The sequence below is a fragment of the Melanostigma gelatinosum genome, assembly GCF_949748355.1.
Source record: "Melanostigma gelatinosum genome assembly, chromosome: 15".
In the NCBI taxonomy this organism is placed as follows: Eukaryota; Metazoa; Chordata; class Actinopteri; order Perciformes; family Zoarcidae; genus Melanostigma; species Melanostigma gelatinosum.
Window position 1 is genome coordinate 22865831 of NC_136648.1, and position 144179 is coordinate 23010009.

The window sequence follows — 144179 nt, forward strand, 5'->3', positions numbered from 1 at the left end:
TGTCAAAACATTTTTTTAATCTTTGTTTTTTTTACCTAATGTCATACCAAGGACGTGACCCCTTTAGCTCCACACCTTACGGAGTAGTATCCTGTATATTATCACCCGTAGGACCAGTCTCATGCTTGGTATACTTTATAATATTTAGGATTTTCCAGTGCAGATTTAGGATGAGTGTGCTGTCCCCCACATGTTTGACTGGTTCATTGTTGGATGACTATTGGTGATGTTCAAAAACACAATTTCTCACTTCTTTGACTCTGCCGTTTACTTCAGCAAAAACATAATCTCCTTGAGATTACTCAAACTAAAATGCCCCCCCCCCCCCCCCCGCAGGTGAAGAAGGTGCGCCATGAAAATGCCCTGCAGGAGAAGTCAAAGGGCAAGACGCAGGAGGGAGACACTGAGCTTCTGACCATGGGAGACCTGCAGTCTCATAGGAAGATGTTTAACCTCATAAGCAACACCTTCCCTGATGTCACGGTGAGAGCAAATCGCTGTAGCTGTCATCTATCTACCGTGGTAAAGAATACCTGTACTTGTTTGGCAGATCTGAAAACATAACCAGTTCCACTTGTCTAGCCGGTTAACATCACAAACTGGAGACTATTATGAACCAGCAACCAGGCTGTAATCACAGAACCGAGGCTTTGATGACCTTTAGGGAAACTTCATTTAAACATAAGCCAAAGGCACATGACTCATACTTGTGCCTGCATGTGTTCAGGTGAACAGCGAGGAGCATGACAACATGGTGGACAAGGCTGCATCCTGGAACCGGGGCATTCCTGCCGACATACTAGACAAGATAGAGGGGGGCAAGGACGTCCCCGCTGAGAGCGTCACAGTGTGGATCGACCCTCTGGATGCTACTCAGGAATACACAGGTGGGCAGTGTTTGTCTTTGCAGAACAAGCTCATGGGATTCACAGTGAAGGGTAACATTGCAGAATGTTGAGTTTCAAAAACATCATAAATGATTATATAAGGTTTGGTGGGCACACTTGTTTGTCTTGGGTATGTGTTTTTTTGGGAAGTTGACCTAACATTCATGGCCCTTTTGTAGCAGAGTCCTCTTAAGGGACAATTCACCCCAACATATAAAAGAACACATTTCTCCTCTTCCCTATAGTTCTATTCATCAATCTAGATAGATTCGGTGTGAGTTGTTGAGTGTTGGAGATATCGGCGGTAGAAATGTCTTTCTTCTCTCGGCTTGTGGTGCTCAAAATGCCATAAAAATACATTTGAAAATCTCCACGGCAACGTTTCTGCCTACAAATCACGACCCCGGTCACTCAGGATACATCCGCAGACCTCGTTGTGAGCAGTTTCATGTCGGAACTATTTTCTTTGTGCCGAGGTACACCCGCTTACCGTATCACAGCGCAGAAAGAAGCGGGCATCTGCTCATGGACGAGCAGCTCAGGCTTTTGACAGTGAAATCATTAATGGCGTCTCTCCTCGGGCTGAGCTGTAATGTTAGCTAGCTCGGTGGGCTAGCGGTATCGAGTATCATATACATCGAGTACATTGACACAGTTGGTGGGTGTAGTTCGGTAGAAAGAAAACGGTTCAGTGCCTGTGTGACCCACTAGGGCTGGGCGGTATGACCAAAAATGCACATCACGGTATTTTGTAAGACTCTGGCGGTTTCACGGTATAACACGTTATTTTTTTTTCCGAGTTAAAGCATTAATTAATTGATGCCGAAAAGAACCGGCCGGTCAACCGGCCACCAAGCGGTGAACAGCTGTTTGTGTGGCGTGTCTTCCGTTCCGTCACTTCCTGTTTCCTTCACCTACATTCCCCTGGGTCCTAAGCCCCTCCATGTACAGCTTCTTATCACCCTCTATGTACCAACATACATTTATAACAAATACCACACACATTACACGGTAGTCAGCGTTGCATATGTGTCTGACCAAAATACCTTTTGTTGTTCAGTCTTTGTTCATCCTGCATCGCTCTGTTCTGTTCTTTAATGTACCGTTACTGGGGCGACCGAGCCTGTCCCAGCTGTTAGCAGACTGTTGTTAGCGAGCAGTACCCAGGATGCAGTTTGGCGGTGAAATTTTATAAATGTACAATTAGTGTTACAAATAGTTTGTGTCACAAACTGTTGCGTCGTGGTGTTTTGCCCTGTTAAAGAGCGTTAGTTGCGGGTTGTTAATTGTTATGAAGTTATAACCATGACTAGGGTTCCCTCTCAATACACTTAAGACAACTAGCTCTGACCGGAGCGCTCTCAGCGGCGAACAATATATTTTGCTGCCTGTTGAAGAGCGACAGAAGTTGTTTAGCCTGTATGACGGTATATGAAAAATTCATATCATACGGGAAATTAAAACCGGTATACCGCCCAGCCCTATGACCCAGTAGAAAATGTTCAGCGGCCTTTGGTGCTCGGAGTTAGAACCACTATCTTAGGGTCCTTTCACACGTGTGAAACCAAACAGCCGAACCTTGGTCGGATGAAAAGAGGCGGTCTCGGTCACTTTGTTTCTAGTGTGTCTAGTGCTGACAGGTCAGCGTTATGTTATAAGAGTAGCATAGCTCCTTTGTGAGGAGTGCACTGAGAGAACGTGTTTCTGTTATCACACGCGAGGCTTCCCTAGCATCAGGTCCAGCTGGACATCCTGGATCTACATCATGTTAACGGCATGTCCATAATTACAATGAAGAGGGGCAGTGTGCACTGTAGGCCTCGTTAACGTGTACCTGAAACATGAATTAAATGTGTTCTTTCAAACACCACTGCAGTCTTCTTTTTGTTATTAATAAGAACAAAAAGGTTTACAAGACGCACATCTGCACAAATATGGATTTTCCGGCATGTGAGAGACATGCTGACACTTACCTCTGTATCTGGTCTTCTCTATTCATCCGTCTTTGTCCTGGTTCACTCCATGATCCTGTTACCTCTTTTGACCTCTCTTCTCTCCTGTGTCCTCCGGCTGTCTGTATCTATCTCTCCATCTTTCCTCTCAACTCCCACTCTCTTTATCTGCTCATCTCTCTCCTCGTAGAGAATCTGGTGAAGTATGTGACCACAATGGTGTGCGTGGCTGTAGATGGTAAACCAGTCATCGGGGTCATACACCAGCCGTTCACTGATTTCACTGGTAAGTGTGTGTGTGTGTGTGTGCGCCTCCACAACTTTACTCGTGTATGTATTACGCATGCTGCCTCCATGCCATTTAGGGGAAGAACCTGTCAAATTCGCTTTCTAGAGCTGTAATAGTTACGATGGTCGACAAAATTACATGTATTGAACTTCTTCTTCCCCCTCTCTAACCCCCCCCCCCCCCCCCCACCCTGCAGCCTGGGGGTTTGTAGGTCAGGGGTCAAATATGAGACCCCGTCCGTCCTACAGTGTCAGCCCTCCAAAGGCAATCGTATCACGTTCCCACTCTGGAAAAGTAAAAAGCTTTGTTCAGGATGCTTTTGGAAACAGCACAACGATCATAGGAGCAGGTGGAGCAGGTGAGAACATAATTATTATTATTTTTTAAAGTACTGCATGTGCAGACGAAGCTCAAAGGAGATATCTATGATAACCATCATGTGTGCAGATGATCTGGTGATCTTTAGTCCGTCTAGCGCTGGTCTTCAGCAGCTCCTCACTATATGTACGGTGTGGAACATGACATCAGATACAACGCCAGTAAGCGTGCTGTCCTGATCTGTCCAACTAAAGAGGACAAATGTCTAAACTTCCCTGACTTCAAATTGTCTGACAATAATCTTGGTGTCTGTAGTGAAGTCAAATATCTTGGTCATTTTTTAACAGAACACATGTCTGATGATAACGACATTTCCAGGCAATGTCGTATGATGTATGCACAAGCAAACAGTCTCTCACGCAAGTCTGGTCTGTGTACAGATGGAGTGAAGATGTCTCTGTTCAGAGCATATTGTACTCCACTCTACACTGCACACTTGTGGTCAAACTACAGAAAAAAGAGTCTACAGAGACTTCAAGTAGCGTACAATGACGCCATGAGAATACTTTTAAAGAGGCCGAGATGGAGTAGTGCCAGTGAAATGTTTGTGGCTGCACGAGTCAACACTTTCCAAACTGTTTTAAGAAATCTCATGTACAAATTCATCTGCAGACTGAATGACTCTGTAAATGGGATCAGACTTGTTTTAACCAACATAAGGTTTAGCACCACACGCTACCAGTCCCAGCTGTGGGGACATTGGTACAGCTGTCTCTTTGTAAGGCATTGCTAGGCCTATGTACTTTTATTGTTTGTGTCTGTCTTTTTATGTATCTGTCTGTATGGACCCCGAGTCTGAAATAAAGTCTATCTATCTATCTATCTATGATTTCAAGTAGGAACGACCCACAGGGAGATGTGCAAATTAACGCTTAGATTGCTTATTTTTCTTAACTGTTAAAAACGATACTGTCAATTTGATTATTTTTATTTGTTGCAACTCACATGTAGCTATGGGTTATACAGGCTATGTATAAGAGCAATTTGGCTGGTCCACAGAATCGCAGTGCTTTTCTTACAGTGGATATTTTTTTCTACAATACATTTTTGTCAAACACTGGTTTTATTAATAACAACTGTAGGAAAGTCTGCAATCCACTCAGATGCACTAGTAGTATGCCTTATGGCACACTGGGACTCCTAGATAGAACACGTGTCTCTGTCTGTCTCACTCACTCTGTCTCGCTCTCTCTGTCTCTCTCTCTTTGTCTCTCTATCTCAGGATATAAGGTCCTGTCACTTCTGGCGATGCCTTCCAGTGAAGCAGGTTCTATGGACCAGGCAGACGTTTACATCCACGTCACCTTTATTAAGAAATGGGACATCTGCGCTGGTGCAGCACTACTCAATGCACTGGGTAATTCATTTTTTAAATACATTTTATACAAATATTACGAGAGCCCTTTTTGGTTTGCACCTTTTGTTTAGTAGACTACGTTTCAGTACATTCTGATCCGAATGTTGGTAAATCCAGATTGGTGCATGAACGTACGTGACGATTTTCCATCTGAGCCTCACCGACTTCACTCTGCTAAATGCTTGTGCAGCATTTATGTTACCTATGAAAATAAGATACCTTGCACCAGACATAAAGAGCAGGATATCACTTCAACTGCAAAGGAGATCACATACTAAAAGGCCTGTCTTGCGCTAGGGACTTATTGTACCATATTTGGACATGACCTCGATAATTTTTATGTTATCGTTATTATATCAGTGGCATAAAAATGGTCTTACAAATGAGAACTAGAAAATGCATTTCCTGCTGAAAATGCGTTGGAATGCTGAAAGCTGAAATGAATCTCAAAAACATTGCTGAAAATAGATATCCAATTTAAAAGAAAATTGCAAAAAGCTGAATAATTCAAAAAGTTGAAAGATTACAAATATGAAGTTATATCACCCCTCTCCTGAAAGAGCTGAACATTTTGATATTTGAACAGTTTCTGTGGCTTAAAAAAATTCATCAGTGCTGATATTTGTAGTAGTATAAGTTTTAGTATAAGTATTATTCGTAGAAGTATTAGTAGCATTTGAATAAGTACTAGTAGTAGTGATATTTGTAGTTGTAGTAGAAGTATTATTAGAAGTAGAAGTATTAGTAATTAGAAGAAGTAGTAGAATACGTAGTATCAGTAGTCATAGTAACAGCTGTAGTATTGGTCGTAGTATTTAATATCACAGTAGTAGTAGTAGTAATAGTAATGGCAGTAGAAGATGTAGCAGCAGTAGTAGTAGTACTAGTAGCAGTCGTACTAATAGCTGTAGTAGTATTACTACTTTTAGTAGCATGAATAGCATTAGTAGTAGTAGCAGTTGTCGTATAAGTAATAGTAGTGGTAGTAATAGCAGTAGTGGTAGTAATAATATTGATGGTAGCAGCAGTAGCAGTAGTAGTAGCAGCAGTAGCAGTAGTAGTAGCAACAGCAAAAGTTATAGTAGAAGTAGCAGTAGTAGTAATACTATATTAGCAGCAGCAGTTGTAGTTGTCGCAGTATTAGTAAGAGCATTCATTTTTTTTAACAAAAAAGCCTAATTTTGAGCTTGTTTAAATAGTTAATCCATGGGGCTTTTATTTTGAAAGGGTAGTGCTGGGTGGGGGAGTGGCGACATAATCATCATGTTTGACACACAAACAGGTTATTAAATGCCTGTCTTCATCACAAGCATTTCAATTAGAATTCACTCTTTGGGGCTTTTATTTTGAAATGGGGTGTGTGTGTGTGTGTGGGGGGTCCTCTAAAAGTCTCTAAGACCTGAATGACTGTCTGAGAGAGAGACATAGACGGGGAGAGAGAGAAAGAAAGAATTTGTGAGAGAGAGAAGAAAGAATTTGTGAGAGAGGAGAGAGAGAAGAAAGAATTTGTGAGAGAGAGAAAAGAATTTGTGAGAGAGAAAAGAATTTGTGTGAGAGAGAGAGAGAGAGAGAGAGAGAGAGAGAGAAAATAATTTGTGTGAGAGAGAGAGAGAAGAAAGAATTTGTGTGAGAGAGAGAGAGAGAAGAAAGAATTTATGAGAGAGAGAGAAGAAAGAATTTGTGAGAGAGAGAGCGAGAGAGAAGAAAGAATTTGTGAGAGAGAGAAGAAAGAATTTATGAGAGAGAGAGAGAGAGAGAGAAGAAAGAATTTGTGAGAGAGAGAGAAGAAAGAATTTGTGAGAGAGAGAGAGAAGAAAGAATTTGTGAGAGAGAGAGAAGAAAGAATTTGTGTGAGAGAGAGAAGAAAGAATTTGTGTGAGAGAGAGAAGAAAGAATTTGTGAGAGAGAGAAGAAAGAATTTGTGAGAGAGAGAGAAGAAAGAATTTGTGAAAGAGAGAGAGAGAAGAAAGAATTTGTGAGAGAGAGAGAAGAAAGAATTTGTGAGAGAGAGAGAGAGAAGAAAATTTGTGAGAGAGAGAGAAGAAAGAATTTGTGAAAGAGAGAGAGAGAAGAAAGAATTTGTGAAAGAGAGAGAGAGAAGAAAGAATTTGTGAGAGAGAGAGAAGAAAGAATTTGTGAGAGAGAGAGAAGAAAGAATTTGTGAGAGAGAGAGAAGAAAGAATTTGTGAGAGAGAGAGAGAGAAGAAAGAATTTGTGAGAGAGAGAGAGAAGAAAGAATTTGTGTGAGAGAGAGAGAAGAAAGAATTTGTGTGAGAGAGAGAGAAGAAAGAATTTGTGTGAGAGAGAGAGAAGAAAGAATTTGTGAGAGAGAGAGAGAAGAAAGAATTTGTGAGAGAGAGAGAGAGAAGAAAGAATTTGTGAGAGAGAGAGAGAGAAGAAAGAATTTGTGTGAGAGAGAGAGAAGAAAGAATTTGTGTGAGAGAGAAGAAAGAATTTGTGAGAGAGAGAGAGAGAAGAAAGAATTTGTGAGAGAAGAAAGAATTTGTGAGAGAAGAAAGAATTTGTGAGAGAAGAAAGAATTTGTGAGAGAGAGAGAAGAAAGAATTTGTGAGAGAGAGAGAGAGAGAATAAAGAATTTGTGAGAGAGAGAGAAGAAAGAATTTGTGAGAGAGAGAAGAAAGAATTTGTGAGAGAGAGAAGAAAGAATTTGTGAGAGAGAAGAAAGAATTTGTGAGAGAGAGAAGAAAGAATTTGTGAGAGAGAGGAAAGAATTTGTGAGAGAGAGAGAGAGAAGAAAGAATTTGTGAGAGAGAGAGAGAAGAAAGAATTTGTGAGAGAGAAGAAAGAATTTGTGAGAGAGAGAAGAAAGAATTTGTGAGAGAGAGAAGAAAGAATTTGTGTGAGAGAGAGAAGAAAGAATTTGTGTGAGAGAGAGAAGAAAGAATTTGTGAGAGAGAGAAGAAAGAATTTGTGAGAGAGAGAGATGAAAGAATTTGTGAGAGAGAAGAAAGAATTTGTGAGAGAGAAGAAATAATTTGTGAGAGAGAGAAGAAAGAATTTGTGAGAGAGAGATGAAAGAATTTGTGAGAGAGAAGAAAGAATTTGTGAGAGAGAGAGGAAAGAATTTGTGAGAGAGAGAGGAAAGAATTTGTGAGAGAGAGAGAGAGAGAAGAAAGAATTTGTGAGAGAGAAGAAAGAATTTGTGAGAGAGAAGAAAGAATTTGTGAGAGAGAAGAAAGAATTTGTGAGAGAGAGAAGAAAGAATTTGTGTGAGAGAGAAGAAAGAATTTGTGAGAGAGAGAAGAAAGAATTTGTGAGAGAGAGAGAAGAAAGAATTTGTGAGAGAGAGAGAGATGAAAGAATTTGTGAGAGAGAGAGAGAGAAGAAATAATTTGTGAGAGAGAGAAGAAAGAATTTGTGAGAGAGAGAGAAGAAAGAATTTGTGAGAGAGAGAGAGATGAAAGAATTTGTGAGAGAGAAGAAAGAATTTGTGAGAGGGAAGAAAGAATTTGTGAGAGAGAAGAAAGAATTTGTGAGAGAGAAGAAAGAATTTGTGAGAGAGAGAGAGAGAGGCAGAGAGAGCGAGCGAGAGGCTCTCATATTTCTGGCAAACTTTCTCATTTGGAGATTGTCCGATTTTTTATCTTTTACAGCTTACATGACTGTTGTCCTGCTCTGCCATGTCTTTCCTCACCTCTCCCTCTTGTGTCGCGGTGTGTGTAAATGTCACTCGAATCAGGAAACTTATCAGAATACTCATGTCTGATTGGCCGAGATGCAACACGTAACAGCTGCAACAAATCAAGTGTGTGCGGCTTTTATTTTAAAATGGGGTGTGTGTGGGTGGGGGTGGAGGGGGGGGGGGGGGGGAAAGACCTCTGAAGATCCCTAAGACCTGAATGACTGTATGAGAGACACAGAGAGAGAGAGAGAGGGAGAGGAGTGTATGTGCGCGTGTGTCTGTGAGTATGCGATTGAGCCAATTAGTGATGTTGATAAACACACAAACACCTGTGTGCCTGAAGCCATTTGAAAATATTCTTCATAGAGATCCCATTGAAAATAAAAAGCTTAATAATTCAAAAAGTTTAAAAGTTAGAAATATAAAAAGTCATAGCACCCCTCTGGTGAAAGAGCTGAACATTTTAATAGTTGAACGGTTTCTGTAGCTTAAAAAATGAAGGAGGAGAAGAGGGGCACGGAAGAAATAGAAGAAGTTGAATAAAGAAACAGGATAACAATAGTTGGAATGCTTAACAGCATTCCAACAATAATGTATTTTATTTCTGGGAGTGTGTATATATCGTCCAACAAAAGTAATTATGGTTACAGGCCTACAAACAGCCCGATTGTATTTTCATGTTTTTAACGAATGTGTCGTTTCCATCTCTTTTTGGATGTTTAATGGGGGAAGTGCACTGAACCAATGACATGTAAACTCCATGATTGTAGGTGGCCACATGACGACGCTAAAGGGAGAGGACATTGACTACAGTGGAACGCCGCTCAACAAAAGAGGACTGGTGGCCAGTGTTGGTGTGGACCACAAGGCCTTACTGGAGAGACTACCAAACTGGGAACCTGAAAAGCACTGAGACGCGCACAAAGACAGAGCCATTGGTAGTTCGGTCATGTTGTGGAGAGGGCAACATGTGACAGCGATTTTCTATAAGAGCGGCCTGTAACCAGGCCCGCGCCATTTCATCGCCGTGTGACCCCAAACATCCAGTGATCGGATGGCTGGGAGTCACCATCGCGGGCCACCGAGCAGGACTGTGCAGGAACCAACATGGCTGCCGCTGGATACTGCAATGGCTGACACAATGGCTCTGAACTCTCACTCCTGGACATGCACACATACTTGCAGCTCGGAGAAACGGTACACACAAACACATGCTCACAGCGAGCACCGGAGTCCCTTCACCTTCAGATATATATTCAAATGTCACTATTTTTGACCAAAGACTTATATTGGAAAAATAATCTTTAGTAACTACCAAAAGTTGGGATGTTAGTAAGTTGACATACGAGCCTGGGAGTGTTTACAAAAAGGTCAACTCAAAACAACAGCAAATGAATTGGATGTATTAATTTACTGTTGAAATGACTAAATGGAAAAGGGGGGACATTTAAAGGAAATTATGTCTATTATCTTATCTTGTGATCACAAGCCATTCAGAGCAGACTGGGCTTCTTCAGCAGGGGGTGTTAAAGAGACAGGCGCTAAAACTGTTTCAGACAGAGAGTGAATACATGTATATTAAGAGTGGCGGCATGAGAAAAATGTGTTTTTTTGGGCATTAATGCATGTACACATGTTCTAGTAGAAACCCGAAATAAAAGTATGAACCTGAAAATGAGCATGATATGTCCCCTTTAATGAACCGTAACCCTGAGTGAGAATAACGTGGACCTTTTATTTATTCAACACCCTGTAAATACATGTAATGAGTTGGACTGAATTGAAACCATAAAGCACCGTTACTCTCCGATTCTCCACGCATTATCACCTCTCCGGTACCAACTGTGTTGGTTGTTTCTTTTCAATTTAAAGACAGGATGGCAGCGTTGACTGTTGAGGACAAAATCAAGTCCCGTCCAATATGCACAGTCTCATTCAGGACTGGCAGTCTGCCACATGGGCGCTACTGAAGAAAAACAGTTGAGTGGTGTTCTTTCACCCAGAACTCCTTCCTCCAAACCATTTCTGCTACTGAACGATCAGCTGTGCACTCTCCAAACCTGAAAAGTGACACCTCTGTACTACTCTTGACGGAGGACTGTACACTGTGTAAGACCTGTGTACTTGCATGGTTTTGTATTTTGAGTAACTCTTTCAAACCTTACTGAAAATGTCTTTCTGTACCGTCTGCCAACATCTGCATTGTGTCAACAAACACTGACACGAAGTTGGACTTGAATTTTTGCAGTAAAACGTGAGCTCGTATGTATCTTGAGAAAGAAACACTCGTGACCTCACTGACCTGTCTAATGACCTGTTTGTGTAATTGATAACCTTGTACAGACCCAACATGTGTATGGAGGTTACGAGTTAGACGTTCATTCAACTTGTTTGGCTGCAGACTGAAGATAATAGATGATTAGGATACGCTGTCAGCAGGGTAAAGGCTTCATCCTGATGGTGTGATGCTGACAATAAAAAGGGACAAAGACAACGGCCTTCAATGTGGAACCAGAGCTGTGACACCTACAGGAGGTCGGAGTCTTGGTGTGCTAAAATATCAGTTTTATGATCTGAGTGCCTTTGATCCGCACAAGACAACGGTGTCCTACAAGCCACCCACTCAATATGATGTCTGTGGAATGTTTCTATGGTAACGGTTAATATGCAAGGGTGATGCAGCAATAGCGATTTCGATTGAAATGGCATTACAGTAACATGGGAATCACACGAGGAACTGTTATTTAGTTTGGGTGCTCATAGGAGAAAGAAGTAGATAAGCGGGTGTGAGTTAGACGTATTAATTAAAGGAGAAGGGTCTATCTGCACTTTACTACACGACATCCCCCCCGAGATCACTTACGGGGTGAACTCTTTTCAACCCAAACCATGTTTTCCTAAACCTGACCTAACTGCCACCGTTTTGAGGGGCGTGTCCTGTGGTACAGTGCACCCACAGGTCGGCCTACTTGGATTAAAGGGGGATTCCACAGGTTTCACATATGGAGTCGTAGTGCGTTGAAAGGTGTTGTGGAGCACTACTGTATACGTGGGGAAAAGTTAAAGCCTTTTGTGAGCTCCAGAGGGAGCTGTGTGGGATCTGATGAATGGCCTCAATTGATGTCACTTAAGTCGGTCTCAGTTGGGTCTGAAGACTACCAGTTTGAAAATGAGTACTCATCTTCTCTGCTGGAGGCTACATTAGCCGCTACTAGCATAAAACAACGGTTTTGTCCAGTTGAAATGTGGGCAGAAGAAGAGGATTGCGTGGAATAAAAAAAGATCTGGTTCTGATCCGTCTTAATTGTAAAAGGGGCACCATGTGTTTAACACTACACACCTGAAAGCTATGGTTCAAAAAGTTCAATAATTACCAGTTTATTAAGCATTTATGAACACAGTGGAGCCAACAAAGGAGCTGGAGAGACTCTTGTGTTGACTTTAGATCCAATCAACAGTAACCACTGACAACAACACTAGAGAGTGAGGATTGTTAGGTGACCTGACAGAGTGTAGCAGCTGCTTTAGGTGCTGGAAATCATGTTGATTCCTCAAGTTCAGATTTGGAAAAACATGTTAATGTCCACAACAATGGCGTGCTGTTGGAATTTGAAATACCCAAAGGAGATATCGTCCTTTTTCCACACAAGTTTTTATTGTTTTTTTTCTGCATGGATTACTTGGGACTAAAGAAATGTCTCTTTAGAGACCTCATCACATCCCTGTCCTGAAGAGCAGGCTTAATGTATTTCAGCCTGTGGATTTCATTTTTATTCAGATATTTCGAAACATTTGGTTTATATAAATAAGAATCAACAAAAGAAAATGAATTGAAGTGTTGCGATTTCAACTGAAGTAGATGTTTAGGGTGGGTAATGTTCCCTTCAAGTTTGAAATAGAAGTTGCAGTAAAACCCTAAAACCCTAACTGCTCGTGTTCTTACAGTCCTTCTGGATGCTAGTCCCGCCCTGTAACATGCTGTCCTATGTTTTGTGTGGATTGAGGGTGTGGACTGTCCGTCATCTGGGTGTTGATCTCTGTGAGTCTCCCTCCTCCTGTTTCTGCTGTGTATTTCCAATAAAGCCTCAGTGTGCATGATTGCGACGTGCCGCGTCTCCTCTGGTCTCATTGCAGCAGACGGATGAAGTGACTTCACAAGGACCTGTGGAGCAGGACATTAAAGTAGTGAGTAACCGTTCATGAAGGCAGCAAAGATAAGGTCTGAAAAACAGCGTATACATGGTTCACAGCGGTTCCATGGTGTAATGGTTAGCACTCTGGACTCTGAATCCAGCGATCCGAGTTCAAATCTCGGTGGAACCTAATGTTATTATAACGATACAGTATTTTCGAACGTAGTATAATGTACATTGTACAAGGTACATTAACGTATCTCTGCTCTACGTCACGATGGTGGAGAAACATTTTGAGTGAAGCAGCCTTTTGTTGACAGTTCAATTAAACTTCATCAATAAGAAAACACAAATAATTGCTGTCCCTACATTCACATGGGGGTAATTGGTATGCGTTTTGTGTTCAGCCAGTTTCTGAACTTTGTTGTCCTAACTGAAGCAGCTGCATTCAGACACCTTTTCTAGTCGCCTACTTTCTGTACAACCTCAGATTCTTGTTCCTACTACCTTCTCCTCTACTGTACAACTGTAAGCTGCTTTGAAGGAAATTATGTAACATGATCCACGGCATAATGCAAATACTTTAAACAGGTCAACGCATCATCTATGGCACTTTTCACTGCAGTTGTCGGCGATAATCGGCAATACACAATGCTCTGCCCGCGATCCCGCCGGAAGTGTGACAGCTTCGCTTGAAACGGAAGCGGAACCGCGTTTCGGTTTGTTTAGCGTGAACGTGTGGAGAACTTTTAACGTTGTAAAATTCCGCTTTGTTTTGCTACCCAGCATACACCAACGAACAGCTCTACCATTTCATCTCCGGTCCAATTCACGATGTTTAACCGACAGACGAGCCTGTGGATGGGTGATGTATGTTTGAAGTCTCTGTTTCTCTCAGTGTGGGAACGCTAACGTTAGCTTAGCCTAGCTACACGCGCTGGCTGCTAGCTCGGTTGTGTTAAGTTATCCCGGATATGTGACCCCTGTCGTGAAAGGTTAGACTGAACTTCGCTCTATGCTACTTCGCTGGTGAAACTTGTCACGAAACACTGCATTACCATTTATCGTAGCAAACAATGGTGGTCAGATGATTCACCAAACACCGCTCATTTTCTCTCAACCCTAGTGTTGGCATATTCCAGCTAAGTTAACCTCAAAGTTCACATGAAACCAAAACGCGAAGAAGCAGAATTTGCATTAAGTAACGCCAGACGAAATGAGAGCGTGCTCTAGAGAAGTCTCTCAACTCGAAAGGCTTATGTTTGAGTTTGTTTATTTCATTAATAATGGCGCCATTCCATTTATGTTTTGGTGTGTAGAGGCCCTTGTGTTTTGTATTCCTACTCTCGTGTAGGACTGTTTTGGGACACCAGAGCCACCATTAACGTTGTTAGCTACACCCATATAACAATTTATTACTTATTACATTCTAAAATGAATGATCCGTCATATTTCCCAAGTAGTTTTACTGAATCACTTATTAACTGATTGTGTAGCACCATCTAACTAGGGCGGTCTGTTAACAATGCTGTTTTTGTAATAACAATAGCGTTACACCATTTTGACATTATATAAACAAAGGTGTATGCATACTTCTGCACTATTATTTGTTGTATAAAGGTGTATATGGTGATTGATGCATGTACAATTTATTTCCATGTCTGTTTAGTTGGACCCATACATGGATGAGAACTTCATCAAGCAGGCATTTAGTGCTATGGGAGAGTCGCCGTTTGGAGTCAAGATCATCACTCACAGGATAACAGGGTAGGATATACAGATTTATGCACACACACCAGCCCCTGTGTTCAAGTGTTGAAGACGACTGTAACGGTATTAGTTGTGCTGGGAGGTTTTCCCATAAATGGGAAGCCCTGCGAGTGGTTACACAACATGCTGTGAGCCTATCGCTCAACCTCAAACCAAATGTGACAGCAGGGTTAATCTGCTGCTATCTGTTGTCTACAAACATAAACAACATTGTGTTGTTTGTTTGTAATTCTCCCCCTGTTAAGCACTTTGTGACTTATGTCTGTAAAAAGCACTTTATAAATAAATCTTACTTACTTACTGTTGCATTGCTTGTGTAAATGGTTTCTCTCTCTGTTCCCGTGCGCAGTGGTTCAGCAGGGTACTGCTTTGTGGAGCTGGCAGATGAAGCTAGCGTTGACCGCTGTGTCCAAAGGCTGAACGGGAAACTGGTTCCTGGATCAAACCCGGTCAGTTCTATGCTGTAATTTCAAAATACTTCCTCATATATCTTTTTTTAATGCAATCCTTACTGCAATATATACAATTATTGTTTCTTCGCAAATATACATATACTATTGATTGACAATATAATACTGCCTTCCTTTTTTTCCCAGTATTGGACTTATGTTATCGAGCAGTATTTAATTGTTGATTTGACTGTGGATAGTGGAGCTCCACTAGTCTTGGTCCTCTTTTTGCTACAACAGTAACTCAATAGTATATAGTATATATATATGTAGTATGAGGTTTGCTCTGTAAACGCACCCGATTCTTGTTAATACAACAGATCTGTTTGATTTGCTGTTTCGCTTCAGCTATTGTGCTCCCCAGTGAATTTAAACAAACAATGCTAAATACCCGTTACAGATATTGTACTATGTGGAACTATATTCCTTATCTGCTGCTGTGACAGCATGTCTTCTTAAGGGTCGACTGATGTAAAACAAAAAAAAGTGACGCCAGCTTGAAATTGTCCCACGTCTCAAGTGGTGTGTCGAGTTGTGAGCTTTAGCCGCTTGCTAATGAATTTGAAGCGCTGCTGGCCCCTGTGAGCCGGCCAAGCTACTGGGCTCCCCTGTCCACCGGCCTGTACCTGCTGCTGAGAGGCTGCTTGTACACAAATGTACTTTGTTTGAAGCTGATGAATAGAGTCTCTGGTAGCAACTAACTGAGGAATGGGCTAAAGGCTGGTCTGGGTGGTGGAGGTATGTAAACCCAAATAACAACAACCATAATAACGCCACTCTCCATTTTCAGCAATATCAGTGCTATACTACACGTCGTTGGTGTTCGAGGTTTGGCTCATGTGTGTGTGTTTTCTCTCTCTCCCCGTGCAGCCCCGGAAGTTTAAGCTAAATTATGCCACCTACGGGAAACGGCCAGAGGCGGGGTAAGATGTGATTCACACAAACTTTCATGTTACTGTTTGATCTAAATACAGAAATATGCTTCATGTAACTGGAGATCGAAATCAGCTGGTTTTCAGTTGATCTGCCATGACCAGAGACCAATCAGTCTCATATTTCACAGCATCACAGGCAGTGACATCACACCCAACACGCGTCTGTGAGTGAAGAAGACATACAACACGCAAATTGTCACAACTCAAAGATAAGCATAAACATTTGCAACAACAAACTTAATCAGCCTCTTATTATATTTCAGTAATCACAGGGAGCGGAGCAGAAAGGTCAGCTTATAATAATGAATGTGTGTCATTGGGATCAAGTAGCAATTCTTCTCAGAATTGAGGAAATGCAGTTCCTTTGATGATATGAAACTGCATGCTGATAGTGTTTGTTATGCTGTTAAAGAAATGAGAAGATTTCAGTCTTCTCACATCAGAAAAGCACTGATTCATTTGTCTGCTTTTAGGTAAACGGGGGAAAATAGCAACAGTTCCCACAAACCCAGCTGCCCCTTTTTAATGCTGGACAATCGGCACATAAAGAGAGGGAATATTTGATCGAAGCTTTTCCTTCTCAGGCCAGAGTTCTCAGTGTTTGTGGGCGACTTGGCCTCCGAGGTGGATGACTTCCAACTGCACCAAGTTTTCAAGAAGTACCTTTCCTGCAAGGGAGCCAAAGTGGTCACGGACCAGTATGGATACTCCAGGTATGTCGGCTGACAGAGGCTGACAGCGACGTGGCTTTGTTTGAATAAGAAATACACAGAAATTGTAAGAAATACACAATAATATATAATGTTTCTGTGGTGTATTGATTATGTTGACCACCAGTACATCTTCATCTATTTTCCAAACAAATGGCTGAAGAAATGTTCACTTTCCGTCTTTTATGCTAAAACTATTGTTTTCCCCATATAGGCTAAGCAAGAGCAACTCACAATTCAAGTGATGCTACCATGTTAAAAGTAAAACAACAAGTTTCAGTTCTACCATAATAATACCCATTATATACTGTTTCTCATTATAAGTAGCTTATTGAATGCCATGTATGGAGTGTGTGTCGGTGCGGAGAGGACGCCTAACTGTGGTTTCACCTGCAGAGGTTACGGCTTCGTCAAGTTCGGGGAGGAGGGCGAGCAGAAGAAGGCCATCGAGGAGTGCCAGGGCACCATGCTGGGGGGCAAGCCGCTCCGACTCAGCATCGCTGTAGCGAAGAGGTAGGACGCCGACACAGACACTCCTTCCAAGATTTAATGCACCACGTCATAACAATATGAAAACAGCTTGTGACATAGATTTCAACAGTAATTGTTGTAGTGCTGAGATTCTCAGTAAGCAGCTTGTTGGCCATCAATTCCAATGTTCACACAATATTCACATTCTAATTCAACATGCGAAACCTGCGCAGCTATTGTTTTATATGGCTGTTGATTGTCTTTAAAGCTGTTATTTCTGCACAGTTGCAGATAAAGATTAGGCAACACTAATATTGCTTGTAGCCTAATATACTAGAGTATTTGTAGAATTACATTCTGTTGGTAAGATTGTTACTAGCTCGTGTGATCAGTAACTCTAGAGCGTTGTAAAGGCTAAACGTCCACATTTATTGAAACAATATAGATGTCATTATTTTTCGAAGTTCACAACAAGTTTTTAATCTAACAAATATTCTGCTTTACTCCATATTTGTTGGTGTTAAGCTTTGCAAAAAACACCTTTTCACTGCGGTTTGCTTTGCTTGCACAAAGGGAAGCGCTGAAGAGTTCTGCTCATTCAAGAAAATGGAAAAAGAACAACGAATTACTTCATTAAAGATTGAGAATTTTGTCCCAAAGCTTCTTGTTTTTTCTAAAATAAATATTTGTAATACTTGACTTTTGAGTGAGAGATGGAACCGCTTCGTGAGCGAGGAGACACCGGATGGTGCAGGCAGTCTTTCCCCGCTTTGTCCAGTCGGGGTCGACTTCACTGAACCCTGATGACCGCTTCACGCGTCGTGCGCTGTCAGCACCGCGTCTCGCCGAGCAGCCCATTCGGCTACTTAATATGAGTTTATTTAAATGGTATATTTCCCAATTAAATTTTGTCTGTTGATCATTTCATCTGCCGGATAACTACACGTGATGCCGGCAGAAACGTAAACTTTGATGCATCGGCCTCGAGGACAGCCGGAATTATTTAAAGATTCAATGCGCTGACCGGGTTTTTGGTGCGTGAGATTCTTTTCACTTTAATGTAGCTGGCTTGATTTGATTAGTCGGGTCAATCAAGTGAGAATGTCGTCAGCTTCATCCTTTTTTGATATTAAGGGTTGGTGTCAAAGTGGATGTGAGTGGATTTTCAGCAGTGGTCGTTACACAACGACCAAGTTACACAAAATGAAAGTAGTCAGTGATAAGTACCTCAAAATTGTGCTTGAGAACAGTCCTCCATCATGTCAGATGTGTACGTGTCCTGTCGAACATGAAACGGAAGCTCAAAAGCCATCCATAAATAATTCTTCAGTTTTGTCCTCTTTTCTATGCTCGTGTTTTCTGGATTTGTATTGATCTCATACCTTGAAATCCATTTGGACACTACGCTTGACACTTGTGGTGAATTTTAACTGGCTAACCGATGATGACTGTTGAAGAGATGAACAACCTGTACTGTCTTTTAAATTCCATCTTGAATCGAAGAACTGAGCTTATTCAAAGTGCCCCTCACTAAGTGTTAATGGAACCCTGTTTTATTTCTTGTTTTGCAGCCAGAAGATGAGCAACTACCACGGTGGCCAGGGCCAGAATTACCATAGCAACTACAACCAATCCCAGCCCGGTTACTATGGTAACCAGGGCAATGGGGGTCAGGGGGGTTACTACTCTCAGTGGGGTGGCTATGACCAGTACAGCGGCTACAACAACGGCGGCTACGGTGGTGCCTATGGCAGTGGCTACAACTACAACTACGGGCCCTATGGGTACCCCCCACCAGGCCACGTGGTGCCACCACCTCCCGCGGGGATGCCACCCACTGACATGTCGGGAGCTGTGGAGGTGAGGGAAATGCTTTGAGGCCCATGCTTAAAGGAGTAGATCGACATGTTTCGTGCGGTCAGTGGAGCGATTGGTCCAGGATGTTTGCGAGGGGAGCCTAAAGAAATGAGTAACAATCTACCTGCCAGGTGGATTATGTCTTTGTCGGGCACAGAGTTCACTCTCATTGAAAACAAAGGCTCCGTCTGATCAGGGCCCATGGTGCTTCATCAGAGTGTGACAGTCCTGGAAAGGAAAGTCCTTGGAAACCACAATTGGCCATATTTCTACACACAAACAGAGCCTGTCTCAGCTGTTAGCAGACTGTTGTTAGCGAGCAGTACCCAGCATGCAGTTCGGCGGGGACATTTTATAAATTAGTGTTACAAATAGTTTGTGTCACAAACTGTTGCGTCGTGGTGTTTTGCCCTGTTAAAGAGCATTAGTTGCGGGTTGTTAATTGTTATAAAGTTATAACCATGACTAGGGTTCCCTCTCAATACACTTAAGACAACTAGCTCTGACCGGAGCGCTCTCAGCGGCGAACAATATATTTTGCTGCCTGTTGAAGAGCGACAGAAGTTGTTTCGGCTGTGCACCGGTATGCCGGTATATGAAAAATTCATATCATACGAGAAATTACAACCGGTATACCGCTCAGCCCTACTTGGATGTATGTGATATATGTACACATTCCATGTTTAGAATGAATTCCCAGTGTTTCATGTCTTCCTCAGCAGAGTAACGAGGAGGGAGGTGACGTAGACGGGGATAATTCAGAAGGTAAGGCCCTTTTTTTTGTCATGAAAAACATCGTTAGTATCACACTGGTTCCCTCAACAAAAAGCCAAGAGGATTCTTCCATTGGCTTTTTGATTATTTCAGAAAATAAGAATAATACATTTTATTTACATAGCACTTTTCATAGTACTCAAAGACACTTTACATTAAAATCATCATATATAAAAGCAATACACTAAAAACATAAAATACACAATACTGGTCACACATTAAAAGCAGTTTTGAACAGGTGGGTTTTGATTTGGGATTTGAATATGGAAAGGTCAGTGCAGTCTCGGATGTTTTTGGGGAGAGAGTTCCAGAGGGAGGGGGCAGATATGGAGAAGGCTCTGTCGCCCCATGTCCGGTGCTTGGTCCAGAGTGGAAGAGACAGGAGGTTGGCATCAGAGGAGCGGAGCCGGCGGGATGCAGTGTGGTGGTGAAGCAGGTCGGTGAGGGAGGAGGGGGCCTGATTGTGGAGGGCTTTGTGAGTGAGGAGAAGGATTTTGTATCTAAATAAGCTCTGTGATCTTTAGTAGTCTCATGTCTCACATGGTAGCAACCTCCTTTTTTAAGACTCATAAAAGCTTCAAAATTCACCAGTGGGTTAATAACAAAAACAAACGTTCAGCTTGGGTTAATCACACACCTTATTCCAGACATCTAACTAAGGCTGAAACAACGAATCGATAAATCGATTCGTTGTGTCGCGCGATTATTACGCAACTCAAGAAATCGCGGAGATGTTTGAGAGAAAAAAAAGAGCGGAGCAGAGCGCGTTGTTGTGAAGTGGAGCTTCTAATGACGACCAACACACGTCTGGTTTTGAACGGAACACTTTACTTCCTGAAAACTGCAGTTTAACAACTGTTACAGTGAACAGACCGCGCTCTTGCACCCGACATATACGTTAGGTTTTCACTTATCGCTATCATTGTTGTCGTATCATAGCACGTAGCATGCATCATGCTACTTCCTGTCTCTTCACAGTAAAATCATTTCCGTTTTCATGCTCTTCACAATAAAAGTAAACATGCGATCAAACAATTTACAACAGAGGAAAGAGCATCGGACCCGTAACGTTGTTCTGAAACATGGCAGAGGAATCAGTACAACCTCAGTCGGCCAAGGTGTGGGAGCATTTCACACTTAATACATTTAAAAAGTGTGTTCATTGTAAGATATGCAAAAGCCACATGATATGGCACGGGAGCACCACGGTGATGATTCAGTTTGTGCGTGTAGTGTAGAGAACAACTTCTGACGTTCAAACAAATCCTGTTTTCTGATTTGTATTTTTCTTTATTTTTTATAAATTATTTATTGTTCTGACAGCTCAGGTCCCTTTAAACTAAAATATACATATTTTTGTTCACATGTGTATGTTTTTTGTGTTAGTCCATTTGTTTTTTTGTTTTTTAATTATTACTTTAACAGCTCAGGGATGTTCAAGAAGCAACCTGTTTGTGCACTTTCTGAAGATCAGTTCTGTTTTTGAATAAAGGGTTGGAAATGAATGCTTTTTTGTTTTTTTTATCCGATTAATCGAAAAAATAATCACCCGATTAATCGATTATTAAAATAATCGTTCGTTGAACCCCTACATCTAACCAAAAACTCTCTGACTTTGAGACAAGGGGACAGGAAGTGCAAAAATGCTGGGTCATTCCCGGCTCTTGTGACGGTCTATTACAGGGGTGGGCAATTCTTTTTTCCATGGGGCCACATGAGAAACAGAAAATATTGTGGAGGGCCAGGCCAAAAGGCTGAACTCAATTCTGCATAATATTAATTATATTTCTTTATAAAAGCAGTATATAGCATTGTTTTGACAAGCTGGTAAGAGTACTGCATGTTATGATTAAGCAATGAAAAAGCGAGGTTGCCTGACAAAAAATGTAATTTATTCAATAAAACACCAAAACAAACCATTTGTGACTCATTATATTAGTGATCATTTTCAGCCACATTCACCCCAAAACACATTTTGAGTTCCATATACTGTTGGAAAGAGGTTCTTAGCTTTCTAAAGACACCACAATATTTTTGTACTCCAAATAGTAAGATACATCATATTATAATGATTGTCACTGAACTGTGATTTTGAGAAAAAGGCCTCCAAAGAAAGTGTCCCAGTTCACTGCTAATTGGTGCTAACCAACATCTTCTGAGCATGTCTCCTGATGTTTGGAAAGTTCTCCTCCTTGAGAGAAGAGTAAGAATCCAGCAGTGATCCTGACTTAAAGTGCTCTGCCAGTACCGCATCAGACTGCAGGTCAATGAGTTCCAGCTGAACATCACTGGGTGCATTACCCACACTGCAGGTAAAGGGAGAGGAAATCATGTGCATTTCATCCTCGATCATTCTGAGATCTTCAAATCGCCTTGAAAACTCACCATGCAGTGCTCCTATTGGATGAGTACCTGCGGAGGTGATCAGCTGATGGTGTGACTTCTTTCAGGGTTTGCATATGAGTGAGATTGTTGCTGTCCAGTTGGCTTGAAAGAAACTGCAACTTTCTCATGAAAGCCTTCACCAGGCTGTGCATTTCATGAACAGAAAGGCCCTTGCCTTGCAGTTTGGTGTTCAGTTCATTCATCAGTGCAGTCACATCAACAGCAAATGCAAAATCGGCCATCCAGTCCTCATCTGAGAGCTCTGGGATGTCCTTGCCTTTCTTCTTGCAGAACTCTCGAATCTCTGCTTTCAGCTCCCATAATCTTTTTAGCATTTTGCCCAGGCTGAGCCATCTGACAGCTGTGTGGTAGCCACTGTCACTATGTTCAGTCTCATGCTCCTCCAAAAGTGAAACAAACTGTGATTCAATGCTCGTGCCCTGATGAAGTTAACTATTTTAGTTACAACATCAATAACATGGTTCATTTTTAGCACTGACTTGCACAACACATGCTGATGTATAATACAATGCAAAAATACCAATTTCTGATCTGGGTCGATTTCAGTCACTTTATCTTGCATACGTTTCAAAAGTCCGACATTTTTCCCGGTCAGACTTGGACAGCCGTCCGTTGTGACACCTACCAGTCTGTCCCATTTCAGACCCAGCGTGTCCATGCATGCAACTACCTCCGTGAAAAGATCGCTCCCTGTCGTTGTCCCTTTCATTGACCGCAGTGCTGCCAGCTCCTCCGTAATCTTGAAGTCCTTTATCCCACGGACGAATACGAGTAACTGGGCTGTGTCACAATCATGCGCACGTATTTGATTTACGTTTTGCATCATTACGTGAATAAAACACTTCAAAATCAAAGCACTGCAGCTTTAGTCCATGCAAGAGGTAAAATTAGAAAATATGTTTATTTTGTAATTTCCAATCAACCTCACACGGGCCAGTCCGAATCAACCAAAGGGCCACACAATGCCCAGGTCTGGTCTATTATCCTACTGGACATTTCCATATTTAACATAACTGGTTATGTCAATTGCATATCTAATGGTAGTTGGTCTTGTCTTTTGGAGTTCTCGTAAGCTACTAAGGCGTCAAGTGTTAGACAGCGTTTGTGTTGTTATTGCTTTTGACTTGTGACACCGTGCATGTGTAAATGTCATTGCTGTGGTATTTTACAGAGCCCATCGCCGACTGTGACGTGGAGCAGTGGAACAAAGATTTCATGCAGCGGAGCGAGGAGCTCTACGACGCCATGATGGGCTGTCGCTGGGAACCGCTGGACTCTGTTAGCTCCCCTATCCCTGCCCTCTCCTGATAAATCATCTTCTGATCCCTCTTTAAAGCTGAAATGTTTCTTTTTTGGGAGCGATTTTGTACTTCCCATGATGTAGTACCACATGGACACCTTTTAAAAGGGCCATCTTCAGTTCACTGTCTCAGTACACACAGATGTTCCTCTTCATATATTCAAAAGTACACAGAACTATTCACTTGATTTTAATCTTTACCATGTTGGTAATATTCAAGAGGTAATCAGTGACGTGTAGTGCACACTGTTTCGTATGAACTCTATAAACCAGAGCTCCAAGTTTTGGGAACGAGGTACTGAAGTAGTCTTCAATATTTCCCCTTTTAAAGATATCTGTGAGGAACATACTTAACCATCATTTCTTTTTTATGTAGATCCATGATGAAATGGTGACACCAGCAGAAGCTGCAATAGTACAAACATTGCCTTGATTATCATTTGCCCTGCGGTTCCTTTTTAATCTGCGATGGTCGTTAAATTGACCGAGTTTATACAGGATGTCTTCTGTTTTTTTTTTATAAATGAAGGAATTTTCTTCGGTTTTTTTATTTTTATGTTAATGAAAGTTGGATGTAAAAGTATGGAAAGATGATGACATTGAGTTGAACCAACAATAATAATCAATCACGAGTGTAATTTATCAACATTTTCCACACAATGAGCTCAGTGTCGTGTTTAATAGATGGATGGTGCAACCTCCCGGTGCTTCTGAGCGCTGTGAAACAGCTCGTTTGCTGGATCAGATGTCCAGGCAGCATATATTCTCTGCTGCTTGATTGCTGATGCTTTGTATATATTTTCTTTGTGGAGATGTTTTATCAATAAAACAAATTTAGGAGGAAAATGGTGTTCTGTCTTGCTGAACAAAACATGTAAATATAAACATGTTTGCCACAGAGCTTATTTTTCATCCAAAATCCAGTGTAATTTGCTTTTTGTCGAGGGGGCCAGTGCGATGCTTCCGAGTTCGCCTACAGAAACGCATCATCCCTGCAGCATTATTGCAGGATTGTAATTCTCACCCTTAAAGTAAGCTACTATTGACACCCTCCCGGCGGACGGCTCAGTTACACGAATCAATCATCCCCCTGTTCTATGATGGTGCGCAGCCATGCTAGCAACTCTGAGGCTGTACTTAAAAACAGCAGTGCTTTGAGCTAAATACTAATGTCAGCATGCTGATAGAATGTTAACCACTCTCACCATCTAGTGTGTCAGCACGCTAATAAGCACTGAACTTAAAGGGACAGTTCACCCCAAATTAAAACAATAGTTGCCTAGTTTTGGAGACATCGGCCGTAGAGATGTCTGCCATCTTTCCAATAGATGCCACTCTGCTGGTGGTGTGAAAAAATTAAAAATACATTCGAAGAACTCAACGACAATGTCTCTTTCTAGAAATCATGACCTGGTTTCTTAAGATGTGAGCAGTTTCATGTAGGAACTATTTCATTTTCTCCTATTTTATTTAATTCCATCAAATTTTATTCTATGTTACAGTAATAATGCATTTCTTTTCCTATGTAAATTACCTTGAATTTCCTCTGTGTCTTGTTTTACATAAAGCTGCCTCTCCTTTCCTTTGTCCTCCCTCAGTCAAAGAGCCGACACAGCAATACCAGATTTCTCTCAATTTGGAACAACATTGAGGATATTGTAAGCAGAAGACTTGTGTGATATCTACAATCAATGTCTGAACTTGTGTCATTTCTTTTTTTATATGCAACAGCTGGGTGAAAAGTGAAGAGACTGTTCATAGAACCAAGATCCAGTGAAAGTGGAGTTTTTAATCACTTCATTTAAAGTCTCAGAACACAAGTGACAGTAATTCATCTGAACAACGGAGAAAAAGTCTAACCAAACATTTCACTTTTCTGTTCAGATGCTTTACACAGTGTATTAAACGTGTACTCGTGCAAAATACGACACCGATAGAGAAACACATGGGTGTTTGACAGCATCCGTCAACCACACTACTAGTTTCAAAAGCTTCACAGAACTAGAGTGGTTCATTACACAAGCTCTCCATTTATTGCATTTTTAATTGTTGAATTGATTTCGTTGTTAATTATCTTGTCAAATATCCATCAAAACTACTCAGGAAGTCATTTGTATTATTGTATTATAAACAAGCTGTGGTTTAGACTGGGTCTCTGAAATATTTCCAGCTTCTATCTTAATGGCAACCGTCTCTTGTCCTGAATTCCTGTCTTGTGGAGAATCATATAGTGGAGAATCATATACTGTCATGGATGGATTACTGAATGCGCCCATTGGGCACAGGCCCTGGTGTTCAGCTACAAAATGTCACTCAAAGAGACTCAAAATTACCACCATGAAACACAAAATAACTACAAAGAGACACAAAAAGACTAGGAACACGCAAAACACAGATACCACAAAGAAACGCAAAATGACTTTAAAAAGGGGCAAAACAACCACAAAGAGACACAATCACCATGTAAAGAGGCAATACAACTTCAAAGAGACACAAAACAACAACAAAAAGAGGCAATACAACTTCAAAGAGACACAAAACAACAACAAAAAGAGGCAATACAACTTCAAAGAGACACAAAACAACAACAAAAAGAGGCAATACAACTTCAAAGAGACACAAAACAACAACAAAAAGAGGCTAGACATCTTTAAAGTCGTTCCAAGTCGTTCCAAGTTTCATCAGGATATCTGGTCTTACTGCTAAAAGCGGACAACAAACACAAATGTCCATCTCAGTCGTCTCCAAACAACCACGCAGACCTCATTTTTTTATACAGCTGTGTCATTGTTAAGTTTCAGTTAATTGCAGTGATCATGGTTCTGTTGTGCCTCCTCCGCTTCAGTGCTGCTAGTCTTGGTGTTGAGCAATCCCAGTCCAGGCCTCCCGGGACAGTACCAGCTGGGCCCCTGGCGATACCAACCCTGGTACAGTCCCCTCCAGCTCAGACATCCCAGAGCGCCCCCTAGTAGCTGAGTGGGGAACTGAGGGAAGTAAGCTAAGAGACAGAGCAGCAGAAAGAGCCAGAGCCAGAGCAGGAGAACACAAAAGAGGAAGAGGATCCTCAGAGGGGCACCTGAGATCCCACCCAGGCTCAGATAAGGGCCAAACACGGCTGTTTCCTCAGCCAGCAGTAGGCAGCAGAGACAGAGGAGGAAGACATCTTCTGAAACTTCATACCCCCTCCACAGCATCCCAGCTTTGAGGCATTCTGACTTACTCTCCCCTTCTCGCAGCACCAACAGAGGCTGCCCGTTGGCGACCTCTGGGCCGGCGAGTAAAGGTTCGTAGCAGCTTCCTGTGGTGTTCTCCAGAAGATCCAGGAGTTTACAGAAACCAAGCCACAACCCACCAGCCACCCCAAGCCTGGAGAGGTGACGGACGGAGAGAGAGAGGGAGCGACGGACGGAGAAGGAGAGGAGGAAGACAAAGGAGCCGACAAAGATGCAGGTCCAGCCCCAACCGGAGCGCAGGAAGATCCTGGAAGAAAGAGAGGAGAGATGTTTTAGACCCGAGGATGCCAGACGTGATGGGATGAATTAGATTTGATTATGACAGTAGTTAAACATCAGGACATAACTGAGAAAGTGGTGTAGTTGTATTGACTCTTGTTCAGCGTGCACCCCCAAAGCTGAAGAAGGAGTCATTCATGAACCCACAGCCCTTGACGCGAGGAGCTAGTTGGTCATGAGCACACACCCACTGAGTCGAAGAACACTGAGACCAGACTGGCAAGAAAGTTTTCTCTCATTCGTATGAGACACAGGTCATACACAGGTTGGCGTTGCGACCAGAGGGCACTGGCAAAAAAATGTGGCGGTGGTGACACAAAAAATATACATTTTTTTATTCCTAATGATAAGAAACACAGAGAGCCGTTGTCTATCACGGAAGTCTCACATGTTTAATAATGTGCAATTCATTTGAACAAATAACATATTGAGGAGTAGAAAATACTCCACATAGCAGCCTGACAATAGAAGGCCAGGATTCCACTTATCAGAAATAATCTATTGTACTTCAGTTATCGGTCTTAATTCAGTTTAAAATCATATTAAAATCAAGAATTTACCAGAGAGAGTTTTCACTTTACCAACTCTCTGTAGAAGTCAGTAAGTAAAAATGTAGCCATTTTAGAAGTTATGCTGTGTACTAATTCATACTACAAACATGTAATCTCAAGTAAATTGAGTATGCAGTGCATTCATACTGTAAAAGTAAACTTAGTCAAAGTAAAAAACGTCAGTGTGCGGAATTAACCTCAATATCGACTGTATTTACTTGTGATAGAAGGTAAGGCACTGCAGTGGGGAAAAAAGTCCAAATAACACATGAAGTGTCTCCAGTTAAAAAACAATAACGAATTCAGTCTTTGCAAACAGAAATTACAGAATACAAGTGGTCAGGAAGTAAAGAGGAAGTCAGCCTCACCTGTAGAGGAAGTGGCTTCTCTTGGCAAAGATGCTGTGCTGGGAGACCCAGAGGCTCAGTGCCGGGCCGATCATCACCACCACTGACAGCAACAGGTGGAAGTGCTTCCGGAAGACGGTGTTACCCAGGAGCAAAGCCGCCAGGTCCGTCAGGACCACCAGCACTGTGTTGAGGAACATCTGGACCCAGAACCAAATCTCAATTTAGCTTAATATTACTGTATGAAAGTGGACTGCCGCTGGCTTTGGATGCAGCAGCGAGTTTGTGTAGATTATCCACCTAAGAGTAAATAGCATGCACTGTTTCATGCGATACATCTGTAATCCTGTATAGAATGCACTTCGTGGATGATGTGGACTACTTCTATTGCGTAACAGAACAATTCTAAGAAGTCCAAAAGTCTGGTTGGAATAAGTCTAAACAAACTATATTATTCAAAGCTTGAGAGTGGATCCATTGGTGCATTGATGGACAACAAACCCAGATCCAAAAATCCCCAAAAAGCTGACTGTGTAGTAAAACAAAGTTGAAGTCCACTGGTATTAACTGCTGGTGTTCGCCATCCGTAGAGTGTGCTGTACAACATGAATGAAACGACAGCTAGCCCCTAGCATTCCACAGACTGCAAATACGTGCACCCTGTGAAACCCCACCATGACACTTTTTAGTCCGGTAGGCACTCCTCCTGACTCGGTACTGCTTGTAGCTCCTAGTAGCTTCAGCGCACAGGAGTTAAGCTGAACAATGCAACCAAACCATCCAACGGTCGCTCTGCTGGTTTTTCTTGCCGCTGCAGAAAGACTAGTTGAGCTTTTCTCTTCTCTGACCTTGTAGAGCGGGTTTCCCCACGTGTCTCCTGCCCTGTTTTTCCTCTTGTCCTGCTGTGATTGTCACTGGCCACCTCTGGATAACTTCTGCAGAAATGTAATACCGCTGCGTTACCCCGAGAGACGTCCAATGGTTGCAGGAGTAATACCTCCACTGATCGAATTATCTCCGCTGTAACTGTGTCTTCTCCGCTCTTCTCTGTCACTCACGCACCACCCTCTCTCCAACACACAGAGCATGTTCTCGCCCTGTCGAATGCCTCCTGGGCCTTGAAGGTGTCACATTGCTCCTACTGAGATGACTGAAGGGTATGGAGAGGTTGAACCAATGACATGGGTTCCTTGGTGTTAATATGGATTTCGCAAGGTTTCTGACTCATTTAGTCTCCATTGTCAGCAGAGTCAGAGGTTGAGAGTAAGTTGAGCAGCGGCAACAGAACCAGTGTTACGGATAAGTCACAAATTATGTGTCAACAATGATTTGAAATTAGATGCAATGAGTCAGATTTAGTGTGTGTGTACGTGTGTTTTCAAGTGTATTATTAGCAATAACCTTTGTACTGTATCTGGGCTGAGACTCAGCTGTTGCAGCAATCTGTCCCTGTCAATCAGTGTATAGTAACACACACACACACACACACACGCACACACAGTCCACATTTACTGTCCTGCTCAGATATCACCACACTGTCTCTCATATCATGGCAAAGACTTCAGTTACAAAGGCTATAAATAACAACGTTCACACAGTGACCAGACAAATAGAAACACTTCTGCTGGGCAATGTAATATAATACACACGATACATATAGTTCTGCAATAGATCCAACTCATGTGCAGATTTTGAGACAATGGGCCCCTGGACACAGACATGCAAAAGCCCCCACCACATCTCCTCATAAGTCACGCAGACTTTATATTTGTTTAACCTCTTGTTGATGTTTTGTGCCTATTTGTAGTTGTTACGCATCTGTCTGTAGCTGTGAGTCTCTTCGTTATTTTTTGCCTCTTTGTGGTAGTTTTGAGTTGTTTTCTAGTTGATTTGTGGTCCTCTTTATGTCACTTTGTTGTTGTTTTGTGCCTCTTGGTTAGTTGTGTTGCCTCTTTTTGTAGCTGTACGTGTCACAGGGTGTGGTGACAGACCCAAACGCAGGCTCAGACCAGTCTATATGAAATATCCACATGGTAAAGCTTATTTTTGTATACTATGTGAATGAAATACTTGACAAATGGAAAATCATAATTTATTAAAAGAACCTAAAGGGAAAAATGAGAAAATATTTTTAAGTGACATTATCGATCTTCCTCTTCTTCATCACAGGGCAGGAGATCTCTGGGATCATTTCGATATCTTGAGAGATTTCTCCATGCGGTCTTTTTAAACTAGTTGTATCTCTAGTAATCTTCCTCTTCTTCCTTTCGGGGGAAGTGCTGTCTGGGCTGCGTTTGCGTCTTCGTGAAACGTCAGCAAAAGCCCTCTTTCTTTTTGCCAGAGCAATTGTAGCAAAAGGATGCTGCAACACTTGGCCGGATGTTATCCTCTGAGCACGACCCAGAACTAAGTAGTCCAAAGACTTGGAGGAGAGCTGGCTTTCTCTGACGACTTGAAAGTTCATGTTAGAAGAGGAATGAAGCTGGACTTCTCGCACATTTAGTAATCAAACTAGTTTTTGAAAAGACAGTTAGAAGTGACAGAAGGTCTTGACTTGTGGACTGATACAATGAAGCTTTAATCTGTGTTCTGGAATGACATCATATTCCACAGAACTCTGGTGAGACAGATTATGCTCTTGTGGTACAGTACTTGTGTTCGGAAGTATTTACCTTCACCTAAACGGTACAAAAAACATTCACGGACACAAACCCTTTCTCTACAGTTAATGAATGTGCTCGCACCAAAGGCCAATACAAGTCCACCCTACAGTGTACTTTAACCCCCCTGTAAAGAGAGCTATTTTTGCCACCTTACATTTATTTAACATATATAATTCCTAAGAGCTTTTGAGATCATTTTACATAAAATAAAAACACTACTTAACTGTATATAAAGTAGTTAAAACTAGCTCCACCTGTAAAATGGTGATCTGATGCATCAGCAATAAAATGTAAATAATGTTAAATATAATGACATTGCATAACTTACTTTTGATGCTAATACAACAAACGGATGTGACTAATGTTCTTTTACTTACGTAGGACTCTGATTTGAGGATTTTTACTTGTAATGGAGTATTTCTACATTGTGGAATTAGTACTTTTACTTCAGCAAAGGATCTGAATACTTGTTTCCACCTCTGCTAAAGAGCAATGGCCTGTTAGCTTAACTTTGGTCCAAACTAAATGATCCAAACTGCAGGTGTGAAAGTGACCTTAAAACTAAAATCTATTGACAATTGTGTCACAGTAAACACATCGACCTCATTGGACCTTTCACATTGACTGAGTACATTCCCTTTATTACCACACAACAAGCTTCCCTGGGTAGCGGTGTGTTTTCCAGCCGGGTGGTTTTATATTCAGACGTTATTTGCAGACAGCTAAGTCAAGTTAAGGGGTGGTGTGGCAGACACAAACGTAGACACAAACAAGATTCAAATAAAGTGAAAAGGTTTATTTTACAGGGCAGGCAGACCGCGGTGTAAGCGTGGCAGGGAATGGATAGCGTTGTCAAGGCAGGCAGGGGAACCAGAGAGGACGATCCACTGTTGTATTCTGGGTAATGGAGCTTAAAGGTTGGAGAAGCTTGTGACTGAGATGTTGCCATCCAGTTTGGTAATCGCATTGAACTGAGCAATAATGTGGAGAAGATACAGCAATCTTTAAATTACATTTGTCTCTTCAGATTCTCTGAGAAATTTGAGTTACTATGTTCTTGTTATCAACATAATTGTGTATCACGATATCTCTCTTGGATTTCATCACAATATGACTCCAATGGAAGACTGTAAAGGATCATATTGAATAGTGAGAGGATGCGGATGCCTGCTAATGCTGTAGATCAAGAACATCCTCCACTGTAAAGACACCAGGAGCTGCTCATTCACCAAGATCATCAGGGCGGCAAGCGTGAAGTATGTTTAGCTCATTTCTATGATGTAGCCTCTGGCACCGGGATACAGATTTTTCAAAGCAAAAATGATGTTTAATGATACATTTGATTCTAATGTCTGAAAGCTGGGGAGCATATTCTGATAATGATGATGATGGCATTAAGCCAGAGGACAGTGTTTCAAACGTTACGTGCAAACAGTCAAGTAACAGCGCATTGCTCATGGAGCAGCTTTAAAGGAAAAGCATGCATTGAAGGAACGAGAGCAGCTGAAGAGGAGAAGAGAACAACTTGAGCCTGAAGCTATGCTGCATCCGCTGCTTACATTGTTTTCCCAAAGTAGCGTCAAATGCAATGAACTCCTGCCTGGACAAGGAAAAGAGAAAGGTAGCAACTTCAAATGGTCTCAGTCCAATGGCAAAATCAGAGCAAAACACAGCAAAGTAAGGACTAGTCAGAGCCAGCCAGTGACCCAGAGCCTGTGCTGCCTCATATGGCTGGTCAACAATGGACATCTGGACCACAGAGCAGTGGACTGATTCAGAAATGCAGAGTCACCATCACAACTTTAGGAACTGTCCCGGTTCAGTGAATGAAAGGCAACTCGGAGACATTTACCCCATAATGGAAAGGTGCAAAATGAAATGACAGCAGCCCTTGTCCAACACATTTATTTCATGTTATTAAAGCTAATCCCTTTTTAGGATCCTCTTCAGTACATTTCCTTCAAAAGAGCATTGAGCAAGGAGTGGAGGAAAAGGTCATCAGAGGTGATTGCTTGTATTACCTGGAAGAGTTCACTAGAGGGCAGCCCGGGGAACTGGTGCGTAGCTGCCAGCTTATGGCTCCTGATTATGGCAATGCTCAAGCAAAACGCCTGCTGCAAGAACACTTTGGCAATGAGTACACATTTGCTACTGGATATATGGACAATGCTTGGGATTGGCCTTCAATAAAACGCAGAGGATGTGAATGCATTACAAAGACTACTCTCTTTTTCTGCGTTCATGTTGTAATGTCATGGAGAAGCTGCAGTACATGAGAGTATTGGATATGCCAAGCAATAGTCATGCAGTCCGGTGTAATTGCCATTGAAGCCGAGAGAACGACGGTGAACCGTTGTACATGATTTACTGGAAACATTCAACACAGAGCTCCTTACAAACATCTGGTAGAGTTTATTGAAAACACGTCAGAATCCTATAGGGCCCTTTATTTGTCGACTTTATCGACGATATACCGTCTGGAACAACTGGTTCACAGGTTGTCAATGGGCTGAGGTCACAGCCATTCATAATAAAAGAAACCGCTTCTCTACAACCATATCACTGATGATAATTATATTTTTTCTACTATTTCCTTCATAAATACCATATTTTACTGTATTAAGGGACAGTATATTATAAAACCAGAAACATATTTTGTGCACACTGTTTCAGTTAGCTTGACATTGTCGAGATGTTCCTTAATTAACAATTTTTGCAATGTCCATTTTTCAAATGAGTCAAAATCATGATGAAAGTCATTAAAGTTAGCATGATCCATTAATTTAAAAATTCTAAATACTTAAATGGTGTACCCCATTTAAAATAATTAAATATCAGTTTATGAATGTTACTAACTGAAGATCCCCCTGCAACTAAAAAGGGTTTGTTCCAAAATCATGTGACCAGCATCACACAAAGTCATTTCTCTGAGGGAGCTTTTTGAATATATTCTCATGACCGGCCTCAATTAAAAAAATATATTATCTGCAATAGTACAATGTCAAGGAGTATATTAATTCACCGTCAACAGTCTTGGGTATATTTAAATGGTTTACTATTCTGTTACGATTCTAATTCAAACATATGTTGGTGTTTAAAGTTAACCTGATAAAGAAAATGACAAGTTGTTAGCCATTCTATAGACCTAGCATTGAAGTTATGGGCAAAAATAGAGAAGCTGTGAACTACCGTATTTTACCTGTCAACAAAGTTAACCAGAACTCCAGGAAGTTCAACTCATAGCAAACGTGACACCACTGGGATCAGGAAAATATCCTTTTCCGTAGAATATCTAAGAAGTGGTTCATGTTTAAGCTTTGCAATAGTGGATCTTTTAACTTAAACCGCTGATTTTATTGATTTATTTATTTTTGTTTTGAGAAAGCACATTACTTTTGCTTTTGTACTTTTGTGATTTCTATAAAATCCACCCCCAATTATAGTATGCCTCAGTTAAGAACTTAAAGTTAAGAACTTAAAGGTGCTGTTACCAGCTCGTGGCTCGAGTGAAGGCAACCTGTGTGGAAGCCAATCCTGGTGAAATACACAACATGTGATGTGGAAACGTTCTCAGGTCACATTCAGTGAAGGAGAAGACATCTTGTGTTCTGCAGTTCAAATTTTGATGGGAACAATATTTTCATCTTCATAGAGTTTTCAATAAAGATGAAAAGATTCCTTAACAGGGAACAAAAACAAGATGTATACTACTAAACGACAACATAACAAAGAACCATGTCATTGATTTGTTCTAACATTACAAGAGAACAGTAATAACCTACAGCACAGCAAGTGTCTTGGGCCTAGCTGTCATTGTACCTCTGCCAAGAATATTTCAATTTCATCTGTTTGATGAAGTTAAAACCAACTCACTGTCGCTCACCTTCCTTGCTTTGTGTGAACAAGTCTTGCAGACCCTTAATTGTGTTGGTGCTGTCGGCTGAATGAAGGAGGATGTAGTGCCCCTACTCAGACCCCTTCCAGTGCGGCCCATTAAAGGGCCTGGGGTCTGTGTGGCGTCCAGGAATCCAGAGGGTCTGTCAGCTGTAGGATCACACCTCTAATCCTCCACTGACTGAAAACACAAGCAGCTGCTGTCTGATCTGCTCCACCCTGTCCTGCTGCTGAACATGTTCCAAAGCGGAGGGCCATAGAGGAAGGACGTTGGTGGACATGCCGGAGGCCTTGTGTTCATTCCCAACAAAAGAGAAAAATAAGTCTGACAGAATTCAGTTTTAATGACAGAATACAATGACTCATTACTTACTGCACTTACAAAATCAGTGCTGAATAGGAGGGATGGGACGATGTAGGATTTTTATCTCGGTTGCGATAAGAAGCCCTCACAATAAGTTGATCGTGGCGAATTTTTCATTATCGGGATAATGATGAATATCGTCACATGAGTGACCTGAAAAAGAAGTCTCGCTCGCTGTCGTGGTAGAGAAGTGAAAAACAGAGCCTGATTTAAAAAATGTAAAAAAAAAGAACAGACTCACACAGTGTTCACATTTTTCAAAGAAAAAAAGGTCGCCCTTTATTTATCCCGGGGGACCTTATGATTCATGATTCTTACATCAGATTGTTTGTTTTTCACTAAAAATGATAAAGATGTGTCCAATCTGTGATGCAATAACAATATTTGTTTCTTATCCATCACAGCTATACCTTTCACAATATAACAGTAATTTACTCTGATATACATTATAAAACCACACTGTGGGATATATAGCAGCCAAATGATGACAGAGAGAATAAACAGGAGTAACACTCGTATCAGTTTAAGTTTTTTGTCTAGCCGTGGTGGTTATTTTCTCCCCATGACTCATTTGATTCTATAAAAGTGAGCCTTATCTTCTCTGCTGCTATCAGGTTCGAAGTGCGTCGGATGCTGTGGTCAGTAAACAGGCTCAGATACTGTTTGTGTGGTCCGCCATGCAGAGTGGGCAGGCAGTCTATCAAACAAAAGGTTTATTTATATCCATCACACCCAGAGTATGAATAAACTGCGCACATACTTACTACCAAAATGATATGAGAACAGTTGGGGGTGCAGCTTTCTTACTCTCTAAGAGAACTTACTCTCTAGGACTTGGACTTTTATTTTATTTTAACTGCAAGTTGGTTTCATGGTTCAATTAGTTATTTCCTGGGAGAAAATGTCCATACCAAGCAGGATCTTTTTCATCCATTTATTGTAAACCATAAGGACATAAACAGGGACTCCATGTCATAAAAAGTCATAGTATAGCATGTCATAAAAAGTCATAGTGTAGTATGTCATAAAAAGTCACAGTATAGCATGTCATAAAAAGTCATAGTATAGTATGTCATAAAAAGTCATAGTATAGTATGTCATAAAAAGTCACAGTATAGCATGTCATAAAAAGTCATAGTGTAGTATGTCATAAAAAGTCACAGTATAGCATGTCATAAAAAGTCATAGTATAGTATGTCATAAAAAGTCATCGTATAGCATGTCATAAAAAGTCATAGTGTAGTATGTCATAAAAAGTCACAGTATAGCATGTCATAAAAAGTCATAGTATAGCATGTCATAAAAAGTCATAGTATAGTATGTCATAAAAAGTCACAGTATAGCATGTCATAAAAAGTCATAGTATAGTATGTCATAAAAAGTCATCGTATAGCATGTCATAAAAAGTCATAGTATAGCATGTCATAAAAAGTCATAGTATAGTATGTCATAAAAAGTCATCGTATAGCATGTCATAAAAAGTCATAGTATAGTATGTCATAAAAAGTCATAGTATAGCATGTCATAAAAAGTCACAGTATAGCATGTCATAAAAAGTCACAGTATAGCATGTCATAAAAAGTCATAGTATAGCATGTCATAAAAAGTCATCGTATAGTATGTCATAAAAAGTCATAGTATAGCATGTCATAAAAAGTCATCGTATAGTATGTCATAAAAAGTCATAGTATAGCATGTCATAAAAAGTCATCGTATAGTATGTCATAAAAAGTCATAGTATAGTATGTCATAAAAAGTCATAGTATAGTATGTCATAAAAAGTCATCGTATAGTATGTCATAAAAAGTCATAGTATAGCATGTCATAAAAAGTCATCGTTTAGTATGTCATAAAAAGTCATCGTATAGTATGTCATAAAAAGTCATAGTATAGCATGTCATAAAAAGTCATAGTATAGTATGTCATAAAAAGTCATAGTATAGCATGTCATAAAAAGTCATCGTATAGTATGTCATAAAAAGTCATCGTATAGCATGTCATAAAAAGTCATAGTATAGTATGTCATAAAAAGTCATCATATAGTATGTCATAAAAAGTCATAGTATAGTATGTCATAAAAAGTCATAGTATAGTATGTCATAAAAAGTCATAGTATAGTATGTCATAAAAAGTCATAGTATAGTATGTCATAAAAAGTCATAGTATAGCATGTCATAAAAAGTCATAGTATAGTATGTCATAAAAAGTCATAGTGTAATATGTCATAAAAGTCATAGTATAGCATGTCATAAAAAGTCATAGTATAGTATGTCATAAAAAGTCATAGTATAGTATGTCATAAAAAGTCATAGTATAGCATGTCATAAAAAGTCATAGTATAGTATGTCATAAAAAGTCATAGTGTAGTATGTCATAAAAAGTCATAGTATAGCATGTCATAAAAAGTCATAGTATAGCATGTCATAAAAAGTCATAGTATAGTATGTCATAAAAAGTCATAGTATAGTATGTCATAAAAAGTCATAGTGTAGTATGTCATAAAAAGTCATAGTATAGCATGTCATAAAAAGTCATAGTATAGCATGTCATAAAAAGTCATCGTATAGTATGTCATAAAAAGTCATCGTATAGTATGTCATAAAAAGTCATAGTATAGCATGTCATAAAAAGTCATAGTATAGTATGTCATAAAAAGTCATAGTATAGTATGTCATAAAAAGTCATCGTATAGTATGTCATAAAAAGTCATCGTATAGTATGTCATAAAAAGTCATAGTATAGTATGTCATAAAAAGTCATAGTATAGCATGTCATAAAAAGTCATAGTATAGCATGTCATAAAAAGTCATCGTATAGTATGTCATAAAAAGTCACAGTATAGCATGTCATAAAAAGTCATAGTATAGCATGTCATAAAAAGTCATAGTATAGCATGTCATAAAAAGTCATAGTATAGTATGTCATAAAAAGTCATAGTATAGTATGTCATAAAAAGTCATCGTATAGTATGTCATAAAAAGTCACAGTATAGCATGTCATAAAAAGTCATAGTATAGTATGTCATAAAAAGTCATAGTATAGTATGTCATAAAAAGTCATCGTATAGTATGTCATAAAAAGTCATCGTATAGTATGTCATAAAAAGTCATAGTATAGTATGTCATAAAAAGTCATAGTATAGCATGTCATAAAAAGTCATAGTATAGCATGTCATAAAAAGTCATCGTATAGTATGTCATAAAAAGTCACAGTATAGCATGTCATAAAAAGTCATAGTATAGTATGTCATAAAAAGTCATAGTATAGCATGTCATAAAAAGTCATCGTATAGTATGTCATAAAAAGTCATAGTATAGTATGTCATAAAAAGTCATCGTATAGTATGTCATAAAAAGTCATAGTATAGTATGTCATAAAAAGTCATAGTATAGCATGTCATAAAAAGTCATAGTATAGCATGTCATAAAAAGTCATCGTATAGTATGTCATAAAAAGTCATCGTGTAGTATGTCATAAAAAGTCATAGTATAGCATGTCATAAAAAGTCATCGTATAGTATGTCATAAAAAGTCATCGTATAGTATGTCATAAAAAGTCATAGTATAGTATGTCATAAAAAGTCATAGTATAGTATGTCATAAAAAGTCATAGTATAGCATGTCATAAAAAGTCATAGTATAGTATGTCATAAAAAGTCATAGTATAGTATGTCATAAAAAGTCATAGTATAGCATGTCATAAAAAGTCATAGTATAGTATGTCATAAAAAGTCATAGTATAGTATGTCATAAAAAGTCATAGTATAGTATGTCATAAAAAGTCATAGTATAGTATGTCATAAAAAGTCATAGTATAGCATGTCATAAAAAGTCATCGTATAGTATGGCATAAAAAGTCATCGTATAGTATGTCATAAAAAGTCATCGTATAGTATGTCATAAAAAGTCATAGTATAGTATGTCATAAAAAGTCATCGTCTAGTATGTCATAAAAAGTCATCGTATAGTATGTCATAAAAAGTCATAGTATAGCATGTCATAAAAAGTCATAGTATAGCATGTCATAAAAAGTCATAGTATAGCATGTCATAAAAAGTCATCGTATAGTATGTCATAAAAAGTCATCGTATAGCATGTCATAAAAAGTCATAGTATAGTATGTCATAAAAAGTCATAGTATAGCATGTCATAAAAAGTCATAGTATAGTATGTCATAAAAAGTCATAGTGTAATATGTCATAAAAAGTCATAGTATAGCATGTCATAAAAAGTCATAGTATAGCATGTCATAAAAAGTCATAGTGTAGTATGTCATAAAAAGTCATAGTATAGTATGTCATAAAAAGTCATAGTATAGCATGTCATAAAAAGTCATAGTATAGCATGTCATAAAAAGTCATAGTGTAGTATGTCATAAAAAGTCATAGTATAGTATGTCATAAAAAGTCATAGTATAGTATGTCATAAAAAGTCATAGTGTAATATGTCATAAAAAGTCATAGTATAGCATGTCATAAAAAGTCATAGTATAGTATGTCATAAAAAGTCATAGTATAGTATGTCATAAAAAGTCATAGTATAGCATGTCATAAAAAGTCATAGTATAGTATGTCATAAAAAGTCATAGTGTAGTATGTCATAAAAAGTCATAGTATAGCATGTCATAAAAAGTCATAGTATAGCATGTCATAAAAAGTCATAGTATAGTATGTCATAAAAAGTCATAGTATAGTATGTCATAAAAAGTCATAGTATAGCATGTCATAAAAAGTCATAGTATAGTATGTCATAAAAAGTCATAGTATAGTATGTCATAAAAAGTCATAGTGTAGTATGTCATAAAAAGTCATAGTATAGCATGTCATAAAAAGTCATAGTATAGCATGTCATAAAAAGTCATAGTATAGTATGTCATAAAAAGTCATCGTATAGTATGTCATAAAAAGTCATCGTATAGTATGTCATAAAAAGTCATAGTATAGCATGTCATAAAAAGTCATAGTATAGTATGTCATAAAAAGTCATAGTATAGCATGTCATAAAAAGTCATCGTATAGTATGTCATAAAAAGTCATCGTATAGTATGTCATAAAAAGTCATAGTATAGTATGTCATAAAAAGTCATAGTATAGTATGTCATAAAAAGTCATAGTATAGCATGTCATAAAAGTCATCGTATAGTATGTCATAAAAAGTCATAGTATAGCATGTCATAAAAAGTCATAGTATAGTATGTCATAAAAAGTCATAGTATAGCATGTCATAAAAAGTCATCGTATAGTATGTCATAAAAAGTCATTGTATAGTATGTCATAAAAAGTCATAGTATAGTATGTCATAAAAAGTCATAGTATAGTATGTCATAAAAAGTCATAGTATAGTATGTCATAAAAAGTCATCGTATAGTATGTCATAAAACGTCATAGTATAGCATGTCATAAAAAGTCATAGTATAGTATGTCATAAAAAGTCATAGTATAGCATGTCATAAAAAGTCATAGTATAGCATGTCATAAAAAGTCATAGTATAGCATGTCATAAAAAGTCATAGTGTAGTATGTCATAAAAAGTCATAGTATAGTATGTCATAAAAAGTCATAGTATAGCATGTCATAAAAAGTCACAGTATAGCATGTCATAAAAAGTCATAGTATAGCATGTCATAAAAAGTCATAGTATAGTATGTCATAAAAAGTCACAGTATAGCATGTCATAAAAAGTCATAGTATAGTATGTCATAAAAAGTCATCGTATAGCATGTCATAAAAAGTCATAGTATAGCATGTCATAAAAAGTCACAGTATAGCATGTCATAAAAAGTCACAGTATAGCATGTCATAAAAAGTCATAGTATAGCATGTCATAAAAAGTCATCGTATAGTATGTCATAAAAAGTCATAGTATAGCATGTCATAAAAAGTCATCGTATAGTATGTCATAAAAAGTCATAGTATAGCATGTCATAAAAAGTCATCGTATAGTATGTCATAAAAAGTCATAGTATAGTATGTCATAAAAAGTCATAGTATAGTATATCATAAAAAGTCATCGTATAGTATGTCATAAAAAGTCATAGTATAGCATGTCATAAAAAGTCATCGTCTAGTATGTCATAAAAAGTCATCGTATAGTATGTCATAAAAAGTCATAGTATAGCATGTCATAAAAAGTCATAGTATAGTATGTCATAAAAAGTCATAGTATAGCATGTCATAAAAAGTCATCGTATAGCATGTCATAAAAAGTCATAGTATAGTATGTCATAAAAAGTCATAGTATAGCATGTCATAAAAAGTCATAGTATAGTATGTCATAAAAAGTCATAGTGTAATATGTCATAAAAGTCATAGTATAGCATGTCATAAAAAGTCATAGTATAGTATGTCATAAAAAGTCATAGTATAGTATGTCATAAAAAGTCATAGTATAGCATGTCATAAAAAGTCATAGTATAGTATGTCATAAAAAGTCATAGTGTAGTATGTCATAAAAAGTCATAGTATAGCATGTCATAAAAAGTCATAGTATAGCATGTCATAAAAAGTCATAGTATAGTATGTCATAAAAAGTCATAGTATAGTATGTCATAAAAAGTCATAGTGTAGTATGTCATAAAAAGTCATAGTATAGCATGTCATAAAAAGTCATGGTATAGCATGTCATAAAAAGTCATCGTATAGTATGTCATAAAAAGTCATCGTATAGTATGTCATAAAAAGTCATAGTATAGCATGTCATAAAAAGTCATAGTATAGTATGTCATAAAAAGTCATAGTATAGTATGTCATAAAAAGTCATCGTATAGTATGTCATAAAAAGTCATCGTATAGTATGTCATAAAAAGTCATAGTATAGTATGTCATAAAAAGTCATAGTATAGCATGTCATAAAAAGTCATAGTATAGCATGTCATAAAAAGTCATCGTATAGTATGTCATAAAAAGTCATCGTATAGTATGTCATAAAAAGTCATAGTATAGTATGTCATAAAAAGTCATCGTATAGTATGTCATAAAAAGTCATAGTATAGTATGTCATAAAAAGTCATAGTATAGCATGTCATAAAAAGTCATAGTATAGCATGTCATAAAAAGTCATCGTATAGTATGTCATAAAAAGTCATCGTGTAGTATGTCATAAAAAGTCATAGTATAGCATGTCATAAAAAGTCATCGTATAGTATGTCATAAAAAGTCATCGTATAGTATGTCATAAAAAGTCATAGTATAGTATGTCATAAAAAGTCATAGTATAGTATGTCATAAAAAGTCATAGTATAGCATGTCATAAAAAGTCATAGTATAGTATGTCATAAAAAGTCATAGTATAGTATGTCATAAAAAGTCATAGTATAGCATGTCATAAAAAGTCATAGTATAGTATGTCATAAAAAGTCATAGTATAGTATGTCATAAAAAGTCATAGTATAGTATGTCATAAAAAGTCATAGTATAGTATGTCATAAAAAGTCATAGTATAGCATGTCATAAAAAGTCATCGTATAGTATGGCATAAAAAGTCATCGTATAGTATGTCATAAAAAGTCATCGTATAGTATGTCATAAAAAGTCATAGTATAGTATGTCATAAAAAGTCATCGTCTAGTATGTCATAAAAAGTCATCGTATAGTATGTCATAAAAAGTCATAGTATAGCATGTCATAAAAAGTCATAGTATAGCATGTCATAAAAAGTCATAGTATAGCATGTCATAAAAAGTCATCGTATAGTATGTCATAAAAAGTCATTGTATAGCATGTCATAAAAAGTCATAGTATAGTATGTCATAAAAAGTCATAGTATAGCATGTCATAAAAAGTCATAGTATAGTATGTCATAAAAAGTCATAGTGTAATATGTCATAAAAAGTCATAGTATAGCATGTCATAAAAAGTCATAGTATAGCATGTCATAAAAAGTCATAGTGTAGTATGTCATAAAAAGTCATAGTATAGTATGTCATAAAAAGTCATAGTATAGCATGTCATAAAAAGTCATAGTATAGCATGTCATAAAAAGTCATAGTGTAGTATGTCATAAAAAGTCATAGTATAGTATGTCATAAAAAGTCATAGTATAGTATGTCATAAAAAGTCATAGTGTAATATGTCATAAAAAGTCATAGTATAGTATGTCATAAAAAGTCATAGTATAGCATGTCATAAAAAGTCATAGTATAGTATGTCATAAAAAGTCATAGTGTAGTATGTCATAAAAAGTCATAGTATAGCATGTCATAAAAAGTCATAGTATAGTATGTCATAAAAAGTCATAGTGTAGTATGTCATAAAAAGTCATAGTATAGTATGTCATAAAAAGTCATAGTGTAGTATGTCATAAAAAGTCATAGTATAGTATGTCATAAAAAGTCATAGTATAGCATGTCATAAAAAGTCATAGTATAGTATGTCATAAAAAGTCATAGTATAGTATGTCATAAAAAGTCATAGTGTAGTATGTCATAAAAAGTCATAGTATAGCATGTCATAAAAAGTCATAGTATAGCATGTCATAAAAAGTCATAGTATAGTATGTCATAAAAAGTCATAGTATAGTATGTCATAAAAAGTCATAGTGTAGTATGTCATAAAAAGTCATAGTATAGCATGTCATAAAAAGTCATAGTATAGCATGTCATAAAAAGTCATAGTATAGTATGTCATAAAAAGTCATAGTATAGTATGTCATAAAAAGTCATAGTATAGCATGTCATAAAAAGTCATCGTATAGTATGTCATAAAAAGTCATCGTATAGTATGTCATAAAAAGTCATAGTATAGTATGTCATAAAAAGTCATAGTATAGTATGTCATAAAAAGTCATAGTATAGCATGTCATAAAAAGTCATCGTATAGTATGTCATAAAAAGTCATAGTATAGCATGTCATAAAAAGTCATAGTATAGTATGTCATAAAAAGTCATAGTATAGCATGTCATAAAAAGTCATCGTATAGTATGTCATAAAAAGTCATCGTATAGTATGTCATAAAAAGTCATAGTATAGTATGTCATAAAAAGTCATCGTCTAGTATGTCATAAAAAGTCATCGTATAGTATGTCATAAAAAGTCATAGTATAGCATGTCATAAAAAGTCATAGTATAGCATGTCATAAAAAGTCATAGTATAGCATGTCATAAAAAGTCATCGTATAGTATGTCATAAAAAGTCATTGTATAGCATGTCATAAAAAGTCATAGTATAGTATGTCATAAAAAGTCATAGTATAGCATGTCATAAAAAGTCATAGTATAGTATGTCATAAAAAGTCATAGTGTAATATGTCATAAAAAGTCATAGTATAGTATGTCATAAAAAGTCATAGTATAGCATGTCATAAAAAGTCATAGTATAGTATGTCATAAAAAGTCATAGTATAGTATGTCATAAAAAGTCATAGTGTAGTATGTCATAAAAAGTCATAGTATAGCATGTCATAAAAAGTCATAGTATAGCATGTCATAAAAAGTCATAGTATAGTATGTCATAAAAAGTCATAGTATAGTATGTCATAAAAAGTCATAGTGTAGTATGTCATAAAAAGTCATAGTATAGCATGTCATAAAAAGTCATAGTATAGCATGTCATAAAAAGTCATAGTATAGTATGTCATAAAAAGTCATAGTATAGTATGTCATAAAAAGTCATAGTATAGCATGTCATAAAAAGTCATCGTATAGTATGTCATAAAAAGTCATCGTATAGTATGTCATAAAAAGTCATAGTATAGTATGTCATAAAAAGTCATAGTATAGTATGTCATAAAAAGTCATAGTATAGCATGTCATAAAAAGTCATCGTATAGTATGTCATAAAAAGTCATAGTATAGCATGTCATAAAAAGTCATAGTATAGTATGTCATAAAAAGTCATAGTATAGCATGTCATAAAAAGTCATCGTATAGTATGTCATAAAAAGTCATCGTATAGTATGTCATAAAAAGTCATAGTATAGTATGTCATAAAAAGTCATCGTCTAGTATGTCATAAAAAGTCATCGTATAGTATGTCATAAAAAGTCATAGTATAGCATGTCATAAAAAGTCATAGTATAGCATGTCATAAAAAGTCATAGTATAGCATGTCATAAAAAGTCATCGTATAGTATGTCATAAAAAGTCATTGTATAGCATGTCATAAAAAGTCATAGTATAGTATGTCATAAAAAGTCATAGTATAGCATGTCATAAAAAGTCATAGTATAGTATGTCATAAAAAGTCATAGTGTAATATGTCATAAAAAGTCATAGTATAGCATGTCATAAAAAGTCATAGTATAGCATGTCATAAAAAGTCATAGTGTAGTATGTCATAAAAAGTCATAGTATAGTATGTCATAAAAAGTCATAGTATAGCATGTCATAAAAAGTCATAGTATAGCATGTCATAAAAAGTCATAGTGTAGTATGTCATAAAAAGTCATAGTATAGTATGTCATAAAAAGTCATAGTATAGTATGTCATAAAAAGTCATAGTGTAATATGTCATAAAAAGTCATAGTATAGTATGTCATAAAAAGTCATAGTATAGCATGTCATAAAAAGTCATAGTATAGTATGTCATAAAAAGTCATAGTGTAGTATGTCATAAAAAGTCATAGTATAGCATGTCATAAAAAGTCATAGTATAGTATGTCATAAAAAGTCATAGTGTAGTATGTCATAAAAAGTCATAGTATAGTATGTCATAAAAAGTCATAGTGTAGTATGTCATAAAAAGTCATAGTATAGTATGTCATAAAAAGTCATAGTATAGCATGTCATAAAAAGTCATAGTATAGTATGTCATAAAAAGTCATAGTATAGTATGTCATAAAAAGTCATAGTGTAGTATGTCATAAAAAGTCATAGTATAGCATGTCATAAAAAGTCATAGTATAGCATGTCATAAAAAGTCATAGTATAGTATGTCATAAAAAGTCATAGTATAGTATGTCATAAAAAGTCATAGTGTAGTATGTCATAAAAAGTCATAGTATAGCATGTCATAAAAAGTCATAGTATAGCATGTCATAAAAAGTCATAGTATAGTATGTCATAAAAAGTCATAGTATAGTATGTCATAAAAAGTCATAGTATAGCATGTCATAAAAAGTCATCGTATAGTATGTCATAAAAAGTCATCGTATAGTATGTCATAAAAAGTCATAGTATAGTATGTCATAAAAAGTCATAGTATAGTATGTCATAAAAAGTCATAGTATAGCATGTCATAAAAAGTCATCGTATAGTATGTCATAAAAAGTCATAGTATAGCATGTCATAAAAAGTCATAGTATAGTATGTCATAAAAAGTCATAGTATAGCATGTCATAAAAAGTCATCGTATAGTATGTCATAAAAAGTCATCGTATAGTATGTCATAAAAAGTCATAGTATAGTATGTCATAAAAAGTCATAGTATAGTATGTCATAAAAAGTCATAGTATAGTATGTCATAAAAAGTCATCGTATAGTATGTCATAAAACGTCATAGTATAGCATGTCATAAAAAGTCATCGTATAGTATGTCATAAAAAGTCATCGTATAGTATGTCATAAAAAGTCATAGTATAGTATGTCATAAAAAGTCATAGTATAGCATGTCATAAAAAGTCATAGTATAGCATGTCATAAAAAGTCATAGTATAGTATGTCATAAAAAGTCATCGTATAGTATGTCATAAAAAGTCATAGTATAGCATGTCATAAAAAGTCATAGTATAGCATGTCATAAAAAGTCATAGTATAGCATGTCATAAAAAGTCATCGTATAGTATGTCATAAAAAGTCATCGTATAGTATGTCATAAAAAGTCATAGTATAGTATGTCATAAAAAGTCATCGTATAGTATGTCATAAAAAGTCATAGTATAGTATGTCATAAAAAGTCATAGTATAGCATGTCATAAAAAGTCATAGTATAGCATGTCATAAAAAGTCATCGTATAGTATGTCATAAAAAGTCATCGTGTAGTATGTCATAAAAAGTCATAGTATAGCATGTCATAAAAAGTCATCGTATAGTATGTCATAAAAAGTCATCGTATAGTATGTCATAAAAAGTCATAGTATAGTATGTCATAAAAAGTCATAGTATAGTATGTCATAAAAAGTCATAGTATAGCATGTCATAAAAAGTCATAGTATAGCATGTCATAAAAAGTCATAGTATAGTATGTCATAAAAAGTCATAGTATAGCATGTCATAAAAAGTCATAGTATAGCATGTCATAAAAAGTCATAGTATAGCATGTCATAAAAAGTCATCGTATAGTATGTCATAAAAAGTCATCATATAGTATGTCATAAAAAGTCATAGTATAGCATGTCATAAAAAGTCATAGTATAGCATGTCATAAAAAGTCATCGTATAGTATGTCATAAAAAGTCATCATATAGTATGTCATAAAAAGTCATAGTATAGCATGTCATAAAAAGTCATAGTATAGTATGTCATAAAAAGTCATAGTATAGCATGTCATAAAAAGTCATAGTATAGTATGTCATAAAAAGTCATAGTATAGCATGTCATAAAAAGTCATAGTATAGCATGTCATAAAAAGTCATAGTATAGCATGTCATAAAAAGTCATCGTATAGTATGTCATAAAAAGTCATCATATAGTATGTCATAAAAAGTCATAGTATAGCATGTCATAAAAAGTCATAGTATAGTATGTCATAAAAAGTCATAGTATAGCATGTCATAAAAAGTCATAGTATAGTATGTCATAAAAAGTCATAGTATAGCATGTCATAAAAAGTCATCGTATAGTATGTCATAAAAAGTCATAGTATAGTATGTCATAAAAAGTCATAGTATAGTATGTCATAAAAAGTCATAGTATAGTATGTCATAAAAAGTCATAGTATAGCATGTCATAAAAAACATTTCAACGGTCTGTGTCTGTTATTGGAGCAGGAGAAACTTTTTTTTGAGATGTTGGTGTAAATGTCTGTTTTCTGTTGAGATTGCTGAAGGAACAAAGGCACTTGAAGGGTCTGGAGGACACCAGAACTGGAGCGCATGGAACAGTTACAGTTACAAAAAGGGAAAAACATTTTAAAAGGTGTGTTTTTGTCCTCCATAACCCTCTTTTTACCCTCCATAATACCGGGCCATTACAGACTATCGCACAGTTTGATTTTAAACACGTACATATCATCTGTCACTGTCAATATAAACTCTACATGCTGTACAATATAACGATATCTTTATATGTCTAAGTCATTGGTGCTCTTTACATTTACCTGTCTTGACTCGTTGTCCCTGCCCCTAGTTATTAATTTCTATTTTTGTGTTAATATATCGAGACAGATGCAATGAAACAGTCAATTTCCTGCAATGTAAACGTCTACTTGATCAAAGTTGATGCTGATTCTGGTGGATTGATTATGACTATTCATGACATAATATACTCTCACTTTTTACATGATTCTTTAGGACATGCTATACTAAGACTTTTTATGACATACCATACTTTAATTCCTATGACTTTTTATTTTATTTTTTTGACCTATGATTTATTTTGAGTTTTTATGATGTAGTAAACAATGTTTTTTTATGATATACTATACCATGACTAAACTATGATTTATTTTATGAGATACTTTACTACGACTTTTTTATGACGAACTATACTATTACTTTTCTATTACTTTTTTACGAAATACTATACTATCGCCTTTTCTGACTTTTCATGATACACTGTACAATGTTCTTTTATGACATGCTATACCGTGACTTTCTATAACCTACTGTGATTTGTCTTATGACATAATATACCATACATTTTTTATTACTTTTTTATGACATACTATATTACAGCCTTTTCTGACATTTTATGATATACTATAAAATGTTCTTTCATGACATATTATGACTTTTGATGACATACTATGCCATACATTTGTTCTGACTTTTTTCTGACTGTATACATACATTGTATGGTATGTTTGGGTGAGTGACAGACAAGTTCTGCAGGAGAAAGTTCCTGGCACTGCTCCCGAAGTCACATTATTTTGACGTGAGCGTGGAGGGCAGCCAGACATCATGAGAGCCTTCGAGAGCCCTGTCATAGGTGATAAGTGATGGCGATTACTACAATGTGTGTGTAAAGAGTTATGTGGAAGTAGTGTACCTGTTCAGATGTATGTGTATGTGTGTGTGTGTTAGTCAGTAGGTCAGGGTGGTACCCTTGGCCTTGTAAGGCAGGGTTGTCTGGGGTTATATATTTGATCCCCGTCTGCCCTGTTACAGTCTCAGCAGCAGCTTCCTCTTCACCTGGCCTCCGTAAGTCTGCACAACTGGCTGTATTTTTCTATTCATGCTGTATTTTGCTGTTGTTTAAACCGAACGTAAATATATACGTGATGGAAGGTACTTTTCTTTTGGAAACACTGATAAAATCAGATACACTTTTAAACCTTTTCACTAACTAGTTTGAACTAATGTTCCAAAATACTAAATCATGATGTTAGTAAGCTACTGGAATTCAGACTTAATTCATGTTGCAATATCTTATTCATAGTTTTCTCTGCCCACTTCAGGTCACTGAGGTATTCTGAAGTCTCACCTGTCATCTGAGCTGAATCCACCGGTAAATTCTCCTCTTACACAGCATTTCATATTGTAGACTTAGACGCTGGTATAATATGACTATGTGCTTCTATCCAAATCCAAAAAATGATTTTCCTTGAAACCAAAGGATGAAAAGTAAAGTCAAAATATATGAGGTTGAAGTATGGGATACGGACAGAGTGAACCTCATCTCTACCTGTGTGTACATCAGTGCAGCCATGGGGGATTCAGTGACGTCTGTGTTTGGGATGGCTGCCTCGTACCTGAGGAAGTCGGATAAGGAGCGCATGGAGGCCTCCACGCGGCCCTTCGACATAAAGAAGGAATGCTTCATCCCCGATTCAGTGGAAGAGTTTGTGAAGGCGACCATCGCTAGCCGAGACGGCGACAATGTCACCGTGGAGACGCAGCACGGGAAGGTCAGAGGTTTCATTTTATCGTTCAGGCACATTTATATTATTAACATCGCATACTTTTTAAAATTTTTTATCATTGCTGCAACAATAGAATTACAACCTGAAGCCTGACCTTAACATGTCCACCTGTATAAAAATAAGTGTTGGCACGTTGCTCAAATACAGTCATTTTAATAATGTGGGGGTAACCAGAAGAAAGGCTGGAGACAGAGTTTGTAAATTGGTGGTGAATATAAAAGTTACGTCTGACCCACAAACATCAGTGTGAAGGCAATTACCTCACATTGAATACATTTCTGTCTCCAGTAAGAATAAATAAGAATAAAGTGTGAGATAAAGCTGTCATCTGGTGTTAACAATGTGCGGCAGGCTTTGTGTTACAAACACAGGGTGGCACATACAGGAAGCAAAATCAGCAAGAGAAACCTTCTGAACGGCTTACTTGCTCATACAAATATGACAATACACACACACACACACACACACACACGCACACACACACACACGCACACACGCACACACGCACTTCAGTTGCTTTTTGTCCAGTTTGTGTTTTTGTTTTGTTTTATTTCTGATTTTACTTCATATATGTTGTTTTGGCTGATGTGTCCCTGTAATTGACTTCACTTGTTCTGTAAACACTTTTTCACTCCAAAAAAAAAATAAGATTTTTATATTAATCGAAGAAGTGCATTAATGTTCCTTAGACTGTGGTGGTCAAAGCATCCGCGGTTCTGCAACAGAATCCTCCAAAGTTTGACAAGATCGAGGACATGGCCATGTTGACCTTCCTCCATGAACCAGCTGTGCTATTTAACCTCAAAGAGCGTTATGCGGCATGGATGATCTATGTGAGTAACCCACAATTCAAGAAACAAGTTTTATGTATGCTGTTACTCATTAAAGGTCGTGGTTAATTTTGCACCTATTTTGCACCTATAATGCAATGGCATTAGTTCTCTCCATAAGTTGTGGACAAAAACAAAATAATGGCAAATGGTTGATGTGGTGTAATTTACGGGATACAGAGCTTTAATATAGCAAAAAAAACTATGTGCTGTGTAAAGATACCGGTACAGTGGAGTAAAGTCTACCTCAGCAGAGTATGAAGTGTGTGTCGTTATCCAAGCTTCTCCTTACTTTGCCTTTTAATGCATGTTCGTTTTCGCCACTAGAGATCTGATGTTTCACTCTTTTTACTGACTCAAGTCTGTAAAAAGTCACTTGAGTCACGTAGCGGAGCAGTGAACAACTTAATCCAACTCTGAGATATAGAAAATAACTCTAATTTAACACTGATTGAAAATCGATCGAGCAGCAGTAAACTATTAAAAAGGGATAAATTAAAATGCATGGACAGTTGAGTGTCGGCTGAGTGTGGCATGGGACTTGTGGGTGAGTGAGTGAGTGATTTGTGCATTGAGTCAGGGCAGAGGCCGGCTCCTGGCTGGGAGAAAGAGTACTGAGTTAAAACCCATTGCCAAAGTTGACGGCATTGTCGAGGAAGAACCCCCCCAGGTAAACACTTGCCATTGTTTGAATTACCTTGTTGTTGAAATGTGCTATACAAATAAACTTGCCTTGCCTTGCCTTGCACCGTTAGCATTGTTAGCTGTTAGCTGTCACTGTCAGCCATGGCCATGTTGAGAGCAGCTGAGAGGCAACAGAAATGCTCAGAATCCTGTATATTGCACCTATAAAAAAGTAATCTTAGTTTTTTTTCTGTGTCTCACAGACCTACTCTGGACTCTTCTGTGTGACTGTCAACCCCTACAAGGGGCTACCAGTCTACAACCAAGAGGTGGTTGTTGCCTATAGAGGAAAGAAGAGGGCTGAAGCTCCTCCTCACATCTTCTCCATCTCTGACAATGCATACCAGTACATGCTGACTGGTAAAAACGAATAACACAAATACTGTTAACTTCTGTTACATGTAATGATGCTGAATCTTTATACTAACAAAGTTGTACTTGTATGCTTGTTTTTGTAGACCGCGAAAACCAGTCAATTTTGATCACGTATGTAATGTCTTATACTTGAAACTCATAAATGACACTATATGTTCGGAAATAAAAAAGATATTCTTCATTACGTCACTGTAGGTTTTTATCATTGACTTTCCAATTTCAGTGGAGAATCTGGTGCAGGAAAGACTGTCAACACAAAGCGAGTCATCCAGTATTTTGCAAGTATTGCAGCTGGAACCGTAAAGAAAGACCCCAATGCCAAGGACAAGGTAAATAATAAGCTCTGTCAAAGGTGTGAGTTGTCAGAGGGGTTCTGGTTAGTCTTAAACTGGCTAAAACTACAGATGATGCTACTACACCTTTTCACTGAAATACAATATATTTGTCTTACTTGCTTAGTTAAATTCCTGGTGTAAAGTAACAAGAGTGCACTGGCGACAAATCAAACTTATGACAAATAACAAATTCACCGGCTTAAACTCTCTTCAGGATTTCCACTTTCAACAGCTTCTGTGTTGCATAAGAGGTTAAGAAGTTCCTCAAAATTTCATGAACTGCCACTAGAGGCTGCTGAAGTCTTCAGTGTGTAGCGTGAAACATTAAAAACAGACTAGTGCGGTGCACGTCTGGAATGGGCTGCTTCAGTCGTTTGTCGAGAACCGGGGTAGCTGCTTGCATCCGCCAAGTGTGAAGTTGATTGGATGAACGGTTCTCTACATATGTGAAGGACAGTCATATATACAGACAGACAGACAGACAGAGATTCCTTCATTTATAGTTAGATGATGCTGGTACAGCACAACCATCTGGTCAAGTTGCACCACATTCGACACTGCACTCTTTTGTATCTTGAGCAATCCAACTGCCTAGTGTTACATCGATTGGATAAATAATTCTATAGATATGGGGAGGACAAAGACACACAGACAGATAGAGATTCCTCTCTTTATAGTTTGATTGAGCATACGCAATGTTCCTTTTTGACAGGGAACCCTGGAGGATCAAATCATTCAGGCCAACCCAGCTCTGGAGGCCTTTGGTAATGCCAAGACCATCAGGAATGACAACTCTTCTAGATTTGTGAGAGTCTAACCTTTATGTGACTAAATTGTGAATATTATATATTCAGTTTCCATAAAAATACAATCAGTGGAAGGAGCAGATATTAAGGTTTTCTTTCCAAAAACTGTATACTTTCAGGGTAAATTCATCCGAATTCATTTTGATGCCAGGGGAAAGGTAGCCTCTGCTGATATTGAAACATGTAAGAACAAACACCCTCATCCTACATTCACTAATCCTGTAAATGTCATTTTATTCATGTTTTATGGCATACAGTAGTAATATAGTTGACATGACAATGACAATGACATGACAATTTTTCTGTCTTGTTTTTGTCACAGACCTTCTGGAGAAGTCCCGTGTGACCTTCCAGCTCAAGGCTGAGAGAGATTACCACATTTTCTACCAGATTCTGTCCAACAAGAAGCCTGAACTCCTGGGTTAGTGGCTCAGCGGTGGTTGGCCACCACTGAAAGAAAAAGTGGAAAACAAATGAAAAACCATAGCTGTCATTTGCTTTTCATTGTTCCACTCTCTCTCTGTCCTCCAGAGATGCTGTTGATCACAAATAATCCCTATGACTACGCCTTCATCTCTCAGGGGGAAACCCAAGTGACCTCCATTGATGATTCAGAGGAACTGATGGCAACAGATGTCAGGCTCTCACTCATTCCCTTTTTTTTACAATCATACATTGAACTCTAATCATAATGACACAATGAGTTACATGGGACTCATATCGAACAACCCTGTGTAAAAAAAAAACGCAGGCGGGCTGTGATGGTTTACTGACCGGCATAACAATGACATACAATCCACAAAGTCCAGGAGGAGTAACAGATTAATGTGTTTAAAGACTTATTGGATACCAAAAGACTGCAAACAGGTTTATACTACTTAGAGAAAGGTTTTTCCATCTCTAGAAAGCTATCACGGTAGCAACTATTTCATCTTTTCTCACAACGATCGCGAGGAATACTGTATGGTCAAAACACGGTATGGTAGAATTACGGTATGGTCAAAATACGGTGCAGTAGAAATACGGTATGGTAAAAAGAAGGCGTTCAGGTTAGAATGTGATCCACCAGGAATGTGCACTTGCATGTATTTTGATTGGACAATCTTGCTGGGGGTTTAACCAGGTTAACATTTTATAGGACGACCGTGTTCTTTTGCAGGACCTTTCTGCGTTCTGGCAATATTAATGAAGGAGGGTGCTGCATGTTTTTAAGTCACAAATTTATAATTTTGGTCAAAATTATATTACCGGCACAAATGTTGAGAAGTTATCATGTGCTCCTCCAAAGGAAGCCTTTGACGTTTTGGGATTTACTCAAGAGGAAAAGAACTCTATATACAAGCTGACTGGTGCCATCATGCATCACGGCAACATGAAATTCAAGACCAAGCAGCGTGAGGAGCAGGCAGAGGCTGATGGCACTGAAGGTGAGACAAGCTCTGTTTGGCAGGTTGGCTCAGAACAAACCAAGCGAGACACTGTTAACAGCCTTCACTTTTCCTTTTCAGATGTTGACAAAGTCGCATATCTGATGAGCCTGAACTCTGCCGACCTCATCAAAGGCCTTTGTCACCCAAGAGTCAAAGTCGGAAATGAGTGGGTCACCAAGGGACAAAGTGTCGCTCAAGTAAGAAGCAAAAAAGCCAACTTAAATCTTTGTTACACACAAGATTCTATATCCAGGAAAACGTTATGCTTTCTATATGACTACTTCTGCAGAGACTGAAAAGTTGCAAGAAAAAAACGTTTTATTAATTTGTATGCTTGGTATTACATATGTTGCCTGTCCCTAAGGTGACCTATGCCGTTGGAGCTCTATCCAAGGCTATTTATGAAAAGATGTTTTTTTGGATGGTTGTAAGAATCAACCAGTCACTGGAGACCAAGCAGCCTCGTCAGTACTTCATTGGTGTACTGGACATTGCTGGATTTGAAATCTTTGATGTAAGTTAACTCATTAGCACACAATAAACCAGCCCACTCGTTCAACAGCTAACACACATTAGCAACATGTTACTTAACATTTTCATGCATGATTTAATTTCTGCTCAATATCGATGTCATTCCAGTTCAACACCTTTGAGCAGATGTGCATCAACTTCACCAATGAAAAGCTGCAACAGTTTTTCAACCACCACATGTTTGTGCTGGAGCAGGAAGAGTACAAGAAAGAGGGCATTGAATGGACTTTCATCGATTTTGGTATGGACTTGCAGGCCTGTATTGACCTGATTGAAAAGGTGAGAGACTGGACGATTACATGTTCAGACATACATGAAGATTGATTGATTTATTTTCTTCAAACTGCTCTTGTTTTTGTCCCTTCAGCCCATGGGTATCATGTCCATCCTTGAAGAGGAGTGCATGTTCCCCAAAGCCTCTGATGCCACCTTTAAAGCAAAGCTCTATGACAACCATCTGGGGAAATCTGCCAACTTCCAGAAGCCCAGAATTGTCAAAGGAAAACCAGAGGCTGATTTTGCCCTGATGCACTACGCTGGAACTGTTGATTATAATATTGTCAACTGGCTGGTGAAGAACAAGGATCCTCTGAACGAGACCGTAGTAGGACTCTACCAGAAGTCTAATCTCAGGGTGTTATCTGTCATCTTTGCAAATTATGCTGGAGCGGAGTCAGGTACCTTGGCATGAATATCTTGTTTAGAAATTGCATGGTTTTCTTGTCTTGCTACACTTACTTACACTTTCAGGTTATCTTTCTGAACAGCTGGGGTTGACAAAAAAGAGAAGAAGAAGAAGGGATCATCGTTTCAAACTGTGTCCGCTCTGCATAGGGTATTGTGATTGACTTTTTAAATTCTTGGATATGGTATTTTGTTTGATGCTAAATACTTTAACAGCCAGTATTTCATAATATATGCTTTATTATATTAATATCATCAGGAGAACCTGAACAAGCTGATGACCAACTTGAGGTCTACTCACCCTCACTTTGTCCGCTGCATCATTCCCAATGAGACCAAGACTCCTGGGGCCATGGAGAATCCTCTGGTGATGCACCAGCTGCGCTGTAACGGAGTGCTGGAAGGCATCAGGATCTGCAGAAAGGGCTTCCCCAACAGGATCCTCTATGGAGATTTCAAACAGAGGTATTATTTAATTTAAGTCAGATACTGTACAATTCCAAACAAATGTTAAATAATATCCTCCAAGATTTTTTTTTTTTCTTTTCCAGATATCGCATCTTGAATCCTGCTGCCATCCCTGACGGCCAGTTCATTGACAGCAGGAAGGGAGCTGAGAAACTTCTTGGGACTCTGGATATTGATCACAATCAGTACAAGTTTGGACATACCAAGGTATCATCTGAAGTTGTTCTGACATTGGGGAAAAGTGAAACATTTTATTTGGAGATGAAGAGGATGGCAAAAAATTAAAACACCTATTGGGGTTGTTAGGTGTTCTTCAAGGCTGGTTTGCTGGGTCTACTTGAGGAGCTAAGAGACGAGCGCCTCTCCAAAATCATCACTGCTATTCAAGCCAGATCCCGTGGTCTGTTGTCTCGTATCGAGTATCAGAAGATGGTGGAACGCAGGTAACTTTTGTGTCCAGCTGATGTCCAACGATCCAAAGATTAATGGTTTGTGATTTGTACAGTTAACTAATTCCATTCTATTGAAAATATGTATTTTAGAGAAGCATTACTAGTGATCCAATGGAATGTCCGTTCATTCATGGGGGTCAAGAATTGGCCCTGGATGAAGCTCTTCTTCAAGATCAAACCTCTGTTGAGATCTGCTGAATCAGAAAAGGAGATGGCCAACATGAAGGAAGAATTCCTGAAGCTGAAAGAGGCTTACGCAAAATCTGAGGCTCGTAGAAAGGAACTCGAGGAGAAAATGGTCTCTCTTCTTCAAGAGAAGAACGACCTGCAGCTCCAAGTCCAAGCGGTGAGAATCCCACTCTACTGCCATTTTCTTTTGAACCTGTCATGAAGGTATGTGCTAATGAGATCAAATGTTTGTCAGGAGCAAGATAATCTTTGTGATGCTGAGGAAAGATGTGAGGGGCTGATCAAAAGCAAGATTCAGCTGGAGGGCAAATCCAAAGAGCTGTCTGAGAGACTGGATGATGAGGAGGAGATGAATGCTGAACTAACTGCTAAGAAGAGAAAGCTGGAGGATGAGTGCTCTGAGCTGAAGAAAGACATTGATGACTTAGAGTTGACTCTGGCTAAAGTGGAGAAAGAGAAGCATGCCACTGAGAACAAGGTATGACATCTAACTTAACCATTTGCTTCATATCAGCAGCTTAATGCGGCATCCAGTAACCCGTCTTTTCTTGGTTCATAGGTGAAGAACCTGGTGGAAGAGATGGCTGCGCAGGATGATATCATTGCCAAGTTGACCAAGGAAAAGAAAGCCTTACAGGAAGCTCATCAGCAAACGCTGGATGATCTGCAGAGTGAAGAAGACAAAGTCAACACTCTGACCAAGGCCAAGGCTAAGCTGGAGCAGCAAGTGGATGATGTAAGAATCCATATCAAAATTGTACTACTTAGATGATATTGTGAGTATTGATAATCAAGCAATTCACAAATGTTGTACTTGCATTTATTTGTTTTAAGCTTGAAGGATCTCTTGAGCAAGAGAAGAAGGTTCGAATGGACCTTGAGAGAGCCAAGAGAAAGCTGGAGGGCGACTTAAAGTTGACCCAGGAGACTGTGATGGATTTAGAAAATGACAAGCAACAACTCGAGGAGCGCCTGAAAAAGTACTAATTCATCATGACATTGTTAACTAACTTTGGTCATCCAGTGTACATGGTTTCAATTAGCTAACACTGGTTTAAAAAATGCTCCAGGAAAGACTTTGAGATCAGCCAGCTGAACAGCAAAATTGAAGATGAACAGGCCCTGATCATTCAACTCCAGAAGAAGCTGAAAGAGCTGCAGGTACAAACGTGCATTCGTGGGTCTTAAGTGAACATTAATGTTTTCCCAAAGTATTGCTCCATTTGACACGTTCTGACACTAGGCACGTGTCGAGGAGCTGGAGGAAGAGCTGGAGGCAGAGCGAGCTGCCCGAGCCAAGGTGGAGAAGCAGAGAGCAGACTTGTCCAGAGAGCTGGAGGAGATCAGTGAGAGGCTGGAGGAGGCCGGTGGAGCAACATCCGTCCAGATTGAGATGAACAAGAAGAGGGAGGCCGAGTTCCAGAAACTCCGCAGAGACCTCGAAGAGGCCACTCTGCAGCATGAATCCACTGCTGCCACACTCAGGAAGAAACAAGCCGACAGTGTGGCCGACCTGGGAGAGCAGATTGACAACCTGCAGAGAGTCAAGCAGAAACTGGAGAAGGAGAAGAGTGAGTTCAGACTGGAGCTGGATGACGTGGTCTCCAGTATGGAACAAATAGTAAAGTCTAAGGTACGTGCTCATGACGATGCTCAAGGTAAATTTCCACACTGGTGGAACTAACTGACAACCGTGTAGTAAACTGAATGATGACTGTTTAATACCTAGAGGTGATGCAACATCAGTAAACTGTGAACAAGAACACTTCCAACTTAAATATGTTGTTCTTATCAGGCTAGGACTGCGGTAGACAAAATGACGAACTAGCAATAAGTGTGCCAGAAATGTTGAAGTGCCCTTTCATCAGCATGGCAAATAACCTCTTTCACAGCCATTGGCCGTTGTGCAGCCTGTAGTTATGGTCGTTCAATTGATCTTTTTCCCGACCCGTATTCAGCAAAGACCCGCCCTACTCTGCCTCTTATTGGCTAGTTGATCTTAGTTCATTTTAATGTTGAAAGGCACACTGATTAACAAGATAATTAAAAAAATGTATTTATTTATTTATTTATATTAAAAAACGTTGCCAAACTCTGGGCGAGTTGGACCAGACGAATCATAAACTCTTCTATCCCTCTAGGCTGGAACTGGGAGTGCAAGGTAGTATATACATACATACTAATGTTGAAAAGTAGTAAACAATGCCTGTGAACTATGGTTCATTTATGTTGTAGACTAACTTGGAGAAGGCCTGCAGAACTTTGGAGGATCAAATGAATGAATACAGGAACAGGTATGATGAAAGTCAGAGATCTCTTAATGACTTCACCACCCAGAAAGCCAAGCTTCAATCTGAGAACGGTCAGTGTTACTCTTTTCACTTGAAATAATAAACTTTTACCGTTTAACGTAGAACAATGTAATTATAAAACCTAAATTTTGCCTTTCTAGATGAGTTTTCAAGGCAGCTGGAGGAGAAAGAATCTCTTGTTTCTCAGCTTACCAGAGGAAAAAATTCCTACAATCAACAACTTGAAGATTTAAAAAGACAACTAGAGGAGGAAATAAAGGTATGAAAATGACAAAAAGATATCAATTATTTTTACGGTTCAAAAATAAGTGAATGTCCGAGAGAAATACCCACATTATCAATATTCATCCAGGCCAAGAATGCTTTAGCCCATGCAGTGCAGTCAGCTCGTCATGACTGTGACCTCCTCAGGGAGCAGTATGAGGAGGAGCAGGAGGCCAAGGCTGAACTGCAGCGCGGCATGTCCAAGGCCAACTCTGAGGTGGCTCAGTGGAGAACTAAGTACGAAACTGATGCCATCCAGAGAACCGAGGAACTGGAGGAGGCCAAGTGAGTAAAACGTATTTTGACCAGAACAATTCAGCAAAGTTTAAAAGCAATCAACCCTGAATCAATTTTATTATAATGCAGGAAGAAGCTGACTCAGCGTCTGCAGGATGCTGAGGAGGCTGTTGAAGCAGTGAACGCTAAATGTTCGTCTCTGGAGAAGACCAAACACAGGCTGCAGAATGAGATTGAAGATCTCATGGTGGATGTGGAGAGGTCCAATGCTGCTGCTGCTGCTCTGGACAAGAAGCAAAGAAACTTTGACAAGGTTGAACTTCGAATACATCTGGCACCTTGGCGCTTTTAGACGGACACTTAGAGTAGAACTGACCTTTAAGCATACATATTTCAGGTGTTGGCAGAGTGGAAACAGAAGTATGAAGAGTCTCAGTGTGAGTTGGAGAGCTCTCAGAAGGAAGCCAGGTCTCTGAGCACTGAGCTCTTCAAACTCAAGAACTCCTATGAAGAATCTCTTGAACATCTGGAGACCATGAAGAGGGAGAACAAGAATCTGCAGGGTAATATATCGGCGATTGTGTCTAAACAGGTAATAGATGTTAATTGTGTGTGCCATCTTAAATACAACTACTTTCATACACAGAGGAGATTTCTGACCTCACTGAGCAACTTGGTGAGGGAGGAAAAACCGTTCATGAGTTGGAGAAACTCCGTAAGCAGCTGGAGCAGGAAAAGAGTGAGATTCAGTCTGCCCTTGAGGAAGCTGAGGTAAGACTAAAATCTCAAATCCTCAGTTTCTCAAAAGGAAGCCGTGAGTTGGAATATATATAAAGTTTGACAAATTCCTGATGTCTATCTCAGGGTTCTCTGGAGCATGAGGAGGGCAAGATTCTCAGAGCCCAGCTTGAGTTCAACCAGATTAAGGCAGACATGGATCGTAAACTAGCTGAGAAAGACGAGGAGATGGAGCAGACCAAGAGGAACCTGCAGAGGACGATTGACACCCTGCAGAGCTCTCTTGAGGCAGAGACACGCAGCAGGAATGAGGCTCTTCGTTTGAAGAAGAAGATGGAGGGAGACCTGAATGAGATGGAGATCCAGCTGAGCCAATCCAACAGGCAGGCGGCAGAGGCCCAGAAACAACTTAAGGCTGTTCATGCACATCTGAAGGTAAACTAAGGACACACATTTAATTTTTTCAAGCACCATTACTATGGAATCGTTGTAACCGGAGGTTCTGAACTTCTTCCAGGATGCTCAGCTCCAGCTTGATGACTCTCTGCGATGCAATGATGATCTGAAGGAAAACATTGCCATGGTTGAGAGACGCAACAACTTGCTTCAGACTGAGCTGGAGGAGCTCAGGGCTGCTCTGGAGCAAACGGAGAGAGGTCGCAAACTTGCTGAGCAAGAGCTGCTGGACGTTAGTGAAAGGGTGCAGCTACTGCACTCACAGGTAAGATGCCGTGGATATCAATATGTCCTCGCATGTTTGTTTTACACGCACTGTTACAATGCAAATTCAACTACTTCTTTAAAACTAGAACACCAGCCTCATAAACCAAAAGAAGAAGCTGGAAGCTGATACATCCCAGCTTCAGACAGAAGTAGAAGAAGCGGTGCAGGAGTGCAGAAATGCTGACGAGAAGGCCAAGAAGGCCATTACTGATGCTGCCATGATGGCAGAGGAGCTGAAGAAAGAGCAGGACACCAGCGCTCACCTGGAGCGCATGAAGAAGAACATGGAGCAAACCATCAAAGACCTGCAGCACCGTCTGGATGAAGCTGAACAGATCGCCTTGAAGGGAGGCAAGAAGCAGTTGCAGAAGCTCGAGGCCAGGGTGAGTGTTTCTCGTGATGTGTTATTTTTGTCAATTATGTCGAAGGAGTTATTAGGTGGGTTATCTAAATCATATTTTCCCTGACCAGGTGAGGGAGCTAGAAAGTGAAGTGGAAATGGAGCAGAAGAAAAGTGGTGACACTGTGAAGGGCATCCGTAAATACGAGCGCCGCATCAAGGAACTGACCTATCAGGTTCGTAGCATGAAGCTTCATTCATCGGCATGTGTGGTTAAAGTTATTCAAAAAGACAAATAACGTAATAACCTTGTGTCTTATTCACAAAGACTGAGGAGGACCGCAAGAATATTGCCAGACTCCAAGATCTGGTGGATAAGCTGCAGCTGAAAGTGAAAGCCTACAAGAGAGCTGCTGAAGAGGCTGTAAGTGTAGAGATGTAAGTTTTGATCCGGCTTCTTCCTCTTTCAATGTGTAACCACATATTTATTTTGTTCATCCTAAACAGGAGGAGCAGGCTAATGTTCATCTTGGCAAGTTACGCAAGCAGCAGCACGAGCTGGACGAGGCTGAGGAGAGAGCCGACATCTCTGAGTCTCAGGTCAACAAGCTGCGCGCCAAGACCCGCGACGCTGGCTCCAAGGTTTGAAGCATGCACTCTGCAGCAGGTGCACAGCGCCTCGCCCTACCACATGCTGCTCTCTGCTGGCTGCATTTAACACCTTGCACTGCTCTTCAAGCATTCACACAAACACATGTTTGGTGCATTGCAGAGTTTCGGTTTGTATTAGTCTGTTAATGAATACGTTGCTTTGTGGCATTCAAGCATTACTAATCTGAAGCCCTGACAGCTGTTTCTCTTTTTCTTTCTTTCCAATTTCCCCGGCTGTAACAGAAAGGGTTTGATGAGGAGTGAAGCTTTGGAACCTGGAGAAATCCTCTTGCCTTCTGTGTGATGTAGATTTACAACCAAGTGCTCGGCCCACATTGAGTTTCCTGAAATTTCGAGAACATAGTTTTAATATTTTGAGAAAAAAGACATAAATTGCGATAATTCATTTTAAATTGAATTAGAATAAAGTCATAATAATCCCCCCAAAAAACTTGGAACATTAGAAAAATGAAGACGGAACTTTAAGTCGAGATTTTCATACTACTGTGGTAGCAAACAGATGAGAGCGGTGTCATCAAATGATTCACCAATCTTATTATGAGAGTAAGATGAAAGCAGTTACATGATGGATGAGCCAATAACCAGATGGGTTTTGTAGCAGCAGCTGGAGCTCAGCAGTGATCTGGTTTTCTCCAGACAGCTGAGAGCAGAGCTCCGTCATGGTGCTGATGTGAATGATGTGATGGCAGCCAAACTCTACCTGTCCTACAGTCTACTGCGCATTATGTCTCTGCACTCTGCTCATATGATAGCATCTCATCTCACCCTGGGACTCTCTCTGGATGAGACGAGGTTTAGGGAAGTGTCTGTGCACTGCTCTTCACTGGAGGTGGAAAACTGAAACTAACTGTTTAAAAACACCGATCATAAATCTCACCATTGTGTGGCTAACTGTCCGCAAAAATGTAAACTTCACCACCTCCGACAAAGTACTGCACACAGCTGGATTCCTCAGCTTTTCAATGGGAAGCGTCCTGGAGTACAGAGACGGTCCCAAACATAGCGAGGGTGACTGAAAGGGAGGGAGGAGCAGAGGAGACGTGACAATACGGTCCAAACATCAGTCCAAATAACTGTAGGCTACAGTAGCCTATGGACTGTCAAGAAATGCTAAAATATGCACCTGCAATCCAACTATAAGCATAACATACTGTATGCGTAGAAGCAACCTTTCCTGTTTTGACTTTATTCTCAAAATATACTTCTTTCTTGTAATATGATGACTTAATTCTCGAAATCTCAGATCTGTTTTTTTCCTAACAGTGGTTTTAAGACTCCATCATATATATCCCCTAAACGATAACTATTCACAGCCTGTAGTGCTTAATAAAATCTCATCAAGCTGCTGCAAAACATTGTTTTCTTTCATTTAATACAAAACAGTAACAACGATTGTGTTCATGGAACTTTGTAGAGGAAATACTGTATTTAAAGTAACTTAAAGCTGCAGTTGGTAATTTTCATAAAAATAACTTTTAGTCATATTCAATATCCTGACAGTAGTACAGGAGACAGATAAACTGTGCTAAAATCAGCATCCTCTTAGTGCTCCTAACGGCATTTGCAAGATTCCACCACGCCCAAAGGAAAACAACCAATCAGAGCCGAGGAGTCTCTTAACGTAGCTGTCGTGAATATCAATCACACTGTCACTAGGCAGGGCTGATTTAATATAAACCTAATTGTAAAACAGATTATCTGTCTCATGTACTGCTGTCAAGATATATTGACAGTTTGAGCAAACATGACAAAAAGCTATTTTCCTAAAAGTTACCAACTGCAGCTTCAATACACATATTATATTGACTGGACAGTAGCAACATAGAAGTTACAGTAGTTATATTTTGGATTATAAAAAGAACAATAAGTGGTGAAATACATAATTCTACATATGTATTGGTATACAGTTTAGTTTTACTCCTTAGTGAACCAATACAATTGCCATCATCAATTCCTGTAAAGTAAACAGGATTTGATGGTGGCCATACTCCCTTTTCTTTGAGGATAAGTGGAGAGAGATTGATGAAAATGTTTATATGTAAATGATCATGTAAGCCAGGCGTCATTGTGGGAATGAGCAGAAAGACTCAGGAGGGGCAATAAACCGTGGTGACAGAGGGCCTAAAAAGTGACAAGTGGAGGTGAAGTGATTGCTAAAAGAGAGCGAAATAAAACAAATCCCCTTTATCTTTAAATAGAGCCGCAGAGCCCAGGCCTCAAGGTCAACGATAGCCCAATGCTCGTACTCAGGCCCAGCATAATACCATGCATAATCACTTGCAGCTGCTCAGTAAATACTTGCCCAAGCCTGCCTGCTCCTCCAAATGGCTAGGGAGGACTGCAAAGAATCAATAACCAAATATCTAGTTCATATACTGAAAAGAAACAACAAGCAAAAACAACTAATTATATTTATCAATGTTCTCTTTAACACTGAACCAAGAGTGCTACCCTTACCTGTCTGTCTAGAGCCTGGCTGCCAGGTCTGAGTCACTGTTACTGCTGCTGGAGACTAAATAATGATGTGGGGCAGGAGGAGGGAGGCCCCAGACCCCCATTGTGTGAAATTCAGGGAGTCCTGTCACGTCTCTTATTACGTGTCATGTCCTTAACTCCCTGAGCGACCACGCAGGTAACTGTTAGCGAATGAAAGCACATTCGCAGTATGTGTAGAGGATTATCAGCACGATTAACAGGACATCTGAGCGCACGGTCAGAATGACGAGGAGGACTGACCGAAGATGGAACAGTTCACCACCTCTATAATTAGACCATCTTTAACATGGTAGATGATGCTTGTGGTCTTAACCCAGGAGTTTAACACTTTCATAGTTTTTACAAAAAACACGGTTTGCTACACTGACTGATGCACGATGGTGATATATTTATAGCCAGTGTATGAACGATAAGGTCTGTCTCAGGGTATTCCCTCTGCTACTCATTTTCTTCTCCAGCAGAAGCAACATCAGCGGTAGTTTGGGAAAAGTAAAATTGCTTTGTTACCATGAGCTGCATTAATTACTAAGGTTGGACAAATAAAGGAAAAAACACCATGTCCAGGAAGGATGATGTCACCCCTCAAGATGATATTTGATACAAAAGCATCAGAGCAATGACCAGAATGCACCAAAGGTTAAATAAAGACAAAGACCAGGGGCATATCCAGATACATAAAGATTCACTCGTTAATGGTCCGGTGTGCAGCATTTTGGGGAATCTATCAGCACAAATGGAATATAATATTCATACCTATGTTTCCATTGGTGCATAAACACCTGAAACTAAGAGTCGTGATGTTTTCGTTCATATATCTACGTAGGGAGCTGGTCCTCTTCATGCAGCCACTGCTAGCTCCTACACGCTGTCCCTTTAATTACAGAAATGAACAAAACCATAAAAACCTGCTGTACTCAATGTACCAACCTGGATCAACAACTTAGAGACTAAAACAATATTAATAAACTGTATTCATAAAGCACTCATATAAGAAAACAATGAAACAATTATAAAGTTATTGGTAAAATCTGAGGAAAACTTTCTGGCAAAATTGAGTTTCAAATAAAAAGAAAAAAGGTTACTGTGAAGCCAGTTTGAAGGCCAGAGACACGTAGCTAAATGCCCCATCTATTTCTCCTTCTCCAGGTTGTATGTAATTAACTATATGTGGCTATATGTGAATCATGTGAATCATGTTTCCTTTAATGAATACAAGTTTGAACTGTGAGGTCAGTGTTGTCTTCACTTGGTCTTTAGCAGGGCCATGGCATCTCTCACTTCCATTTGGCACCCTGACGCCAGCTGTCAGTAACGGGGCCGGGAGCCGACCTATCGGAATGGAAATAATCTCAGCACTTGTCACCAGCTGTTGGCCCTCCTTTTGTCTCTTGACCTCTGAAGGGGCCGTGATTACTGGTGCTAGTGACAGGTTGTGCATTATAGTTCCTAACAGGGGAGTCGAGAACATCGGGAAGTTCCATTAGAGTCCCGAATGGCCGATCTATTCTCGGCCGGTGGTCATTGAGTTTTTAGCTTTCCATTTCTAATGTCAGTAGTTACTGTATGGTCCTCAGTCGTGGCGTGTGGGCCCACGGAGCCACAGAAGGCACAGAGAGGACCGCTGACTGTCAGACTTGGCCAATCTAATACTTTCAATACTTAGGGGGGGGTTACAAGCAGCCCCTCCCGTTTTGAGATCTTACTGATTCCATCTTAAAGTCCCAGACTAAATTACAGTCTCACTATGTCCCTGGTTGCTATACATAATAACTAATGTATGTTGAATAAGCTGTATGGGTTATAAATGATTAAAAGTGCTACATACAAAACTGGGAGCATTTTGATTTGACTCTCAATGGCTCTGAACATGGCGATGGTTGAGCCGGCGGCTTGTAGCTAATAGTGCTAACAGCACTAACAGGGCAAATGTTGGCAACAGTGCTGACTAAGCTAACGGTGTTTACTTGAGGGGTAACCAGCGCGTGGGTGCGGGAGTGACTTCATTCTCTGCTCAGGTAGACATTACTCCTCTATATATTTCCAAAGATAATACTTGTTAACTGCTTAATCAATACTCTGAATATCATATATTCTACCTTTAAATATGTATGCGAGACAGAACCCAGCTGGAGGCCATCATCTGCTACAAGTGATCCCAGAAGCAGACAAAAGGCAGGGTCCCGAAAGCCTCTGAGGCTGTTCTCCTCAATCAGTATCGTGTGCTAAACAGGAATTTCACACAGTTATCTTTGTCCTCCAAAGACACGACGCCATGTCAACGGCACTGTAACTGCGAGGGCCCGCACCCGCCGCTGACTGATAATGGGAGAAGACCTTGGCATTGCATCGGAGCATTGTCGCGCTGACATAGCCCTCCATTGTGTATCATCATTACCGCCTTTCAGTGAATCTCAAGCCTGTCACCTGTGGCAGACCTCTGTCTGTGTTGCCTCGCACTTGTCGCCTGGTTAATCTCACAGAGTCCTGTTCTTTATTTAGACCGCCCCATGCGGTATCTGGTGGCTGTTTATATTACCCCAAAGTCCATTCTATGATAACTGAACGCAATATGTTACCAATGCCTCACTGCGACTCCCCCTAAGCCTTCTGGGTAATTGAGACTTGACATGACATGCTTATCTAGAATATCCCGCCAAATATTTTCTGCGTCTTCCGTCGTGTTTAGAAAACAATACCAGTACTTTGCATTTACGGAATACTCTGGATTCTTTTTCATTGTGCAAAGAATGTTAAGTCTCCTTTTTTGTTTTTTTACTGCTTATTTCTTTGTCAATCTCCAACACATTTATTATTTAAAAGTTTATCTTTTGTAAATGCAGAAATATATTGAATTAGAATGTAATGTGATGATTTCTAATTTTCAAAACAGATATATAATACCTGACTATTTTCACTCTAGATTCTAGCGATATGCTAAAATGCTTGCTTACATTTTTTATTGAATGATTTTTTTTTTTACTTTGTGTGAAAGTGCAGATCATCAAGGAAACATTATATAATAGTATATAAACACATTTTAACATGTTTTCTCTCATTTTCATTTATATTGGTAATATTTCCATTTGTCCTCTAATAGCAAACAGCTGTTTGTCCACATTTCAATTATATCAATGATCATCTTTGATCGACCTGCCTGACAAAAAAAGAAAAGGTCCCACCAATAAATATTTGAAGTAAAGATAAAATTTGAAAGATTTTAACATCCTAAAGTTGATCATGTCACCATCTGTTTAAATATCACCACATCTATTTTAATCATAGACCATTCAAATCCATTAAAACAGTTTTGATAGGTATCCGTCTTGCCTGTCCGAAGTGAGGATGCTTCTGCTCATGTATTGTTCCTGTAACAGAAGCTCACTTAAGGAATGATGAGAAAGGAGTTCCTCCCTGTGTCTATTTAAAGAGTGAGTTGTGGTCCCCCGGCTGCTTGAGGATACCTATGATTAATCACTGCACTGCATGGAGCTCCTAATATGGCCTCGTCAGGAGACCCCATCGCTGATAACACTCTGACCTGCTGATTTCTATCTTGCTCTCCGCCACTCATTAACCCCCTCCCCTCACGCACCCCCCGACCCCACGCAGACAAAATAACATTCCTGGACCCTGAACGCTCCTCCATATTTGGCAAAGAGGCTTTGCTTATAAGGGGAACTCATGGTGAAACCCCCAGGTCACCATTCTATCTCAAGGTAAGGTGCGGGGACAATGGCTCACACATCACTTTGAGCATTACCTGTGTTGGTGTGGAATTCAGACTGTTTCCATTATTTACTTCCTCAGGACCATTACACCTCAGTCTCCTCGGTAAGGATTGATAAGGTAAGAGCAACTGAAAAATTGAAATGTGTTTGATTGAAAAAGCAATAAAATCTAACACCAATATGTGATAAATTAACTAATACAAAACTGACAATATTGGCATATGCAGTGTTTTTATTCAGAATTTCGATAATTTTTTCCTGTAGACAAGGTGAAAAATGGGCGATGCTGTCATGAGAGATTTCGGGGCAGCAGCCCCTTACCTGAGGAAGTCAGACCGGGAGCGTCTGGAGGCCCAGACCCGTCCCTTCGACATGAAGAAGGAGTGCTTCGTTCCGGATACGGACGAAGAGTTCGTGAAGGCTTCTGTCACCAGCCGTGAGGGAGACAAAGTCACTGCTCAGACTGCAAAAGGGAAGGTCAGTGAGCTGGCAGGCACAGCTGCTCTGGATGCAACTGCTTTCATAATTAAGACACAATGGTACAATGCAAGGGATGATTCAGGTCCATTTGTCCTTTAGTTCTACAGAGCAGTGAAACAATAGGAGACTGATGCTCCTACTGCGGGATCACACAGAAAAGCATTACATTAACATTCACTATCTCCATTTTCAGACTGTCACAGTGAAGGAGTGCGATGTCCACCCTCAGAACCCGCCGAAGTTTGATAAAATTGAAGACATGGCGATGCTCACCTTCCTCCATGAGCCAGCTGTGCTGTTTAACCTCAAAGAGCGTTACGCAGCGTGGATGATCTATGTGAGTTGAGGCAAAGACTGTATCCCTCACCTATAGTACAACTACAGCATAATTGTATCTTTTTAAATCATTCACTTCCTCTTTATCATTCTAACAGACCTACTCTGGACTCTTCTGTGTGACTATCAACCCCTACAAGGGGCTGCCAGTCTACAACCAAGAGGTGGTTGTTGCCTATAGAGGAAAGAAGAGGACTGAAGCTCCTCCTCACATCTTCTCCATCTCTGACAATGCATACCAGTACATGCTGACTGGTAATTCCCCTTCAGTTATTATAACGTTCAGGTGAATCCTAGAATCCTCCAGTGATACTTTCTTCTCTTTTCCAGACAGAGAAAATCAGTCAATTCTCATCACGTAAGTTGTGTTTTCGTGTTATCCAGTTGAGAATGATATATATCTGTGAGAAATATTGTTTGTTTTGGGAGTTTTTGCTGATATGCTTCAGTTACTCCCGGTAATGTATATTGTTATTTTAAGTGGTATGTTATCAGTGAACAGTTGCGTTTGTTGATGCCACAGTGGAATAAAGCACTTCAATATGAACATTAACATTACATTATAGATTTACTGGCAAGAAACGAAAAAGCCAAACAATAATCAGGGTGTATTCTCAGCCTGTTCTCATACCAATGGTGTCAAAGAACGCCGCTTTGTCACATCCCTCAGCATCTGATAACGACACACATCCCCTTTACCATCTGCATGAGATGCACCGGGCTCCCAAGTAACTACAATGTTAACCCATCCACTACATTATTAGACCTTCAGAATGTAAGGATGTAGTACGTTGACAGAAAACACTCTTTCAACCGGTGTTAGAGACAGGTGCTGCTGTCCTAAAGTGTTGTTGAGTCATTTTGAAGTTATGTTAGTTATGTTTGTGGCTTATGTTCACGTACCTATTCTAAACCCACCCATGATGTTTTTCCTAAACCTGAGTAATTGGTTGTGTTGCCTAAAACTGAGTTTACATACTTATTTTAAACCCAACCATGATGTTTTTCCTAAACCTAACTAAGTTATTTTGTTGCCTAAACCTCAGCAAGTGTTTTTGTTTAAATTGACAATGTTAACCACGTGTTTATTGCGACCACTACTTGGCTGCCATGTGTGTAAGAAAATGATGCTGAAGCATCAATATTGTCTTTAATCAAAAAACCTGAATAGTTGGAGAGGCTGCACTGTGTGTTGTCAACTAATCAAACACATTTGTGTCTTCAGCGGAGAATCTGGTGCTGGGAAAACTGTCAACACCAAGAAAGTCATCCAGTACTTTGCCAGCATCGCAGCTGCAGGCGGGAAGAAGGACGCAGGCTCTGATAAAAAGGTTATAATGCTGAAACATTTAACGGCACATTGAATAATGTTCTTTAGATTTGAACTATTTGAACAAATGTTGCACTCCTCAATTCTTTCAGGGAACCCTGGAGGATCAAATCATTCAGGCTAATCCTGCTTTGGAGGCCTTTGGGAATGCCAAGACCATCAGAAATGACAACTCTTCTAGATTTGTAAGTGTCTGTCTGTAATCAAATACCCCTTTGTGCCAATTCTATTTTCACACATTTTCATTGGCATCATTTTTAGGGCAAATTCATCCGTATCCACTTTGCAGCCAGTGGAAAGCTGGCCTCAGCTGATATTGAGACATGTAAGCAGTCTTTTCTCTTTGCTTTTCATTTTGTCTGTCCACATGTTCTCAATGATCACCAAACCCACTCACATAATGCAAATGTCTTTACAGATCTGCTGGAAAAGTCCCGTGTCACCTTTCAGCTTAAGAATGAGAGAGATTACCACATCTTCTATCAGATTCTGTCTCAGAAGAAACCTGAGCTGCTTGGTAAATGAAAAACGGATCTGTGACCAGTAACAACAAGTAGTTGTAATGTTGCTACATCCCTACTGGCATTCAGAATCTAACACTTCTGTGTTGCTTCTCAGAGATGCTGCTTATCACCAACAACCCCTATGACTACGCCTTCATCTCCCAAGGAGAGACGACAGTAGCCTCCATCAATGACTCTGAGGAGCTGATGGCCACTGATGTGAGTAGGGATGAACCATGATGTCTAATCATGGAGCCGGCCACTCACACCAAAAAGTCAAGTAAAGGGGTGACATTTTATAATAACCATTGTTAATAAATGGTTAACTGGTTAATTCAACTTGAATTAATAGTTATCTAAATGTTGACAAACAATGGCATGATAATTATTCATGTTTACTTATTATTAGTTATGCTATAATTTGTTATTTTATCATTAGTTTGAGTAATATAAAAAATTTAGAAACTATATATTTCATCACAGCTAATATAATAGAAGATAACAATTACATGATGATTAAATGATTTAAATAGACTCGATTAGATTCCAACGATGGTTATAACGTGGGATCATGGTGGCTCAGAGAGCACATTCTATCTTATCCCCCAGATCTCTCCTGCCACTCTACTGTGTACCCGAATTCAATCCAAAAAGTCAATGACATATCAAATATAATATCCCTCTTTCCAATTTAGGATGCCAAAACTAGCACAAATGTTGAGAACTTATCCTGTGCACCTCCACAGGATGCCTTTGACGTACTGGGCTTCACTCAAGAAGAGAAGAACGGCATTTACAAGCTGACTGGTGCCATCATGCATCACGGCAACATGAAGTTCAAGACCAAGCAGCGTGAGGAGCAGGCAGAGGCTGATGGCAGTGAAGGTGAGACAAGCTCTCTGATCAGGGACATGAAACATGTCAGAATTGAATGAGTTTATTAAAAGATTATGCATTTTCTCAGGTATTGACAAAGTCGCATATCTGATGGGCCTGAACTCTGCCGACCTCATCAAAGGTCTCTGTCACCCAAGAGTCAAAGTAGGAAATGAGTGGGTCACCAAGGGACAAACTGTCCAGCAGGTAATAATGCAACTTATTGTAAGGTGTTCAGAAAGTACAATAGATAAAGGAAGAAACACTGACTGCAAAACAAAGGCTATTTCCTGTAACTTTCAAACATTGGATTTTCCTTTAGGTGTACTATGCTGTTGGCGCACTGTCTAAATCAGTGTATGAGAAGATGTTTCTGTGGATGGTGGTGAGGATCAACCAATCCCTGGACACGAGGCAGCCCCGCCAGTACTTCATTGGTGTACTGGACATTGCTGGATTTGAGATCTTTGAAGTGAGCTTCTTCTATATAATATGTGTTATATGGGCAACTTTATTTAACCAATTCCATCTTTTTCAATTTAATGCAGGTAACAAATATATGAGTATGAAAATGACTACTTACTTCTAAATACTTTTGTCACATTTCATTCCAGTTCAACACCTTTGAGCAGATGTGCATCAACTTCACCAATGAAAAGCTGCAACAGTTTTTCAACCACCACATGTTTGTGCTGGAGCAGGAAGAGTACAAGAAAGAGGGCATTGAATGGACTTTCATAGATTTTGGTATGGACTTGCAGGCCTGTATTGACCTGATTGAAAAGGTGAGAGACTGGACGATTACATGTTCAGACATACATGAAGATTGATTGATTTATTTTCTTCAAACTGCTCATGTTTTTGTCCCTTCAGCCCATGGGTATCATGTCCATCCTTGAAGAGGAGTGCATGTTCCCCAAAGCCTCTGATGCCACCTTTAAAGCAAAGCTCTATGACAACCATCTGGGGAAATCTGCCAACTTCCAGAAGCCCAGAATTGTCAAAGGAAAACCAGAGGCTCATTTTGCCCTGATGCACTACGCTGGAACTGTTGATTATAATATCAACAACTGGCTGGGGAAGAACAAGGATCCTCTGAACGAGACCGTTGTAGGACTCTACCAGAAGTCTAGTCTCAAGCTGCTATCTTTCCTCTTTGTAAATTATGCTGCATCTGAAGGTAGGAATGAACTGAATGTACTGCATTTGTCACAGTAAGAACTGTAATAAAACTCATGGTTGTGTCTGTAAATTAAATCTAATGAGTTGTACAATGGTTCATTAGGTGAAGGGGGAAAGGGCGGCAAAGGAAGCAAGAAGAAAGGTTCATCCTTCCAAACTGTGTCTGCCTTGCACAGGGTTAGTAAAAATACATAAATATGTGTCAACGGCTACTTCATATGTAAATGAATGACTGAGACTTCATTTTACATTGATATCGGGGAGATATATATCACAACGATCATATAAAATGGGTGTTAAGCACAGGATTTAATGCCATCCACAGGAGAACCTGCACAAGCTAATGACCAACTTGAGGTCTACTCACCCTCACTTTGTCCGCTGCATCATCCCCAATGAGACCAAGACTCCTGGGTCCATGGAGAACCCTCTGGTGATGCACCAGCTGCGCTGTAACGGTGTGCTAGAAGGCATCAGGATCTGCAGAAAGGGCTTCCCCAACAGGATCCTCTATGGAGATTTCAAACAGAGGTATTATTTTGTATGTCAAATATGTTTGTTTTATTGAGATGTTTCCATTTCATATTTATGTTTCTCAACTTTTTATAGTACTTTCCAGATTTCTTTTTTTGTCTGTGTCTATTGTATGCCCCAAATACCAAAGCAAATTCCTTGTCAATAAACCTGATTATTATTATGAAATGCTTAGTCACATAGTTTATAATTCTAAAATAAGGTGTTATGTAATTTTAAAATGTATTTTCACCGTTCCATTTTCCAGATATCGCATCCTGAATCCTGCTGCCATTCCTGATGGCCAGTTTATTGACAGCAGGAAGGGAGCTGAGAAACTTCTTGGGTCTCTGGATATTGATCACAATCAGTACAAGTTTGGACATACAAAGGTAATTAATAAACAAGACAAGTCCAAAGCACATCTGTTACAATTGTTTAAGCAATACCAAACTACAGAATGATGGTAAATGCAAAATGTGGCAGAAAAGTAGAAGAAGAAAATAATCAAGAAGTCTCATCAAGTCAGTAAACCAGCCAGAGAAACAGATGAAGAAGTAGATCGGTTATTGAACTGTTTTCAGTGGTCATTTGACTAATACAAAAGAAAATGCTGATAGTTGTTAGTTGTTATGGTGAAAAGACACGTCAGTGGGGTCGTAAAGTGTAGTCGCAGCTCGCAGGGAAGAGAATGGATGCTGCTCCTGAGATGGATGGCTGGCTAGTTAAATAGCTAGCTTGTCCTTCTCCAGGGCAACATTGGTTGAGGCAGAGGGACCGTTAGACCCAGCGCTACCACTGGCTACCAGCCCACTGTTCAGCTCATTTACTGTAACAAGTGTAGCATTAAAGCATGGTGGAATTAGCAAGCTAGCTAATTAGTCAACTGTCAGCTAGTTAGTTAGCTTGCTTGCAAATTCCACACTGTAAAAGAAAATGAGCCAAAGTTGTATCGCATCTGGCGATAGCAATGAGTTTTCCTGTGGTGTGACAGGAGCGTGTGGCCGAAGCGTTGACTTGTTCAAATTTACTCATTTACTCTGACTCTCTACGCTTCATAACATTACTACTCCACTTTTTAGTCGTTACTGCAAAACCTCACCTCAGTGAGTCCGCAACTAGTCGTAAGTGGATTTAATTTATATGGAAGTTTGGCCACTACAACGGTTGCAATGGCAACAGCAAAACAACAGTAAGGTACACATAAAATAGCCGCTGCTCTGACTATCCTGCTACATTGATTTGAACAGGAATGTCCATTCTACTCCTATTCTATTGCTATGACACCAACTGAATAATGCCAGTTATAGAGTATTCTTATATTAAATACAATTTGCCACCATAAGCTACTGGTTACACCAGACCAAATAGGACTGTAGCAGCAAAATCCACAAGTGTATTGGATTGAGCAAGGGACCATTAAAGTTCAACTTTGAATTTCTAAGAGGAACATATGTTTTCATGTACCTAAAGGTGTTCTTCAAGGCTGGTCTTCTTGGGACACTGGAGGAGATGAGGGATGACCGTTTGTCACTCATCATCACTGGAATCCAGGCAAGAACAAGAGGCCTACTGGCAAGAGTGGAATTCAACAAGATTTGTGAGAGGAGGTCAGAGAAATCAGGAATTTTAAAAATGAACTAAAACCAAGAAAATTATAACGATCATTCATAGAGATTTAACTCTGGTTGATCTTCCGACAGAGATGCACTATTGGTGATCCAGTGGAACATCCGTGCCTTCATGGGGGTCAAGAATTGGCCCTGGATGAAGCTGTTCTTCAAGATCAAACCTCTGTTGAGATCTGCAGAGGCAGAAAAGGAGATGGCCAACATGAAGGAAGAATTCCTGAAGCTGAAAGAGGCTTACGCAAAATCTGAGGCTCGTAGAAAGGAACTAGAGGAGAAAATGATCTCTCTTCTTCAAGAGAAGAACGACCTGCAGCTCCACGTCCAGTCTGTGAGTCTAATGACATTATTCTTAATATAAAAGTGGTAATATAACCATACAGTATATAAACACAATCTCAGTCCCAACTTGTCAAATATGGATGCTTTGTCAGGACCCATTGGTATCCCTTCTTAATTCTTAAACGGGTTGTCCCATTGACTTCAACATGTTAACATTACGTAGGTGACATAAGTTAAGTACGTTATGTTACTTCTTGTTAAACGTCAACTTTTACTTTCATTTGTACCAACCATCGAACCAAATTTGTGCATAAATGAACGAACCTGACCATCTTTACTGCCATTTCCACATCACCTTATATTATCTTCAATAGGTAAACCAGCCAAAAAAACATTTGGAAATGATAAATCACAACTCTTTTTTATTGAAACAGAAAGACATAATGAATAGTTTATAAGTGAGAACAAATAAATACATATAGGTGTCATTATTTTCATTTCCTCTCGTCAGTAAAACAAAGAAAATGTACGCAATCCTTTTCAAACTGCTGTAGGCTTCTGTGCCTCTGGTGTACTACCGATGTAAATGTTAATTAAAAGAAATTCTGCAAATTTGATTTGCGATCCACCTGTGGGCTCCGACCCAGTCTTTGAGAATGATTGGTATATACCATATGAATATATAATATAATGTATGTATTGTGACAGCCCCCGGGGTGGCAAGGGGGTTTCACGACAACACGGACCAATAAACACAACCAGTCGGTAGATAAATGGTGCAAGTGAGGTTTTTACTGAATATAGAGAGTGGATAGAGGTAGGATAGACACTCAACAATACACTGTCCGCTTTCCAGAGGGATGGTCGGTGTTCACTTCCACGGTTCGGTGCACAACGGGTATTCCTCATACGGTCCAGGGCGCGGGCAGGAGCAGGGTAGTCGTACAGGCAGGGGTCGGGAGCCGGGCGGGTAGTCAGACGTTCCAGGGTGATCAAGGGGTAAGGCAGTTGTCTCCAATGGGTTTGCTTTTTCTCCGTCTCCTTCCACTCCTACTCTCTCCTAGTTTCCTGTGTCCGGGGCCCTTTTATAGTCCCCTCCTCCTCCTCTGATAGGGTGTGGTCGCTCCCTCGTCTCTCCTCCTCAGGTGTTGCTTGTTGGGCTGATGGTGGTTTGGCGCTCTTTTCCACTCCCTGACATGGGGGCTCCGCCTCCATGTCAGGCAATATCGTCCCTCTACCACTTCTCCTCTGAGGTTGCCCCTCCGGCTGCCACATACCCCCCCCCTTAAATCCGACCTGGGGGGAGGACTGCTCCAGGAACCTAGGGCGTCCCGTCTTGACAGGGCGTCCGCGTTTCCATGAGCGGCCCCGGATCTGTGGACAACAGAGAAAGCATACGGTTGAAGGGATAAAAACCAGCGGGTGACCCGGGCGTTATTGTCTTTTGAACGGGACATCCATACCAGGGGGGCGTGGTCCGTGACCAGGGTAAAGTGTCGTCCCAGCAGATAATATCTCAACTCCCCCAGAGCCCATTTGATGGCCAAACATTCCTTCTCGACCGTGGCGTATCTCGTTTCTCTCGGTAATAATTTTCTGCTTACGTATGTGATCGGGTGCTCCTCTCCATCCCTCAGCTGGGACAGGACGGCACCCACCCCGGTCTCGGAGGCATCCGTCTGTACCACCAACGGTTGCGTAAAGTCCGGGGTCACCAGCACTGGTTCAGAACAGAGTACTTCCTTCAGCTTCTCGAAGGCGTCCTCGGTCTCTGCCGTCCATACGATCCGATCTGGCAGCCGGTTTTTTGTTAGGTCCGTCAGGGGTGCTGCAAGAGCAGAGAACTGGGGAACAAACCGTCGATAGTAGCTAGCTAGCCCAATGAATGCTCGTACCTGTTTCTTTGTGCGGGGGCGGGGCCATTCCCGGATCGCCTCGACTTTCCCTACCTGGGGCTTGACGCAGCCGCGGCCGATGGTGTACCCCAGGTAGTCAGCTTCCCGGAGGCCGAGGCGACATTTCTTGGGGTTGGCTGTCAGCCCCGCCCCTCGCAGAGCTTTCAGGACGGCTTCCAGTCTTTGGAGGTGAGCCCCCCATTCCTCCCCGTGCACGACGATGTCGTCCAGATAGGCTGCCGCGTATTCTCGATGGGGACGTAGTACCTGGTCCATCAGTCTCTGGTACGTGGGGGGGGCTCCGTGGAGACCGAACGGCAGCCTCTTATAGTGGTACAGTCCCATGGGAGTAGTGAAGGCCGTTTTTTCCCTGTCTTCGGGGGCTACTGCCACTTGCCAGTAGCCTTTAGTCAAGTCGAGGGTGGTTATGTATCTGGCCCTCCCGATGCGCTCTATCATCTCGTCCACCCGGGGCATCGGGTAGGCATCGAATTTTGAGATGGCGTTGAGCTGCCTAAAGTCATTGCAGAACCTGACTGAGCCATCGGGTTTCGGAACCAACACTATAGGGCTGCACCACTCGCTCGTCGAGGGTTCGATGATGTCGGCCTCCAGCATACTCTGTACCTCCCTCTCTATCGCCCCCCGGCGGGCTTCGGGGATGCGGTACGGCCTTAGCTTCACCTTCTTCCCGGGCTCGGTGATTATCCGGTGTTGCACCAGTGTGGTGTATCCGGGGTCCGGGGAGAACACGTCCCGGAACCGATCCACCATTTCCCGGACGTCCTGCTTCTGCCGGGGGGTCAACTCTTCTCCCACGGGTACCTCGACTGGCTCCGTTTTTCCTGGGAGGGTAGAGAGAGAGAAACAGAGCATGGCATCCCTACGCACCCATTTCTTGAGCAGGTTCACATGATAAACCTTCGTCGGGTGCCTCCGACCTGGTTGCCGGACTCGGTAGTTTACCGGCCCCAATTTCTCCATCACTTCATACGGCCCCCTCCATCGGGCTAGAAACTTACATTCCGCCGTGGGTACCAGGACCAACACCCGATCCCCTGGGTTAAACACTCGGGGTTGGGTTCCCCGGTTGTACACGCGGGCTTGGGCCGCCTGTGCCTCGGCCATGTGTTCTCGGACGATGGGCCAGAGGGATGCCATCCTCACCCTCATCTCCTCGACGTGGTCCACCATGGTGCGGTAGGGGGAGGGTTGGTGTTCCCAGGCTTCTTTGGCCAGGTCGAGTAGCCCCCGGGGTCGTCGACCGTACAGGAGCTCGAAGGGCGAGAATCCGGTAGATGCCTGGGGCACCTCTCTGATGGAGAACATCAGGAAGGGTAGCAGTTGGTCCCAATTCTTCCCGTCCTGGTCCATGGTTTTTTTCAACATTTTTTTCAGTGTCTGGTTGAATCGTTCTACTAGTCCGTCCGTTTGGGGGTGATACACCGACGTCCTCAGTTGGGTCACCTTCAGCATGCCACACAGATCCTTCATGATCCTAGACATGAACGGGGTTCCTTGGTCGGTGAGAATCTCCTCCGGTATTCCGACCCTGGAAAACAACATCACCAGCTCCCTTGCAATGCCCTTGGTGGCCATAGAGCGTAGGGGAATGGCTTCGGGATACCGGGTGGCGTAATCCACTATCACCAGGATGTACCTGTGTCCCCGGTTGGTCTTGGGTAGTGGCCCCACTAGGTCCATCCCGATCCTGCTGAAGGGGACGGTGATGATCGGCAGGGGCACCAGCGGGTTTCTGTGATGGGGTTGTGGGGCCACTTGTTGACATTCGGGGCAGCTCCGGCAGTAATCCTCCACGGCCTTTTTTATTCCGGGCCAGTGGAACCTGGCCCTCACCCTTTCCAGGGTTTTCTCCACTCCTAGATGGGCACCTAGGATATGGGAGTGGGCTAACTGGAGGACAGAGGGTATGAAAGGACGGGGTACCAGTAACAACCTGAGGGGGGCCCCGTCCCTTATTACTACCTGGTAGAGGAGCCCGTTATAAATGGAGAAATGTGTGGGAGGGAGGTCTCTTACCCCGTCCAGTGGTCGTCCGTCTACGGCGGCCACCTGCCGAAGGGCGTGGGCTAGGTTGGGGTCCTCCAACTGGGCCGTCCCAAACCTCCCTGTGAGGGGCCCGGGTAAGATGGGCTCCTCCGGGTCCTGGGGAAACAGCCCGGCCAGCTCCTCTTCTTCGAGGGAGGGGGTATCTGCCTCCTCGGGGATGGGCGGCGCCTCTCCTTCGGGCTCACTGGGGCTGGAGGGTCCGTCGTTCTCGACGGCTGTGGCATATACGTCCTCGGGGTTGGGTTGGGTGGCCTCCACCAACGCCCGGGCCACGGCACTGGCGACTCCTTCCGATAGGGGATCGGTGGAGATCTCCTCCCCCAGCCCACAGATGGCTTTCGTCTTGTACTTTCGGTGAGGGGTCGTACCTGGTTTCACCACCAGGCTGCGCCACAGCTCCTGGAACACGGGCAGGTCTCGGCCGACCAGCACCTCTACGGGGAGTCCTTCCACTACTCCTGCAGTGCCGACGTATCTACCCCTCGTCGTGTATATCTCGAGGGCGGTGGTGGGGTATTCGCGGGTCTCCCCATGGATGCACGTGACCGCTCGGGTGCCGGTTAGGAGCGGGTACTGAGCAAACGTAGGTCTCACCAAGGTAATAGCGCTCCCGGAGTCCACCATCGCGGAGGCGTCGCGGCCGTTTACTTTGACCGGGGTGAGGGGCATGTGGTCCTCGTGAGTGGCCCAGCATCCGGTAATCAGTCCGCATGGGCGACTCCCCTCACTGGCCGTGGGCATGGGTGCGTCCTGGCGGTGAGGACATTCCCAGGCGATGTGCCCGATCTCGCCGCAGTGGTAGCACCTCCTCTCTTCCGGTCCAAACGCCGGCCGACGTCGGGGAAAGCCTGGGGGAAAGGAGGGAGACACATAGGTAGTTTCCTCCGTTCTCATCTTTTCTTTGCGGGTGGACCCCTCCACTTTCGGGTTTCTTCCCCCACGCACTAACGCTTGTGCTGCGTGGTAACCCTCCATGATCTCTACCAGTTCCTCGAGGTTGCGGGGGTTTCTCTGGCCGGCCAATTTTTTTGCCTCATACGGGAGGGATCTAAGGAATTTGTCCATGACGACACGATCGGTGGGCGACACCTCGGTTGGCTCTGCGTGCAGCCAGGCCGTCGTAATCCTCTTGATCTCATGCATCTGGGCTCGCGGAGAAAGGGAGGTGTCATATGTCCATTCATGAAATCGTTGTGCCTTTATTAACAGCGTGACCCCGCATCGCTGTAACGCTTCCGCTTTCAACACCCGGAAGTCAACTTTTCCAGCGCGCTCTAAGTCCTGATACGTTACTTGCGTTTCGTTGATCAAAAAGGGGGCTATCAACTCAGCCCAGTGCTCTTCTGGCCATTTTTCCCGGAGTGCCGTTGTCTGGAATATCTGAAAAAACACTTCAACATCGTCAGCTGCCGTCTGCTTGAGAAGGAAGCGCGCTGGGTTGGCTTTCTCCACGGTACGTTGCTCCTGTTGTGTCTGTAACATGCCCTTGATTTCGCTTTGCATCGCCTCCGCGCGTTCGGTTTGTACCTCCATATACTTCTCCATGTGTACTTGCTGTTGGTATTGTTGTTGCTGCTGTGCTTGGAGGATTTGCATTTGTACTTGCATGGCTTGTTCGTGGCGTTTTTGGGTTTCCTGGTTGCTAGCGATTAGCCCCGCTAGCAGCTCTTGAAATGGCACCGGGGTGGCCATGCTTACTGGGTCGGTCGGTCTATCGGTCAGTGTTGCCAGAACCGGACTGTGCCCACATTCTCCACCAAATTGTGACAGCCCCCGGGGTGGCAAGGGGGTTTCACGACAACACGGACCAATAAACACAACCAGTCGGTAGATAAATGGTGCAAGTGAGGTTTTTACTGAATATAGAGAGTGGATAGAGGTAGGATAGACACTCAACAATACACTGTCCGCTTTCCAGAGGGATGGTCGGTGTTCACTTCCACGGTTCGGTGCACAACGGGTATTCCTCATACGGTCCAGGGCGCGGGCAGGAGCAGGGTAGTCGTACAGGCAGGGGTCGGGAGCCGGGCGGGTAGTCAGACGTTCCAGGGTGATCAAGGGGTAAGGCAGTTGTCTCCAATGGGTTTGCTTTTTCTCCGTCTCCTTCCACTCCTACTCTCTCCTAGTTTCCTGTGTCCGGGGCCCTTTTATAGTCCCCTCCTCCTCCTCTGATAGGGTGTGGTCGCTCCCTCGTCTCTCCTCCTCAGGTGTTGCTTGTTGGGCTGATGGTGGTTTGGCGCTCTTTTCCACTCCCTGACATGGGGGCTCCGCCTCCATGTCAGGCAATATCGTCCCTCTACCACTTCTCCTCTGAGGTTGCCCCTCCGGCTGCCACAGTATATATATATATATGTATATATATATATATATTTTTTTCTTCTTAATTAATCATGTATCTTGCAACTTGCCATATGATAACAAAGTAATGACCATTTCAATTTAGGAGCAAGATAATCTTGCAGATGCTGAGGAAAGATGCGAGGGGCTGATCAAGAGCAAGATTCAGCTGGAGGCTAAATCCAAAGAGCTGTGTGAGAGACTGGATGATGAGGAGGAGATGAATGCTGAACTGACTGCTAAGAAGAGGAAGCTGGAGGATGAGTGCTCTGAGCTGAAGAAAGACATTGATGACTTGGAGTTGACTCTGGCTAAAGTGGAGAAAGAGAAGCACGCCACTGAGAACAAAGTATGACGTACAGTAATCACTGTAAAGTGTTCCAAATAACATCTGCATTGAAGTCCTTGATATATAAATGTCCTCTGGCCATAGGTGAAGAACCTGGTGGAAGAGATGGCTGCTTTGGATGAAATCATTGCCAAGTTGACCAAGGAAAAGAAAGCCTTACAGGAAGCTCATCAGCAAACGCTGGATGATCTGCAGAGTGAAGAAGACAAAGTCAACACTCTGACCAAGGCCAAGGCTAAGCTGGAGCAGCAAGTGGATGATGTAAGAATTCTACTACGTATTGTCGCAATCCCCAAGTGTTCAGTAATACCATATGCTCCTTGCATATTGAGATACATAGTTTGACTTTCTGCAATAATATTGTTCAGCTTGAAGGTTCACTGGAACAAGAGAAGAAGATTCGGATGGATCTGGAGAGAGCTAAGAGGAAACTAGAGGGAGACTTGAAATTGACCCTGGAGAGCTTGATGGACCTGGAGAATGACAAGCAGCAACTTGAACAGCATTTGAAAAAGTAAGCACATTATACTACTGTATGTACAGTATGCCTGGAACTCATACAAGACATCAAAGCTGTACAGATAAAAGCAGAACCGATGACCAGTTGTTCTAATCCTAACTACTGTATTTCATCACAGGAAAGATTTTGAAGTCAGTCAGCTCAACAGCAAAATAGAAGATGAGCAGGCAATAACAATTCAGCTTCAAAAGAAATTGAAGGAGCTCCAGGTAATAGATGATTACAGTAATGTGTAATGGTTAAAATGGTTAAAACCCTTGATGGTAATAGTGACCAATAGTTCTGCATTTACAGGCCCGCATTGAGGAGCTGGAGGAAGAGCTGGAGGCAGAGCGAGCTGCCCGAGCCAAGGTGGAGAAGCAGAGAGCAGACTTGGCCAGAGAGCTGGAGGAGATCAGTGAGAGGCTGGAGGAGGCCGGTGGAGCAACATCCGTCCAGATTGAGATGAACAAGAAGAGGGAGGCCGAGTTCCAGAAACTCCGCAGAGACCTCGAAGAGGCCACTCTGCAGCATGAATCCACTGCTGCCACACTCAGGAAGAAACAAGCCGACAGTGTGGCCGACCTGGGAGAGCAGATTGACAACCTGCAGAGAGTCAAGCAGAAACTGGAGAAGGAGAAGAGTGAGTTCAGACTGGAGCTGGATGACGTGGTCTCCAATATGGAACATATTGTGAAGACAAAGGTTGGCTTAAATGATTTATTGCTAATGTTGAAATTGTATCGATATGGGGTATAATTTGGGGTACAATGGTATATTTAAAATGTTTATTTTTTTTAAATCCAGACAAATCTAGAGAAGACATGCAGGACTCTGGAAGATCAGATGAATGAATACAAGACTAAGTTTGAAGAGGCTCAACGCTGCATAAACGACTTCAATATGCAAAAAGCAAGACTTCAAACGGAAAATGGTATATTGATATCTGCTCCATGTATTTGATAGCTGACAATTTTCATGTAAAAATCTTTTTTTTCAAGTTTCCATGAATACAGAGAAAACCAGACAAAATATCTCTAAAAAAGGTTTGTTGGGACACTGACAATATGATTCTGCATTTGCCGATACAAGGTGAGCTCACAAGGCAGCTGGAGGAGAAGGAATCCCTGGTGTCTCAACTGACAAGAGGAAAAATATCCTACACTCAACAGGTTGAAGATCTAAAGCGACAACTGGAGGAGGAGACCAAGGTGTAATGAAGTTTCAGTGCACAATAACATCACAGGACATTAACTTCTAATCAAAGTGTTTTACAGTGTTACTTATTCATATGATTTTGTTTTGACAGGCAAAGAGCGCCCTGGCCCATGCAGTGCAGTCAGCTCGTCATGACTGTGACCTCCTCAGGGAGCAGTATGAGGAGGAGCAGGAGGCCAAGGCTGAACTGCAGCGCGGCATGTCCAAGGCCAACTCTGAGGTGGCTCAGTGGAGAACTAAGTACGAAACTGATGCCATCCAGAGAACCGAGGAACTGGAGGAGGCAAAGTAAGACAGTTTAACATACAAATTCATGATTTGAAACATAATTCCTAAAGAGACATTTTACTTCGTCTAGCAGATCAGCTTTTTGTTTGTGTTATGTTCCTACTAAAATGTAAGACGAACAAAAAGTTTGTCTGTTGGATGACCGAGCAGCCATATTAGTTGATTTTATTATAATTTATCCAGTAAGCACAACTGCAAGAACATTGAACGATTTGAATGGTTGATTTCTAAAGGAAGAAGCTGGCTCAGCGTCTGCAGGATGCTGAGGAGGCTGTTGAAGCAGTGAACGCTAAATGTTCGTCTCTGGAGAAGACCAAACACAGGCTGCAGAATGAGATTGAAGATCTCATGGTGGATGTGGAGAGGTCTAATGCTGCTGCTGCTGTTCTGGATAAGAAGCAAAGAAACTTTGACAAGGTGAAATACTGCTAAGTATCTGTGAGCACCAAAACTATCAATTGGCAGGCTCACCTCTGAGCCTTTGAAGAAATAATATCAGGAAATTATTATATTTTATCTTTTAAAACTGCTATTTCCAGTCGTGCCACATCTCCACAGTCATTATCTCCAACACTCAGCAATTTACACCAAACAATCTAGATTGGTAAATAACACTACAGGTAACAGGAAAAATATGTATTTTTGATATTGGGGTGAATTGTCCCTTGAAGTTCACTGGCCAATAGAACACTAACATGGGTTATTAAAGCCAAAGTGTGTAAAATTAGACAAAGTCTAACTTTGTCGCTCCCTACTGGTAGTATGAAAAATACACTCTGGCATACAGATGATTGGGCTAAAACATTGCATGAATTTAAACCTGCACTCAATATTTTCCACAAAAAGCCTATACCATCTGTAAAAGATATAAAATAGTGGCTTTACAAGGCAGGAGTGATTCTCCATCGGTCCAAATGTGTCTTTAACACCTATTGAGCAAATTTGTTCAGCTGCATTTACACCAAATCTGGTGTTCGGCAAAAAAATGCCAGTCCTCCCATTCATTTGGATCTGGGTAAAAAAACAACAACCGAATTTTGGCGAAAGGTTGAAACCCAATAAACTTTTGGAGAAACACAACCTGACCTCACATTGGGGTAACCGGTGATCAGACCAGAAGACGGCAACCAGAAGAAGAACCTTGGTTACCATGTAGCATTCCGCTGTTTACCAAACTCTGAAGATGGAAGAGCGACTGATCGCTGCCACGACGACTTTTCCAGAACTGTACAACCCTTCGCTTGGTGATGTTCACAACATGAACACATGCGCAATTTAAGTGACACTCCCACACCGCCCAACCCTGCGGTAATTGCTGCAACGCCTTATTTGGTGTAAAAGCAGCCTTTGTGTTATCTTTAACTCCACCGTGGAGTGTTTTTTTCAATAATAGGACAAATTGTTTCACATAAAGTGAATTCCCAAACACGTCATCTGGCGCATATACACTTATTGCTGGCCTTGCTATCCACTGTAGGTCCTGTCTGAGTGGAAGCAGAAATACGAAGAGTCCCAGTGTGAGCTGGAGAGCTCCCAGAAGGAGGCCCGGGCTCTGAGCACTGAGCTCTTCAAACTGAAGAACTCTTACGAGGAGTCTTTGGATCATCTGGAGACCATGAAGAGAGAGAACAAGAACTTACAAGGTAAGATCTACTGCCGGGGTTTGTGTCCGAGTTTTTGCAGACATACTTTATGAATTAAATTATAAAGCCATCTTAATCACTCTGCCTGCCATTCCACAGAGGAGATTTCCGACCTCACTGAGCAACTTGGTGAGAGTGGGAAGAGCATCCATGAACTGGAGAAATTACGGAAACAACTGGAGCAGGAAAAAAACGAGATCCAGTCTGCTCTTGAGGAAGCTGAGGTACAGGCCCTCTGAATTAAACATTGTATAATTCAAACTGTCTGCTGCAGTGTATAACTCTGTACCCCCCTGTCCACCAGGCCTCCCTGGAGCATGAAGAGGGTAAGATTCTAAGAGCCCAGTTAGAGTTCAATCAAATCAAAGCTGATATTGAGCGCAAGCTAGCTGAGAAAGACGAGGAGATGGAGCAGACCAAGAGGAACCTACAGAGGACGATTGACACCCTGCAGAGCTCTCTTGAGGCAGAGACACGCAGCAGGAATGAGGCTCTTCGTTTAAAGAAGAAGATGGAGGGAGACCTGAATGAGATGGAGATCCAGCTGAGCCAATCCAACAGGCAGGCAGCAGAGGCCCAGAAACAACTTAAGGCTGTTCATGCACATCTGAAGGTAAACTAGAAAAGGAAAGGCGGACTTTCTTATGTTTCAAATTCAAACTGATTCTAAACATTCATGTGGTTGATATCATCCCATAAAGGATTGCCAAATTCAGCTCGATGAGGCTGTTCGGGCCAATGATGATCTCAAAGAGAACATTGCCATGGTTGAGAGGCGCAACAACTTGCTTCAGGCTGAGCTGGAGGAGCTCAGGGCTGCTCTGGAGCAAACGGAGAGAGGTCGCAAACTTGCTGAGCAAGAGCTGCTGGACGTTAGTGAAAGGGTGCAGCTACTGCACTCACAGGTGAGATCTAATAATCAATTGCAACAACCACGGATGACTGACTGTTTTTTTCGGACATTATGAAGAAATCAAAGGCATTACTATTTCTAACTGCAGTAACAATCTCTCAAATCTCACATATCAGAACACCAGCCTTATAAACCAGAAGAAGAAACTTGAGGTTGATGCTTCCCAGCTTCAAATTGAAGTAGAGGAAGCGGTGCAGGAGTGCAGAAATGCTGACGAGAAGGCCAAGAAGGCCATTACTGATGCTGCCATGATGGCAGAGGAGCTGAAGAAAGAGCAGGACACCAGCGCTCACCTGGAGCGCATGAAGAAGAACATGGAGCAAACCATCAAAGACCTGCAGCACCGTCTGGATGAAGCTGAACAGATCGCCTTGAAGGGAGGCAAGAAGCAGTTGCAGAAGCTCGAGGCCAGGGTAAGAGAAATTAGCCAATATACACATTTTACACACTTCTGCAAGTACAATTCTCAGGTTCTGAAAAGTGAAGCCAATGCAAAAGGGCCTTAAAGCTGCATTCTCTCTAATGTCCACCAGGGGGCGACTCCTCTGGTTGTATAGAAGTCTATGAGAAAATTACTCTACTTCTCTCTTGATTTATTTTGAGTTAATGGTCTCAATCTCTAGTTTAAGTCTTCTTCAATACAGCATGATGTTCATTTGGTAAATTATGGTCCATTTAGAGTCAAATAGACCATAAAGAGGAGTATTAGTTAGGGCGGGGCTACCTTGGGATTGACAGGGTGCTACCACGGTGTTGTCCAGTTGGAAGTTTTCTGGGTTTTCATTTAAGAACTTTAACCCTTTCAGTGTGTTTTCAGATCATGAAAGTTAATTGCAATCATTTTGGTCTCCTAAAAATATCTTATTCAGAATTAATTGTACTTAGCTCCACCCTCTTGTGTCGCTGCAAAAAAACAACATGCCGTCGGCCAAAATTCAAGATGGCGACGGCTAAAATGCCCCACTGGAGACTTCTAAATAGTCCACAAACTAATGGGTGAAGCCACAGTGACTACGGCCACTTCTTATATACAGTCTATGGACCAACGTTCATTTAATATTCATGAAGCTTTAGTATCACAGTTTGAACTCGTGAGCAGATGATCATCCAACCATGCAGAATCTTTCTAATGGAAAAAGGAAAATGCTTATTTTCAGTTTGCTCGATAATCATATTCCGTCACCAGGTTGTCGCTAACTTTCTTTCTGCTGTTTGATTATGGGCAGGTCGTGTACAGTGGGTACATCAGACCTTTGAGACTGTGCCATGCCATTGAATGTAAAAAAAACAGTGAGCTGAAATTGGTTAAAAAGCTCAGCTGTGCCACAGAGTGGACTGATAATTATCTTGGGAGTTAAATGCTAAAATATATTCTTGTGGAACAGTGCATTTTCAATAAGTCATTTTCTGATGTTTTTCAGGTGAGAGAGCTGGAGAGTGAGGTGGAGTCAGAGCAGAAGAAGAGCACTGAAGCTGTGAAGGGAATCCGTAAATATGAGAGACGCATTAAAGAGCTCACATACCAGGTGATTGTTTTTTTTATGAATGGATTAACACATTTTTATGAATATTCTCTATATTCTCCTTATCAAACTTGAGAGGCTTATACCTATTCCCTCCATTTATTTAGACTGACGAAGACCGCAAGAATATGGTGCGTCTGCAGGATCTGGTTGACAAACTGCAGCTGAAAGTCAAAGCCTATAAGAGAGTTGCTGAGGAGGCTGTAAGTGTGGAAAGTTGTCCTTATTTGTGCTGTGTGCTCACGACACACGGTTTCTTTATTTTTTCAAAACTACTTCCCTTTTGTCAATTGTGTCTTTTTATATTGTACAATTTATTACATTTGGTAGTTGCTAAAATACTATTAAAACAGCAGCTGTTTTAAGTTTGAGGCAGAAAACATCTCAGCCTCCACTATGACTTGTTTTAGACCTAATTGGTAAACTACAATGTTGAAGCTGTGAAAACCCTTACAACTGAAGAGCATGTGGCCCCAGGTTCATTGCTTCTTGCAGTAATAGTATATTGTGGCCTTTGTTTTTGTTGAATCCTGTAGGAAGAGCAGGCCAATACTAATCTGGGCAAGTTCCGTAAACTGCAGCACGAGCTGGACGAGGCTGACGAACGAGCTGACATCGCAGAGTCTCAGGTCAACAAGCTACGTGCCAAAAGTCGTGATGTGGGCTCAAAGGTAAGAAGCCTCTCTCCACTTCATGTACTGTCCTACTGCCTTCACAATACTGCACACTATTCAATCATCCATTAACCATTTCAATGTAATCCATTTAAGATGTGTGTTAATCCCTTTTAATTAGTAATTATAGAAATGTTCATCATTTTAAATAGAAGTGTTAAGGAGTAAATACCGGTAAGCCAAACCAGTTTTTGTATACATCAATTTTATTTACATTTCTTTGAATTCATTTAGTGAGTTGTATTAGTGAAATTGAATAGGTTAGTAGTACTGCTTTTTTTGTTACACAGACTTTTGTTTTAAAAAAAAAAGAATATTCTTTATAATAATAACTATCAGTGTTTTTTTGTGAATGCAGAGACACCAATAAACATTCAACCAATCAAATGGATGTAAACTAAATAATATATATAGATAAATAGTAATAATTAGTGTTGACAGTTCCAACTGTATTATTAGCTCTTATGCCAGGGGTGTCCAAACTTTTTTCACTGAGGGCCACATACAGAAAAATATACCAAGGGCTGGGCCACTCAGGTCCGATCGCCTCACCCCTAGTGTGTTAAAGTGAGCAAAATCAATCAAATTTGGTTCTCAATGTGCTTTTGTTCAGATTTAACAGAGATGTTTGCTCACGTATGTTGAGCCGAACAGACTCATTATTCAAATAGAAGGGAGTTGAGAACAGCTCGATGTCTCTCTCAATGAGAGAAAAATATTGAAAGCCATGGCATCTGGTGGAACATGTTCTAGGTAGGGCTGTGCCACATCCAATCAATTTCAGCAAACATCCCAGTATGATTTAATGCTAAATAAATGAAGGTATCAAACACGTATTGCTACTTTGCAGTTAAATATTTAACATTTATTCCAACATGAAACAAAGCAGAAAATAACACTTTGACAAACACGTCAGGACATCTTATTTACAGCTAGTAGCTTCGCATGTGCTGCTTCCCTTTCCTGCTAGTCTGCTGTCTGATTGTGAGGTCAGGCTGATCTGATATCAGCACTGCAGTTTCTCCTCAAATAGATTCAGCTTGGGGCATTCTGCCCCAAGCTGAATCTATTTGAGGGCGCTGATTGGCTAAATTGTATGTCACACATTTATATCTTTAATCAGCAATTGGCTAAACTGCTTCACTGCTCTTTTGGGCAAATCAAGCAGCTCCTAAAGCAGAAATGATCGTCAACTCCCCGCAAACAAACAGCTGTGCGGTGTCTGTGGCATCTGTGCTCTCATCATATGCAATGAAGTAAAAAGCAAAAGCACGAGCTTTATCTGACACTTGATGGTTTAGGTTAGCTGACAAGTCTTCGATTCGCCGCACAACTGTGTTTCTGGACACGCTAACGTTGTTGAATTCCTGCATTTATTTTTTGTGGAAAAGCTGCCTTGTTCAACACAGTATCTCCACCTAGTGGTGAAACTAAGAAGTACAATACAGTCAAGCGCAAGTTTCAAGTGTGGGCCATATTACATTATATTTTTAGAAGTTGCTGCGGGCCAATTAAAAATGGACCGCGGGCCGTACTTGGCCCGCGGGCCGTAGTTTGGACACCCCTGCCTTATGCAGTGAGTGGGATATGCTGATGTTGTGGCAGTGTTGGTATACTTACCCACATTTTTGTTAATGTCCGGGAAATCTGAGGTTTGTTTCTAAACACACACAGCATTTGCGTTTCTGCTGATCAAATTTCCAGTTACAACCATTACTTACCACAGCTTAGCTGTACTGGCCATCTGACATACCGGGACAAACTCCAGTGGGTCATCCGCCCTGTCTGTCTCCTTACCTGCCCTCTCTGTGTGCCTGTACATGAAAGCATTCTGCATGTGTGTACCGGTTTAATTTGTCCTTATATCATAGGCTCCGCCGTAGCCTGCTCCATCGCTACTATTATCACTGTTAATCTGAGTATAAATTGTGTCACAACCTCCACAAAATGTGTCGATTCACTATCAGAAATTTTGCAATTTGGTCCAAGAACGTTCAGAGAGTCAAGCCGGAAGCCTCTGGTGCCCCTGCTCTGCCCATAGAACATGTGGTTAACATTCAGCAAAAGTAGCATGGAGTAGTGAGATGTACAATATGTGGTATTTACAGTCACTGTACATTTGAAATCAACCCTCACCAACGATTGGGCTTATGTTCAGAGCTTTCAGAGAACACTGCCTTTTTTATGATTTTGAAACCTAATTTGTATACTTACGGATTTTATAATCATTCAAATGTGGCTGGGCGGTAAATAACACATTGTTTTGTGTTGTGACAAACTCAGAAGACATATTTATTTTTGGTTTATCCTGACTTTAACCTTCTATCTTGAAAAATACATGTTTTAACTAAATTATTTCAACAGAACTCAGTTTGTGATGTAAAAAAATTGGCTTGAGACTTAAAGCTAGGGTAGGCAGTTTTCTGGAAAAAGCGAAAAATACGCCAGAAGTTGAAAAACAATCCTCCTGCACCTCTACCCTAAGTCCCGCCCACCAGACGAGCATGGGCATTTACATGTGCAATGGCAAGCTGGGAATCCAACTTGAGGCCAAAGCAATCACGATGTTGACATGTTTTATTGCATTTATTGTCAGACTCTCTTTGAGACTTCTGAGACCGTCTTGTTTTGTGGGTTGCTTCAGTGTGGGCAGTTGTTGTCAATGCTGGAATAGCAACTTTTTCTGCCATTAAATCAAAACAGTCACCCTTTGAAGGGACGCACATGTGCATCTGCATTAGTAGAACAGCCAATAGGAACACCCTCTCTTTGAATACACTGTGATTGGCCAAATTCTCCCATCATGGGCTAGATCATCTAAAACCTTAGAACAGAGTGCAGAAGTTTAGCTTTCCCTCGGACAATATGCTGAAAGGTCACCTTGGAATTTTTGTCCAATAACACCCCAAAAATAATTGTCTCCTCTAGCTTTAAATAAAGATAAGCTTCTCTCTTTTTTAAACATTTTTAGCTCTCCTCCAAATTCATTCATTGCTGCATTTTTTAGATTCATCTCATCCCACAAATTACACAATAATACTCAAGCATTTCAAATGATTTTTGCCAAGCCAACATACTACGGTAAAGGTAAGCTGACAGTAAAATAAACCTCCTTCCTGTTGAATCACGAGTAACATCTTCAAGTTACCTTTGGTAACACTTGTTGGGTCTTGTTGCTCCGCTGTCACTAATCCGTGTCTCTTTGTCTACTCTCTTATCATTCTTCATCACAGAAAGGGCTAGATGAGGAGTGAAACCCTCAGACGACCACCTAAGACCTTTGGGATATCCTGTGCTGTGATCCCCTTTGTCTTCAAAGTAATTCTGTAGAATAAAAAAAAAGTGCATTCAAATGAACGTGTAGAGTCCTCATTCATTTCAATCAGGCAGAATTCTCCATGTTAACCAAGAGAAGTCATATCACGTGTATGTATTCACCAGCTTTCACTTCATGACCCATGACAACTATCACCCAGCTGGTAAATGAATTTCAGTCGATAAAGACAGCAGAAGGGTTAGCATTAGAGAGCACAAAAGAAACCTGACACAAAACGACTAACTTCTCCTCCTGTGGAGGGTCACAAATGGACTAGGGTTCCTAAAGGTCACTCTTGCCACCTTGTGCTGACACTCTGAACTGACTTTATTTTGTTGCAGAGAGGTTTTTGACAACAATTTCTTTTTTCACTGTTTTTACTGACACCCCTAGATCCTAAAAAGTTCATACATTTATGACTAGATTGTGACTAAATGATCACGTTGACAATATAAGGGAACAATCTTGGCTTTAAGTGAATATATTATATATCAGTTAGTAAAGGTCCTTTCCTGACCACAGCAATAGAACTGTAAATATATCTGTAAATAGAATCAAAAAAGGAAAGAACAGCTAGCCCTCTGAAGAATATGCTTCAGTGGAAAGTTACTCATGGTGGTCGAAATGTAATTTCAGAGGTTTCTTCACCTCCTCGCTAATAAACCTACATACAGGGGAAACATGGATTGTAAACATAATTTGATGGCAGTTAAATATCTGTTTAAAGGAGACCAACTTTTTATTGGCATTTAAAAACTTGACTCAAGTTTAAAAATCACTGTCGAACAAGAGAATCCCGATGCAAAAAAAAAGAAAACATATTTTCTTAATTAATGGTGTTGTGAGGGATGCTATTGTGTTAGTCGGTGTCACATGAACAGCTTGGAATTGTAGTAATAACACAAACGTTGCACTTCATTATAGTCTTCGTGAAAAAACAAGAGAATAAGATCTGCCAATGATGTAGTACCAACTTGTTCAAGAATGTTCATAAATAAATTCATTTTCTTGGAAAAAGTGCATCCATTATCATGTGATTCTGTCATAATTCTAATGCCATTTCTAACTACACTACGACTTCATTGGAACTATTTCACCCACTTTATTGTTCAGATTCTAAATATTGAAAGTCTGGAATTTATGAAAGATGAGTTCATTGCAGTGTAAAATGGCCTCTAACACTAAAAACAACTTGTTTATACAACTATAAACAAAGAGCATTTGTACATTAATTGAATACAAAGTAAAATATAGGTCAGAAGAAGAAATCTGGATTTCATTTTCTTTTTCAAATTTATAGATCTAATATGACTGGGTGGAGACTTGAAGCACAAAATGACCCTCCAAACCAGACGAGAACACTTTTGTTATCTCTATACAGAGATGTGGAAATTACAACACAATAACAACATCTAAAGATGCTGTTGATCTGTAGGTAAATCGAAAGTTACGAATGTAACTACGGTTCTATGAATCCTGGATGACCGCCAGAGGCAGTGCTTAACACTGGATATCTTCCGTCTCGCGCATGCGCAGGTCGAATATTTATATCAACAAAGTCACTCGTGACCTCAGATGACTCCCGTCGTCTATAAGTTCCGGTGTCATCCTGAGTTCAGTCCTATGGAATCTTCTCGCGAGTTCACGGGATTCCGAGTGACCAAGAACTCTGGCGGTCATCCAGGATTCATAGAACCGTAGTTACATTCGTAACTTTCGTTCTATTTCATCCTTACTGACCGCCAGAGGCAGTGCTTAACACTGGATGACTTATACCAAAAGAGTCACGAGGAATCACAAGTACCCACCTTGTATAGTTCAGGCAGAGGAAGCTGGCCAAAGAACCCTCCCCAGTGGGTGAGGGGTGGCAACGTTCACTCTGTAGTGTCTGGTGAATGTGCTCGGTGAGGCCCATGAGGCCGCAGCACATATATCCTCCACTGGCACACCTCTCAGGGCTGCCCATGACGTGGAGACACTCCTGGTAGAGTGGCCCCTCACTCCGGATGGTAGCGGACGGTCGCTCGCCTTGTATGCCTGGGCAATGGCTTCCACTATCCAGTGGGACAGGCGCTGTTTCGAAAGAGCACAGCCCTTCTTAGGCCCACCATAACTGATAAAGAGCTGCTCCGACCGCCGTATGCAAGCGGTGGCCTCCACATAAGCTCTGAGGGCCCGCACTGGGCACAGCAGCCTTGACCTCTCCTCTCCCGATGGGGGGTCAAACTCCGCAAGCTGGATAGGCTGGTTGATATGAGAGCGTGTCAGCACCTTTGGGAGAAACGCTGCATTAGGCCACAAAGTAACCCCCGATCCATCTGAGTTCCACCTCAGACACGATTCACTCACCGACAGGGCATGCAGCTCGCCTACACGTTTAGCTGAAGTGATGGCGAGGAGAAACACCGTTTTGGTTGCCAGCCATCTTGGCTCTGCCCATGCCAGGGGTTCAAAAGGAGGCAAGCACAGGGTGTCCAATACCAAATGTAGGTCCCATGCCGGGGCCTTCGGGGCGTTTGGGGGACGCAACCGCTGAGCTCCCTTTAGGAAGAGGGACACCAGTCTGTGGCTCCCTACTGTGCCATTGTCGACCCTAGCATGGTGCCATGAAAGAGCGGCCACGTACACCCTCAGGGTAGCGGGAGACCGGCCCTTATCTAACAGGGACTGCAGAAACTCAAGTACAACAGGTACGGGGCACTGCACCGGGTCCTTGTTCCGAACCACACACCAGTCAGAAAACAGCCCCCACCTGTTTTCGTACTGCAGCCGGGTAGATGGTGCCCTGGCATTCAGGATAGTTCTTCTGACTGGCTCTATGCAGCCAGTCAGCAGCTGGTCGGGCCCTCCAGCGGCCAGACCCATAGTTGGAGGCGGCTGGGATTGGGATGCCAAATCTGACCCCCTAGTTGCGACAGGAGATCACTCCTGTCGGGGAGGCGCCAGGGTGTCCTGCAGCAGAGTCTGTGCAGTAGGGAGAACCAGATCCTGGCTGGCCATAAGGGGGCCACTAACAAGAGTCTGTGGCCCTGTTGAAGGACTCTGAGAAGTGTTGGCAAGATCAGAGGGACCGGTGGAAAGGCATAAAGAAGCCCCTGTGGCCACGTGTGAGCCAGGGCATCCTGACCCAGAGGACTGGTCCTCTCCGTCAGGGAGAACCAATGGGGACAGTGGGTCGACCTCTCCGAGGCAAAGAGATCCACCTCTGCTCTGCCGAAGAGACCCCAAATGTTCTGCACCACATCTGGATGGAGCCGCCACTCCCCCGGTGGAGGCTTGTGACGGGACAGAAAATCTGCGACCTGGTTCTGTTCCCCTGGTAGGTACATTGCCCGAAGGCTGGTAAGACGAGGGGCAGCCCAGGTGAGAAGGGCACGGGCTACCCATAGCAATTCTGCAGATCTGGTGCCCCCTTGATGGTTTATGTGAAACACCGCCGAGGTGTTGTCCGACCGGACAAGCACATGCTTTCCCCTCAAGTATGGCAGAAAATGCTTGAGCGCTAGGTGCACAGCCCGTAGCTCTAGAACAGGGATTCCCAAAGTGGGGTGCGCGAGCTGCCTCTAGGGGGTGCGCGAGAGGAAAAGTGTAATGGCGGTCTGATGGTGTAATAATATTAAATATTAAAAAAAAATGTAATTTTAATTTAAAAACTGTCAGGTGGGACATCTGAAGCTATCATTCGTAAAAGAGGAGAGGGACAGAGAGAGAGAGAGGAATCGGAGGCGAGGGGAACGGAGAGGTGCGTTGGGGAGAGACCGGGAGAAGAAATTGAGCCAGAGTCAGAGGAAGATGAGACGGAGGAGACCGAAAAGGAGGAAGGGATAGCACAGACAAATCGGGAGCACATCGGCCCATCGCGGAGTCAAGGTGAAAAAAGAGGAAACGAGAGTGAGCATCAGACTGGGAAAAAAAGAGGAAATATGATGAAAAGTATCTGTGTCTGGGCTTCACTTGGATTGGCAACGCAGATTCCCCAAAGCCACAGTGCGTGGTGTGCAGTGAGGTTCTGGCTAACAGTCTGAAGCTCTTATTTACGTCGCCACCTGAACACCAAGCATGCCAGTGCAAGTCAAAAGCCCCTTACATTGTTTATATCGAAATTGGAGGAGTTACAAAACAGCCAAAAACAACTGGAGTCTCATTCATGTGTTGGGTCTATAAATGACGCACTACGGGCTTCATATCTGTTACAGAATAGCGAGAAAGGGGCTACCGCACACAATCGCCGAAGACGTGAGCTTGCCAGCTGCCAGAGAGATGGTGGAATGTATGATTGGGGAGAAAGAAGCAAAAAAGTTGGACATGATCCCGGTGTCCAACAACACTGTGTCGCGCCGCATCGATGCTTTGTCCGAAGACATCCTGGCTACATTAGTCGCTCATTAATTGTAAATTAAATGTGATAATCTGCCTCTGAGCCTGTGCGTGTGTGCTCGCATCCGTATTGCTCTTTAAAAGTGACGCCTTGTGTCACTGAAAGTTATTGAAACTTTGTTGCAGTGTTTCAGGGCGTTTTCACACCTTCAGTTCGTTTGCTTTGTTCTGATTCAGGGATTAATATGATACAATGTTGCAGTTGTTCGGTTTGTGTTCACACTGCAACATTTAACAGCGGACTAAATCTTGTAAACAAATGTCACGCGCGAGCAAACTGTTCTCTCATTGGTCCGATGCTATGAAGGCTTAAAAGGCTCTGTTGCTTCTTTTTTTTTTTTTTATTAAGGGGGGGGGGGGGGGGGTGCGCGAACCCGGTCGGGATGTAGAAGGGGGTGCGCGGCCTAAAAAGTTTGGGAATCGCTGCTCTAGAACATTGACATGCGCTATGTGGTCCTGAGCAGACCACTGTCCCTGAGCAGTCCTGTTCTGCCACACTGCACCCCATCCTGAGAGGCAGGCATCTGTTGTGACCACCTCTTGGCGGAATGGGACCGAACCCATGGGGACACCCTTCGCCAGGTATGCTCTCTACCTCCATGGGGATAGAGCGAGTAGGCACTGCTCCGATACTACTATTGCCCTGTGTCTGTGCTACTTGGCATCCAAGTGAAAGCTGTTCAGCCATCTCTGCAGGGGCCGCAGTGACAGTAACCCTAATGGAACGACTGCCGAGGCAGCTGTCAGTTTGCCCAATAGGCGGAGAAAAAGAATGTAGGGCACCCGCCTGCCCCCTTGGAAGGGAGAGAGGCTGTGGAGGATGTCGTCCACCCGTCGGGGTGACGGACAGGCACTCATAGTGACTGTATCCAAAGCCACACCAATGAAGGTTATGCTCTGGGAAGGGCTCAGGGAGCTCTTCTCCATGTTTACCCTGAGGCCCGACCGGGCCGCGTGAGAAAGAAGGCGAGCAGTGTCCTGCACCGCCTGAAGCTGGGATGGCGCACAGATCAGCCAATCGTCCAAGTACGGCAGTATTCTCATGCCCTGTAATTGCAGGGGGGAAAGGGCAGCAGCGACACACCTTGTGAACACCCGTGGGGAGAGGGAGAGCCCAAATGGGAGCACCCTGAACTGGAAGTGACCGCCTTGAAAGGGGAAGCGAAGAAACCGCCTGTGGTGAGGTACAATGGGAACATGGAAATAGGCATCCTCCAGGTCGACAGACGTGAACAAGTCTCCCCTGGAAACTGCCCGAAGGACGTCTGCTGTGGTCAGCATGTGAAATGGCAAGACCCTCAGGAACTTGTTTAGTCCCCTCAGGTCCAGGATTGGGCGCAGTCCGCCGCCTCTCTTTTTCACAAGAAAGTAAGTTGAGTAGAACCCCCCGGGCTGTGACAGGGGGTCCACCCTCTCGATTGCACCCTTGACCAGGAGCGCGGCTAACTCCTGGTTCAGGGCTAGGGATTTTACCGGATCGGTGATACTGGTCATTTTGACCCGGCTGGAGGTTGGTGGCCGGCGTCGGAACTGAAGCTTGTACCCCCGGGTTAGGGTGGACACCACCCAGGGGTCTGAAGCATGAGCTGCCCAGTAGCTGATGTGCTGCTGGGAGAAATAACCGACAGCCGGCCGGGAGACATCATCTCCTGTACCCCCTGCCTCTCGAGGCTCTGGGGGGGGGCCTGGTCGTCCCCAAGTCCGGAGGTTGTCTAGGGGGAACGTAGGTAGGGTTTTGTGGGTAGCGGTCCGGCCTCCCAGCGGTACGCTGAGGCCTGTGGCGACTACTGGGGTGAGCCGGGGGCTGAAAATGGCCCCGGGTGGATAGAGTAGGACCCCTACGTCTGCGGGGTGCGGGCATGTCCCTGCGAAGACCAGAAAACCGCTGCCTGGTCTGGCTAGCCTCAACAGTCCGCTGAAGCGCCTGTATAGCAGCTGACCCAAACAGCTCACCCGGTTCCACTGGGATAGTACGGAGGGTCCTCCTACATGCCTCAGACAGGGGTGACTGCGCCAGCCAAACCTGGCGGCGAGTCTGGACCAGGGTGGACATCAGCCGTCCAAGTTCCCTCGACATGAGCGCAAACGCCTGCAGTGAGGCATCACTGAGGCTGGTTGCGGAGGCGTCGGAAGTAGCCTGCTGCAGAGAAGCTGAGAGGGCAAGCATGAGGTGGGAGAGGGAGTTGCCAATACGACCCATGCGTGCTGCTGTGTCATAAGCCCTGGATAACATGTCATCCGTGACCCGACATTGGGGTCGAGGGCACCTGGCATCGGGCCTCAGGGTCTCCTTAGGGGAAACTATGAGGGACGCAATAGTCGGCTCAACAGCTGGCATATGGGTGAGGCCAACCTTTGCCGCGTCCTGCATGGCCGCCAGGGTTCGGCCCTCTGATGTAAGATGGGACAGAGCCCCGGTGTCCCTCCAGCATGCATGCAGCTCCCTCAGATATTCCTCGGAGGGAGGAACAGCAAAGGTGGTAGGGGCGAGAATCCGCCTGAAGAAGGCACTCGCAGGCTGGGGTTCCGGCTGCTGCGTATCTAAATGCAGGCGTGCCAGTGCCATGCGAATGACAGACCCCATGGAGCTATCGACTGCACCTTCCGAAGAGCCCTGAGCTGAGGAACGGGAGGCAGGTCCAGAAGCATGGGAGGGCTGCTCTTCACTGTACTCAGTAAAGAGCGTGGCTGACGCCGCCAGTGACATCACGTCCTCCTCTGAGCAAAGCTCAGCCGCGGGTGGATCTGGTGCTTCAGCCCCCCCTACACTGGGTTGGAGGGCCAGTAGAAGCGACTTCATCTGAGCTAGCTCGGAGGTCAGCAGATCCACTCTAGAAGACAGCCCGCTGGGTTTAGCCCTCTTGGAGGGAGCCCCTGCAGTTTCTGTGGCCCTGCGCTTGGAACAGGTAGGTAGGGCTGGATTCAACTGACCCGACAGGGGGAGGTCGACCATACCAGTCAGGTGTTCCGCCTCGGCGAGCCTAGCAGTCCTTACTGCTCGAGGCATGATGCCACAGTTCATGCATGGGTTCTCAGAGAGGCCCTCCCTCAGATGCTCGAGGCCAAGGCAAGCGGGGCAGAGGTCATGGCCATCATCAGGCTGCAGAGGAGCCATACAGGTCCTACAGCCGGGAAAGTCAAACATGGCCGACTCTCTAGGCCAGTCTGAGCGGATGCTCTGCTGAATGTTTGAGAACGGCCAGGGACAGTCAGTGAGAGGGGAGCGAGGACACTCTCTTAACTCAGATAGTTGCTGCCGATATTGGTGTCCCACCAGTTAGCCTGAGCGAGAGCACTCCGCCACTGTGAAAACAGGTCAGGAGAACAGTCCTAGCGAGAGGGGAGCGAGGACACTCTCTTCACTAGGATAGTTGCTGCAGATATTGGTGTCCCACCAGTTAGCTTGAGCGAGAGCACTCTGCCACTGTGGAAATAGGTAAAGAACACAGTCCCGCTAGTGAGAGGGGAGCGAGGACACTCTCTTCACTAGGATAGTTGCTGCAGATAATAGTAGATAGCCGATAGATAGTTGCTGTAACTCCTGGTGTGCTACCAGTTAGCCTGAGCGAGGGCACTCCGCTAACTGTGATATCCGCAAACTGATATGGCCGTAATGTTCTCACAACAATCAATGGACACAATCAGAGTATTTAGCTTAGACCCCCGAGTATCAGCTCAGTCTAATAAGCCGGCGAACGCTCCTGATCCGGCCGCTTATGTTTACTGTGAAGGGCGGCCCGACAGCGTACTCAACGCTCACGTTAGCCCGCCACTCGATTAGCTAGAGCGGAACGCTCTGCAAACCGAGGAACAACAACGAACAATGGTTTCAACAATGTCAGTCGATCTCACCGATTGCTGCCCATTTGGGTCCGCCAGACCCAGACTGGGGCTCGATGGTCCGCACGGCGCCGACGCCATTCCCTCCCAAGAGGGACCGCTTGTCGCAGCCTTTGGAGGGCGAAGATCCGCAACCCCGACCGGTGGTCACAAGGCTACCGCGACAAACTCTAACATATCTTGCTCGTAGACAAAATATATATTTTTTCGACTACCATGGTAGTCAACCTGCGTAGCGAGAAGAAAAAAAGGACTGAACTCAGGATGACACCGGAACTTATAGACGACGGGAGTCATCTGAGGTCACGAGTGACTTTGTTGATATAAATATTCGACCTGCGCATGCGCGAGACGGAAGATATCCAGTGTTAAGCACTGCCTCTGGCAGTCAGTAAGGATGAAATAGAACAGACTTCCACTGGCATTTTAGATGTTCAATATATTCAGACAGTTGCTCATTTGAAGCACCGAACTAAAGGTAACAGATTCTATCTCTGCTTGTGTGTCTTAGATCAGACACAATACTTTAACAGTGATACATTTTAGGAGAGGTTTTGACATAACACCAAATCTACGCATAATTCACTGACTTTGTTCTAGTCAATTCAATGGGTGATAATTGGCTATTATCGTCACAGTTCATCAGACTTATCTCATATGTATTGTAATCAGTGGCGGCTGGTGGATTTTTTTTTGGGTAGGGCCATCCAATCAATTTCAGCAAATAGTATAATTCAATGCAAATAAAACAAAAAGGTATCAAAAACGCATTAGTACTTTGCAGTTACATTGTTATCATTTATTCCAACACTGACATAATAAGGACATCTTATTCATACAATTCAGTATGTTAATATATATATATGTCATATAATAATAATATTCAGTCTAATATGATATATAAATACCATATAATCATAAATATACAATATAAATATCATGAATATATTATAATAAAATATAAATATCATATATAGTGTTGGGAACGTAAAGGAGCGTGTTTGGGTTATCAGCATCTAAGAAACTAAATTATTGAAATCACGAGAATTATTAATGTCAGTAACAATTATTAATGATTATTAATAATAACGGGGCACCACCCTGCGAACAGGGACCAATAACCAAACGATAAAACTCAGTCTCATAATTAGTGTTCACTCACAATGTCAGTAGTCTGAGTACTATTACACATTCAGAGTGAAAGTGAAGGTTTAAGTTCGAGCACAGACCACATATACAGTTATTATCACAATACGCATGCACAAAGTAATCACAGACAGCTGCTCTTTAAAATATAACAGTTTATAACATTCTAATACGAATGATCTAGTCAACTAATATCGAAACTAACAACAACTATACATTCATGAGCACGCTATCTAAAATCAACAGCCTATTGAAAAGAGGGGGGGAGTGTGTGTGTGTGTGTGTGTGTGTGTGTGTGTGTGTGTGGAAAGGGGGAGGCGCGAGGGAACAGCTCAGTGACGTGTGACGTAGTTGGGACGTGGTGACGTCTCTCATGCGCGAGACACAAAATGGCGGATAGCCAACGGGAGACCCGGCGTCTACACGTACCGGTAGCGGTTTAGCACGTAGCTAGGTTAGCTCAAAGCTATATGTGTGTGTGTGTTAGTAAAAGAGAAGGGAAAGGAACAAAACAAAATGAAATAAAACAAGCGATTACGATCCTCTGCGCCGCGCGGGAGTACGGAAGATTGCTCTCTCAGCCAGGGGAGCAAGAACTGGCTCTTTGTCTCAGCCGGCGGTTCTGACCTTCTGAACTGATGAGAAGCCACTTCAACCTCACTAGGCAGCTCGCTCAACACAGAACACGGCACCATGAAATACACTAGCTTCTCCACAACCCCAACGATCTCAGCGACCGTTAGTGTCGGCGATTATTAAGCATACGCCACGTTATAAAAATGAACAGTACTTTAAGCACGTAAACAAGATAAAATAAACTCAAATGAACTCCCTCTAACTCTGCCCAGAATCTATTTCGCCTTACGGTACGATGCAATCGTGGTGATTGAGGGGGGTTCTTCTGAGGGGTTCTTCTGAGTTTCAGTGGGCTCAGGCAGCGCGGCTGCGGGAGGTATGCTGTCGGTGGGAGAGAATCGCTGTCGTCTGGAGAAGGAACTTTGGTGTCCTTATGGCCGGAGCAGACGAGGCGCTTAGTGGAGAGTGGAGAGTGGAAGTTCTCTGTCTCTGGCTGAATAAGTCTTGCTTCTGTAAATAAAATATACATTCATTCAATGTTAAACACAGCTTATAAGCGGATATGTGAGTTCTAGTGCACGAAGGTCAAAAACTCCAGGCGGGGCACTCTAGCGCTCGCCTGAACAAAGTGGAAAGGACTAGAACTCTGAAGGATAGCCTTTGCCCCAGTTAAATGTCACATAGTCTTACAGAGAACTAGTTTCAACTGCCTGCTCCATCTTAGAGATAGAAAGAGGCGCCCTTGCATATCTAGCGCCTAGCTTATCTAGTCGGCCGAAGATAACAATATGCTGTTACATCAACATTTCACACACACTGACGTTCCAGAGAAGGCGGATCCCGGACGTGAGCCAGTGTGGGCGGAGATGCCCAGTGCTCAAACAGGCTGTCTGTAAGATAGAAACAGATCCGCCTCCTACTTAGTATTCAACCAATAGGCTTCCATCCGAAGAACCTATTCACGGCTCGCGCACTCTGTCTAAGCGCCTTTTAGCTTTTCATTCGCTCCTACAGAGTGAACTTTTCTAGGTCCGTGCATGTTTAACTGCTGGACATAATACTTCTGTTACAAATGAACCTTATTGCTTGAATTAAGCTAAACGCCTCGACCTAAGTCTGTTCACCTGCGTTTTCTCCTCAACATGAGTTTTATTCTCAACATGGTAGCAGAGTTTGGTTTTAACGATCAGTAGGAGATACATCTCGGGACGGACTTTTTTCTTCTGTCCATAGACAAAACAACAGGTGTTTTCCCGAGAGGCTGGGGATTCCGGCTGCCGACCGGAGCGATTCCTCGCAACTCTGGGAAACTGATCAAACAGCGCTGAACTAAAAAAAAGGGAAGCAGAGCCTGTTTCATCAAAATCTGCATATTGACGATAGGTACTAAATTGAATTGGTCAGAAGTACTGGAGTTGTGAGTATGAATTGCATTGACTAAATTGCTAAAGATAAAATACGTAGCATTGTGACAGAATTGTTGTGACAGCAGTGGGGGTTTTTAGCATAGAATGTACATGTGTGTGTTTGGATCTCACAGAAATTGATGATTGTGAAATTGCATAGGCTGACATTGTGTTCACCGCGTAAGTTTTGACAACTGTTCGGAGGTGACACAGCCGTGGCGAAAGCTTCGGTTCGCTGACCAATGATGGTCTGAAAGACTGATTACCGGGCCACACTGTTGATTTATCAACAAGCAAGCGGATGTTTGGATCACGGATCATCATGGATCATCGGATGTAGCAAGCGGATGTTTGGATCACGTATATAGAAATTGTTGCTGAAATACGCTGATGTGAAAGTAGTGTGTCTGGAGACTGCAAAAACGCCATTTCCTTAGGGACCACGTTCATGCATGTTGTACACTGTAAAACGAAGATCCATCCAGAGAATTTGAATTGAGAAAAATAAATTGATGAGGTTGAATTGATGAGGTTTGTGTACCAGTATTGCAGAAGTGGCAGTGTATGGGTTTGAATGCAGCATAGATGTACTCTGGGAAGACATCGATTCAATTGTAGCACAAGATATCGCCATTTCCTTCGGGACCGTGTTCGCACAAGGCGTACACTGTAAACAATAAGATCAATAGATCTTTCCTGACGAGGTCTGTGTGCGATTATTTGTGGAATACGGCTGTGTGTAGTCGATTGAGTGTTGAGTAATGCCTCAGGGAGGCATCCATTTCCTTCGGGGACCGGGCTCGTGAAAACGCTATAAGAACAGATCCATATGTGATTTGTGCGTATTTCAGTGACGGCAGTGTATGGTTTCAATTTGGTATGGATCAGTGATTGCGTGAAGCGTATATGCGTTTGAGACATCAAAGAGAAATTGGAGTTGAAGTGTTTCCACAAGGTTCGTGTGTTGCCAGTCATTGACGGTCAGTGGAGCAGAATACAAGCATAAGACACAAGCTTTGCACTCACCACAGAAACACAAAACACTAGGATAGACTGAGGGAAGCTGAGGGTTAATATACGTGTCAGTTTTACTGGTAGTTAGAAAGATTACAGATTTATTGGGAATTCTGTTCCTTAGGGACCGTAACAAATTTAGAAGCGAAGACTGAGCAGGCACAGAGGCTCAAGGGAGTGAAAATGTTAGATAAGAAAGACAGCTGCAGCCAAGGCAGGGTGAGAGATAGTAACTAGGGACAGTTGAAGTCTCGTTCAAGGTCAGAAGGCACAAGAAAATTTGGGAGAAGCTTTGGCTCCCTCTGTTGGCACTTCAGGAACTGCACAAGACAATTTGGCTGAAGCTTTGGCTCCCTCTGGTGGCACTACAGGAACGGCAGAAGAACATTTAGGAGAAGCTTTGGCTCCCTCTGGTGGTACTTCAGGAACTGCAAGAAGAACATTTGACAGGAGCTTTGGCTCCCTCTGGTGGTACTTCAGGAACTGCAAGAAGAACATTTGACAGGAGCTTTGGCTCCATCTGGTGGACATTCGGGAGTACTGCATCCAAACATTTTTTATTGAAAAATTGCAATTTGAAATTTGAGGGGAAAAAAATAATAATTTTGAAAAAAAAAAAAAAATAATAATAATTTTGAAAAAAAAAAAAAAAAAACTTGAATTGAAAAAAAAACTTGATTTGAAAAAAAAGAATAACACCAGAAGACATGGCTGGAGCTGTGGCTCCATCTGGTGGCTACTCAGAAGTACTGCGTGCAAAACTGAAAAAAGCAGTAACAGAGACTTGTTGTGGAATATTTCTATGAATAGTCGGGAGAAGAGTGTCAAAGTGTTAACAAATCAATGTCAAATGAAACAGAGTCTGGATGAACGATCAAAGTTGTAATAGTCAATTTATTTGCTTGCAAGCAAAGAGAACACAGTCTCACAGACACATCACCGTCATCTGCGAGAGATGCTCTAACAACATAGTCAAATGCGTGGACATTTATCCTCAGTCAGCATGCTGTTATCTTGGTTCGCAAACAAGAATAAACAAGAAGAAGGAAACCAGTCAAGGCAGATGTTTTCCTTTGAAGCACAGTGTCCTGTCTTTACGATACCCTGAAGGCGCTTTATGGCCGGTTTACGAATCCCTTTGTTATCAGTTTGTCCCACAATATTTATGGAGACATCAGATGCTTCCTTTGTTGTCACTGTTAACTGGTCAAAGAGTTAAGTCACAGTATTGCAGAGACGGAATAAACCGGTGAACCATCACCCATCATAAATACCTAAAGAGGGTCATGCTTTGAAGACAAATAATGCACACGAAAACAGATACCAAGATAACAGATCACAAGACCCCTGGATCCGAAATGTACGAGACTCATTTAGAAGACACAAGGTTTAGTGCCTGCTCTTCTAAAACTCACATTTCTTAACCCTAAAACAGTAGACTGACATATTTTCCCATAACAGACTGGAGGCAAGACTGCATGGAAAAGGGACAAGATTCATTGGGATAACTGCATGAAACGATGGAGAGAGGAGGGATGGTGGAAGGCGGCTAGTCCACTGCCTCCATCAGCCAACAACCTCAGATTCTTTGCCAAAGATTTGACAAAATGAGTGGCTCAAGCACAGACTGCAGAGAGAAATCAAACGACAAATCAAACCAAGCGATGGGGGTTCGCTAACCCGCAAAGACAGAGAAGAGGAACAGCGAGTGGCAATGATGGCACTAGGAACGGCCATGACGGATCGGATGCAGGTGGACATGTCGTCCGGAAAAGAAAAAACCAGGCCCCATCTGTCACTCGACATCACCCCCCTTGACATTACCCCCCTCGACATCACCCCTACCACTCAAGCCCCGGTAGGTCTGGAAAAGACTGCACAGGAACCGGGCCAGGCATCTCTGGCCTCGGCCCCTCCCCCGCCCTCAACTGGCCTGTATCCAGCACTCCCTCCAGTTACTCCCCCATACTCCTCCAACAATCCGTTTATACAAGCACCAATGAGAACAGTGAAAGGAGGAATGCTCACAGGAGCATTCAAGATGGCACTAGATAATGGGTGCACCATCGAGACGAGCTCCACCCCAACAGAGCGAGCAATGAAAGGCATGATGAAGAGGATGGAGATGTTGGAAAGAGCTATGACAGGAGTCCCCAGTTGGGAACACAAAGAGGATCTTCAAGGAGCAGTGGGAGGCCAGCCGTACAACGAGGAGGAAGGAGATGACAAGAGGCAGCGAGATTTCAATCAGGAGTACATTCAGCGACTTCGCGACAAACTCGCTGACACATCACCTCGCCCCATGCACTCAGAAGATACCTATGTGACAAACAACCTGTACCATAATCCTGCAGCTGGAAGACAGCCATCACTAAGAGACTCAAGCAGACCAACTACATTGGAGCAGCTCTCTGTCGTGCGAGCAGAGGCTGAAGAACTAGTACAGACTCTAACCTCAGTTATGAGCTGCGGCAGAGAGACCAGCAACCAAGGAGCACCGGTGGAGCGGTCAACATATGAGGTGGAGGGCACTCTACTCGGAAAAGTCACCCCCCTTTTGGCAGGGACTGGAGCTACTCCCCCCCACCATTGCCTTCGGTCCGGGACCCGCCGTCTCTATGGCCCGCCCCCCAAAGCAAAAACAGAGGAGAGTGTTGGTGAATATCCCCTGAGAGCAGCCCCCACTCTCGCGCAACCACAGCGTGTTCAATTTGTGCCTTTTGGGTTTGCAGATATGACCAGCATGGTACAACAGCTTCCATCCCTCCATGCAGGAGCCGATCCGTGGATTGAGCTCATGGAAGCTTTGACTGCTGGCCAACTGCTGGCAGTGGGCGACCTGAGAGCACTTCTCTCCCACTGTCTGAACTCATCCCAGTGTACTGCCCTCCTACACTTGGCTGGCGCTGGTGCGGCACCAGATGCCGACCCCTTTGATCGATATCGTACAGCGTTGTGGCAGGAGCTCAGAACTAAGTTCCCCACTCCAGTGAACCAAGGCGCAGTGGCAGCATTCATCTGGGCCCCAGGAGAGTCCCCGCCTCTGTATCTGGCCCGAGCAGAACAAGTGTGGCGCCAGGCCTTCAGAGAGCCACATGATGCAAGCATTACCACAGTGGCACTATGGCGCACAATGGTAAAACGAGGCCTACCTGATGGACCTCGCCAGTGCATGGACGCAGTGGTTGGCCTAGAGGAAATAACACAAGACATGTGGAACGCCCAGCTCCGACATTACCTCTCCAAGCACATTCAAACTGAGGCTGGAAGTGACACAGAAATTAAGACCTTGCAGAAGGCCCTACTCAAGAAACAACTCAAAGAACATGACGCGGCTGAGGCCGCCACGAAATCTAAGGCTAAACAGCAACAACAGCTGGTAGTCCAACCTGCACCGGCTCCACCTCCAACGGCACCTACTCCCTCTGTCCCACTGGAGGCCATGATGGCTATGATGTCAGCAGGCGGTGAACAGTCACGCCCATGGGTCCCTCAGGGCCAATGGGGTGGAAGAGGAGGACACAGAGCCGCAGCAGACACAGAGAGGAAGAGGACAATACTCCAGAGGAGGAGGCGGACATGGCTATGACGGACAAAGACCACAGCAAGGGGCCCATCAGGCTCCTTGGGACGAGGGACATGGTCCCCAAGGCGGGGCCCATGCCACACAGGCAAGTAGCCAACAACAATGGCCCGGAGGTTACAACAGTCCTCCCTATTGACACGCCCCTCAATCACTGGCATCACACACTCTACATTTCGGCCTCACCAGCGAACCCTTAATCAGGTGCTCAGTAAATGGACAGGATCACATTTTCCTCGTCGATACTGGAGCCACCTATTCGAGTGTGATGACTGCGCAACCGTTGTCTGACCGGTTTGTGTCAGTGGTGGGAGTCTCTGGCACTCCAGTTCGACAATGTTACACCACCCCTCTCCCCATCACATTTCAAGATGCAACCCTCATGCACAGCTTTCTCTCTGCTCCAAACTGCCCTGTCAACCTGCTAGGATGCGATCTGATGACTCGCCTCAATCTGATCATCTGGATGAACCAAGACGGTGTCCATGTCTCGTCCAACCCACCAACTAGTACGTTGTCCATGCCAGTATGCATTCTCTCCCTTGCTCCCGTTACAGAGACAGTGTCCCCCACAGACGAAGAAGTTTACTGGCTACGCTGTCTCCAAACTGGCCCCCAGACCCCTGCCATCCAATATTGGTTCAACATTCTCAAACCAAAAATCACTCAGCTTTTCCCGTACAAAACTCCCCTGGACCACGTCCATTGCACTCTAAATGTCACACCAGATCCCGACGACCCCTACACAGAAGACTGGGATGAAAACATGTCTCACCTTAGACCCACCATTCAGTGTCTACACATCTATTGTGGCCAGGAAGGAGTAGCATCAAGAGTCATTCTATCTCCCTTCCTTCGCTCATGGTACCAGCTGGATGTGGACTCGTCACCCCATGTCACTTTGGCTGTTGGTTTTGGCCATGAGGCCAGAGGTCTGGGGCCTATGATCAAGTGAGCACTAACTCTCACTTGGGAACCAACCACTACTGAAGGTCTGCTCAAAGCCAAGGAGGAGACCATGTGGAGATGGACAGCCCCTGACACTGTTGAACACACTTTACCGGAGCACCTCCCTTTGCCTCGTCACCATGGCAAATCGTGTTCAGATCATCCAGCTACAACTGCCTGTTTGGCTCAGGTCCCAGGAAGGTTGTGGACCTCAGGGGCCTATGACGTTGGCCGCCTGACTACGGAACCCATCAAAGTCACATTCACAGACCCACAGCAGCTTCCAGTGTACAGACCCCAATATCGCCTGAAACAAGAACAAGTGGAAGGCATTTGGCTGACGATTGAAGGCCTGCTCCAAGCCGGAGTCATTTACCCCACCTCATCAGAGTTCAACACTCCCATACTTCCGGTTCTAAAGGCAGGAGGAAAAGGCTGGAGAATGGTCCAGGATTTCCGCTCCGTGAACGAAATCACAGTTCCAACAGGTCATCCGGTTCCAGATCCCCATCTCTCTCTCAGCAACTTGAGCCCTACACACTCCCACTTCACAGTAGTGGATCTGGCCAATGCTTTCTTCAGTATCCCACTGCACAAAGACTCTCAGCCCATCTTCGCCTTCACCTTCAATGATCAGCAGTATACGTATGCCTCCCTACCCCAGGGCTACAGGTGCTCCCCAGGCCTATTCAACCACCACTTACGCCTTCATCTTGCTGACCTCGCCCTCCCAGAAGGCGTAGTTCTGATTCAATATGTTGATGATCTGCTTCTGGCAGCAACGTCAGCAGTTCTCTGCCTCGATTCCTCTGTCCGACTCCTCACTCTATTGGCCGAAAAGGGCTACAAGGTCAAACGTTCAAAGGTGCAGTTCACCAGACGCCAAGTGTTGTTTTTGGGTCGCAATGTTTCATCAGACGGGATCGGCCTGTCACACACGCACAGGGCCACCATCTTACAACATCCCCAACCGCTCACTGTTGCCACTCTCCTCTCATTCCTTGGCTTAACAGGCTACTCACGAGCCCATATCCCAGACTACACCAACCACACCACCATTCTCAGAGAGATGTTGAAGGAAGTGGGCACCAGAAATCTTACTGCCAACCTCACATGGACAGCAGAGGGTGAAGCAGCCTTCTCCCACTTGAAGCAAGCACTTGCACATGCCGCCGCACTCATGTCCCCAGACTACTCCCTACCGTTTCACCTTGATGTTTCCGAAAGAGACAGCCTACTCAATGCTGTACTCTTCCAGAAAAAGGGGGGTGAAAGACAGGTACTGATGTATCATTCATCAAAACTTGACGCTGTGGAAAATGGTCAATCCACGTGCGCAAGATATGTTGCAGCAGTGGCAAAAGCGATTGAAAAGACTTCTCATATTGTCATGGGCCATCCTCTGGAAGTACACACGCACCATGGCGTGGCGGCATTCCTGATGAGTAAAGAATTCACGTTCAGTGCCGCAAGGAAAACGAAGATTCAACACACTTGCACCATGTCACACATCACCTTTGTGCCAGCCACAAGAAACATGGCGGCTAACTTCACGGATGGACAACCACATGTGTGCGAGGAAGTTGCAGGACAAGAAAACAAATTGAGACCGGATCTCCAGAACACTCCCCACCTCACAGCTGAAGCCTGGCTGTACACGGATGGTTGCTGCTACAAAGGAGAAGAAGGGAACATTGCATCCTATGCAGTGGTCGAACAGAAGAGTGATGGCTATCACCAAACAGTGGAGTCAGGGATACTGCCACAACCCGCTTCAGCACAACTAGCGGAAGTGGAAGCACTGATTCAGGCTCTGAAGTGGAGCACGGACAAAATTGTAAATATCTTCACAGATTCGGCTTACGCCCATGGAGCGGCCCACATCGATGGCCCTGTATGGCGAAGACGGAACTTCACCACTTCAAATGACCACCCCATAAAACATGAAGCAGCTATGAGAAGGCTGGTAGAAGCAATCCAACTACCAAAGGGGGTGGCCATCATGAAATGCAAAGGACATGACACAATCAGATCACGAATCAGCGCCGGTAATGACGCGGCAGACAGAGCAGCCAAAAGAACTGGAGGCTACACACCTCGCCAAATGGTTATGAAGCCAACATCCGGCCCACCTGAGCTCACAATCGAGCACATCAAAGATCATCAAAAGAAAGCAGGACCGTATGAATGGTCCGAATGGACACGAAAAGGAGCCTCAAAAGACAAAGAAGGTCTGTGGAGAGCCCACGGCGGAAGAGTGGTTGCCTCAGCAGAACTGTGTGCAGCACTCCTACCAGGGGCCCACGGACCTACACACGAGGGAAAGAAACGGACATTGGAAAATTTAAAACAACTATGGTGGCATCCGCACATGGAAGCGATATCTTTCCTCTTCTGCGATGAATGTCAAATTTGTGGAAAATACAACCCAAGAAAACCATTCAAGACACCGATTGGATCTTATCCCGTGCCCTCAGCCTGTTTCCAAGACATCAGCATAGATTATACAGATATGGGACCAGAGAACAGAGTGCAGGGAAAGAGGTACATCTTGGTAATGGTAGACAGATTTTCAAGACGGGTGGAAGCAATTCCCACCAAGAGAGAAGATGCGCAGACAGTTGTAAAGTGGCTGCAGACAGAACTGATTCCCCGTTACGGAGTACCGAGATGCATCCGCTCCGATAACGGATCACACTTTAGCAACACCATGCTCGCACAGGTAGAGCAATTTCTGGGAATCACACACCGATTCGGGTCAGTCTATCACCCGCAATCTCAGGGCCTGGTGGAACGAGCGAATCAGACCCTTAAGGCCAAAATTGCCAAAGTTTGCGCGGGCTCCAAATTAACATGGGTTGAGGCCCTGCCCCTGGCCCTTATGGCCATGAGGTCCGGAAAAGGGGGAGAAACACATCTCTCCCCACACGAGATCATGACTGGCCGGCCGATGCCAGGTTCACCCAGAGATGGAGGTCATATGCCACCTCTGGATGTATAGCAGATTGAAATGTCTGACTATATGAGTGCCCTAACTTCTCTTGCTGAAGCTCTCTCCAAGCAGATCGAGAGGACTCGAGCAGTACCTGAAGCAGCGGCAGCTGGAAAGCAGATACAAGTAGGTGATTGGGTCAGGGTCAAGGTTCACAAGCGCAAGTGGACTGACCCCAGGTGGACTGGGCCGTACGAGGTGAAGGAGGTTACTTCACACTCGGTCCAGGTCAAGGGCAAATCAGGCGCCCCTTGGCACCACCTGACACATTGTGTCCCAGCACCGGTACCAACCAGAACACTGGGAGAAATTCGCATCGGGAACTTAGACGCTGTCTAGGGGACCCTCATGCAAACCCCGCCGACCGAGGTCGGCAGCGCTTCACCTGGAAAGGGGTGGGATGTGGGAAGAAAACTATAATGGGGGTGGGTATGGGCATACTAGTTGCCCTCCTGATCTGGGGAATAGAAACCAAGTATCAGACACACCAGCACCCATCTCATTCAACTGCCCCTCTTCCCTCTCCATCCCCGAATCAGACACACACCCGAACTAGACATAGCACCCCACCAGCTTCCGATCCAGACAATTCAGATGATAGGGACCTAAACATCGAGTTACAGCCATTGAATGAGTAGTTCCAAAACATAGAATTCACACCAAGCAGGTGTGAAAAGGGGGATTTGTGAATAAAATATACATTCATTCAATGTTAAACACAGCTTATACGCAGATATGTGAGTTCTAGTGCACGAAGGTCAAAAACTCCAGGCGGGGCACTCTAGCGCTCGCCTGAACAAAGTGGAAAGGACTAGAACTCTGAAGGATAGCCTTTGCCCCAGTTAAATATCACATAGTCTTACAGAGAACTAGTTTCAACTGCCTGCTCCATCTTAGAGATAGAAAGAGGCGCCCTTGCATATCTAGCGCCTAGCTTATCTAGTCGACCGAACATAACAATATGCTGTTACATCAACATTTCACACACACTGACGTTCCAGAGAAGGCGGATCCCGGACATGAGCCAGTGTGGGTGGAGATGCCCAGTGCTCAAACAGGCTGTCTGTAAGATAGAAACAGATCCGCCTCCTACTTAGTATTCAACCAATAGGCTTTCATCCGAAGAACCTATACACGGCTCGCGCACTCTGTCTAAGCGCCTTTTAGCTTTTCATTGGCTCCTACAGAGTGAACTTTTCTAGGTCCGTGCACGTTTAACTGCTGGACATAATACTTCTGTTACAAATAAACCTTATTGCTTGAATTGAGCTAAACGCCTCGACCTAAGTCTGTTCACCTGAGTTTTCTCCTCAACATGAGTTTTATTCTCAACACTTCTTTACTTCTGCAGGATTAAAAGGGTTCGCTTCGTGGATACGAACAAAGATAAAATAGACTGTTTGGTGAATTCGGCCAGCGAATATAACTGTGAAACCTAGGATTTTGATTAAAAGAAAGGGGAACAACGTTCCACCGATCCCTACGGGGATCGGTGGAAAAAGCATTGAGGGGGTAGCGAGCACACGCGATATGAGAACTAGACACGGGTGCTCCGGGAGAAAAAGACTTCCGGGAGGGTCTGGTCCTCCCGGAAGTCTTTTTTAGGGCGCTGATTGGCTACATTGTAAGTCACTCATTTATTTCTTTAATCAGTGATTGGCTAAGCTGCTTATTAGACCCGTCTTCCTTGGGCCAAATCGATCTGGCCCCAGCACGTGCACGCGCAGTAGAGACGTGCACGGGGACAGCTGAGAGGTGCACTAGCGGAGAGGACAAGCAGGGAAAAGCATTTATTTTGCACAGATATCCTATTTTACAAATATTACTGGGTATATTACATAGCTCAAAAACGCAAATATTGACAATTTATATAATTTATTAACATTATTTTTTTTTAAAGAAATTAATAATATTATAATTTTTTCTTTTTTGTGGCTCAAGGTGGGTGGGGCCAGGCCCCGTGGCCCTCTATTGGCCGGCCGCCACTGATTGTAATCTTCTCATGTTTTCACTGTTATTCAAATTAATATTTTGGTTACACATACATGAAGAGTTTGGCCTTACAGTAAGAAATGCGTAACAGTGGAACAAACTGGAGTTCAATGAACATTTGCCACATTGCACATGTCAATATTTCAAAAAATACCCATTGTAATAATGTTAGAACAATTTCAAACCATATCACCAAGCTGCTTTATGTAAAATGCAGTAAAACAATGTAACACTGAGTGTTGCAATCATTATAAACTAAACAGTTTTACAGTGAAACACAATTCGTAAATTAAAATAAAATTGAAATTAAAATTGTTTGTTCTTTCCATCTGTGATTTTTGCCGCCAACATTAGTGGCATCACCTTAGAGGATTCTGGTGGCAAGTCCGTGCCCAAAGAAGGGGAGGAGAGTCAGGAAGGGGGCACGGAACAGATGAAGATTTCCGCAGGGATCCGTCAGCTGGGAATGAGAGCGAGTCCAACAATGTGAAAAACACTCTGAACAAACTGTCACAATGTCTCACAAGAGGTGAGAGTGGACAGATGGCTACATTCCATGAAACTAAAATGAATCTAAAGCAATTTGTATGTACTGCATGGATTCAAACGACCAACATCTAATAATTACATTCCATAATGGAATAAAAATGAAACTTGTGGTGTAGAATAAAGGGTGGTTTCTATGTATATTCTTTGGTGCCATACACCTGTTGCCTCTCGTCCATCATGACACGAGAGACGGCACTTCAGCTATATCGCTGCCCTCAATCACAGAGAGAAAATATCCAGACAAGAATTTCACAGGGTTATCTTTATCCTCAAGGCCTCAAGGAATAGGGAACAATGCCATGACGACACCACGGGACAAAGGGTGTCGACCAGAACGGTGATGAGTAATAATTCAGTGTGCCTGACCTTAGCTTTCACTCTGCAACAGCTGCAATGCTCAAAAAGCATCAAGGGAGAGAGAGAGAGTGTGTGTCTCACAGGTATATCATGTTATTTGCTGGTGGTAACACATGATGATGGTGTGGCAGTTTTAATGGAATCATGTTTTGCCATGTTATCTGGTTTGAATAGCAAGTCCTTGACTGACCCTGATGTGTCACGATTCTGGAGCAGAGCAAAGACTCAAGAGCAGAGATCGACACTGGAGACGAGGTTGAAAACAAGGGATTTTACTGGTCCACAAAAAGGTAATAAACAAGAACTTAAAGCGACTCCAATGACTTCCAAGCGGGCAAAAACCCACAAAAAAGTCAAAGTCAAAAACCATTGAACAAACACAAGGGATCAGCACGGGAGACACGAAGAGCACACGTTTTTGTAGATAGGATGATTCGCTTTTTTTGTGTCGGCCACCGTAGTTCTCCTACACGCTTGGCACACAGGAGAATTTTCACTTGGTTGCATTCTGCAACCCCACAACTAGATGACAGCAAATCCTATACACTGTACCTTTAACTAATGATTACTTTGTTAAGCTACACAGGCTTTAGTTCATAATATTACTACCTTTGTTATAACATACAGAAATGTGGCTGTACTGAGCTGGGCTGGAGCCATTGTCTTTAAAACACACACACAACCTAAATGTGGACACATTGGACTATTGTGAAGAGGCCTTCTATGAGCCCTGATCTAAATCCTGTTGAACATCTGTGGAAGGAGCTGAAACATGCAGTCTAGAGAAGACACCCTTCAAACCTGAGACAGCTGAAGCAGTTTTCTCACGAGGAATGGGCCACAATACCTGATGACAGGTGCAGAAGTCTCATTGAGAGTTACAGAAACCACTGGATTGCAGTGATTGCCTCAAAAGGTTGTGCAACGAAATATTAAGTTAAGGGTACCATCATTTTTGTCCAGGCCATTTTCATTGGTTTGTTTTTTAAATGATTCTGTTGAACCACAATTGAAAAGCAATGTCTGATTTTCATCAGTTCATTTTCAGTACATTTTTATTTATTATTACTTTTGTCCGTTTCAAGTTATTTCAGTGACCATTGTGGGGTTTTCTTTCTTTAACGGAAGGGTACCAACAATTTTGTCCACGTGTGTACCTATCAGGTGCTATGGAAATTGAATACAGAATCAAAATATACATACAATTTAATTTTATGCCGTTTTTTCACAATTTAGACAGAAGAAGACCGTAAGAATCTAGCACGTCTTCAAGGTTTGGTGGACAAGCTGCAGTTTAAGGTCAAATCCTACAAGAAGGCTTCTGAAGTATGGGAAATTAAAATGCAAAACTTGCATCTTGCTCGTGAAACTAAGTATAATCTGAGAAGACATAACAAGTAATTTATGTGGTGGGTTCGTTCTACAGGAGGAACAGGCCAGCAATAATCTTGGAAAGTTTCAGAAGCTTCAACATGAGCTTGATGAAGCTGAAGAGAGAGCGGACATTCGTCTGATGTTGCTTGAGTAATTCAGCATCATGATCAGCAGAGTGCGCTGAAACATTCTATTTCCTTATTTTTTGTCTTGTGAAAGTAAAAACAATTAAACCCTTTTATACTGAACATCTATTGTGCTATTTAATACCAATAATACTACACAGCTGGTAAATAATCTGAAAGGTGTATGGTTTTTCCTTTTCTTTAAAATCCAAGGGTGACAATTCTTGCAACATTCCAATTAAAAGAAATACATAAATATAGTATTTCCCAAATTAAATACAAATGTTTAATGCTTTACAAGGTTTCTGGAGTTAAATCAGACTCTCTTTCCAGAAGAAGCCCCACACAAGTGGCAATGTGATGAGAACAGACTGCAGAATGTTGTTGCCTCAATCCCTCATTGAGAAAGGTGACTTACGGCGGAGTTTTCTAGTACAACTGAAAATTAATTCCACATTCTCGATATTAAACATGGACCCACTGACCAAGAAACTAAAAGTATTTTGAAAGAATTTACTTGACTAGTTCACTACTTCCCATTCCATAAAAGCTTTTCTATTGGAGAACTGTCCACTGCTCAGGTAACATAGTATTGTGAGTTTGCAGTAGCTCTTCAACAAAAGTGGAACGTTTAGGATTATTAGAGGAGAATCTGGGTAGCGAGTAAAACCAATATGGACGCCTACAGTGGACACACTTTCTTGGCATGTGAACTACGAGGAGTTCGTACTAATCTTTTTTAGTGCAATGGAAATATTATGTAATAAAACAAGAGTATAAAAACTGCTGTAGTTTGAACTATTGATAGATGAAATGTTCTATTATCGTATCACTATTATGTAATTACAACTCAAAAAAATAACAATTTACTAATTTATTTATTTTTACAAACCATTGCTTTTTACATAAATGTAGCTCATAATGTTTACGTACATTTGGATAAGATTACAGACTAAACTGTCATAAGATCAAAGTCAAAACTACCAACCTTCATATCAGTAGTTGAGGTCGGTCTTTCTCTGGTAACAAACATCTTCTTTTCAAAGTCAGACAAAGGAAGGTAATGTAAGCTGTTGACTGACATCAGGTGGTCTGGAGTCGGTGTATTCTGGGGTAGAGTACTCCAAGAGAGACCTAGTGGAATCCAGCAATACCGCTTCAGCAATCAAAATAGAGCATTGCTAGTAAGAGAATATTCTTGCAAAATTAACTCTTTATCAGCTTTCCTATTAGCAGATTCACCAACAGATTAAAAATTCTGCATCCAAAAAAATACACAATAAAAGTTTTATATCATCAACAGTACATTTCTATTATTTGTCCATGTCCTGGACTAGCAGTGCTCAGGATATGAGTCCACGCAGAGGTCCACAGTCTGAATGAGTGGGAAGAAGACAAGAGAACAATCACCTCCTTGCCTCCACCAGAGCTCAACACCCCCTTAGAGGTGACCTTTCACAACAACAAAGAACAAATACTGACTATAGAGTGGTCTCGCTGACGTCACGATCTCCTTAGATACGAGGTCTGTCCGCCATGTTGGAGTACATACTGATCCTACATGGCGGTGAGTAAACAAGGAAGTGCGGCGAAAATACCATACTTTGAATCACTGGATAGTGCATCAATGGTTCGCTACCTGGCCAAATTGAAGGTTATTGGTAATTTGAATCCCTATACGATGAGTGCAGATCGTTTCAGTGCCGATCCTACTTATCTTCCATCGGTAAACTACGCCAACATCTACACTATCTCGTGAACACCCCCAGTCCTTACACGAAAGACGAGTTGGCGTGCTACAAAGGGCTCGACGCTTATAATCAGTTTGTCAGTGGATGGGTCCGAGACGTCAAAGCAACGGTCGTCGAGAATTCTCATCTCGTCATTGGAAGAGTAAATATATACAGATCTGGTCAGATATTTAGCAATATTCAATGTTTACTCAGTGCAAACAGACACGTGTGTTTGTTTACATTGTACATGCATGTCATTGTGTGCGTGTGTGTAGGAATTAACTTTAAACTAACCCCTAACTTCATCCCCCCCACACACACACATATATATATATATATATATATATATATATATATATATATATATATATATATATGATCTGACGTTAAACTCATATCAAGCAATGCTGAGGCTGCATCTATGTGTTTCGCCTGTTGTACACGCTCGACACGTCTCTGGTACCGACTGCTGTCACGGGCCGATGAAGCTTCGGTAACCTTCTCATGTCCAAGTTTTAGAGACGGAGACCAGTCTGGATTATCGGCATCTTGGAGAGTAGAGGGTTTACCTGAAACAGTTTGTAATAAACATTGAAATACAAGTTTACCAAAGTAGTCTTATCGGATTAATTTATATTTCCTTCATTAAATACTGTTCACAAACGAATTTGTAAATAAAATCACTGACCACTTATAAAGTGATCCGCACATACTCTAGTGTACGCCAAATTCCATTCCTTTATATCTCGAGAGATGCGTGACAGCCATTTCTCGCGGCGTCGCTTGGATAGCTCCTTCGTGTCATTTCCTTGATGTGTAATGACCGCTGGTAAACGAAAGAATGATTTCTTGTCTATCAGCTCTGCTGCCACAACCAAAGACAGCACAAAAGTTCACCATGATCGATAGGTTATGCGACTCAGCCGTGCATGCCAGTGGCTTTGTGTGTACTCCAACATGGCCGACAGCTAAACTGTGACGTCACACGAGATCGCTCTATAGCTTTGCTGGCTCTAGTTTCAAACTTAAGTGAAGCAAGGTGCCTCACACCTTCCCTTATGTGTTCATGTGATTGTAAAAGTAAGAGAGACAAGGACTGTGACAATGAGATAGCAATCAGACCTTTAATGGACGGCTGAGGGCTCTGCTAGAGCCTGGAATAGACAGGGATAAGTAAAGGAGATGAGAATTCTAGTTTGAAGGCAAGCAAGCAGGGAAGATACTTGGTCAGACCTGCTGTGATGGTTCCCATTGCATTGCTGACCAGCTTTGTATGATTTCATTTGTCCAGAGAGTTTCACTACCTGGTTCTAAATTCTGCATCAGGCCAACAGAATCATATTATATAGTTCAGAAAGCTCCTGCCATTATTCATAGTAGTGTCAGGTCGATATGCCTCTTTGTAGTATGACACGCTTGAGTTGTTCACATGACATATCGTACATACAGTACATAATTAGATTTCTCGTGGGCTTATCACTTGTTGCTGCTGATCAAAGACAAAGGAAAACCTGTCCTGACCACCTGCGTCACAAGCTGTCCGCAAGCCCCCCAAAGGCAGCCAGCAGGAATTTCACAAGTTATCTTTGTGCCCAAGGACAGAGAGAAGAAAACAATGCCATGTCAGCAGAAGCAGGCCGAGGGCACTCGCAGCATTCCCAACGTTTGGATTGAAGCCTGGAGTAGAGGTTACAACAATACGAATGTGTCACAGACATATGTTGGGTATTTAAGTTTTTATAAAACAAATTATGGGAATTTGTCTGAATCAGTATACTGTGAGAAAAAAATAATAATAATATTGAAAATGTAAAAATCTGATTTTAAAAATCTTCAAACCCAGGAGCCGAATTATATTGTTTCTGTCTTTAATTTCTATATATCTTTTATTTTAAATTTGTGCCATTGGAAAACAGCAAATTTGGACCACTTTTAAAAAGTGCTTTGTTTGATCTGATCATGGACTCAAATCCAGGAATTCTTTGCTTAAAATCAGTAAAAAACAAAAACAGTGAGTCTTATATGTTTGTCATGATAATGATTATAGCCTGTATAGACTTCCCAGGCACTGTCACTGACTTGATTACAAAAAAAGTTATTTTATGATAATTATTACTGCACATAGAAAGAAAAGAGTATAATCTACAAAACCTAGAGTGTGCACATCTAGCCTGCAGACTTAAAGTCTTTCCAGACCAAATGCAAATAATTTGCGCGTATAAATCACACATCAATTCAGAAATTGTAACCCATTTATCTTTACGAACCTATCAATGCCACATCTGAAACTTTCTTATTTTGCACTGCAGTATAATATGTTTGATTTTTGCAGCTTTTTCATTGTTTCGCATGCCGATAAAAACAAGTTAACCAACAACCACACAATCAGATATTATCATGACGTCAATGTCAGAATTCTGTTAATGCCTTCACACTCACACAAAAAATAGAACCTAAAGCGTAACATTTTACTGGATGGATGAAGAGCAGTTGAACTCGCTTGTGATGGCGAGTAGCCAACAAAAGAGCGGTAAAAGTACTTCGTTGTGAAGTACAGTGAGAGCCATTCATTTCCAAATGCATTAGGGAATGTATGCTATGGACATTTCACCTCTCAGAAATAACATGTTTTTTTGAAAGTCAGCCTCTATAAACCTGACCATATAGGATAAGTGATAGTGCTACGTATATTACCATAGGGCTGTACCAAATGTAATTATTTACATTATAAGCTTCGATTGAGGTTTTCCAATGAAGCTTAGAACGTCTGTCTTAAATGTTTTGGTCATCATCCTTACAGTAAAAATGGGAAAAATATGGTTTTGCGGTATTATACTGAAAATATAAATGTAGTAAGATGGCAAACAGCTTTTTGAAAATGTTGATTTTGAAAGGCTAACTGCCAACAAATATGGACTGAAGCAGAATATATTGATAAACACATGTTGTGAATTTTGGAAATGATTACATCTATCTTTCTGAATTTTGGCTTTTGGACTAAGACAATTACAGAGAGGCGGACTCGCTGTGTGTAAAAGAAGATGGGAGGTGGACCATTGCAAGCCATGTTTCTGTAAGTTATTTATAATAATAATTTGAATGTCCAAGTTATGGATGAAGCTTGTTATAAATTGACGATTATAAACTGAACATTAGGCCTTGTATTAAAGACCATGTATCACATAATAATACACACAGACTACATATGATTCAGTCCAGTCATGAATGATAAAAACCAGTGCAATGAAGCTCAGCTTTACACGTGTCACAAAAACATGTTTCTTTGGCGCCACCTTTAGAAAATACGCCCACAACTTATCTTTTCTACACAGTCTCTAGTTTGTAGAGTTGAGTGTGGGTTTCTTATTGGAAAAATTACTTATGAATTGATGACTGTGAGACAGTGCAAACTTTAATTTTCATTAGAATGCACGGATTGTCAATATTTGTGTAAGCCTTGGTGTGAAAAGCTTGTACGCAAAAAACAACAACAAATATTACGCATTTTCCATGAGTTTATTGTTTTTGTCACCGGTGTGAAAAGGCCTTTAGCCTGATGGTTGTTTAATAATTGTACATGTAGCAATTACAGCAATACAATAAAGGCTCTGCCAAACTAATGTAAATACAATTTCTATTTAAGTTTTTTCAATTTGTAACACTTTTTATGTCTTGTTAGCATGATACCTTCAAAAGAAAACCCTGACGCAATAATGCAACCAACCGTTTTCACACTTGTCGTTCTATTAATGTTTTCTTCTGATGTTCAGTATGAGGCTATCGTACTGATTACAGTGATGATAACATTAGAACACGAGACTATATCCATATCTATCTGTATACATAGGCAATCACGTGGTTCTGTGTTAACAAACCATTTGGCACGTCAGGTTACCGTGTTAGGGTATAATTCCACATCTTACACCTCCATCAATTACACATCAAATACTGTATAATAATAAACTCCAACATGATTATTCATATTTCTCTTGACTTTGCAGATGGTATCTGTATTGGCATCCAGGGAGGCATCCACTGTCAGTGACAGTTCCGACAGATTTATGCTTTTTCATTTTGTGTCTCACTGCCAATTACTATTAGGTTTGTTGTAAGCCCATGTGTTTGCCAGCCCTGGTCCAGGTCATTGAGAAGTGTCTGTCTCAAAAGGCCAGCCCAAGTAACTTCAGTTTCATGTAAGATGAACACTAGTTGATCGCACAGTGTAAATGTAAAATTATGCCAAGGGACCATTGTTAGACGGGCGAATATCTGTGAAGAGTCATGAGTGATGAAAAGGGGATTTGACAGCTGTGACCTTGGCGTTGTCTTGCCTATCTGTCGACAACAGCTGCAGCTCTTTATACTCCCTCTTGAAATGTATTTCACACCATATCACTTGACAGACTGTTGTTGAACATGAATAACAAATGGATTACAGTTTTTCTCAATTGCTAAAACACTAAAACCCATTGGCTGAACAAAGTTCTCAGTTGCCTGAACTCATTTAGCTAATTGTGCAGTCTGTTGTCAATACCTTAAACTATTTCACATGGTGAAACACAATTTGCAGATCTCACTTAGACTTTTCAGCAAAACTCGAAACACATTCTCAGTCTCAAAACACATTCTGCACTCTAATGCACATGTCATCCATACTGGTAAACACAAGTGACAACAATCAACTACAAATAGAGAACACATGTCATTGATTAAACACAATCACTCAAAATTGATTTCACTTGTATCAAATGATGTGACACAACCAATATAAGCCTGTTGAGAGAGCAAACAGGTGGTTGAAGGTGGCAAGGAGAAAGTCTGAGAATAGAAGAAACAATGTGAGAGGACATCGTGCTTTCTATTTGTTACAGTAACAGTACTGACTGCTCAATAGATTTTGACTGGTTGCAGGTTCATATCAACAAAGAACAAGAATTACAGAATCACAGAGACAAAGGACACGTTTGTGAGATGCAGGGTACAGTACTGTAAAAATAGGGGTACAAGGAGGAGGAAGAACAAAATAAATTGCAAAGAGCAAAGCACAGTAGTCATTTCTGATCAATTTTGAGCTACTGTAACAGAACATGTTTTCGTTCATATGAAATTTGTTCTCCCTGAGAACTATATGTTTTGAACAATGTGTTTTCTATTTATTGGTGTATTGTTTACTGACTGCTTGATAGTGTATATTATTTTGATCACTTTGTTTATGATTTGAGAGCAGTGTTTGATTTTGAGCACAGGTAAAACTATTTTGAGGCGAAAGTTTCATTTTGCAAGATGATTCAGAGGTTTTGTAAATAGTGCTTGAAGATGAGGTTTTGTGTTTACAGTTTTGAGAGAATGGGTGACCGTTTCAAGAAATGTGTCTTAGCAATCGAGAAAAACTGTATTACAAAAGCACAGTGGATCTAACTTCTAAGCAACACATAGCAATAATAAGTGCTGTTTTGGGGCATACAGTAGAGTGAGTCCTATCATGTCTTGGTCATGGATTGATACAGACGAATGATTCATTTAAAATGATCAGTGTTGTAGATGGATGGGGACTTGTATTTACTTTACAACAAAGGCACTGATTCATGTCGTCTAATCAACAAGCATAGACACTTAAAAGAATGAAATGTCCCGCATTTCCTGAATTTTGATTTATTTTATCACAATTTACTTTTGAAGCCACTCTGTTGATTATTATTCCAAAACTGCTTGATATAAAGGGGACAAAGGAGAATACATTGATAGATTGCAGCTTGTCCCTGCGCCCCCACCTCCTGCCTTTCCCTTTTCATCTGCCATCACAAGTATCGTATGAGTCTATTGTTCACAAGGTGAGAGCAACAAATAGCAGCCCTGGGCTCTGCCCAATTTGGAGAATGCTTTTTACGATAGGCAACCTGGATGCCATTTCTCTGATGATGCATCCCCATATTTGGTTGACTAACAACCTTTATTAATGGAGAGGCAGCCTGGTGTCAGCCACTGGATCCGTTTCACTGGACAAAGGTTGACGGTCAAAGGTAAGAACAACATCCACTCAAGTGAGACGCTGTTATGTTGTCTGTTCAAATTTGTCCCAGCTATATGTAGACAGTTGTTGGTGCTAGCTACATTTTGTATGTAGTTAGTAAAACATTTTAGTTGAGAAGATGCATTGTGTTACTGTAAACTTTTAATGTTTTTTACTTGTCATTTGATTTGTCTCATTAAATAATGACGTAATATAATATTTTGGTTTTCTTCTGCCTATTAAATATAAATAACACAGATTCCAAATTCCTGTGGAGTGAAACACCTCAGGTAAATGTGACAATTTTTACAGTGCAATAGTTAAGCCAATTATTCAGCATCTTGCTGTCCTGTTGATGCGTGTCAGCAACAAACAACAAACAAATGTCTTTTCTGATTCTGCCATTTTGGGGTTGTTTCCATTACATATCAAAAGCCCTGGCAAGTCTTATCATGTCTCTGTAACTCTAATGTTAGAGGTGCATCCATTTGTAAAAAGTTTTAAATAATACAGGTTTAACAACACGATGACTGTAAACATTGTTTTTGTACATTTTCATTATTTACATTTTTGTACATTTCATTATAGAGTCATTATGTCAAATGCATTTTTAACAATGTTTGTCTTATGTGAATGATCTACGGGTCATTCATGTGTGTACAAAATCACAGGACGTTAAAGATGTTCTATTCTTAATAGGTTGAAAAATGGGCGATGCCACAATGGCAGCGTTTGGGGCCGCTGCTTCTTTTCTTAGGAAGTCAGATATGGAGCGTCTAGAGGCCCAAACTCGTCAATTTGACATGAAGAAGGAGTGCTTCGTTTCTGACCCCGAGGTTGAGTTCGTCAAGGCATCCATCACGAGTCGGGACGGCGACAAAGTCACTGTTCAGACTGAGTTTGGAAAGGTATGCACATCATATCAATGGAGCTCAGTTCAAATGTTTCTCAATACAAGTCTTGACCTTTGTTTGAGACTGTGCTATCTCTTTTTTCAGACTGTCACAGTGAAGGAGTGCGATGTCCACCCTCAGAACCCGCCAAAGTTTGATAAAATTGAAGACATGGCGATGCTCACCTTCCTCCATGAGCCAGCTGTGCTGTTTAACCTCAAAGAGCGTTACGCAGCGTGGATGATCTATGTGAGACAAATTCCTAATACGTAACTCTCCTTCGTTAGTTCTCAGCATCTGAAGCCACTATTGTCTACTCCTCTCTTACTACGACAGACCTACTCTGGACTCTTCTGTGTGACTGTCAACCCCTACAAGGGGCTGCCAGTCTACAACCAAGAGGTGGTTGTTGCCTATCGAGGAAAGAAGAGGGCTGAAGCTCCTCCTCACATCTTCTCCATCTCTGACAATGGCTACCAGTACATGCTGTCAGGTGAATAATCTATTTTACCCTTCATTTTGATTTGACGTAATTTTGACGTCATTCCATTTTTTACTGATGATTTGAATATCCATCTTGCTGACAGACAGAGAGAACCAGTCTATCCTTATCACGTAAGTCACACAGTCCCAAATAAAATGACCTCAGTAGTTAAAGGGTCTTGGGTTTTGCACTAAAACGTTCTGTCTCTCTCCCACTCAGTGGAGAATCCGGTGCTGGAAAGACTGTCAACACCAAGCGTGTCATTCAGTACTTTGCCAGCATCGCTGCCGCCCCAAGTGGGAAGAAAGATCCAGCAGCTGAAAAGAAGGTCTGTTCAATGATGAATATTTCTGAATATTTTGCAAAGTATCAGTTTTAAAGCACAATTTCACTTCCATTGAAAATTATTTCTAATAACTGAGACACATTTGGTATTTTTACATGGCACTGGACCAATTCAGGGAACCCTGGAGGATCAAATCATTCAGGCTAACCCTGCTTTGGAGGCCTTTGGGAATGCCAAGACCATCAGGAATGACAACTCTTCTAGATTTGTGAGTGTCTGCGTGACTGAAGTTGGGCTTCTTGATTATCACTGATATGGTATTTGTTTTCGTTTTAGAAATAGATGAACACTTTTTTTCCTCTTAGGGTAAATTCATCAGAATTCATTTTGACAACCGAGGAAAGCTGGCCTCTGCTGATATTGAGACTTGTAAGTAAAACTAAATCCATTCAATCATCCGTTTCCGAGTGCATTTGTTACTTGGAGCCAATCCCTGCATGTGAGAGGCAGGATGGACAGGAACACACTCATTTCCAACTTACATTTAAACCGATGTGCCACTTAGTCTCCAGTTGCCTAATCTGCGCATAGTACTAAATCAGAGCGACCCAAGGAAGCGACACTGATACTAGAGCTAACATACAGATGCCTTACACAAAGAACCCAGGAGCTCATTGCTGTCACCACTGAACCAATGTGCCACACATGTAAACTAAAAATGAATTCATAAAAAGTAATTAAATAATGTTTGTTCACACTTAATTCGCAGTTTGCAGTTCTGACCGTTTTGTTTCAGTAAATGTGTTATCTGTTTACAAACCTGTTGATTTTGTATTGTTGCATCAATGAGCGGTAGAATGCCTGTAATTATAGCTAAGCCTACACCGATAGCTACTTATTTATTCCGGAACAAAATAACATAACATATATTAAACCTCTAACAGACCTTTTGGAAAAGTCTCGCGTGACCTATCAGCTCAAAGCTGAGAGGGATTACCACATCTTCTACCAGATCCTGTCTCAGGCAAAGCCTGAACTTCTGGGTAAGTGCACAATATACATGTGATGTACATTTATTACTGTACTGTATCATGCATTGTATCATAAAATAAATATTTTCTATTTTGTGAATATATATATTTTTAGAAATGTTGCTCATCACCAACAACCCCTATGACTACGCCTTCATCTCCCAAGGAGAGACGACAGTAGCCTCCATCAATGACTCTGAGGAGCTGACAGCCACTGATGTGAGCTGAATCTCTGATCGACAGCAGAAAACATTTTTTTAATCAAACATCAATTAAGAACAATATTAGGAAATGCAAGATTTTTAATTTTTTTTATTTCATTCAGGATGCCTTTGATGTGCTGGGCTTCACGCAAGAAGAGAAGAATAGTATTTATAAGCTGACTGGTGCCGTCATGCATTATGGTAACATGAAGTTCAAGCAGAAGCAGCGAGAAGAACAGGCGGAGGCTGATGGCACTGAAGGTGAGAGAAGTTATCATAGATAGGTATTATCATTGTTATTATTTGAGATTTGGCGTAGTGGAGATCCAACATTCTTAACCATCTTAAAACATAATAATAATTTGATGATGAAAAGTCATCAATGGTTTTTTCATACACGCTCCAGCTTGTTAGGTCCACTTAGTGAGGTGTTGATTCAACTTTATGGTCATTTTGGAGAATGTAGTTTGTGTTGGTGTTGAACTTAAATGCATTATACAGAGAGATGTTTCTGTTATTTAACCTACCCTCTTTGGTGAAATGGTGTGGATAAAATAATAGAAACACGTTAGCGTAATGAAATACAATTAAACTGTTTCAACAAAAAAATTACGTTATAACCGTAATGAAGGTAGGATTTATTGCAGGACGTTTGTATTAGACTGCATTAGTTTTAGCTAGCTGCACCTAATGAACTGACAACAATGTATTTATATGATATAGTCAAGAAACAAGCCTTTTTCAGCTCTTCCTGTCAGTATTGAGGCTTTGCCTAACATTTTGCATTTGTTGCATTGAAATGAAAGACTTAAACATATTCAAATGAATGACAATGAAATTGTGAGGGCAGTTGGCAGAGCGTGCCCTCCCGAATCCTTGTGCTCCACATGACAACCACAGACTTTCTGGAAGACAACTAATAAATTAATCAATCAATTCATTAAAACTGTGAAACTCAATCTGAAGTTATTTTAAAGCTACACTAACAAGCTTGTAAAAAAGAATCCGTTAGAATAGCCATTTGTAAAAAATAAATTAAATTGAGACAGTATCAAAGAAAAGCATTATTTACATGACACTATGTTCCCACCTTGGCATGTTCAACCACGTTTGTTTGACCACTGGTCCATACTTTAAGTGTCAAAGAACCCTAAAGAGAAAGATTGGGGAGCTGAAAGAGCATGCCCAGTGCCAGGGTAAAGAAAAAACACTTATGTATATCTTTACTTTCTCAGTTGCTGACAAAATTTCATATCTGATGTGCCTGAACTCTGCCGACCTCATCAAAGGTCTTTGCCACCCAAGAGTCAAAGTAGGAAATGAGTGGGTCACCAAGGGACAAACTGTCGCTCAGGTAATGACTTGAAGGAACCCCTTTGGAGAAAGTTTGATTGAATAAAACGGGAAATTTTACAAATATTACTGATTATTTTTCCCCAAGGTGTCCTATTCTGTTAGTGCACTGGGTAAATCAGTGTATGAGAAGATGTTTCTGTGGATGGTGGTGAGGATCAACCAATCCCTGGAGACCAAGCAGCCCCGCCAGTACTTCATTGGTGTACTGGACATTGCTGGATTTGAGATCTTTGATGTGAGTTTGGAATGGAATATAACGCTAAGAAACACAGAAAGTTTAGAACCATAAAAGCGACATCCGAAAGTGCACATTAGATTCGTAGTAACATTTTCATGCATGAGTTAATTTCTGCTCAATATCGATGTCATTCCAGTTCAACACCTTTGAGCAGATGTGCATCAACTTCACCAATGAAAAGCTGCAACAGTTTTTCAACCACCACATGTTTGTGCTGGAGCAGGAAGAGTACAAGAAAGAGGGCATTGAATGGACTTTCATCGATTTTGGTATGGACTTGCAGGCCTGTATTGACCTGATTGAAAAGGTGAGAGACTGGACGATTACATGTTCAGACATACATGAAGATTGATTGATTTATTTTCTTCAAACTGCTCATGTTTTTGTCCCTTCAGCCCATGGGTATCATGTCCATCCTTGAAGAGGAGTGCATGTTCCCCAAAGCCTCTGATGCCACCTTTAAAGCAAAGCTCTATGACAACCATCTGGGGAAATCTGCCAACTTCCAGAAGCCCAGAATTGTCAAAGGAAAACCAGAGGCTCATTTTGCCCTGATGCACTACGCTGGAACTGTTGATTATAATATCAACAACTGGCTGGTGAAGAACAAGGATCCTCTGAACGAGACCGTAGTAGGACTCTTCCAGAAGTCTACCCTTAAGCTTTTGTCTACTCTTTTTGTTGGGTATGCAGGAGCTGATGCAGGTATGTGGAAACTCACTAGTTGACGTTAATACAAATACATTAAAGCCTACAGAAATATTTAACAATGACAAACATTACTGTACAGTTTTCTGTCCGCTAAATTTAACTTCTATTTTATATTGTATTTAGATACTGGTGTGAAAGGGAAAGGTACAAAGAAGAAAGGTTCTTCATTCCAAACTGTATCAGCTTTGCACAGGGTAAAATTTAATATATATAATATATTATATATATTATATGTTAATATAATAATATATTGTTTTTTTCATTCAAATTTTCAAATGTTGGTCAAATATTGCAAGGCTATTGTAAAACAGAATTGATGAAAAGACGATGTAAGCTAACCAACACAGAAATTTCTTCAGGTTAATCATTTACCAAAAGTACTGTGTACATATTTTCCCACGGTTATGACACAATAACTGATTCCTGATAACGTATCGAGTTTGATTATTTAGGCACACATTTCATTGCGTTAAACAAAATGAAAACACAAAATGTCTTTAAAGTTTTGTGTTGAAAACTTGCAGGAGAACCTGAACAAGCTGATGACCAACTTGAGGTCTACTCACCCTCACTTTGTCCGCTGCATCATCCCCAATGAGACCAAGACTCCTGGGGCCATGGAGAACCCTCTGGTGATGCACCAGCTGCGCTGTAACGGTGTGCTGGAAGGCATCAGGATCTGCAGAAAGGGCTTCCCCAACAGGATCCTCTATGGAGATTTCAAACAGAGGTTTGCATGTGATGGACAAAACCACATTTAAAACTACCATGGAAAACAAATGATTGTCTTGCCAGAATTGCTGTGCTGTTTCATAACTTATTTCCCAACATGCAAAACAATTTATGTATTGGTTTTAAAGATACCGTATTCTGAACCCTAATGCCATTCCTGAGGGACAGTTCATCGACAACAAGAAGGCTGCCGAGAAACTGTTGGGTTCTCTGGATATTGACCACAGCCAGTACAAACTGGGGCACACCAAGGTCAGTAGTTTATATCGATGCACTTTGTGTAACATCTATATGTTGTTACTGACTATCTAATCTGACACTATAAAAAAGGTGTTCTTCAAAGCCGGATTGCTGGGTCTGCTAGAGGAGATGCGTGATGACCGTCTAGCACTAATCATCACTGGTATCCAAGCCCGGGCTCGAGGCCTTCTGGCAAGAATTGAATTCCAGAAGATCGTTGAACGCAGGTAACTGCTCACAGCATGTCCAAACTCTGTCAGTAAATTATTATTACTATTATTACTATTTTTATTTAATATAGCCCGAAGAAACCATAACCTATAGGGGTGTAACGGTACGCGTATTCATATTGAACCGTTCGGTACGAGGCTCACGGTTCGGTACGCATGACGAACCGAACACGTTTCAATAAAAAAAAAATTTATTCAACCAGGTAGTCCCATTGAGATTAAAAATCTCTTTTGCAAGATGTAAGTAACAATACAAGATGTAAGCAAGATGTAAGTAACACTACTACATCACATTAAGGAGCAGTTTTTGTTTTTGATGCTTATGTGTTGCTAAGAAGACACCCCAGAAGATGGGTCACTCAGGTATAGTTCCATCATTGTTCAAAGTCAAAGAATAACTTCATGATGTTAGTTGTAATGAACAAATATATTTTTAAATCAAGTACATTTCTCTGGAATTTATAGTTTTCTACTGTACTGAAACGTACCGAACCGTGGCTCCACTGTATCGTACCCAACCCAACCGTGAATTTTGTGAACCGTTACACCCCTAATAACCTATGACAAAAAGTTCCTCATAATGGAGATGTACCGGTACTCGGTGCCTTAAATACACAGACAAATCAACTGCCTTTGAAATAAATATTTTAAAATGGGAGCGCATCGTGAGAGATGGAAATCAATTTAGGTCATATTGAAATGGACATTTATCAAATTAAAACGGGATTTTAGTTTTTTATGTGTTCATGCTGGACAGAAGTATAAGAAGTATGTGTATTTCATTTGAGGATATGTGTACATAGCTTGTATCGTTGTTTCAAATTTAAAATAAAAGAAAGAAGAAAAAAACTCTTTAAACAATGATCTGTTGTCTGCAGGGATTCACTACTTGTGATCCAGTGGAACATCCGTGCCTTCATGGGGGTCAAGAATTGGCCCTGGATGAAGATGTACTTCAAGATCAAACCTCTGCTGAAATCAGCAGAGAGTGAGAAGGAGATGGCCAACATGAAGGAAGAGTTCACCAAACTAAAAGAGGCTTACGCAAAATCTGAGGCCCGCAAGAAAGAACTTGAAGAAAAGATGGTGACTCTTCTCCAAGAGAAGAACGACTTGCAGCTCCTAGTTCAATCTGTACGTTTAAAATCTGTCAGCTTTACAAATAATATAAAAATCAAACAAAGTCTGCAAATGTTTAACGCTGTGCCTTTCAAATAACAACAGGAGCAAGATAATCTGGGTGATGCTGAGGAAAGATGCGAGGGGCTGATCAAGAGCAAGATTCAGCTGGAGGCAAAATCCAAAGAGCTGTGTGAGAGACTGGATGATGAGGAGGAGATGAATGCTGAACTGACTGCTAAGAAGAGGAAGCTGGAGGATGAGTGCTCTGAGCTGAAGAAAGACATTGATGACTTGGAGTTGACTCTGGCTAAAGTGGAGAAAGAGAAGCACGCCACTGAGAACAAAGTATGACGTACAGTAATCACTGTAAAGTGTTCCAAATAACATCTGCATTGAAGTCCTTGATATATAAATGTCCTCTGGCCATAGGTGAAGAACCTGGTGGAAGAGATGGCTGCTTTGGATGAAATCATTGCCAAGTTGACCAAGGAAAAGAAAGCCTTACAGGAAGCTCATCAGCAAACGCTGGATGATCTGCAGAGTGAAGAAGACAAAGTCAACACTCTGACCAAGGCCAAGGCTAAGCTGGAGCAGCAAGTGGATGATGTAAGAATGTATAAGATATGGTGGATTTGTCTGTAACGTGAAATCATGACTGAATAACAAGTTATTTATTACGACCCACAGCTTGAAGGGTCCCTTGAGCAAGAGAAGAAAGTGCGTATGGACCTTGAGAGAGCAAAGCGGAAGCTTGAAGGAGACCTAAAGTTAGCGCAAGAGAGTATTATGGACCTGGAAAATGACAAGCAACAAGTCGAAGAGAAGCTGAAAAAGTAAAATGAAAAGTGCCAATGTAAAACGCAAATAGATCTTCAACTAAGTGTAAGAAGTTATATTTTAGTTATTTTTTCTATCCACAGGAAAGATTTTGAAATCAGCCAACTCAATGGTAAAATAGAAGATGAACAATTGATGAGTGCCCAACTCCAGAAAAAATTGAAGGAGTTACAGGTAATAATTTCCACAGGATAAAGACATTTTGGTAAGCTGGTGCATGATCATGGCATTCTAAGTCCATCATTTTGGTCTAGGCCCGCATTGAGGAGCTGGAGGAAGAGCTGGAGGCAGAGCGAGCTGCCCGAGCCAAGGTGGAGAAGCAGAGAGCAGACTTGTCCAGAGAGCTGGAGGAGATCAGTGAGAGGCTGGAGGAGGCCGGTGGAGCAACATCCGTCCAGATTGAGATGAACAAGAAGAGGGAGGCCGAGTTCCAGAAACTCCGCAGAGACCTCGAAGAGGCCACTCTGCAGCATGAATCCACTGCTGCCACACTCAGGAAGAAACAAGCCGACAGTGTGGCCGACCTGGGAGAGCAGATTGACAACCTGCAGAGAGTCAAGCAGAAACTGGAGAAGGAGAAGAGTGAGTTCAGACTGGAGCTGGATGACGTGGTCTCCAATATGGAACATATTGTGAAGGCTAAGGTAAAATACTTTCATGTATATATTTTACTACCTATTTGTTGATCAACATGTTATTCTGTTAGTCTAAAACACCTTAGTTAATGCCTTTTGTTTTCAGAATAATTTGGAGAAAATGTGCAGGTCTCTGGAGGACCAGATGAATGAATACAAAACAAAGGCAGAAGAGGGACAGCGGTCCACCAATGACTTCACCATGCAGAAAGCGAAGCTTCAAACTGAGAATGGTATGCATTTGATTTCAGCAGTCTGTTTTGTTCAGGATATCATGAAATACTCATTTTATTCTTCGATCAAAATTAGGTGAACTTTCAAGGCGGCTTGAGGAAAAGGATTCCCTGGTGTCTCAGCTTACCAGAGGAAAACAGTCCTACACTCAACAAATTGAAGACCTTAAAAGACAACTAGAGGAGGAAGTGAAGGTAGGTTCCAAATACCAGAGAGAACTTGGTACAGATGGTGGTACATGAAGATGCACCAAGATATGCTTTCATTTCAGGCCAAGAATGCTTTTGCCCATGCAGTGCAGTCAGCTCGTCATGACTGTGACCTCCTCAGGGAGCAGTATGAGGAGGAGCAGGAGGCCAAGGCTGAACTGCAGCGCGGCATGTCCAAGGCCAACTCTGAGGTGGCTCAGTGGAGAACTAAGTACGAAACTGATGCCATCCAGAGAACCGAGGAACTGGAGGAGGCCAAGTGAGTAAAACGTATTTTGACCAGAACAATTCAGCAAAGTTTAAAAGCAATCAACCCTGAATCAATTTTATTATAATGCAGGAAGAAGCTGACTCAGCGTCTGCAGGATGCTGAGGAGGCTGTTGAAGCAGTGAACGCTAAATGTTCGTCTCTGGAGAAGACCAAACACAGGCTGCAGAATGAGATTGAAGATCTCATGGTGGATGTGGAGAGGTCCAATGCTGCTGCTGCTGCTCTGGACAAGAAGCAAAGAAACTTTGACAAGGTTGAACTTCGAATACATCTGGCACCTTGGCGCTTTTAGACGGACACTTAGAGTAGAACTGACCTTTAAGCATACATATTTCAGGTGTTGGCAGAGTGGAAACAGAAGTATGAAGAGTCTCAGTGTGAGTTGGAGAGCTCTCAGAAGGAAGCCAGGTCTCTGAGCACTGAGCTCTTCAAACTCAAGAACTCCTATGAAGAATCTCTTGAACATCTGGAGACCATGAAGAGGGAGAACAAGAATCTGCAGGGTAAGGGTAAAACCAGCTTACACCTCTGTTGTAGAATTCATTCTCATGACCAAACCATTGACAATGTGACATTTTGTTTCTCAGAGGAAACATCTGACCTCACTGAGCAAATTGGTGAGAGTGGAAAGAGTATTCACGAGCTTGAGAAGATTCGTAAACAGTTGGACCAAGAGAAGTGTGAGATACAGACAGCCCTGGAGGAAGCAGAAGTATGTTGAATGTTCTACTGGGGAGCTCATGAACATTTCTTTGTTATTGCTAATAACTTGTCATATATTTAATTTTCATCCTTTATTTCATGATAGGCCTCACTGGAGCATGAGGAAGGGAAGATTCTCAGAGCCCAGCTCGAGTTCAACCAGATTAAGGCCGATATTGAGCGCAAGCTGGCCGAGAAAGATGAAGAGATGGAGCAAGCAAAGAGAAACCAACAGCGAATTGTGGATACTCTTCAGAGCTCTCTTGAGGCAGAGACTCGCAGCAGGAATGAGGCTCTCCGTTTGAAGAAGAAGATGGAGGGAGACCTGAATGAGATGGAGATCCAGCTGAGCCAGGCCAACAGGCAGGCAGCAGAGGCCCAGAAACAACTTAAGGCTGTTAATGCACATCTGAAGGTATGAAGGAACTCAGGAAAAATGATAACGATTATCCATCGCTTACACGCAAATAACTCAAATTGAAATTCCTTTTGATTTCATCTTCCAGGATGCTCAGCTCCAGCTTGATGACTCTCTTCGAGCCAATGATGATCTGAAGGAAAACAATGCCATGGTCGAGAGACGCAACAACTTGATTCAGGCCGAAGTGGAGGAGCTCAGGGCTGCTCTGGAGCAAACGGAGAGAGGTCGCAAACTTGCTGAGCAAGAGCTGCTGGACGTTAGTGAAAGGGTGCAGCTACTGCACTCACAGGTAAGATGCCGTGGATATCAATATGTCCTCGTATGTTTGTTTTACACGCACTGTTACAATGCAAATTCAACTACTTCTTTAAAACTAGAACACCAGCCTGATAAACCAAAAGAAGAAGCTGGAAGCTGATACATCCCAGCTTCAGACAGAAGTAGAAGAAGCGGTGCAGGAGTGCAGAAATGCTGAAGAGAAGGCCAAGAAGGCCATTACTGATGCTGCCATGATGGCAGAGGAGCTGAAGAAAGAGCAGGACACCAGCGCTCACCTGGAGCGCATGAAGAAGAACATGGAGCAAACCATCAAAGACCTGCAGCACCGTCTGGATGAAGCTGAACAGATCGCCTTGAAGGGAGGCAAGAAGCAGTTGCAGAAGCTCGAGGCCAGGGTGAGTATCAAACATTTGAAATGAACAATGTCATCCCTAAATCTGACAAATCTGACGATAATTAACATTCTAGAACTATTATTTTTCACCATATTCAAAAAGCCAACAAACTAATATTAAAATAGCTTCACATCATTCCCTCAACAGATCAGAGAACTGGAGAGTGAATTAGAGGCTGAACAAAGAAAGTCCAGTGATTCTGTCAAGGGAATACGAAAATATGAAAGACGAATCAAAGAGTTGACCTATCAGGCAAGTTTCTATGCATTTACCACATAGTGGAACACTGAGATTGTTATTTCTAATCTAAATTATAATCTTTTGGTTTGTTTTTTGTATCCAGACAGAAGAGGACCGTAAGAATCTTGTCCGTCTGCAAGATCTGGTAGACAAGCTGCAGCTTAAGGTCAAATCCTACAAGAGAGTTTCAGAGGAAGCTGTAAGTACTCTACTAATCTAGATCAAAAACATAGAAACTGTCCAAGCCCACAGTACATGTGTCAATGTGCTCAATACAGTAAAAAGCCATGTGGTAGAGCTGGACAATATGGAAAAACAAAATTTAAATGTTTCATGATATAAGGAATGCTGTTAGTGAAGAAAAATATATGTGCTATTGTGTTTGTATTCTACAGGAGGAACAGGCCAACAATAATCTTGGCAAGTTTCGTAAGCTCCAACATGAGTTTGATGAAGCTGAAGAGAGAGCGGACATCGCTGAGTCTCAGGTCAACAAGCTACGGGTCAAGAGCCGAGATGTGGGGTCAAAGGTCATTCTATTTCTACCATAATGCCACCAGTTAAATTGTGTACAGTGTGCACATAACCTTCTAACTAATATGTAGGACAGTGAATCTACAACATTTAAAAGTTTCACGACTTATAATTCATTTTGAAAATAACATTTAAAATAGTTTACTTGTTGTTTTTCTTATTTCAGAAAGGACACGACGAAGAATGAAGCTCGTGGAATGAATTTGTGTTTCTGAGACACCTGATGTTTGAATAATGGTGTCTCCCTAAGCATGTTAGTTGTTCAGTAGAATTAAATTGATCTGCAGCTCAAACTGTGCTTTGGCTTTTTTTTTGGAAAATGTACTTTAAAATACATTAGAACTTAGAAAAAAATCTGGATACTGGTGAAACTTAAGTTAACTGGGGTATTATAGCAGGTCTACTTGGATGTGGCCATTACTATTACAGAATTACAATGCATCTCCTCATTTAAATTGTATCTATTTACCAATTACAACCTGTGCGTAAAATGTAGGATTGTAGTCTACCAGTGGCGGGCCGTGCATTTTATACCTGGGCCTCCGCTGCTGTCCTGGCAGCTGAAATACCACCTTATAGCCACATTGTGGTGCCACAGCTATTACGGTATTCATTTTTAATGCTCTAACTATGTACATCTTCGTATTAAGCCGTTCGGTACGAGTCGTTTGAATAATGCTCGAGCATTTAGAAAATGTAAAAGCCTACATTCAGGAAACTTCCTCAGCTGGTATGGCAGTTGACCCAAAGAGATTATCATAGGATTTTACTTTCACAACTTGAATGTTGAACATACTGCTCTGCTATGTCTTTCCTCCTCTCAGCACCCTGTATCATGGTGCAGCTCAACTCAGTCAGAATGCATTTTGATTGGCTGAGCTGCATCACGTGATGTGATTCACTACCCATCAGCCTCTGCTGGCTGTTAAATTTCGTTTCACGATCGTCACGTGCTCGCCCACTGACCAATCACAGCACACTCTGCACCTAGCGGGAAAGCTACAGATGAACACTGAGCGGCATGTAATCCTGACGACATTATAGGCCGCTAGCAGGCACTGACACGTCAAAGAATACGCCCAACATGTCAAACTAAAGATCTGATTGGTTGAACACTATGACAATCAACAATATCGTCCCCATCTACTTTAACCTGCACTGGCTGCAGGTGAGAGTCTGCAGGCCTCTGGCTCTGTTCTTACCTAGAGACAGCATAGAGGTGAGATCTGATTGGATAAAAGCTCTACTTATAACAAGCTGCACTGGAAGCAGAGCAACTGAGGAAGACAGGAGCTGTGCAATGAGAAAATAAGATAATGGGAAAAATATTTTTATAAATTATAATACATGTAGTGTATTTAAGAAAAATGTAGTGTATTTTTTTATATATATAGCTTTGTGATTCTGTTTAGGCCAGCAGAGAGGGCCTTGCAGGCCCTGACGGCCCACCACTGTAGTCTACACACTACACAAGCATTGAAAAAAAATCTGGATCTTTTCTTGTGCAAATGATTATCATCTCCGGCACAAATGTGTGTTGAAGTCTAAATAGATGCGTCCCCTGTGAGATGGAGCTGAGATGCACGCCTGCACAGAGCCGGTGCAGACACCTGCAGAGATGAAAATAAGAGCAAGTCTGTTGAGTGAGGCCTGAATTATGTGCAGTTCAGCCCCGATTGTGGGTCATATTCATGCATTCAACAGTGGTCGTTGCAGACACATCTTGCAGAGATCTGCACCTTCTAGTTAAAACGTTGTTTAAAAACTTGACGAATATGTTAATGGTTTCAGTAATTCATCAAAACAGCTCTAGAAAGGCTTAATGTTCATTAGTTGAATGCATTTAATTTTTATTTCGGGTAAATCAAATCAACTAAACCACAATACCACAAATACCACAAGTACCACAAATATGTCAAATATTGAATTCATAGTTATTGTTGAATACAGTGATTTGTCATGGATATATTATTGTAATCTTTTTATTATTATGTATCATTAATCCTGTGAAGGACCTCAGATCATACCCCGCAACACCGATAGGGGGGTGGGGGGTTCGATATGGTCAAAAGTGTACCCAGCAGTGAGGTCACAGAGGAGGGACACATCTGGGAGTACAATACATCACTGCAGCAGGGTAGTAATAAACAGTACTGTGATAAATAGAGAAATCTCTGTGATGTGACACTTCATTAATAGAGACAGCATGATTCACACTGCCGAATAGTCAAGACCTCTTTACATATCTGTTATGGATAATTGTCAGATTATTTACATATTATGATCATGTCACAGTGTCATCAACATAACAGATACTATTTCCAATACAAAGCGGAAATTCACTTATAGGCTCACCTGGTGTACTGACTCTTGTGTACCAGGTGTCTCATTCCGAAGCTTTGTGTTTCACAATAAAAGCCTATCATGTTTTCAAAAAGACGAGCATGAAATGTTATAGAAATTGTGACCAAATGCATTTCAGCTCTCTGTCAGGTAAGTGTAACTTCAAACATACAATATTATTACAGATTACGGTAATTGAAATGTCTACATATCAGCAAATCATTTAAATGCATTGCAATAAACTATAGTAAACTACACTTAAGTGTATAAAAATATATTGAAGTAAGCTCACTGATATAAAATGCAATATCTGATAATTGTCCAACAATATTACGGTACAATATTTCATGAAAACTGTAATATTTAATGAGCACAAATTGCAGATTAAGCATACGTCACGAGAAACATTTCACATAATGACCAATGTATTACTGAAGGAATGAATGAAACAAATTCATTAAAATATAATGTTATTCAAACCCTACCTTTCTCGCTCTCTGTTATGTGCACTGTTCAGTATTCATCAGCAGAAGAAACATTTCATCTTCCAGATCTGAGCACAACCTGCACCAACCACTCACATTGTTGTCTGAATGGAGAAGGGTAAGACAAGAGAAGGACACATGGAGGCATGTCCAATACTCAACACCTCCTCAAGTGACCCTCAGTAAATAACAATTCTAACAATAGCAACCTCATCTGAAACCACAGCTGGCTCAGATTTCAAACTTAAGAGAGACAAGGTGCCTCACACCTTCCCTTGTGTGTGCACATGTGATGGCAGAACAAGTCAGAGGGTTAAGGACTGAGGACAGCTGGGAATCGGACCTTTGAGGAGGACTGAGTGTCCCACTAACGCCTGGAATAGATAAGAGGTCAGAATTGTGGTATGAAGGAAAACACATTGTCAACCTTTTTGTATGTCCACTGTATGGAGGACGTTCTAAATAAGTGACTGTTGTTACCTTATCATTAAGCGAGGTTCAATGACAGGGTATTGGTATATCAGGGCCTGCCTAGTGTATGGCATCCTTCAGAAAGTCTATCATGGATGACATTGAGTCACAAATGATATGCTCGTTCCAGTTAAATGGTTACCTATTGAACATGTTTGCTTGATTTGTATGTCCGAAGTAATTTAGAGATGCACCAATCGATCGGCAGCCGACAGCAACCGCCCAGTTTTAGGCTGATAGCTTCACAGACACACACACACAATATAGATAGACAGATAGATATACTTTATTTCAGACTCAAGGTCCATAGAGACAAATACATAAAAAAACAGACATATGTGTGTCGGCGAGTAAAGAAAACAGAGAGCTAACAATTTGTCACAACAGCAAGTCCTAAATAAGCAGTTGAGGAACAACCCTAAACCTCAGAGACCCGCAGGAAACTACAACCTGATCAATCAAAGGTATCATAGGTAGCAGCCATGTGAAAGGGGGCTGGATGACTCTGTAAAGAGGGAAAACTGACATGGTAGTTTTCAGAGGGCTCCCTTCGTCTCTCACCTCCAGATATCTGAATATAAATGGGTTCTGTAGGTACCCACAAGTCTCCCCTTAACAGATGTCATTGTGATAATAACGTGCATTTTTGGTCAATTTTTTGTTCGTTTTTTGGATACAGTATAAATTAAGTTTTTTTTTGCCTACACATTTATGTTGTCATAATTAGTTTGTTTATTTGCTGTGGACATCACTGTAGATTTAGAATTGTAACATACATTTATGAGCAATAACCATATGCACTAGTGTCTGTAGTGAAAAGCTCATTTACAACACTTGTCAGCAGGAGGCTTTCTTCAGAATATGACTTCTTGAGTATGGCCAAATTTTGTGAGGTCACAGTGACCTTGTGTAAAATTAGAAATATCGGGTACACGGACATATGGACAACCCAAAAACATTATGCCTCCGGCCACAGTTGTCCCCGGCACAGAGGCATAAAAGTAGATCATTTGTAGGGGAGAGGCGGATCACAAAACAGGTTCTGATCGTATCTTGATTTTGAGTAAAGGATTGGATCAGCAAAAAGAGGGGAAAAAAGGGGAAGAAAGTATAACTTTTAAAGATGCCCTGATCATAGGGGTGGAGGGCATAAAAGTTATAGAAAACACACCGGTATGAATTTGCCCTGTGTTATGAATTTGACTATACCTGGCTGCCGATCGAAACGGGCTGGATTTCAGATAATCAGCTTCAGAAGTACACACGTGAGCCGGCGCTGCATGACAGTTTTGTATGGGGGAGTGAAGAAGACATGAAACTCACAATATGTCACAACTGCAAGTCAAAGATAAGCCGTGGAGGAACCACCTGAAAACATTTGGAACAACTAACTGAATCAGACACTGATTATATTGTAATTCATTCCCATGCATGCAGCTGAGACGTCAAACAGCTAATGTTACCGGACATTGCGTTGACTTGCAATCTGCTCTACTCTAAAGTATATAACTAAATAATCAAGGAAATGTACTTAAAATATAAAAGTGAAGGTACTCATTGTGTAGGCCAAATGTTTATTAGAAATATGCTCAAGCCATATTCTAGCTTATTTTTAAAAATTCCCTGCGAGCCATTTAAAAACAGGCAGTGGACCACGGACCATGGTGTGGCCACCCATGTGTTAGATACTTACATGGTTCACTTCATGGTTGGTTGGTCTGGTTCAAGAATATATTGCATATCGATATAGAGGGGTTTCTGTAACTTAGGATGTAACATGAGGGAAATGTAATGGGATGTGTACTTGGATTTGGGCTGTCACACCTGACTGTGGCAGAAGTGGGAGAGGTCACTGTCCTTGGGACTGACCTTCCTTCCAGTTCACCCTTTCTTCCCAGTTGCTGCGAGAAATTCACAAATATGCTACAGTGTCTTACCCTACCTAAAAAAACAAGTATCAATTTGAATTTAGTCTAATCAGCCCTGGGAGAAACAGAACCAGAGTTTGATCTGGTTTACATATCAGGATCAAAGATATGTAAATATGGGTGGGTGTAGAAGACGTTTACAGGATTGTGCATCTCACAGATGAAAATGAGCACAGACATTTCCTATCATAACAAGATGTTATTGAAATAAGACCCGTATCAATTTTCACTGGATAAAAACTCTGGACTAAAAGCAAAAGTAAATAACATCAAAACACAAAATAATCTTGCCATGAAAGATTCATTGCATCCAAACAAGGTCTGAGTAAGTTTAATAAACAACTCATATAATATTCAAAACATATTTTTTCTAAGGCTAGTTTTGAGTCTTGATTTCTAGTAGGCTATACTGTTGTTCCCCGTTTCAGATGGCTGTACAGTAAATGATTGGCGGTCTATTGCTATATCACCTGTTGCTGCTCCTCCCTCCTCTGGCCTGTGTCACAAGCTGTCCACGAAATCATTGCTACCATGAAGGCAGCCAGCAGGAATTTCACAAGTTATCTTTGGGCTCAAGGATACAACGCCACGCCAGAAGGCAAGGACAAGAAGCAAGGGTACCGACCCGTTTTAAACGTGGTGGTATAATCCTGATATCATAACTTGTCTAATTAGACTACTCTATGTGACTTATAAAATACAATAATAAACAAGTTTGCAAAATGATGCTGCTGCTGGCACATTGTGTCAAGTCCTAGTCTCTACATGATTTTGAATTTCAAAAAAGCCAGCTCAACAAAAAGGTCTTGGTACAGAAAATCATGAAAGTGATTGTAGCCAACTCACTGCTACTCGCGGATCCTTCTCAACACAAACAGAGTCTTGAGCAGTTAATTATCACACATACATACTTTATTTCTCTGTGTGTCACCGGCCACCAGAGCTCCAGCCTGCAACAGTTTAACAGGATGAAGAATAATTGGCAACAGGTTACAGATGTGCCAACTTAACCTGACACTGCACAGACCATGCCCACTACCACATACCCCCAACGCCCGACTTAGGCCGGGGAGCCGTCCGGCCTAGCCTAGGTTGTAATGTGGCTGGGGCACCGAACAGCGCGAGAGGAAGTGGGACCAATTAGTACAACCTGTACGGAGTGGAGAAAGCTTTTTTTTCCCCTGGACTCTGGAGACAAGGGAATGTGCCAGTAGCCCTTGGTCAGATTGTCGTGAAAAATCGAGCAGTGCCAATCCGGTGCAGGAGCTCGCCGACCCGGGGCATTGGGTAGGCATCAAAGCTTGACATGTCATTCACCTTGCAGTAATCCATACAAAACTGTATAGACCCTGTTACGTCCCCTTTTCTATTAGTCTAGGGCAGGGGTCACCAACCTCTTTGAAACTGAGAGCTACTTCAAGGGTACCGAGTAGTACGAAGGGCTACTTGTTTGATACAAACTTCCTGAATAACAAAGTTGCACAGATCACCTTTTAATAATAATAATAATAATATGTGTGAAGAGACTGTCTGATCACATACAATGTTAATTATTCCTCACAATAATTATTAACAATGATTTCCACAACAATGATGGTAGGAAACACAGATATATTGAAACATTTATTTCTGTTCTTCTGTTTCAACATTTGAAAGTCAGAGGTATCACATCTGTGATATTTTTGTAAATATCTTTCTTTACAGTTTTGTATGAATAAGCACATTTGTAGCATTTGATTCAAAATCACACCTGTTGTATTTTTGTAAAAATGATCATGTTGTGGAATATTTCTATGAATAGTTGGGAGAAGAGTGTCAAAGTGTTATCAAATCAATGTCAAATGAAACAGAGTCTGGATGAACGATCAAAGTTGTAATAGTCAATTTATTTGCTTGCAAGCAAAGAGAACAGTCTCACAGATACATCACCGTCATCTGCAAGAGGTGCTCTGACGACACAGTTAAATGCACGGACATTTATACTTAGCCAGCATGCTGTTACCTTGGTTTGCAAACAAGCATAAACAAAAGAAGACAGAAGATAATAAAAGATGTCAAGGCAGATGTTTTTCTCTGAAGCACAGTGTCCTGTCTTTACGATAACCTGAAGGTGCTTTTAAGGCCTGTTTACAAATCCCTTTGTTATCAGTTTGCCCCACAATAAACCATGGATACACCCAGCCAGATGCTTCCTTTGATGTCACTGTGACCTGGTCAAAGAGTTAAGTCACAGTATTGCAGAGACGGAATGAACCTGTGAACCATCACACATCATATATGCCTGCAGAGGGTCATGCCCTTCAGCTGATGTCCATCAAGGGAAATACCGCAATCATGACCCCTGTGTGTGTCCCCGTCTTTAAAGACAGAAACAATGCACAAGATAACAATTCACAAGATAACAGATAACAAGACACCTGGATCCGAAATTTACTAGAATCATTTAGAAGACACAAGGTTTAGTGCCTGTTCTTCTAAAACTTACATTCTTTAACCCTAAAGCAGTAGACTGACATATTTTCCCACAACAATCACTTCTAACATTTTTTATGAAATCATTAACTGTCATATCTTCAAATCATGTCTCGTTTGTACTAACCACTTATGTAAAAATTTTGAACAAATCATGATCAACAAATCTAAAAAACAAAACAAAAAACAAAATCTAACAAAGTGGGAGAAGATGGGACACATGTGGTCGTGCCAAACAAATAGAAAGCAATACAACAAAACTAGACCTGGCTAACTACCTCTGAAATCAAAACAAACTAAATGCCTTCACATGATTTTCTAACGAAATACATACATACAATACAAAACTGACCAATAAACCTTCAGACTGTATTGAATTGCTGGAAATTTACGGTGGATTTTCAACGGTATCTTACAGTATTTCATAAT

At 41.6% G+C, this 144179-nt stretch overlaps 6 protein-coding genes across 11 annotated transcripts in view; 5 read left to right on the forward strand and 1 right to left on the reverse strand.

The window, feature by feature from the left end:
* bpnt2 (3'(2'), 5'-bisphosphate nucleotidase 2) overlaps positions 1 to 10764 on the forward strand; it is a 12144-nt gene extending 1380 nt beyond the window's left edge. For both annotated transcript variants that reach the window (XM_079284740.1, XM_079284741.1), the window contains exons 3-8: positions 337 to 483; positions 728 to 887; positions 3030 to 3125; positions 3325 to 3486; positions 4729 to 4863; positions 9277 to 10764. In XM_079284740.1, the coding sequence (XP_079140866.1) occupies positions 337 to 483; positions 728 to 887; positions 3030 to 3125; positions 3325 to 3486; positions 4729 to 4863; positions 9277 to 9419 (843 nt within the window). In that variant the 3' untranslated portion in view covers positions 9420 to 10764. The remainder of the gene's footprint in view (positions 1 to 336; positions 484 to 727; positions 888 to 3029; positions 3126 to 3324; positions 3487 to 4728; positions 4864 to 9276) is intronic.
* Positions 10765 to 13364: 2600 nt separating this feature from the next.
* trnau1apb (tRNA selenocysteine 1 associated protein 1b) lies at positions 13365 to 24143 on the forward strand. Of its 4 annotated transcripts, none has more exons than XM_079284924.1 (10): positions 13365 to 13509; positions 14309 to 14406; positions 14759 to 14858; positions 15729 to 15781; positions 15922 to 15957; positions 16378 to 16506; positions 16900 to 17016; positions 18546 to 18834; positions 19551 to 19596; positions 23183 to 24143. In XM_079284924.1, the coding sequence occupies exons 1-10, from the start codon at positions 13474 to 13476 to the stop codon at positions 23317 to 23319; spliced, it is 1041 nt and encodes a 346-aa protein (XP_079141050.1). In that variant the 5' UTR covers positions 13365 to 13473; the 3' UTR covers positions 23320 to 24143. The 4 variants fall into 4 exon arrangements, with proteins under 4 accessions (XP_079141050.1, XP_079141051.1, XP_079141052.1 ...); XM_079284925.1 differs by having other exon boundaries at positions 19554 to 19596; XM_079284926.1 differs by lacking the exon at positions 15922 to 15957.
* A 1574-nt stretch (positions 24144 to 25717) lies between these two features.
* Positions 25718 to 55704, reverse strand: fitm1l (fat storage inducing transmembrane protein 1, like). 2 transcript variants are annotated; one of them, XM_079284345.1, is made up of 3 exons: positions 55574 to 55704; positions 27743 to 27921; positions 25718 to 26791 (listed from the first exon to the last, which is right to left on the reverse strand). In XM_079284345.1, exons 2-3 carry the CDS (start codon positions 27919 to 27921, stop codon positions 26113 to 26115), a joined length of 858 nt encoding a protein of 285 aa, XP_079140471.1. In that variant the 5' UTR covers positions 55574 to 55704; the 3' UTR covers positions 25718 to 26112. The 2 variants fall into 2 exon arrangements, with proteins under 2 accessions (XP_079140471.1, XP_079140472.1); XM_079284346.1 differs by lacking the exon at positions 55574 to 55704 and adding an exon at positions 28570 to 28854.
* Positions 49382 to 61910, forward strand: LOC306788732 (myosin-7-like; the record flags this gene model as incomplete). Its single annotated transcript, XM_079284344.1, has 37 exons — positions 49382 to 49582; positions 50287 to 50430; positions 51315 to 51471; positions 51570 to 51597; positions 51710 to 51815; positions 52534 to 52626; positions 52747 to 52810; positions 52950 to 53048; positions 53159 to 53262; positions 53916 to 54054; positions 54136 to 54254; positions 54422 to 54571; positions 54697 to 54867; positions 54956 to 55265; positions 55356 to 55423; positions 55532 to 55737; positions 55824 to 55947; positions 56047 to 56183; positions 56283 to 56538; positions 56617 to 56859; positions 56941 to 57117; positions 57216 to 57361; positions 57452 to 57542; positions 57625 to 58014; positions 58617 to 58743; positions 58834 to 58952; positions 59046 to 59242; positions 59324 to 59507; positions 59592 to 59757; positions 59841 to 59965; positions 60059 to 60367; positions 60450 to 60653; positions 60742 to 61038; positions 61127 to 61231; positions 61324 to 61419; positions 61503 to 61637; positions 61890 to 61910. The coding sequence occupies 37 exons, from the start codon at positions 49382 to 49384 to the stop codon at positions 61908 to 61910; spliced, it is 5808 nt and encodes a 1935-aa protein (XP_079140470.1).
* A 6058-nt stretch (positions 61911 to 67968) lies between these two features.
* Positions 67969 to 91783, forward strand: LOC306788731 (myosin-7-like). Its single transcript, XM_079284343.1, has 38 exons — positions 67969 to 68009; positions 68156 to 68368; positions 68565 to 68708; positions 68806 to 68962; positions 69038 to 69065; positions 69933 to 70038; positions 70130 to 70222; positions 70299 to 70362; positions 70456 to 70554; positions 70656 to 70759; positions 71287 to 71425; positions 71505 to 71623; positions 71739 to 71888; positions 72031 to 72201; positions 72290 to 72596; positions 72702 to 72775; positions 72924 to 73129; positions 73380 to 73503; positions 74585 to 74721; positions 74815 to 75070; positions 81430 to 81672; positions 81757 to 81933; positions 82041 to 82186; positions 82311 to 82401; positions 82487 to 82876; positions 82979 to 83105; positions 83264 to 83382; positions 83481 to 83677; positions 83911 to 84094; positions 85155 to 85320; positions 85420 to 85544; positions 85625 to 85933; positions 86022 to 86225; positions 86350 to 86646; positions 87655 to 87759; positions 87864 to 87959; positions 88293 to 88427; positions 91664 to 91783. Exons 2-38 carry the CDS (start codon positions 68168 to 68170, stop codon positions 91682 to 91684), a joined length of 5811 nt encoding a protein of 1936 aa, XP_079140469.1. The 5' UTR covers positions 67969 to 68009; positions 68156 to 68167; the 3' UTR covers positions 91685 to 91783.
* Positions 91784 to 122600: 30817 nt separating this feature from the next.
* LOC306788730 (myosin-7-like) lies at positions 122601 to 136344 on the forward strand. The gene is made up of 39 exons (XM_079284342.1): positions 122601 to 123778; positions 124027 to 124058; positions 124468 to 124676; positions 124767 to 124910; positions 124998 to 125154; positions 125249 to 125276; positions 125365 to 125473; positions 125607 to 125699; positions 125797 to 125860; positions 126376 to 126474; positions 126578 to 126681; positions 126788 to 126926; positions 127901 to 128019; positions 128107 to 128256; positions 128396 to 128566; positions 128655 to 128964; positions 129094 to 129164; positions 129495 to 129700; positions 129831 to 129954; positions 130033 to 130169; positions 131051 to 131306; positions 131397 to 131639; positions 131724 to 131900; positions 131982 to 132127; positions 132215 to 132305; positions 132386 to 132775; positions 132873 to 132999; positions 133076 to 133194; positions 133272 to 133468; positions 133550 to 133733; positions 133818 to 133983; positions 134068 to 134192; positions 134289 to 134597; positions 134689 to 134892; positions 134981 to 135277; positions 135425 to 135533; positions 135625 to 135716; positions 135913 to 136047; positions 136218 to 136344. Exons 3-39 carry the CDS (start codon positions 124476 to 124478, stop codon positions 136236 to 136238), a joined length of 5814 nt encoding a protein of 1937 aa, XP_079140468.1. The 5' UTR covers positions 122601 to 123778; positions 124027 to 124058; positions 124468 to 124475; the 3' UTR covers positions 136239 to 136344.
* Positions 136345 to 144179: the final 7835 nt, after the last annotated feature.

Coding starts and splice junctions, on each gene's coding strand:
- trnau1apb (XM_079284924.1), top strand. CDS start 13,474: ATGTTTAACCGACAGACGAGCCTGTGGATGGGTGAT. Junction 16,507..16,899: donor GACCAGTATGGATACTCCAG/GTATGTCGGCTG, acceptor TTTCACCTGCAG/AGGTTACGGCTTCGTCAAGT. Junction 19,597..23,182: donor AGACGGGGATAATTCAGAAG/GTAAGGCCCTTT, acceptor GGTATTTTACAG/AGCCCATCGCCGACTGTGAC.
- fitm1l (XM_079284345.1), bottom strand. CDS start 27,921: ATGTTCCTCAACACAGTGCTGGTGGTCCTGACGGACCTGGCGGCTTTG. Junction 26,792..27,742: donor AGAAGCCACTTCCTCTACAG/GTGAGGCTGACT, acceptor TCTTTCTTCCAG/GATCTTCCTGCGCTCCGGTT.
- LOC306788731 (XM_079284343.1), top strand. CDS start 68,168: ATGGGCGATGCTGTCATGAGAGATTTCGGGGCAGCAGCCCCTTACCTG. Junction 71,426..71,504: donor AGAGGCTGATGGCAGTGAAG/GTGAGACAAGCT, acceptor GCATTTTCTCAG/GTATTGACAAAGTCGCATAT. Junction 85,934..86,021: donor CTGTTCATGCACATCTGAAG/GTAAACTAGAAA, acceptor CATCCCATAAAG/GATTGCCAAATTCAGCTCGA.
- LOC306788730 (XM_079284342.1), top strand. CDS start 124,476: ATGGGCGATGCCACAATGGCAGCGTTTGGGGCCGCTGCTTCTTTTCTT. Junction 124,911..124,997: donor ACGCAGCGTGGATGATCTAT/GTGAGACAAATT, acceptor TTACTACGACAG/ACCTACTCTGGACTCTTCTG. Junction 125,861..126,375: donor CTCTGCTGATATTGAGACTT/GTAAGTAAAACT, acceptor AACCTCTAACAG/ACCTTTTGGAAAAGTCTCGC.